General features: G+C 36.7%; 10 protein-coding genes and 1 long non-coding RNA gene across 17 annotated transcripts; 5 read left to right on the plus strand and 6 right to left on the minus strand.

Moving 5' to 3' along the window:
- Positions 1–10,290: 10,290 nt before the first annotated feature.
- Positions 10,291–14,993, minus strand: LOC113062953 (alpha N-terminal protein methyltransferase 1B-like). The gene is made up of 5 exons (XM_026233058.1): positions 14,975–14,993; positions 14,655–14,878; positions 12,250–12,422; positions 11,469–11,721; positions 10,291–11,065 (listed from the first exon to the last, which is right to left on the minus strand). The coding sequence occupies exons 2-5, from the start codon at positions 14,827–14,829 to the stop codon at positions 10,809–10,811; spliced, it is 858 nt and encodes a 285-aa protein (XP_026088843.1). The 5' UTR covers positions 14,830–14,878; positions 14,975–14,993; the 3' UTR covers positions 10,291–10,808.
- A 1,709-nt stretch (positions 14,994–16,702) lies between these two features.
- On the plus strand, positions 16,703–36,504 carry LOC113062954 (kinesin-associated protein 3-like). Its single transcript, XM_026233059.1, has 20 exons — positions 16,703–16,868; positions 17,343–17,474; positions 17,560–17,705; positions 17,785–17,843; positions 17,960–18,101; positions 19,257–19,356; positions 19,718–19,842; positions 20,005–20,103; positions 20,316–20,494; positions 21,229–21,391; positions 24,867–24,967; positions 27,377–27,485; positions 27,564–27,676; positions 27,786–27,951; positions 28,048–28,173; positions 28,275–28,373; positions 28,481–28,566; positions 30,077–30,263; positions 31,109–31,202; positions 34,766–36,504. The coding sequence occupies exons 1-20, from the start codon at positions 16,837–16,839 to the stop codon at positions 34,875–34,877; spliced, it is 2,370 nt and encodes a 789-aa protein (XP_026088844.1). The 5' UTR covers positions 16,703–16,836; the 3' UTR covers positions 34,878–36,504.
- A 348-nt stretch (positions 36,505–36,852) lies between these two features.
- LOC113062955 (protein Niban-like) lies at positions 36,853–46,732 on the minus strand. The gene is made up of 14 exons (XM_026233060.1): positions 46,595–46,732; positions 43,490–43,620; positions 43,286–43,414; positions 43,084–43,198; positions 42,393–42,557; positions 42,180–42,295; positions 41,052–41,156; positions 40,567–40,729; positions 40,132–40,319; positions 39,819–39,962; positions 39,615–39,725; positions 39,433–39,540; positions 39,228–39,339; positions 36,853–38,159 (listed from the first exon to the last, which is right to left on the minus strand). The coding sequence occupies exons 1-14, from the start codon at positions 46,644–46,646 to the stop codon at positions 37,267–37,269; spliced, it is 2,532 nt and encodes an 843-aa protein (XP_026088845.1). The 5' UTR covers positions 46,647–46,732; the 3' UTR covers positions 36,853–37,266.
- An 894-nt stretch (positions 46,733–47,626) lies between these two features.
- LOC113062958 (TRMT1-like protein) lies at positions 47,627–54,086 on the minus strand. Its single transcript, XM_026233064.1, has 16 exons — positions 53,944–54,086; positions 53,065–53,196; positions 52,897–52,959; positions 52,683–52,796; positions 52,492–52,556; positions 51,546–51,702; positions 51,021–51,141; positions 50,599–50,678; positions 50,216–50,459; positions 49,913–50,125; positions 49,641–49,831; positions 49,431–49,509; positions 49,136–49,302; positions 48,929–48,994; positions 48,373–48,502; positions 47,627–48,271 (listed from the first exon to the last, which is right to left on the minus strand). The coding sequence occupies exons 1-16, from the start codon at positions 54,002–54,004 to the stop codon at positions 48,079–48,081; spliced, it is 2,076 nt and encodes a 691-aa protein (XP_026088849.1). The 5' UTR covers positions 54,005–54,086; the 3' UTR covers positions 47,627–48,078.
- A 2-nt stretch (positions 54,087–54,088) lies between these two features.
- swt1 (SWT1 RNA endoribonuclease homolog) lies at positions 54,089–74,775 on the plus strand. Of its 3 annotated transcripts, none has more exons than XM_026233061.1 (18): positions 54,089–54,211; positions 55,924–56,017; positions 56,231–56,295; positions 57,150–58,215; positions 58,445–58,489; positions 58,566–58,695; positions 59,045–59,140; positions 59,247–59,435; positions 60,183–60,276; positions 61,296–61,453; positions 61,570–61,727; positions 61,905–62,043; positions 63,456–63,598; positions 63,694–63,845; positions 64,302–64,445; positions 67,818–67,884; positions 68,523–68,590; positions 72,084–74,775. In XM_026233061.1, the coding sequence occupies exons 2-18, from the start codon at positions 55,934–55,936 to the stop codon at positions 72,169–72,171; spliced, it is 2,886 nt and encodes a 961-aa protein (XP_026088846.1). In that variant the 5' UTR covers positions 54,089–54,211; positions 55,924–55,933; the 3' UTR covers positions 72,172–74,775. The 3 variants fall into 3 exon arrangements, with proteins under 3 accessions (XP_026088846.1, XP_026088848.1, XP_026088847.1); XM_026233063.1 differs by having other exon boundaries at positions 54,090–54,211; positions 61,573–61,727; XM_026233062.1 differs by having other exon boundaries at positions 54,110–54,253.
- LOC113062959 (influenza virus NS1A-binding protein homolog A-like) lies at positions 74,657–93,070 on the minus strand. Of its 2 annotated transcripts, none has more exons than XM_026233067.1 (15): positions 87,203–87,418; positions 82,254–82,515; positions 81,895–82,019; positions 81,181–81,350; positions 80,981–81,056; positions 80,727–80,900; positions 80,513–80,638; positions 78,368–78,475; positions 77,290–77,416; positions 76,975–77,202; positions 76,769–76,890; positions 76,564–76,690; positions 76,209–76,340; positions 75,875–76,048; positions 74,657–75,799 (listed from the first exon to the last, which is right to left on the minus strand). In XM_026233067.1, the coding sequence occupies exons 3-15, from the start codon at positions 82,003–82,005 to the stop codon at positions 75,543–75,545; spliced, it is 1,932 nt and encodes a 643-aa protein (XP_026088852.1). In that variant the 5' UTR covers positions 82,006–82,019; positions 82,254–82,515; positions 87,203–87,418; the 3' UTR covers positions 74,657–75,542. The 2 variants fall into 2 exon arrangements, with proteins under 2 accessions (XP_026088852.1, XP_026088850.1); XM_026233065.1 differs by lacking the exon at positions 87,203–87,418 and adding an exon at positions 92,928–93,070 and having other exon boundaries at positions 75,543–75,799.
- On the plus strand, positions 82,522–103,072 carry LOC113062960 (uncharacterized). The gene is made up of 4 exons (XR_003278602.1): positions 82,522–87,036; positions 100,712–100,901; positions 102,361–102,423; positions 102,544–103,072. It is a non-coding gene; the product is annotated as an uncharacterized LOC113062960 (long non-coding RNA).
- A 329-nt stretch (positions 103,073–103,401) lies between these two features.
- Positions 103,402–106,150, minus strand: LOC113062961 (actin-related protein 2/3 complex subunit 5-like). Its single transcript, XM_026233068.1, has 4 exons — positions 105,866–106,150; positions 104,951–105,023; positions 104,188–104,364; positions 103,402–104,094 (listed from the first exon to the last, which is right to left on the minus strand). The coding sequence occupies exons 1-4, from the start codon at positions 106,003–106,005 to the stop codon at positions 104,032–104,034; spliced, it is 453 nt and encodes a 150-aa protein (XP_026088853.1). The 5' UTR covers positions 106,006–106,150; the 3' UTR covers positions 103,402–104,031.
- A 1,181-nt stretch (positions 106,151–107,331) lies between these two features.
- On the minus strand, positions 107,332–120,114 carry pla2g4ab (phospholipase A2, group IVAb (cytosolic, calcium-dependent)). Of its 4 annotated transcripts, XR_003278603.1 has the most exons (19): positions 118,690–119,462; positions 118,299–118,421; positions 117,674–117,755; positions 117,368–117,516; positions 116,691–116,804; positions 116,561–116,598; positions 116,318–116,462; positions 114,812–114,948; positions 114,472–114,694; positions 114,241–114,355; positions 112,335–112,472; positions 111,787–111,876; positions 111,262–111,327; positions 110,717–110,914; positions 110,440–110,624; positions 109,876–110,065; positions 109,564–109,721; positions 109,312–109,441; positions 108,688–108,811 (listed from the first exon to the last, which is right to left on the minus strand). XR_003278603.1 is itself a non-coding variant. In XM_026233070.1 (18 exons), exons 2-18 carry the CDS (start codon positions 118,323–118,325, stop codon positions 108,674–108,676), a joined length of 2,193 nt encoding a protein of 730 aa, XP_026088855.1. In that variant the 5' UTR covers positions 118,326–118,421; positions 120,013–120,114; the 3' UTR covers positions 107,332–108,673. The 4 variants fall into 4 exon arrangements, 3 of the variants coding, with proteins under 3 accessions (XP_026088855.1, XP_026088856.1, XP_026088854.1); XM_026233070.1 differs by lacking the exons at positions 109,312–109,441; positions 118,690–119,462 and adding an exon at positions 120,013–120,114 and having other exon boundaries at positions 107,332–108,811; XM_026233071.1 differs by lacking the exons at positions 109,312–109,441; positions 118,690–119,462 and adding an exon at positions 119,904–119,980 and having other exon boundaries at positions 107,332–108,811.
- A 1,399-nt stretch (positions 120,115–121,513) lies between these two features.
- On the plus strand, positions 121,514–124,948 carry LOC113062963 (prostaglandin G/H synthase 2). Its single transcript, XM_026233072.1, has 10 exons — positions 121,514–121,571; positions 121,701–121,817; positions 121,910–122,053; positions 122,190–122,333; positions 122,664–122,845; positions 122,937–123,020; positions 123,203–123,449; positions 123,634–123,920; positions 124,046–124,193; positions 124,327–124,948. Exons 1-10 carry the CDS (start codon positions 121,514–121,516, stop codon positions 124,734–124,736), a joined length of 1,821 nt encoding a protein of 606 aa, XP_026088857.1. The 3' UTR covers positions 124,737–124,948.
- A 13,470-nt stretch (positions 124,949–138,418) lies between these two features.
- On the plus strand, positions 138,419–141,973 carry LOC113062964 (phosducin-like). Its single transcript, XM_026233073.1, has 4 exons — positions 138,419–138,532; positions 140,060–140,125; positions 140,459–140,607; positions 140,955–141,973. Exons 2-4 carry the CDS (start codon positions 140,077–140,079, stop codon positions 141,468–141,470), a joined length of 714 nt encoding a protein of 237 aa, XP_026088858.1. The 5' UTR covers positions 138,419–138,532; positions 140,060–140,076; the 3' UTR covers positions 141,471–141,973.
- The last annotated feature ends 1,606 nt before the right edge of the window (positions 141,974–143,579 follow it).

Consider the following 143,579-nt stretch of genomic DNA (forward strand, 5'->3'; position numbering starts at 1 on the left):
CACTGCAATGCTTTGTAGGCAAAAATAGATGGTAAATAGTTGAGAAAGACATAATGCATTATAAGCAAAGACTATTTTAAATGAAACTATTTTAGTAAGCATTGGACATACAAAAAACGTTGGCGCAAATAATAAATAATGTAACAATGTAAAAAACACTGTAATGTGGACATTTAAGTGTTTTGGAGTAATGTCTAGTAGGCCTATTGTTTAACTTTAAACAGATGCTATGAATCATCAGTCATTTATTATTTGCACAAATCTTGCTGGTACAGCAATTGATAATCGCAAGGAATTTAATAGTTCTGGTTCTGGCTCTATTATTGATTTTCTGAATCTGAAGATAGCCAGTATTAAACTATTTCGCAATAAATCTCACAAGCTTTAAGTAAAAATTCTTTGTTCATGGGGTCAATATTATTGACTTGCAGTTCAGGATGTGAGTCAGATTAATTGAGAAACTCCTCCAACTGATTCATTTGTATTTGTGATTCACTAAATAGAAACAGAATCAGATTTAACTTGTTGTGTTGTATGTTTTTAATTCCGTAAAAGGAAACAGTTCATAAGAACTGACTTCAATGGTCACACTCTATATGTCTTGCACTTCAGGGAACACTGTAGTACGCTGTTCTGAAAAATGCACGCATGAAACTGAACTCCATGAAAATCACTTATATGCGTGTATATGGTTTTGCTTGCATTTGTTAACAGCTGCAAAAAAGCCAAATATGTATATAGTCTTAGCACTATTTGTTTGTGGACCAACAGTTCTTGAATTTGTTCTCCATCTCTCCCAGTGGTCTTCTAAAATTCATTAATGAACATCTGGTTATAATTCTTGAAATGTACCCATCAGCCAGATGGAATTGGCCCACCCTGATCCCCCATCAGCAGCCACTCTGTGCCTGCAGCCTATTCAACCCACCTCAAGATGCACACCAGCCGCAAGGCCCTGAATAGTTTATATGGGATTTTTTTATATATTTACTAGGAGAAACTGGCACAGTCACAGGCACCTTCTTCCATACAAGCATGCCACTGTTGTGCACACCCCACCCAACCGCAGCCCCCTAATGCGAAGAACAGTTACTGTAATGCATTTGTTATGTTGTTATATTACACACACATACCCCTGGGTGATTTACTGCCTCTGTCTACTTTATGAATGTAATTAAACGTTTACAGTTATTTTGCATTGGAGGAAAGTGCTGCCTGTGTGTTTTGTGGAAGGTTTACAGCAGCGTGAGATGTTGTTGAGTTTTAACAAGAGGCCACAGGCTTTCTTTGATGTATCAGAAACATTGTGAGCTTGTCCTTCGCAATGCAGCAGTGTTGATGATGGCTTTGCTTTCCTGGTTTTTTTACCATCTGAAATCATTTAGTTATCCTCACGTAGTCAAGCCGGCTTCATATGGGACAAAACAAAACCATAACCGCTATAATAAAACACTTGTTTGGTTTAACCTTCATCTAGGCAAATGAGCTTAACAACAGCCGTGTTTGCAGTTTCTTAGGCTTACATGTCTGTATGTCAACACTGTATGTCCTCTGTCGATGACACTAAGTGTAGTTTATGTTAAGGACTAATATGTTTAACTAAGAAAAGAACAGACTAAATCAAAACAGGTTAACAAATGTTAGCTGTGCTTATTGTTTTATTTCAAGTGGCCTATAATGTAACGATGAATAATATGAGTACATAATGGCTAATATTTCCCAGGACACATGCAATGCACAACATTTTAATACTGTCAGACACAATTTCATTTACATTCTGTGATATCAAAATAACTAAAATTAAATTAAATTAAAACTATATGGACAGATTAAAAAAATACAACATTTAAAAAAATATACTTAAATTAAAATATAAACAGAAGATAAAATATAATATATAATAACATACTATAATAGTATTTAAATTATCCTGAAATAACACATATAAAACTTATGATGGTAATAATCAGTGTATTCTTTTTAAATCAGATTGATATGCTGTTAAATTGTTATTTGTTAAACATTTAAAAGATTAATGTATTTTCTTGTTAAATTCATTTGATATAAATATAAAACATTTATGCAAACAACTTAAAAGGTTTCCATCCCTCAGTGTATATTGGGGAGCCAATTCATGGCACTGGCCGTGGGTCCCCTTGAATTGTGGGTGGTAAGTCATCTAATTATTCAGCCATGGCAACCATGACAGACATGCTGTCATCAGTACATGGTACAGTGTGGAGGATACACGTCAATCTGCCTCCAGCCTCTGGCACTTCTCATTATGTGCATTTGCCTGACGCTGTCAAGAGGCTTTGTGAAGGTAAACTAGTTTTTTCCCTTGTTAGATACTGGAGAGTTAAAATTACATGCAGTCAGTGAGGGACCCTGAAAATGTGTTTTTGCTTTAGCTCAGCTGAAATTGTAGAAAAGGGAAACTAAAAGCATCTGTCTTTAGTTTAATGTAAGTTATATGTACACAAAACATGCCTAACTTAAATTTTCTTGTGACGTTCTTAACTGGTTTAATTTGTTACATATTTATGGCATGGTGTTGGAGCTGTATGCTTAGTGTATATGTGATGTCTAAAGCAAGACTTTAAAAGCCGTTGTTTGAGAATTTTTTTATTGTGATTATACAATTAATGCTAATGCTAGAAGTGTCGGTGGAGCAGTCTAGTTTTTCCTTTTGCACAATCGAACAGAATATAAAAATTAAAAAAACAAAAGAAACATATGCTAGAAAAATGTTACTGTTTTAAAACATCTATTATTTTTATAATTTTATTATTGTAATTTTATTTTCAACCATAGATTATTTATGTAGAAAGAAAAGAAGGAAAAATTGAAGGGAAAATAATAAAAAGGCACAAAATGTGAATTAACTGCAATTTAATATTTGCTGTCCCAAATGACGATAATTCTGACAAAAGACTGACAGAAACTTTAAGGCCCAGTTTCACAGACAGGACTTAGACTAAACCAGGATTAGGCCGTAGTTCAATTAGGACATTTTTATAAATGTACTTAGAAAAAAAAAAAAACATTACTGCTGTGCATCTTGAGACAAAACAAAGGCACTGATATATTTTATGATCCGTCAGTGCAAGTTTCTTGCATCTGAAACAGCTCAGGTTTATATTTTAGTCTAGGATTAAACCGGGGGTATATTGACTTTATTAAGGCATTATTAATTCATTTCCTCACTCTATTTTCTATGCAAGAATTAATGACAATAAATTAAAGTGCTTAATTAAGTAAAAGTACAAAAATTCAAAACATTTATTGGATGCCAGCAACAATTTCAAAGATACATATGGTTTGAAATTGCACTATAGTGCCTGTGTTGCAACATCTAAAATAATTGCAACGGCACAAATACGTCAATACTAAAAATTGCAAATAAAGCACATTTAGGAACACAGACACATTCAGTAAATACATTTTGACACCAAATAGGTATTTCGCTACTGACTGTGGGCCCTGAGGGAACTGTCTATGACGATTAACTCGGAAAAACTTCATTTAGACACTAATGGGAAACAAACCTCTCAAAGAGTTAATGAGGTTAAGTCCCTTTTTTCATTGTTCATTGAGTCCAAATCAACATTATAATGACTGACAGAAACAGACGAAATCAAATCTCAGTGGCCTTCTGATGAACTGTCACTCAAGGAAACAAAAACCCACTAAATTTTCACTTCCCGCACTTCATTTTTCTTCCTTGACGGAAATCTATCACACACAGCCTTAAAATCACGCTTTGAGTATCAGAAGGCCTGTTTGCAAGAGAGCAGAAGCAGAGCGTGTGGTTGTAGTCATGACATATTTGTGTTTTCAGTTAAAAGAGTGAACGAAAACATGCACATGTCCGTGCTATTATATTCAAGAGGAGAGATTTTCTCATTGTTCGCCATGTGTGATTACGACAAAGCAAACTTTAAGAGCCTTGAGGAGTAATATTTTGAATGAGTGTCCCCTGAGATGTCAGTTTGAATAAGATGCTTCCCCGTTGCCTCTTACCACAACAGGAAGGCGATACTATGATTTTGCTTTATGTTCATGAGAAAATACTGAGAGAGCACCAGATCTCCAGCAACCCACGGTTTTCACACTGCATGTCTGTGACAGCTGTATGAGATTAACTGATTGACTCATTACAGTAACTGCTGAGAAGTGACGGAGTCAGCAAGATGATAAACAAGGCTCTCTGGAATACTTTATTCTGATTGGTCAATCACGCCATCCAGTGGTCTGATATTTCTTATTAATTTCACCATCACTCATGGCGACACTGTATATCAGGGTAAATGAAATAGGTGCTACTTTTAAGTAGTGATGGGAGAAACAAAGCCTTTAAAACTCTGAATCAGTTCAACCAATTGCTTCTCAAAATGATTTACCATTTGAAGCACTCAGAACACTGCTGCTGGGCGAAAAGACACAACCCAAAGGTGCCTAAAGACACTTTTTTTTCTCCAAACCAATTACAAATGTTTGTAATATATTATAACATGTTAAATGTAATCTACAAATCATTAAATGCTTTATATTGGGCACCGGTTCATACGTTTACCATCCTTTGAAATCACTTTTAGAATGATTTTTCCAGCTGATGAAAACATTGACAGCATCTGAATCTAAAGTTAGCGTGGATGCTAATATAGTTATTTTTATCTTTGTCAGTGTTGATTTGAAGAGGTATTAATTCTGTGAGTTTATAGGGGGAGCAATATTGTTGGAATCGATTTCAGAGTAGTTTTATAGCTAAAAACATTATCATTTTGCATTTATAAGGAGATTGTGAGAGTGACCTCCCTCACCGGTCTGTAAAAGCAAGATGGCAGAGAGTCTTTGCATACTTACCTCATCACTTTACATTGTTTACAAAAGCCAAAGGTATCTCAGTTTCGTTGCTCCTCAATTTCTAGTTTTTTTGATGTGTTGCATGACCGGGAGATACAATGGTGTGGCTGACGCACACATGTTGTGGTCTGAGATGCGGTGCTCATGCACGACATCTAACTAGGTGGTTGGAAAGCTGTATATAGCACTTTTAAGTAACTTGAGCATTAAAAGCAGCAGCTGGGACGCATTGGAGCTTATAGTTAACACTTACTGTATAGTATAGTAACTGCAACATTATCATCCGTTGGTGTGTACACTAATATAGTTATCATTATAGTTATCTTTAGTCATCGTTCTTGGTTACTCTAACCCTAACAATCTCTTTCCTCAAACATGTACATGTGCCTTAAATCACTCAGGAAAGAGCTTCATTTAACACAGAGTGATACTGTGTAACTCAGATCTGTTTGCTTTTGTCAGTTTTGCTACACAGTGATGATGACTCCTGAATGACTCACAATTTACCCTCAACAGCACTAAATGATGAGTAATAAAAATATTTTCTCCTACCACGAGGAGGCTGCCCAGCCGCTGTTTGAAAGGCCTAATATTTTCCGACCCATATGTTGGCACTTTTTACAGTTGGCGTTAGTGCATGGAGAAGGTATAAGTGCAGGCACTTTGAAGTGTTTGTGGTGTCGCCACATCTGCCAACAAGATGTGTTTGCGTGGGATATGGAGTAGGGGATCCAGGGGTTGTCGGTATTCTTTAACATCATGTGACAATAAACAAGATCTCTTTCCTGGTTAGAGAGACTCGTAAAATATGACTGTTTATGTTAAGAATCTGCAGGGTGTCTGCATTTTAATTTGTGTTCATAAGGTCATTGAACATGATAATAAGGATTACATTGAAGTCATTGACGGGAAGTGAATACATGCATTTCCCTGACAACGTTCGGATTAGCTTAATACAGCCTGAGTAATAAAACTAAAATTGTTCATGTCAAATTGTCTTAAAACATGGGCACGGAAAATGCTGAGAGTTGTCAGCGCAATTTCTCATGCCAGTGCATGTCCTAATCCCTTCACACATTCCAAATTTGGGAAAGGAATAACAAAGAAACTGATTTCAAGGTCGCTTTCAAAACTCTTGGATCTTTAAAAATAGTAACTGCTCGAGACGAGACCATGTCTGAGGTTCACTAGCCCTATAGAGCAGAGCCATCTCCATATTTCTGTTAACCTCTGCACCGACAATTATGGCTACAACAGAGCCTTTAACACAGTTAAATGATGGCAAAACCACAGAAACTCTAGTTTAATCAGGAGTTTATAGAGCCAGTTTCTGCTGTGCCCATATTTGACTCACTGCAAAGCATTTTCACAGTTCATTATTTTCCTCTATAGCTTCAGTCTCGCTACTATGTGCCAATTCCGACAGCAGCTCTGCCATTTGTTACCATTATTAAAGTCATATTTCTCAGCTCGGTTCATAAATCATACTCAAAATTGGTGAGCGAGCTGCCCGCCCTCTCATTAGTAGGGGCTTTGCTGTGGCCTGGAGATGACTGTTTGCTTAGAAAAATTCTGCATTCTTTGGTTGGAGCCAACCAATGTGAAATTAATGAAAATGAATCAACATGTTTTAAGCTATAAATGTAATGGCATTAGGCTTAAATGTATTCAATGATGTTGGCAATAGTCGTTCAGTGGATTTTTGTTGTTGTTGTTGTCCAAAGTGACAGTGCATTGAAAGTACTAGTAACTTTGAAAGTTAAAACTTTTATTCAGCAAGGACATTTTAAATTATATAAAATATATGTTAAGGACTTTGATTAGTTCGGTGTCTATTCTTGAATGTGATCTTTTTTTCAGTTTATTGTGCCAAGTTTAAGCATATGCATTCAAATCACAGGAATTTCTTAACCGATAAAATAAAACTGAATTTAAATATATACGTCCAAAAATAATTTCAATGCTTAACATTTTGCAATCAAGATGGTTCACTGATCACCAGCCATATTTCCAGCCATATGATTCCAGCCATAATCTGTTTTCCTCCCAAAGAAAAATGAATAATAGACTGTTGGCATTATCCCATAAGTAATACAAACCAAGCCTGAACCCCTGAATACCTGCCACTACGTCCACTCTTTTAGCCCATTAATGGCTGTTTCAGGCTTTCTCTATATTTTACCCTCTTATTTATTTTCTCTCATGGTGATCTGTTCTCACGACCCAGCTGCGATCTAATGCAGTTCACCACAAGAAGATCTGAAAATAAAGAGACTGTTCTCAACAACAAAAACATCCCCACTCTTACTGTGGAAACCAATAGTGAATCATGAACCTAAATAGCTGGTGGAAAACAGTTCATGTGAGAGTTATTTTGGCTCACTATTGCGTAATCCAAAAGGTTAGCGAATTGAAACCAGCATGAGCAATGATTCTTCCAAAGCCTGAGAGGACTACAAAGTGATTATACAAGTTTTAAACAAACAGCAAAACCAACAGATTACTAGAGACGGAATGTGTTGTTAACCACTCCTTTGAATCTAATTGGGTGGGTTTACATTAAACTTTGCACAATGTCCTCAAATTAGGTGCTAGCTGTAGCTAATTATCTTAAGTTATAGGCTTGCATACATAATTTCCTTCCCTTCTTTGTCATCTAATTAAGCTGGAAAACCCCTGAAAAAAGTTCCCTCTCACTTAAACTATGATATAGTATAGAAAACAAGCTTTTGGCTTAGATTTGGCAAAACAAACACATGTTGCTAGTCAGGCTAGTAGCTCAAGGAGCGCTAATTAGGAAAATAGGCAAACATGTCTATTGTTTGTGCCAGTGTGGTTGATTATTATCCCCCATGTTGTAAAAGCCTAATCCAGTCACAAGGACAAATGTCTGACATCAGCGACCAATCAACCACATCAGGCCAGGCCATACAGGGTCACATGATCATTGATGAGGCTGCCGTGGTTTGCTGCTGACATTTTAAGGTGGCTAAATGTATTCTCCTCAGTAGTACCAGACAATTCTGAAGTAGCTACTGTGGTGATATGAACATTTGAGATTGTTTAGCTGGTGAAACATCTTTCCAAATAGAATTTCAGTAGACAAACACCATAAAACAGTTGTGATAGTCTATCCCTCACATCCTCATTTTCATCTATGTGAAATTCAAAATAGTTTCTAACCTGACCAAGGTGTATTTTCTTTCTACTCACTATGATGGTAACGTTAGATTTATAAATCTTTACAAAAATTATTTACAATGACTGTCGTTGGAATAATATAAGCACAGTGTGAATATAAATGAGTAAATATGCTAAAATAAACCACTGCTCTCTGTTTTGGGATACCAACCCTGTTTAATAATTCATATTATAATCAGATTTCCAAAATATTCCCCATTGGTCACCCTACCTGTTAGCCCCACCCCAAATGTAAGCCATTGGTTGAGCCAATGTTGCAAGCTAGAATCAGGGTATCTAAAGTGTTTATCAGTTGTATCCTTCAAAATCCTTCACTCCAAAGGGCCCTTTGAAGTGGGCATTTAGCACTTCGGTTTGGAAAGACCTTTATTACGGTGGCTATTATCGTTCTCACTCCAAAGTGACCTTCATAGGCAAATTTATCCCGTCTGGAACACTGCAACAGTGGTTTTTTCACAGTTTTGGGGGAATGTACAAATGGCTTAAGCCTACTTATCTCTGCAGATAGTCATACCAGAAGGCAATTTGACACTTAAAATACTATATTCCATTTAAAACCATCAATTTGTCATGCAACTTGTCAAAGTTTGAACAGTTTGAAGATCAAATTAATGTAATCAGCAGTACATGATAGGGGCAGTGCATATCTGAATGAACTATTGAATATCAGCATGACCTATAAAAAGTATGTGTAACTGAGCTCTGGCTTTTGAGCTGACGTAGAATAAGGTTGAGAGCCGGTATCAGACAACAAGCTGTGAACGTTTATGGTTGTAACTCTGTCACACTCCTGGCAGGGACCAGCCCCAAATCATCACAATCCTTCATAATGATTTAAAGGGAATATTTTGAGATTTAAATGCATTTTTTTTTTTTCTCAACGGGCCAAACCATAATATGTCAATCAGTGGTATCACATTTCAAAACCCAGAGGACCAATTTTCCTGGTATCAAGCCTGTAGTCATAAGACTTTGAGGTTGAAGTCTAGTTACGAAAGGCATAAATTCGTATTAAATTTGAGTAAAATGAGATTTGAAGCAACTTGCATAAACTTTGACACCACAAATGAGCATTAGTCTTTTGAAAAATGAGAAATAATTGTTGAATAAACCTGAATTTTGATGTCGCTGTCCACTGCCAGCTCTAGGCACACGATCAGTTGGTGATAATTACTTATGTCAGTGCAACACTCCCAGTTGTCTGTCAATGTTATGTTTGAGACTCTGTGCCTGGAGATTGGCCCAGTCCAGCTCTAATATGACCGAATGTATTAATGTTATTTCTGTTAATACAGACCATTAGCTGCCAGACTGCCTCTGAAGGAAACGAGAACGATTAAACTTGATAGCCGAAACTGCCAGGTACGCTCACCATTTCTGAATAGGCGAATAGACATTTGGATGCTATTTACACAGATTTATGAAAGAAATATGACTGCCGCCTGAGGGTGTTTTGAACTTTGAAAAATGTATTTGCAAAATCCTGTGAGTGCAAGGAATATGCTTGGTAAAGAACCAGCAGAGATCACTCAAAAACATAACAGACTGACTGCATTGCGTGCTGTGAGTGTTTGCGTTTTTTCCCCCAACAAACCGTCTATTCACAGGGAAAAGGACCTGCTTGAGTTTTTACACTGCACTGCTCAAGACATCTTTGTGAGGCTTACATGCTGAATATTTGAGGTGACTTGCTGATGCTCTTTATGCAGACGCGTTCTGACAGATTTGGATACAGCCCAAGGCAGATACAAAAGAGTAGTCTGTCAAAACCAGGGATAATTCCCTTCCTCTCTACAAAGACACCATCTGAGAGCCATTTACCTAAACAGTGTGGTTTTTCATGGTTGGGAAAATACAATGAAGTTTTGAACTTTTTGACATTATTTATTCCTTCAGTTCTTTAAATATGTGAAGCAGAGATCTGCTTTAAGAGACACAAAGAATACTTACAGGAAATATCGAACAAATGCTCATCGTCATATCTTCAGCATTGTACGCAAGCAAAGATCCTCTAGGACTGTAAGTTATTTTATATTTGCCCATTTTACCTGGAAAGCGTTGTTGTTTAAAAGACATACTTGTCCAACAACTTAAAGCATTTGGTAGACATCATCTCTGAAAATGTTCATTAATACGGTTCAATGATTTATTTCTTTATTGTTATGATGTTTTGTTGTAATAAAATAAATGTCATTGATACAGTTTTTTAAAAATGTATTACTCAGAATGATTAACATTTTGTACTCTAAATAACAAAAAGAAGGAGACTATAATGACACAATTCTTTCAGTTACAGCATTATTTTCTTGTAAAAAATAAATAAATAATTTATTTTTCTTTATGATACTACAATAAATGTACAAAATACTACATCTTTTGAAAAGGGTGATACAATTATATACATCTATTTATTACATTTCAACAAAAATGGAAATATATATATATATATAAATCTACACCACAGATTTCTGTCAAAGCCAAAATAACACATTTGCACTTCTACATACGTGATCTTAACCGTAGATGTTTATGAAGTAGAAACAAAATAGCCTGCTTCAATTGCTTTCCGAAACTGCAAAAGTTACTGGAAAGATCACAAAAAATAAAAAAACACTGATTCCTTACACTGAAATTACTACAGGTCAGCTGGTAAATGGAATTAAAAAAATATATAATTTTATGCATTTATATTATATACTATACATAGGTGCAACACATTCATCTAAAAAAAATACTCTGCTTTAGTGCATGGCGATCATCCATACAGGCACAATGACCTCAGGAAAGCCTTCTTGCTTTTCCACGTCCAGTATGGTGAGGCCTGCAGTCTGAATGATGTTCTTCATGATGTCCAGATGGCGAATAATGCTGCTGTCAATGGGATCCAGCTTGCAGCCCTGCCGCGCCATGTTATCCTTGATGATGATCACACCATTCGGCCTCAGGCTCTGCTTAGCATGCATTAAAAACTCCGTCAGGTCCTTATCAGTAAGATGACCTGAAAAATTAAAAATAGTTTGTGAATCCTTGACAAAAAGAGTGTATACATTTCAAATGTCCACAGTTCAAAAGTCATTTAGCAGATACTTGCTGTTGGTCAATTTGGTTAGGTCTAAAAAAAGAAATCTGTCACCACCTGGAATTAATGTATTATCATTATATGGTTTTAAGCAGTTTCATGTAGAAATCTCTGCTGCCAGTGTCAAATGTACACAGACTGGAGTGAGTAAGATGAAACTGTATACTTAAAAGACTGGGCAAATGGGCAAAGATAGCCTGGACCTACTAAAATAAACAAAAGTAGTTGGGCAGAAAACAAAGCTTAAATTAAAGTAGTAAAAGCAGGCAAAATACATATTCCATTAGATAAAATAATCCATGAAAACAATCAGTTCACTCACAGGCAACCCACTGCAGCCAGATGACATCGTATCTCTTTTTAGGTGGGATGAATTCCTGCAGATTGTAAAGGTAGTATGCATCAACTCTGTCTGCGTAATCTCCGAGGTAACACTCATGAGCATGGAGGATGAACTCTTCCATCATGTCAAGCATCTCCATGGATTCAAACACAGGAAACAGAACTCCTTTAGACACCCTCCCGATTCCACAGCCACAGTCCAGTGCTCGCTTGGTGCCAGCCTTTCCTGGACCCTGTCAAGAATATGTATAATAATACAACGCATAATATATGATCCATCTAATTGTTTTCCATTTTTTTTGGTGTTCAACAACAACAAAGAATTATATGAGCGTTAGTCCAGGTTCATGGCCAAGGTTTCAGCAGAACAGCTGAACACTATTCATGAAGCAAATGCTATTTGTCAGCTTGGATGTGTTAATTAACCACATGTTCAATTAGTGTAATAGAGACGTGTACAGCTTTGTCATTCTGAAAGTCTGTGTAGTGCAGACTGTATCTGATAAATAGCATATTATGTGTACATTATATATATATATATATATATATATATATATGTACTCTTTTTATCTGATGTATGAAAACAAATGAATTTAAAAAATTGGCGTAGAAACAGTTATCACTTAGAAATTTCTAAAATAATTCCATTGGAATAAACATGACATTCTGAAGTAGAAAGACTGAAATAGTATTTTCTTGTAAAACACACTCCAATAATCTTTGTTTTAGTTACTTCAAAAGAAAAGGGTAAACTTTCATACAACAAACTTCTTCAGGAACTGTCTTGAGCCTTCAAGGTCAATCTCCGATATCTCCACAAAATCTCCCATCATGCCCTCCTCTGATGCCGGGACATCCTTGTAGAAGTTTTGTGCCCTGTAGTAAAACTGCTTCTCCCCTTTAATGTACTCACAAGTCACAGCATAGAGTTTCACTGTAGGGAAATAAACATACAGACAGTGAAGAAAACAATGCATAACAGTTTTCAGGTTTTTGTGAGTATTTTGAACTCTTCACAGACTACATAAGAAAAATAAGCCATTAATTGAATTACTAGAAATCTAATATCGTGTTGTATAGTTGAAATATAACGGTCTTCTGTGGGATCAAAGCATCTCAAGGGAAAGTGTACAGTTAAGAGATGAAGTTTCAATGCAATTGTATCTTCTCATTCACTGCTCACAACAACGTTTAATCATAAGTATTTTTTTTAAGGTACTGGTTATTAATAGAATCTGTTTATGGAGCAACATATCTGAATTTCCAAGATTTTGTCTTTCTGCAAATTGGATTAAAGCATCAAGATACTATTGATATTGACACTGTTGTACAACATTGCAAAGGAATGCTTTGTTGGCACATATAGGGGTTAGATAAAGCAGCCCAACATGCGATACTCTGTCAGCAGCAGTCTAATGTCACATTATGAAGTTCAGCTGGAACATCTGGTCTCTCGAATGGCTGGTCACTAAAAGGACAGACCAGTTATTAAGTCACTGCATGCTTGGAAAGTTCGAGTCAAACATCAGATCACCGGATGATTAGTGGCAAGACCTTGCTAAAGGGCTACAGGTGAGAAAACTGGCAGGACAAGTGAATTAAGATACTGAAATTACGAGCAGGCTTTGACATGTGAACCACAAGATTACTCGTCCAAAGTCAAAAATAGTAACACTGGGTAGTGATTCCCTGTTGACTCTTTTATTTTGGACCTGTATATTTTTGATGGCCCTCTTTATAGCTTGACAAGCACTCATCTGCTTTGCCTTATTGGTTTATTATGAGGCAACATTAAAACAACCTGCTAGTATTAGAATAAATTTCAGCCTAAACAGACATTAATACTCATTTTTCTGTGAAAGAGAAAAATCAATTTACATCCATTTACTCACTTTCATGTCATTCCAAACTATTTCTGTGAAACATAAAATATATTTTGAGAAATGTATCAGTGCTTTTTTCCATACAATGGATATAGAAAATCTGGTTTCTTAAAATATATTCTCTTGTGTTCCACAGAAGGTAGAACATCATAAATGTTTGGAACGACATGAGGGTGAGTAAATGATGACAGAATTTTCATTTTTGGGTAAAATATCCCTTTAAGCTAAGCACAAAAAACTGATGGGTTAATTTCAGTCCTCCAAAAAATATGAATGATTGTCTTCCTTTTTAGTCTAAAACAGTGTATTATGAAGAATTTCACTGACACTAACAAAACTTTGCTGTAATTTTGCAAGGCATTTCCAGTTTCCATCATGCTGAATAGGGTAAATGTTTTCAATTTTATGCTTCACTCTTCCAACAAACTCCATACATTATATAGGCTTATATTTGCATGATAGTAGTAAGTGCTATTGCTAGCTTTTAGTTACCTGGAAGATGTTTTATAGAGTTACCTTTTTAGAGCATAGTTCACAGTTTCTAAATGTTATAAAAACTATTTCCAATATATTGCATTATGCATTATTCTTGTAAACATAATTTAATACCAACTACCAACTATATCTGACTATATCTAACTATATTTTTTTACCCGGGTAAAGGCCAAGGGTAAAATGTGTTGTTTCGTTGTGCTTTCTTATTTTTTAATGCCACACCAAACTCATCAGTAACAATGCAAATGGGAATGATTGTGTCTGTTGAAAGAAATCATTATATCTTTGTCAAGTTTTTTAATGTTTTCTCAATGTTTCACCAACACTTAACCACAATTTCCAAAGCCTTCCAATACTTTGAAATCAAGCAGTCAATACACCAACATAGTAAAGCCACAGCTGATGTTTTATTATTCAGTGGAATGTAAAATATGCAGAATGCACATACATGGTTGTGCAATTATGCTTAAAATAACATTGATTACTATATATATATATATATATAATGTACAGTGAAAATTAATTGTTCCTATTAGATATTATGGTTTGGGCATAGATGTTCAACCGTATTTTCAGATATAATTTTGAAGCAGCTTTAATAGGGAAATATACGCTAATAACATGAACACTAATGGTCACAGGCCAAATACTGACAACTCTGGCACTTCCTACTCCAATGTCTACCTTACAGTTCTCATCACAACAAGATTTACAATGAATATCAGTAATCTTCAAAAGGTCATAATTCATACAAACAATTCACTGTGCCACACACACCCACATCTTACCCAGAGGAATCTGTTCCAGGAGGTACAGGTAACTGGCGAAGAACTCCTTCCTCAGCGTATTGTGCAAGTGGAAAGACATGCTGTGCTTGCACATCTCGTTATCTGTCTTTGCCCAGCGGTCTCGGAAAGCTTGATGCGTCCCACTAAACTCCATAACGGAGGTGGAATCAGACATCCTGAATCTTCTTCAAAGTGAAACAGATAATGTGTAGCTCAAGGTGTCTCTGGAAGAAATGCTAAAGTCACCACAGTGCTGCTATATCTGTAGGAGGCCTCTGGTTACTCTACTATTCTTTTCTCAGCAGTGCGCTTAAACCTACCACATCTTATCAGATCACCTGCTTTAGGCCTGGGGTGGAGGAATGAGAAAGGGTTGGGTAAGCTTGCCTCAGAAAAGGGGTGGGGCCTTCTTCTCCAGTTCCAGAAGAAGCTCCTTCTCCTATGTTCAACAGACACAGAATGGCATATTAGTGCATACCAAAACATGAACCAGAGAGTCATGCATTCATTCACAGCTAGCAACATGCGGCTTATGTAGTGGCTATTCTTAGCATTGCCTTCTCATGTTTGTTTGTATACACAGTACTGGTGGCAAGTTCACAGTGGTGAGGAAAGTTCAAAGACAGATCTAATCTGAACATGCTGTTGCTGCTTATTGTTTGCATGCATTGACACTGCAGCAATATGTTACAATAAGAAAAATGCAATTCACTAAAAAGAAATGTTTTTAGAGTTACTCATACTAATTGTGTGAAAAAGCAGAGAGAGGGAGAGCGAGAGACAATAATAATATAATAATATATCATTTTTAGTAATGTCAGCTCATGGGCCATGTGTTGCTCATATGACTGTTTTGAATTTGGATAAATTGCCAAATGATCATCACCTTAGTGTATGTGATATTCAATCAACCAAAACCGAACCAGTGCTAAAATCGGAAAAGCATGCTCAGTGCAATTAGAGAAGACTGTTTATAAATAATGCAGTTCTTACAAAGCTGGTCCAAAAAAGTAATGTTTAAATTGGTAAATGTTGCAAACATTGTCACAGTTTGTTTGAGGTTTTAAAAAATCTTAATAGATATCACCACCATACTTGCCTAGCTGATTCATCACATTATACAATAAGATTTTTTTTTGTTACACGTTTTCTGAAATGTAATGTCTAAATATGTAAATGAGGTGTTATTTAATAAAAAAAAAAAAATCCATAACAGAAATCTGATAATTAGATTAATCCGGATTCAAATTTAATAAAAATTTGTTTACATATTACAGTTAAATGTCTTGGATTATCTTTTTTTTTTTTTTGCCACACCATAAATACTGTAGACCGTCAAAAATACATTCTTCGCTTTGTTTTTAAGAATTAAAGGTTATTTAAATCAAATGATATATGAACAAATACCTCTGTAAAAACCATCAAAATAATACAACAGCAATGTTTGGTGTATGCAAGTGCTATTGAAGTAAAAATGTCTTGCTCGGCACATGAGAAAAATGGTCTTTAAAAGATATGTACTTTCATTGAAATCTACAGATGCAAATATAGGCTATGAAGTGTATTGAATTTAAATGTGTAGGCTTACATTGTTTTTTTGTTTTGTTTTTGTCCAACAACTGTTTAAAAACTGGAATGTTGGTTAAAAAGTATTCTGTATTCTTACAGTCTGTATTCTTGTTCTTACAGCAGTAGTTTGTACAATCTAATCTGGTTTTTAGAGGCTAAATTAATAGCTAGTTCACTGGTCCAGCTTTTTATAATATAATATAATATAATTATATATATATATATATATATATATATATATATATATATATATATATATATATATATATATATATATATATATATATATATATATATATATATTAATAATAAAATGCGCTGAAGAAAAATATTATACGTATAAATACATTCGATACAAATTAATTCAACAACAGTCTAGCCAGCACATGCATTCTAACTGAGCGGTACATACCTCCAAATGCAAAGATGGCGCTAGAGATTCTGACGCCTATTTCTGCTTCTTCGCTCTTTCACGAAATTTCAGGACACACCCATAGCAACACAAACATCAGCATCCTGTCAGAGCAGAAGCGATGAAGCAGTGGAGACATTAACGTCACATCAAAATATCTGACAGAACTCAACCGCACGTTTATTTGCTTTATGAGCAACGATGCAAGCGGACGACGCCAGATATTTAAAACGGTGAGTGTTTGTGTAATGCGATCGAGCTCTGTCATTAACTGTATATTGATCGAGCTTGAGCATAACACTGCACAAAAACACCATATATGCCTGTAAATGTTGTTTTCTATGATGTAAGATATAGATTTTAGCTATATCTTTTGGCAATCTTATGCATAGGCTTTTCTTTCAAATTATGGCATCGGTTTGTATTTATGTGTCGGAAGGAGACGTTTGTATGATCATCATCATCATCATCACCAGACCATCATCATATTAAATAGTTATTAAATGAATTAAATTTATAAGTACGAATGCTATATTTATAAGCGTACTGAATGTTTACATAATTTACAAGGTGCTTTGAAATTTAACATGGTACTATCACGATTGTTTTACCAATAAAGGGCCACTTTTATTTTTATGATAAGCCTTATAAATCGACCATCATAGGAAAACTGAATAAGGCAGTAATCTGTTATGTTTTGTCTTCAGGAAATATAAGGGTGGCACTTTAGATGTCCACCCCACAGAAAAAGCCCTTGTTGTCCAGTATGAAGTGGAAGCGACGATCCTGGGGGAGATGGGAGACCCAATGCTAGGAGAGCGCAAGGAGTGCCAGAAGATGTACGATCCTTTAAATAAATGGAATAGTAGGCAAATTGATTGTGCGGTCGATTTTTTTTGAGCTAAAATTTCCCTCCGATTGCAGAATCCGTCTGAAAAGCCTGAATTCCAACACGGACATTGCGTCTTTGGCACGGAAGGTCGTGGAGGAGTGTAGACTCATTTCCCCTTCCAGACTTCCTGAGGTGGAACAGTTATTGTTCTACCTGCAGAACCGCAAGAAATCTGCAGGTATGCGAAGAAGAATGGGGTAATAAGTAATAGATAATGCTTGAGTGCTTTAGTGATTGTTTATTTTTTGTTTACTCAGAAAAGAAAGAGAAGAAACAGATCAAGCCAAGAGACCTGACTCCTTTCGAAGGCATGGAGGTATAGCTGAAATGAATATGCATTTGTTTCATTGTTTTTGTGTCAGATATGATAGTTTTTCAACTGAGTCCTCAACCATTTTTGACTCACTTAATACTTTATCTTGTGTCCTGTAGCTTGATGAGGAGGCCAATATTAATAGCATAGATGACTATATTGAGCTCTTGTATGAGGACATCCCGGAGAAGATCAGAGGAGCTACACTCATCCTCCATTTGGCCCGTAACCCTGACAACCTGGAGGAGTTGCTGCAGAACGGTGAGTCACGAACTGGAGCTCATGGCTAGAACGAGTCATTTTTAAACAGTTTAGGACTGCATTTTTAGTGTTCAAATACCTTTACATTACAATATAAAAAAGCTTGGATTTGCTCTCATGTAAAACTGTATGATGAAAAGCATAATACACCCAAAAACAGAAAATTCTGTCATCATTTACACACCCTTATGTCCTTCCAAACCTGTATGACTTGCTTTCTTCTGTTGAACACATAAGAAGGTATTTTGAAAAATGTTTAAGTGTTTGTTTTTGTCTGTGCGATGACGGTCATTTTTGTCATATTAGCTCAAAGACTTGTACCCTACACTGTAAAAAAATGATTGTGATTTTAACAGCAAAAGACTGTAAAAATGCTACAGTAAAAACCTGTTAATTGGTTAACAGTAAGTTTCCATGCTATATATGAAGAACAACTCTGATTAAATTCAGTGTAATTTTACAGTAAAATAGTTTTAAAGTTACAGCCTTTGGAAGTGAACAATAAAAAGTCATTGTATAATTGATGGTGAATTTACCGAAATTGACATTCTCCGTATTCCCTGCATGACACCTCATATTTGATGTCTTATTATTATTTCTTTTTTAAATTGAAATAACTATGTTTCTTTTTAGTTTTTTCTTATCAGTTGTGTACATTAGGGTTTTATCTTAAAATGTTGCTACCATATTATTTACGGTGAAGTTCTGGCAACCACATTTGCCGGTATTTTACCGTAAATGTCAGTCTAAGATAAAAAAAAAAAAAAAAAAAAAAAGTTTATCCAGCAAGGATGTTGAATGCTAAATCTAAATGCCACTTATAGTTAACATTAGTAAAACAGAGAATGAGGGTCTATTCATAAAAAAGGATGTTTCTTCTATTTCTGCTATCTTTCATGTGTTCATTCTCTCTGACCACTTTGGCCTCTGTAACTCTATATTTGTGGCTCTACAGCCTGTTTTCCAGTTTCCTCCAAATATTTGCCCATTAGCATCTACATAAAAATAGTCTCATTTGATTTTTCCCATCATAACATATTCTCAATTTTCACAAGCAGTCCCATTTTTCAAACCGTTGCCACTTTGTATTCACGACGTGAGTTCTTTTCATGAGCAATGAAAGCATTTGGTGTTTATTTGTCTGCTCTCCCACAGAGACAGCTTTGGGCGCGCTGGCCCGGGTCCTGAGGGAAGACTGGAAGCAGAGTGTTGATTTGGCGACCACCATCATCTACGTCTTCTTCTGCTTCTCCAGGTAAATGGGCTTCACATCTGCACGCTCTAGCCAAGACTCGCTCTTCAGTTTGATGGCTGAGCCACAGCAATGACAATGGCGAGAATATATTTCCTTACATGAGAATCATAATACTAAATACTCCTCTCATAGTACGACACATCGGCTGCTGTCAGGACTCATATGAAAAGCGAGGCTGTAGGTAAATGTGAAAGCTAGAATCGTCCTTGAATCTCTGCCCTTCCGATGTTATTCTGCAAGGGTTTGGTTACGATTCATCATATACTCTCTGTGAGCAAGCGTGTTTGACATGGGTTGAGGCTTTATTTTGGCATGGTTGGAAACATGGTGAAGGTTAAACAAACAAGCTTTTTGTCTCCAGTTTCTCCCAGTTCCATGGCCTGATCACTCACTACAAGATCGGAGTGCTGTGCATGAGCATAATTGAGCATGAGCTGAAGCGCTATGACCTATGGCAAGACGAACTGCTGAAGAAAAAGAAGGCTGATATCCTTTCAATGTAGCAGGGATCATAGGTGAAAGAGCGATGGGATGTCAGAGAAAGAGTAACGGTAAAGTCATGACAAGGCTTTTTTTATTAAATGTTGCCCTCTGATTACTGCTCTGAACACAAGGGTTTAATAGACAAGGTCCTTGACTTTTTGAAACGGGACGATGACCCGGACAATCAGAACTTGAAGAAGGAGTACGAGAAAGCCCTGAAGAAGTACCATGGATTGCTGATCAAACAGGAACAGCTTTTGAGAGGTAGAATACATTATTACCCACATTTGATGTATTGTTTTTAATGCATATTTGCTGAATTGAAGTATTTTAAATCTTTCTGACTCCAGACATTTGAATGGTAGTGTATATAGAATTTGAACTAAATATATATATCTGCTTTCAATATTATCTTCTTTAAATACAGATTTACACATGTATTGATAACTTTGCTGCTTGTGTTTCTATGCCATCAGTTGCTCTGTACCTGCTGCTGAATCTGTCTGAGGACACCCGCACGGAGCTGAAGATGAGGAACAAGAACATTGTCCACCTTCTGGTGAAAACGCTGGACAGAGACAGTGAGGAGCTACTGGTGCTGGTGGTGTCCTTCCTCAAGAAACTCAGTATCTTCTTAGAAAATAAGAATGACATGGTAATACTCTCAGATGTTTTTAAGTGACATTAATTTAGGGATGTCTTCACAGCTTACAGACATGGACTAATATCCCCAGAATTTCCATTTTTATTTTATGGGGTGTTTAAATGCTATGTTTAAAAGATTGTAACCTGGAAGGTTGCAGGTTCAAACCCCACAAGGCTACACCACCCAGTTGTTAATTTCTTCCTACTACGCCTTCCTTCCTAAATCAGCCACACCTGTTTTCAGGACTTGTTGCTTATATGATGTTCTGTGCTACTTCAGGACAGTTTAGCTGTACTGTGCACTTATCCCACACTTCCTCCACCTGCAACCAATCACACACTTAACCCTAGAACCAAGGTTATCTCAGCAATCATTTATTTTGATTCATAAATCAGCTAATTTTTTATTAAATTTTAAATTAAACACATTTGTCACATTTGTAAAGGCAGCTGAGCAAAGATTGTTACAGCTTTGGCAAAAGCTATGGAGATGATGGTTCTCGCCCATTGTTTGACGCTGACTGTGAAAGTAAGGTTGTAGATGTAGGCAGTTATTAACGTTGAAGGCTTGATTTGAAAACTAGTTCCAGGCTGTGAACTGTGGCTTTAATGGTCATATTTATATGGATCATATTTCTGCTGGGCTGCCTATCTGTGGTTGTGTTTGACCACAGCTGGAACAGGCAGATGTGTTAACATGCAAAAGCGAAGGCTCAGGCACATTCATCTCTCTCTTTTTGGTAGGCTGAGATAGATACAGTCGAGAAGCTGGCGAAACTGGTGCCCTGTGAACATGAAGATCTCCTGAACGTCACTCTGCGCCTCCTCCTTAATCTTTCCTTTGACACGGGCCTCCGCAGCAAGATGGTGCAGGCAGACCTTCTGCCCAAACTCACCGCACTGCTAGGTAAGACTCAAGGTGTTTTGGACTGCTTTCCATGGTTTTATTTAATTTCATTTCCTAGTAGGGATCAAAATATATTTTTGGTGCTTTTTTAGAGCTATATGTATCTCTAATCTCTATAAATCCAATTTTGGACAATTTATTTTTATATATATTATTTATATTATTATTATATTTTTTATATATTTTTTTTACTAAGAAAATTTTATTATTATTTTTTTATTTTATATATACTAATAGTAAGGGTGCAACAGATTGTAGATCCAGACATCATAGAGTGAAAGTTTATCATTTGCACGTGTTTTGTCTTGAATCGGGACACACACATTGTTTTTGTGCGCACAGCAGAAGTGCTCAAACACACACAGAGAGAGAGAGAGAGAGAGAGAGAGGTAGAGGTGCAATTCAGACAGCGTGAGAACACGGCATCGATTACTCTTTCATGTCTATTTGTGCTTGAAAGAACACATATACAAAAACGATATGATAAATGCTATGATAAAATACCCAATTTGGCAAGTATTCTGGTTAACACAGTCGGTTATGTCTTAAGTGAACATAAACAGCTGAAAAAGAAGGCGGATGTGTATCAGCAGCCTATCAATACCTGCTTCTGTCTGCTAATCAAACAACACCACAGCTCTAACAAAGGTTACAACCATTGAGACAGCAAGTCTTGCTTAATGTACCTGTTGTTTATGTTGTGTTTGAGGAAGCAAACCTTTCTCAGCCTCATCAAGACCACTTCCTGAGATGAAATGAAACACACGAATGGTGCATGGACTACACAGGCAGGCGTGGTTGGCTTTGGCACCAACAATGTGTTTTTTTTTTTTCTTTTTTTTTCTTTTTCTTCAAGGCCTCAGGGGGGTGTGGTGTGTCCCATGCAATTAATGTAATTTATTTGTTAAAAAAACAGTTTCAGCTCTAAAGTAAATGTTGTTCTTCCAGCACAGAGGAAGTCCACATTTAGCGGCTTATGGAGATTTTCTATTCCGTCAGACACCTACAACTACTCATTCTTTATGAAAACTTTGGACTGGCTGCCAACAGCTAATGGTCCTTTGGATGATATGATGTTTTTATATGTATTTTTGGAAGAAGGTGTGTGTAACTTTCTGGTCTGCTTTGTAAGAAAATGACGTCCTGTCAGAGTATTACAGATGCCTTATGAATCTTCATAGTGGACCGAGTGAAGCTCCTATCTGCTCTCCTGCCAGAAGACCCTTTGAGGGTCATGACCTTGCTGATAAGATGAAAGTGAAGCTTGGTATCCTCTTAAAGCTCCTTGAAGAATTACCTCATAACCAGAACCCACTTACTGACAGCTCCCTCTCAAATCACACTTCAAAAAATGATTTTTGTCTTGTTTATCTATATCTTATCATTCTTATATTAAGTTACATATGCTTGAGAAGCAAATCACATAAGAAATTACATTTTGTTTTGTTTTTTTATTAAATTGAGTCTTTGCTTAAAACAAAAAAAATATATCTGCCAAGGGGCTAAGAAAATAAACTATATTTTTTCCTAATTCATTGACAGATACTTTATTAAGAAAAACTCTCTTAATGTTACATGTCATTTTGCTTCTCAAGTGTGTCTTGATATAAGATTGTTAGGTATGTACTGGAAAACAATACTTTCCTACAGAGTAAGAGTAAGTAATTTTATTTTATTATATGTATTATATGTATAGGAACAGTTTACATCAAAGTGCAGTAAAAAACAAACAAACCACCATTTCACCTGTTCACAGCACACCACTGCTAATACATCACATATATTTGCATTGAATTTAGCAGTAAGCACCTACAAACGCCATGTGTACCATTGTTTGCTAACATGTAATTTTTACATTTTATGCAATATAATTTACTTGGGTTATTACATTCGCTTATTTTTATTTATTTATTTTTTATCTGTGAGAGAAAAATGACACCGCCCCCACCCCCCAGTTATTCCATCCTTCCGACGGGCCTGAGATAGATATATACATAGAGAGAGAGAGAGAGAGAGAGAGAGAGAGATAAACAAGTCAATAGCCCTAATTGAGTAATCAGTTAATGGCTAGTGGACCATCTTGACCCATCCCTTACTGTTTACCATTAGTGTGTATCAATGTCTCAATCAACTCTGAAGGACAAGGGCGTTAAGGTTGTAGTGGTTTCCTGAAGGCCTTGCTGACATGGCTTTTATTGTGGTTGAGTGGTTTAAATCTTACTGGGGTGTAATTGAAGTTTAGCTCTCCTGTTCACCCACTAAACACACCCTGAACAGGATAATGAATTTTTAATGGGCTTTTTTTTTTCCTCCCAAGCTCCAGGGCTGTTTTGAACATTTTAACAGGCCCTTCTCCTCCATCATCATAAAGGATCCCCCGTTTTCCTCTCCCGACATGCAGGCCGAGGCGTTAATTCTGTGTGTGTTTGTGTGTGTGTGTGTGCGCTTGACCTCTGAGTGTGTGCTAGAGCTCTTTTGTATGCTTGTGTGTGTCTTTCTCTAATGAGAAGCACATGTCGTGGTGCACGCGGTGCAGAACAGCTTGGCTTGAAGTTATTAATCGCAGTAAAATTTATGCTTCCTCCTTTTTTCCCCAATTAAATGGAGAAGCCCTTCTCTTTTCAGGGGTCTCTGCGAGCACATCTGGTTTCAATAGGCAGAGATAACCTTGCCTAAAGGGCCTGTGGCTGGCTATGACCCATCCACGCCCCCTCTTCCCTCTCTCGGGGTCTGGGTCTGTCTGTCTGATTAAGTCAGGGCTCAGGTTCTTACCAGGTCCAGGTTTCAGTCTGCTTTGTGAAGGGTAACTGTGCTTTAACAGGGTCAGAATTACTCAGTCCTGATATAAATACCAGATACAAAATACAAAGATTAACAAAATGATTCTTGCAGATTTGTTTTCTATATTTTAACACTACTGTTAAAGAGTTTGAGGTTAGGATTGTTTTTGAAAGAAGTCTCTTATGCTTATCAAGACTGCAGTTATTTGATTAAAAATAAAGTAAAAACTCAGAAATCATTCTAATAAGCTGATTTGATGCTCAAGTAACAGAACAACTTAATATTTTTGTAGAAACGGTGGTACATTTTGTCAGAACTCTTAGATAATTTGATGAACAGAAATGTTGTATCGTTATTTAAGTATTTAATGTAATTTTTGTTCAATTTAATTCACCCTTTCTGAACAACAGTATTTCTTTCGGTCCAACAAAACAGAAAAAAAATACAAACTTTTGGATGGTAGCAAAGGTCAACAGTAATGGCCAAAAAAAAGTGTCTCATTCCACTCCCTAGTTTCCTATGACATGAATCCTGAACACGAATTCTGGCACCAGCAAAGGGCCTATATTCTGTAAATATTGGGACACTTGTGCCTTGAATTGTCCTGTTTATCCTGCTGTGTTTAGATAAGGCTACCTTTAATATGCAGAGAGTATGTCTGTCCATTCATGGCTCGTGTGTGTTTGTGTTTCAGGAGATGAAGCGCAGAGACAGATCGCCATGTGCATTCTGTACCACATCAGCATGGACGACCGTTTTAAGTCTATGTTTGCCTACACAGACTGCATTCCACAGGTGAGAGGTCAGCCTGCATTAGCATGATCTTATAGCATGGGACAGGAGAGCTCTATATCCACTCTCACACCATGTCTAAACCGAGTGTGACTGTTGTCCCATTGTCTTGAGTCATGCATCATGAGCGTTGTTCATATTTGGTGTAGACACTATGTCTTGGCTTCTAAAGTAAGGAGTCGACTCTGAATCGCTGAAACGAGTCGTTCTAGATTTCAAATCTTTTGCCCATCTGTTTGTACGTAACGAGAACACTTTGTATAATAATCTCTGCCTACAACTCTGTTTTACAACACGTACATGCGGAACAACCAATCAAAACTGACTATGTCAGGTGACCAATCAGAACACAGTATTCTACCGAAAGGTGGGGTTTAAGGAAACTGAATCTTTTGAACAGCTTCGCGCAAACCGTTTGGGGATCTCTGAGAATTTAGGTAATTTTAAAATGATATTTTGACAAAATGACAATGTTTTTTAACCTTGCATGGATTTAAACCTGTTGTACAGGACTTATAAACAGTGATAGGAAGCTTAGAATTTTCATCTTACTGGCTCTTTAATTATCAAAGGAAATTGTAGTTTTTTTGATAAGACCAAAAACATGCGTCATGACAGTAATAAAAATTATTTTAATTAAAACGATAACGATTTTGTTAACGATTTGCAAAATCACATTGAAATACAAAACTAATAATTGTATGTTATTTATACTGATCACAAATAACATGAAAGGCTTGAAAATTCTTCAGTAAAAAGGTGTGAGAATCCTGTGCAGTGTTGTCACTTTCACCTTTGGCTTGGCGAAAGACGAAAAAGGGAAAGGAATAATTTTTTTTTTATTTAAGGCAGGTTACAGAAGCATGTTCGAGATTATACTTATCATTCAGTAACACAGAATAAGGATCCAACAGACATGTGCAAGAAGAAAGGATATAGAAAGGTCCTTCATAGACAAATTGGGTGACTAGAGAGATTAAAACATGGTGACAGCAGGTCGGGGGTTACCAAGGTTTTGGTGGGGCGACTGGATGTTGCATGTGAAAGCAGGGCAGGTGCCAGTAAGTCTAGCCAAAGTGATTTAGGCTGCAGGGCGGCTGCTATGTGATACTCAGAATGGGACTGTATGCTTTGCATACTCACCGCTGCCTCCTCACTCTCTCTCCGGGCCTCCTGCTTATTGTTAATGTCAGGGGGCGATGTTGACAACCCTTGACCACTTCAACCCAGGTCTGGACCTCTGCCCAGTACCCTTTTCCCCCATGCTCCCTTCCTGAAGCCCTACCGTCCCCTCAGGTAGCAGAGTCCGGTTATCTTTTCCACTCGGGGTGTGGTGATGTTAGCCAAGCTAATGGAGAGTGACATGTAAGGTTTGTGTCTAAAGTTCGGATTCGCTTGAGAAAAACAGGAACCCCTGGACGTCTGGGAAACTTTCAAATTGGGTACGGGAGTTTGGAAAAAATGTTAAAGGTCTGTCGGCTTTTAAGTGGGACAAAGGCGGGTTTGATTAAAGTTCTAGGCGGGTCAGGACAGTCGCTGACTGTTGAGTTGGATCTTTCAAGAAAGAAGGGCACACTTGAGAAAGGATGCATTAAATTGATCAGTAAAGTGACAACAAATATATTTAAAACGTTACAAAATATTTCTATTTCAAATAAATGCTGTTCTTTTCTACTTCATCAAAGAATCCTCACAATGTATTGCAGCTTCCACAAAACTATTAAGCAGCACAGCTGTTTTCAACACTGATCATAATAAGAAATGTTTCTTTAGCACAGAATGGTTAAATATAGTGCAAGACGAGAGAGAAAACCCAGGCCTGGTCTTCTCTCGTCTTGCACTGCTGGCACTCCTCCTTTTATCCTTCCAGAGCTCCTCTGTGGGACTCGAGACAGGTGAGTGGCACAGGTGTCACTCCTTATTACTTTCACTCCACAGGCCTCGCTCCATTCCCATGGCTGCCTTGCCCCACTCGTCACACCCACCATAAAGTCTCGAGATGTTTTTTCAAAGTTAAACTTGCATTAAGTTTACATGGCAACATGCACCTCTTATGTGCAATATGCGAGTGCACAATATGGTGATAGATGTCCCTATAGAAATTGCACAAAATAAACTTTCTGTGTGAACAGCTTGGTTTTGAAAATATATGTTTTGCATTGATGTTTTTTCTCTGCAATATTTGTAATAAATAAATAACGCAGCAGCGCAGCATCTAGTGGCTTCGACTGGACAGGCTAAAAAAAAAAATTTTTTAATGCAATAACACTTACATCGTATGTATCGCATTTCTGATTTCTGAAAGATCATTGATCATGTGACACCGAAGACTGGAGTAATGGCTGCTGACTACTACACTCTATGGCAAGTGCTTTGATTGTTTCTGTTAATTCATTGTGTTTTGTTTGTCAGGTAATGAAGATGTTGTTTGATTGTGGTGAGGAGAGGATTGACGCTGAGCTCATTTCCTTCTGCATCAACCTGGCTGCCAACAAGAGGAATGCCCAGATCATGTGTGAAGGTGAGAATAGATACAAATGTGCAACCAAAAAACAGTGAAGTGAAGACTGGGTGCTGAATTTAATGGGTTTTTTTCAAGGCAACGGCCTAAAGATGCTAATGAAGAGAGCACTGAAGCTAAAAGATCCTCTAATGATGAAGATGATCCGAAATATATCTCAGCATGATGGACCTTCTAAAAATCTTTTCATTGTGAGTGTCAAAAATGAGAATACATTCATCCATACATATGAAGTTTTTTGTAGAGATGTTCATTGATGTTTACTCCATTGAAAACTAATAAGCATGTAATGTGTTTGAGGACTATGTCGGAGACTTAGCGGCTCAGATCGGACTAAAGGAAGAGGAAGAGTTTGTCATCGAGTGCTTAGGAACTCTTTCCAATCTTACCATTCCTGATCTTGACTGGGAGCTTGTGCTGAAGGAGTACAATCTGGTGCCTTATCTCAAAGACCACCTCAAACCAGGTCCGTCTCAATCCACTTTACTATTTTACATCACAATGGAAAATACAGGAGAATATTAGTTGCAACGTCTTTTGATAAATGACTTTTCTCATGTAGGCTCCTCAGAGGATGACCTCATTCTGGAGGTGGTGATCATGATTGGCACGGTCTCAATGGATGACTCCTGTGCCGTAATGTTGGCCAAATCAGGCATCATTCCTGCTCTAATAGAGCTGCTGAATGGTAGGTAGATGCTCAGATTGCTTTTAAAGTGCACGTGCTGAAGTTGACATGTGTTAGTGGAAACAGAGAAATAGTAATCTCTCTCTTCTTTCTATCCTCAGCCCAGCAAGAAGACGACGAGTTTGTCTGTCAGATTGTGTACGTCTTTTACCAAATGGTGTTTCACCAGGCCACCCGAGATGTCATCATTAAAGAAACACGTATCCTTCATCTTGTAAAACCTGCAGATGCATGATGATATTGTTGCTCTGTCATACAGCGGTTACAAAAATTTTAGGGTTTTTGTACCTGACTGCTTTCTTGTCAGAGGCTCCAGCATATCTCATTGACCTGATGCATGACAAAAATGCAGAAATACGCAAAGTGTGTGACAATACATTGGACATCATTGCTGTGAGTATAAATCAGCTGTACCTCAAAAAGTGTGCTGTCTTTCACAGATTTCAAGTTGTTTCAGTGGGCATAGGGGCCTAGTAATGGTCGAACAAATTATTATAGCCATTATGTGCATGTAACCCTTTTTACATTCAATTCATATTGAGGAACCAGTGTTTTTGCTTGACGGAATGTTCTATTTTGGCTCTTCACACATGAGGGCTTCAATCCATCGCTTAATGACATGGCAGAAACCATCTCTTTATTCTGATTAAATCACAAAATAAAGTACACACAAATATGTCCCTGCTTATGATATACAATCACTGATAAACATCTTTGCAAGGGTATATTAGAACCCAAAACCTTGACACAGAAATTGTCATTAGACTGTTTAAGACTACGATTATTTATTGCGTATCTCAGTATTTATACACTGACGTGAAGAATCTTGGGCCTAATGGCACATTTTATTATAGTACATGTAATAATGAAACTATCACTTTAAATATAAGTTCTATGTTGATACATTAACCCCCCCCCCCCCACACACACACACACACACATCACTGGTTTATAGTCGGAGTCATTTGACATAAGAGACTGTTGGATGAACACCGTTGCTAGCGGGTTAAGTGTATAAACTATTCTGAAGCAGCCCTGTCACATGTGATCTGTCCCAGGCCTCAGATTAATGTAATTAGGGCTGGTCTTGAGGCCATGGGAAGTGTTCCATACATCTGATCGGAAAGGGCCATTATAGCTGGGAGCCACATCACAGAGAGAGGAGGAGATGCCTGCTTAGTGTCACGTGGGGATGGTGGACAGAGCGCAGATCCACTGAATACCACACATTCACAGACACGTCGTTGGTCATCATCCCCTTTTTCTTCTTTTTCAAATATGAACATGTGAAATCTGATCACTTTTGTTGAATGTTTTTCTCCTTTATCTTGGCATACCCAAACAGGAGAAGTCATTCATAATTTTGAAATTTGAATTTAGATTTTTTTCCCCCCAGATTTATTTATAAAACACCCAAACCTGCTCTGGATCTAAATGTTCAGTAACGTCATGAGCTCAGCTGCTTCAAGATTGATTAGCCGGGGTATCAGACCACATTCATCACTGTGATTGGCCAAGGGAGGGCAGCGTGTGGTGCCTTTAATGCTTTACAATGATGAATTTGTGGCCTGGCAGAAAGTGTCAGTGTGTATGCCGGTGGTGCCAAACCGGTGACAATGAGGCCTGTTTGAGGCCTAGGCCTTAGGTGGCCATCAGAGCCCCAGGCCTTCCACCCTGTCTGGGGATGATTAATCAGAGAGCCGGGTTGCTTAGCTTAGCTATTTCCACCAACCTCAAGAGGTTTTATTACGCTCAGTACCTGTAGAGTTCAAATAAAAAGTTACCATGTTATCTGTCTGCCGAGCAGCACAGCACACCTGATTCATCCCACATCTTCAGTATGTCAGTGCCTTTCTGTGTCCTGTGCTCATACTCTGGCTGTTCTCTCTGTCTGTGTCTGTAGGAATATGATGTGGAATGGGGCAAGAAGATCCAGAGTGAGAAGTTTCGCTGGCATAACTCTCAGTGGCTGGAGATGGTGGAGAACCGACAGATGGATGAGGCAGAGCCTTTCATGTATGGAGACGATGGAGAACCTTTTCTCCAAAATGGTGACATCCTGGAACGGCCGGACCTCTTCTACAGCGCAGGTTATATTGGGCGGGGTTTTTTTTTTCAATATAGCTGTTTAAATAGAAGTTCTTATGAATAGGGTGTTTAATTTTTTTTTTTTTTTTTATACGTGTCATCATACTCTGGGTTAGGTTTTATATATATATATATATATATATATATATATATATCTTTCTAAGCAATCAGACATGATTTTATTTGGGAGAGTAACACAAGCCCTCCTCCCCATATTGGCCCCATATATAAGATATGTGCTCTGGTATTTCTACTGTAATTCTGAAATATATATATGTAATTTGGGGGGGAAGTCGTGGCCTAATGGTTAGAGAGTCGGACTCCCAATCGAAGGGTTGTGGGTTCTAGTCTCGGGCCGGACGGAATTGTGGGTGGGGGGAGTGCATGTACAGTTCTCTCTCCACCTTCAATACCACGACTTAGGTGCCCTTGAGCAAGGCACTGAACCCCCAACTGCTCCCCGGGCGCCGCAGCATAAATGGCTGCCCACTGCTCCGGGTGTGTGCTCACAGTGTGTGTGTGTGTGTGTCTTCACTGCTCTGTGTGTGTGCGCATTTCGGATGGGTTAAATGCAGAGCTCAAATTCTGAGTATGGGTCACCATACTTGGCTGAATGTCACTTCACTTCACTTCACTTTTAATTTAGTTAAAAATCCAGATTATAAACAAACATAGTTTTTATGATTAATTTTTATAATTCAAATTTTAGATATTTCATACAAAAAAATCTAATAATAATAAAAATAATAATAATAAATGCAAAATATTATGAGAAATGTGCTGTATCTTTTGTCATGCCTTAGCACAGAGGTGCTACTGATAATTGGTTTCTCTGTGATTCCTGCAGATGGAATAATCCCAGGAGATGGTGCCATTAGTCCAGAGTTCTTCACAGACTTCCAGAATGGAGACCTGTTAGGACCACAGGGTTTCCCCAGCAGGTACATTTAAATATGATGAATTAGTCCAACTGGCTTTTGTTATTACTGCACACACACAGACACACACACATCTTTGCCTGCCAGTTTTGTTGGCTTTAGCAAGGAAGGGCTCAAAAGTACTGCGTCAAAGATTCCTCCGGCATTCCCAGCAGGCCGCATTACTCCTCCAACAGTAATACCCTCAGCTTTGAGAGTAAACACAGCTCCCTCTATTTAGCTTTTCCCAAATCTGCCTCAGTTGCCATATACCTACTGTTTAGGGGTTTCTACAAAGCATTAATGTGATGAATACTTGATGCCATGATTTATGGTGTGGCCCACTTTGTGTCACAGCACTGTGCAAAATATTTGAGCTCAGTTCCAAATATTCAACTCAGTAATCATAGAGGGGATTATTTGATATGGGGCCATTAATGATAATACAGTGACTCCTTTAAATGAATAGACACTCATAGGTTTGGATGGAGGATGGAGGATGGAGGATGGAGGATGGAGACGTGAAGTCAGAGAAGAGGCGCTGAAAAATAAGGTGCAAGTAAATACGAGGGGGAGGGGGCAGCAGAGGAAGCCATGGTTTTTTTCACAACTCTTTGTAAGCGATACCTGTTGAATACACCAAGAGAGCAAAGGGAATTGGGCAGCCTGGAAGTGTGGTTTTCATTTGCTCCGTATGGTGTTCGAGATCCAGGTTAACACAATAATGAATTCCAGCCTATGAGCCAGGAGCCAGACACACTGGGAACGGCTCTTTTAAAAGCCTTTTATAGAATCACTTTTATTTGTAGAATAGCACAGAGCAATCTTTCATTTAGCACATAAAGAACGCTCAGTTGTTCTAGATGAAGAGGACAAATTCTTGGCTACATTTGCTTTGAAAAATAGGAGTTCTTTATTGTGAACGTTATGGTTAGAAAAAAGTTCATTAATCAAGTATTTTAAACTAAAATAAAATGATTTTAAAGCCGTAAAGCGTAAAACATTATTTTTAGTAAAACATTGTCAGGGCCAACCAGGAAGTGTGAAATTCCCCCAAGAAGTATTTGGACACTTAAGCCTCACAAAATGTTTAAAAGACATTGCATTAAAAAAAAGTGTTAAAACAAATGGAATGTATTTATTTAGCTTTCTTTAGATTATTTCCGCTGGCAAACGTTACGTAAGTTGATGTAAGTTAATGTGATGAACTACACCTGGGGTTACTCTGCTGGGACACCTGTGTGAACTTGAGGGGAACTGACTTCATATACTCACTAATAGAGACCAGTCGCTTTAAAGTAATAGAACAAATGGCTAAATAATTAAAGTCAGCTCTGAGAAAAAGTTTAGCATCATTTGTTTGCAGATAACACTTGATTTGATTTACTGTTCAAAGTTTGGGCTCATTAATTATTTTTATTTTTTTTAAGAAATTAATATTTATTTGATTGAGATTTAAATAACCCTAAATAAATAATAATTACAATAAATTTTGTCATTCACTTTTGTGCTATATGACAAACCTGTCATATAGAAATACTTTTAAAATACTTTAAACTTTTTTTTTGTCTTTATTCATTGTATTCTTATTAGGGCTGGGACTTTAACGCGTTAATTGAGATTAATTAATTACACAAAAAATAACGCGTTAACTAAGATTAATCAATTACAGAAAAAAAATTGGCCAAGGTTATTGAGAGTTGGACTTAGTATGTTATGGCCTCTGAAGCAACAGAGAGATGTTTTCTAATAGTCAGTGTTTCCAATGTTCTGAATGTAATTGACAGTATTGTGTTTTACTTAAAAAAAAAACACTTTACAGAAGGTTCCAGCACCTATAAGCTACCTGAATTTCTGAAATGTACTATTTCTAAATTGTTTCTAAATATGCTATTGCTACACTTAATGGCAAAAATTGCACTGGTCTGCTAGACTTGGTTGAACAAAAATAAACAATATTTTGTTGCTTAAGCTTATGTATTTAGTCATTATTCAATGGTATACTATAAATCCATGTGAAAAAAAAAAAACCTTCTCATTGTTCTCAGGTCAAATATTTATATGCGATTAAAATGCGATTATTTTCGATTAATTAATTACAAAGCCTCTAATTAATTAGATTAATTTTTTTAATCGAGTCCCGGCCCTAATTCTTATAGAAGACAGCACCTTTTTTTCTCCATTCGTGTTTCATGAAAGAAATAAAGTTGAATTTGGAAAGACGTAAGGGTGAGCAAATTTAACAGAATTATCATATCTGGGCACCAAAGAAAGAAAAAGACCGGCAACACAAGACACTTTCCTGTTTAGAGGTTTCCGGGTGTTTTTTTTACAGGATCTCACCTCAGTGTTAACTCTCAGGGGTCACTGGGGCCAGACATGGGGATCTTTTTTCAGCCTGTGTCAGTCTCAGATTTTCAGATTAACACCAAGTGCACTGTGTCTGTGATCTTTGTGTGTAAAGGGCCAACGGCTGGGTTTCATAAGAAGGATAAACAGTATCTACATCTGAATTGATTTGGTTTAGATTAAATGATTAGACAAATGATTCTAGATGGAAAAAAGGTTGGTTTGAGTCACTAGAAACATCATTATTTGCGGAAACCTGTGGAAATGTCATTTTTTCAGCTTTCCTGGAAAGGATGACAGCATCCCTTTGGGATGAATGATTCACTGCAAGAATGATTGTAACACAAACACACTCTTTTAAGGCCTGTCTCTTACCTGGAGTCTCTTTGGAGTGATCATCTGATTTACAACACACTGCCTTTTCCTTCTCATCAACCCTTTTAAACTTAGTTAGTTATTGGCTTCGGTTTCACCCGAACTCTTTCCAACACATCCAATCTCTCCTCTTCAAGCTTTTAACAATGTCTGAAATTTCTCCGGACAGCATTGGTGTACCTCGGAGGTTAAAGACAGGCTTGCTGCCCAGAGAGGGTGGGTGTACTGGGAGTTTAGGGGGTAGCACGTGTAACCCATCACTGGAAGTCATTTGGTCTAAAAACAACATAGCATTATGGGAGCTGGAAGGCGCAAAGCAAACAACCCACATTTTAAAAATACAGGCCAAAGTTGGAAGGATGTTTTTTTAGAGGCTTCATACTAGTCCATTCCAGCTGATGTGACATCATCCCATTGGTCATTTACCTCGAGGAATTAAAATAATTCTCACGGTTTAAGAATCTAATTTTTAATTTGTGAACACTCCTGGTGTGAATAATATAATATATAATATGAAATGATACCGTTTGTCATTTGCCTTAAGGATGTAATAGAATTTTATTGTTATTGAAATCTAATTTTTAATTTGTGAACACTCCTGGTGTTAATAATATAATTTGTGACATAAATTAGATATAAAGTAAATTAATGTAATTGAGTATTATTTATTTAGTATTTAGCTATGTAGGATTGGAGCAGTTCTGTTTTAAGTCTAGGTGCCTCTGTTTTGCAGAATCATAGCGCCATCTAGTGATGCTTATAACCTTTATCTAACCCATATACTGTCCTAGCAAACTACATTGACCTGATTTATGTTAGTTATTGTGACTGGCTGACAGCTGGCTGTGTCTCTCTTCCTCCAGTTCTTTGACAGACGGGTACGGACAGATAGGTGTGACTCCAGCGCGTCCTGCCACGGCTCACGGCTTCCGGCCAGATGAGCAGTTTTATTACGGTTACACGGCATCACGGTAGGAGAGTGTCAGGAAAGACCTAAAAGCTATGAAAACCAATTCAATGGATCTCAAAAGATGCTAGTTAGGTTTCTTTCCCATTTCAAATGAAAGCCACAATACTGATTTTCTTCATCATCCGTAACATTATCAGTCATATGTGGATATTTATTCCATGTGAATCTCAAGCCTGAATGTGTTTTACGCTGAATGTTCTCAATGAAGCTATGATTTGCAGCCTTCACTTTAAGATAGATCAGGTAGTTTTAACATAATTTAGTCTACTGTGTATTGCTTGTCAACACTGATGAATCTAGTGGCACCACATTGCGTTTTCTGTGCAATATAACAAAAGTAGGATTTTCCAGTAGGTGCATGCTGTTTCAGTGATGTAGGCGAGTTAATTTAAGAGTGTTTAAAACATGATCTATTTATACATTAAAGCAAATCTGTCCGTTTAATGCATGACGGTTGTTCAGATTTAAGTTTCTGGAAGCAAAATATTTTGTAGCTTTAGCTGCAACTCATGTATTTGTTTTATTGTCATCCATAATAGGACTTCCTTCAGTTTTGCATATGTTTACATAAAGCAACTGATATAAGAGTCATTTTAATGATAGTGGTGCCCCTCTGTGGACTCGCATATGAAATTGGGTATTATTTTCAAATACATTTCATACATGACAACACAACACAGTGCCCATGGGGACAATAATGTCACTTTACAGTCTTAATATCTTCACTACACACTAATGTGATTGTGTAAAACAATGTTGCCTGTTATTTATTATAATTATTTTATTTTGCTTTTGATACTGTAGTACCACTTTTAGAACACATCTTGACTTTATATGGTGCACTGCTGACAACTTCAGATGTATTTTGTAACGTAGCCTACTCAAGTGTGTGTGTGTTTTTTTTTTTATAATACGGGGCCTGGGAACTGTCTTACTGTTTTATATGAAATGCCTTTTTGTTTAATGTGGTGCAATATGAAATACATAAATTGATGTGCAAAAGCTTTCCCTGTGTGTTATTTTGACATATATAGTTTGGTTTTAGCACAGCAGTAACTCTGCAAATGCTTGCCTTGTTTACTTTCACTTGATTGCAGTAAAATGCCATGCATTTTGTTCATTCTCAATTATTCACTCCCATCATTCAAGCATTCCTTAAAAGGGCATGTATGCATATTTAAAGATGTATTGATGGACAGTCTTATTGTTTATGTGGATTTTGTATAGAGAGTCAGATATCTGGAATTGAATCTGTAGTGACTGCCTCTATGTATGTACTTGCAGTGCACATACGGCAAATGTACTTGTACTTGTCACTCAACGTTTGTTCATAACAACAAACGGCACCTCGCTGTAGAAATGTCACAGAGCCAGATTCCATGGAAATCAAACCTGTCAGACTTGCGTTATGGCAGACTTTGACACAACTTTGCATTTTAGGGACATGTTTAAGATCCTTATTGTTAAAACTTTCTTCATGTGGTGATTTTCTGAAGACTGAAAACGACCTTGCTGAAATTGTAACAATGGCATGTTTCTTACTGAAGGATTCCTCATAAAGATTCACAAAGGTTACTCATTTCCAAACTCAATATTTTTGCTATAGTTCATATTTCATATATTATTCAAATGCTAACATAGCAGTTCTTTTGTAAATATTAGCTTAAAACAGTATTGAAATAAGATGATCTGCATTACATTCATTTTATTAAAATAATCCTCTTAAGACAGAGAAACATTTAATTCTCTACTTTTTATACAACACATTATATATATATATATATATATATATATATATATATATATATATATATATATATATATATATATATATACTACCTTTGAAAAGTTTGGTGTTGGTAATATATATTTTTATTAATGTTAAAATATATATATATATATATATATATATATATATATATATATATATATATATATATATATGTATATATATATATATATGTATATGTATATGTTTCTTAAATATTATTAGTTGAAAACCTTGTGGTTTTCTATTTAATTTATTTTAAAATGTAATTCTACACGTGTTCTGCATGTTATTATAGAGAAATATGTGATACTTTTAAAATATATTTTGATGCATAAAAAGTTTTTAAAAAAAAACTGCATTTATTCAAAATATAATTTTTTGTAACATTATTACTGTTCTGAGTGTCACTTTTCTTCATGACTGCATAAAAGTATTCATTTCTTTAAAAACAAAACCTTACTGACCCCAAACTTTTGAATGGTGCTGTATATAGACATACATATCTACAGTAAATTATTATTACCTTCTTCACAATGATGACGCCAACTTCAAAATGTACAATTTGTCTCCTCACACAGAAAATGGAGGGGTTTTGAATCCTGACCTGACATAGTCATTGCAACTTAAACTATAGAATCTTGTTCCTCGATTGTTTGAACTTGAACTTTTTCTCCATTTTCTTTGGAAGGATGAACCACATCCTCTATTTCAATAATCTCCACCACAAGGTCACGGATCTCCTTCACACAGTCCAGGGGCCTGGTTTCATCCTCTAGGTTCGGTGAAGGCTGGGATTCTGAGGCTTTTTCCGAAAGATCCAGGATATGTTTGCCTGTGAACTCTTTATCTTTTGCATCTTCAATAGATAAACAAACTGCAATCGGATATGTGCTTTCATCACATGTTGGTGACTCAATCTGGGCTTGATCATTTGACGTCTTCATCGTTTCTTTCCTGTGATCCTCAACCGGCTCATCATCAGAACCAGAGGTTTTCATACAGATTGGGTTGAGTACTACTGTGGGTTTATTAGAAAAGTCTGAAGAAGTTGCATCACCTCCTTTCGGTGAATTACTAGTACCAGCACTTTCTACAGCTTCTGTTTCTTTAATTAAAGGGGTGGAACAGACAGAAGCTTCCAGGGCATTTGTGGTGAGTTCTGGTTTAGTCTCGGCTGATGTATCCAAGGTTGATGTTCCAGCAGTGAAAAACACATCATCACTGCTCTCCTCTAAGAGAGTCTTTTCTCCTTCATCGATTTTTTCCATGATAGTCAGAGCTTGACCCATTGCACTGTTTTCTGACACGTGAGCGGTCATGGATTTGTCTGCTGTCAGGCCGTTTCCCAGCAGCGGGGAGGGCGGCAGGGACGTGCGCACGCTTGGGGATGTGTTTAAGCGTGCTGGACTGCTGGGTGCGGATCCCGGGGGTGTGAAGGATAAGCTGGACACACTGAAATTGTACCTGCTCTCTGTGAACAGGTTGAATTTCTTCTTGCTGGCTGCCTCCTTGACCACTGTCAATCAGAAGCACAAATCAGATTTGAGATTATAATAAAATATAATAATAATTTCTTGTTCAGTAGCATGCATATATATATATATATATATATATATATTTATATATATATATATATATATATATATATATATATATATATATATATATATATATATTTAATATGGTGGCTATAAAAATGGATTTGATAACCTAAACCACTCTTCTCAGCTACTTTTGAAATCTCTTAACAAATGTGCTCAACGCTACTCTGCAATTCAAAAGTCTGAGGCTCTGTATAATTTTTTATAAATGTGTTAAGTCTTTACGCTTATCTAGGCTGCATTTATTTGATCAAAATTTTGAAATACCATTACAATTAAAAACACATGTAACTGTTTTCTGTTTGAATATATTTTTTACATGTCATTTATTCCTGTGATGGTAAAGCTGATTTTGTTGTTTCCATGTTGGAAACAGTATTGCTGCTTAAAAAATTGTGTAAACTTTGTTGATCCTTGTTTTTCAATATTCTTTGATTTATATAGAGTTCAAAAGAACAGCATTTAGTAAAAAAAAAACTTATGGTAACACTTTAGTATAGGGTCCAATTCTCACTAATAACTAGTTGCTTATTAGCATGCCCATTATTAACATATTGGCTGTTCATTAGTGCTTATAAAGTACATATAATGCATGACATCCATAATCCTACCCAATACCCTAAACTTAACAACTACCTTATAAACTATTAACAAGCAGTAAATTAGAAGTTAATTGAGGCAAAAATCATAGTTAATGGTTAGTTAATAGTGAGAATTGGACCTTAAAATAAAGTGTGACCCTACTTACTGACTTAAGTTATTACTTTAAATATATAATCTGGTTTGAAATTTTGTTATAATACAAAGATATTTATTCGTGTTTGTTCATGTATGTAAATGTGCTAACATCATACATGCACAAAAAAACACAAATTTAGTTTTACTACTTTAACCTGTGCTTTATAATTACTAATGACCCTAATATCAGTTACGTTTTTTGCAAAGGCAGTGTGTGGAGGCCTTTCTGTGATCATGTGACATACCCATGCTGACGTCTTTTTCCAGTATCTGCTGGATTATGTCCTCATACACGTTTTCCACATTGATGAAGTTTGAATAATCAGCAAATATATATTGCTCAAATTTGGGTAGCTCCTAAAAGTGCATTTTGAGAAAAGACCAATTATGGTTTACATATTTAAGCTTTCAGTGATTGTATTTACACAGTGTAAATGATCTGAAATGTACCTCTTTGAAGGATGGGGCCAGGTGCTTCTTGATGCTGGGTAGAGTGATGTTGATCAAAGCCTCCTGCAAGATCCTCTTCCTCACTGTGCTGCTGTCATAGTCAAATTGCTGTAGGACAAAGACGAATTAAAGTAAGCAATCTGACAACCATCTGTGCTTATAAATGAAAATGATATGCTTACCTTCAGAACCCTGTTTGAAGCCTTTTGCATAGCCATCGAAAGGCTGACCGATGGATCCTCCAGAGCCTTTCGCACAAGCAGCTCAAAAGTGTACTCTATATTTTCCATCAGCTGAAATGATCACACAGCAGACATGTTTTGGATCAGAATCAGTCACAGAAACTTAGAAAATAGTTGGCTACTTGGTTTTGCTGTTTTGGGTACCTGTTTTAGGTCTATCTGTGTGCTGTCCACTAGACCTTTAATGCAGTAGTTGAAGGGTTGCTGCAGCTCTTGGACGTGATCTGCCAGTCCATTCACTTTCTCATAACAGCTCTGTAAATTAGCCTTACTCATCGTAAACAGAGCCTTCAGTCAGAGAGAAAGAGAAGCAGAGCTATTGTATCACATCATTTACTATACAGGTTAGCATGAATGATATTTACAAAAAAACAAAAAACTAAGTAATTCGGCTTCAGAAAAATATAATGCAAGACTTTTTATGGTGATTAATTGTAAATGTGTTAGTTTTTCTCACCTGTCGGAGTTCCTCGCTCTGCTCAGGGTCCTGGAAGTCCTGACAGAGCTGCTCCATCATGCTCTCACTCAAGTCCCGGGCCTCTGTGAAGCCCAGGCTGATGGGCCCCATCACTTCCTCCAAGATGGCTGGCAGATACGGCTGCACATGCTCTGTGCAGTATTTTGTTGCTGGCTCAGTTACCATTGCTAACCAGATGAGGAGAGAACAAAATATAGTATTTATACACACACAAATAAAAATGTTTGTGACCCTAAACTTTTAAAGGGTAGTGTAAATTGTATTATAGTAGATGTTCGGCCAGTGAGAGATTTTGTCTTTCTCTCTCTCTCTCTCTCTCTCTACACACACACACACACACACACACACATATCTATCTATCTATCTATCTATTAAAGCAAAAAAATTGGGTCTTTTTTTAGCGTGATCATGTACCTCTGAGTTTGCCCTCCAGGAAAGCTCTTGAGCTGGTGATCTGGTCCATATCAGAGCGCATGAGCACCTCCTGTTGTTTCACCATCTCTTGGCACTCCTGCTTCAGTGTGGATATCCTCTCCAGCAGATGAACTTGCAGCAGGAAATAAGCTCCTTCAACCGTCTATAAGACAAACGGCTGGGTTCAAGGATCATTCATTAATAGCATAAATCATTCACAAGTGTTCTAGTAATCCTTCTTTGTCAGTAATCACAGCTGTGGAATGTAACCTGTTTCTAGTTTGTTTCTGGTTCGTTCCACCCTTGAGGAAACACCATAGGGACATTTCTGGCCTAGAGCTGTTTGGGTGTGGGGCATCCTACATGTACGTCAGCATCACACCCCAGTTTCAAGTATCAAGGGCAGGTTCTGGAGAAACCCAATGCCATAATAGGACTTTATCTGTACAATAAATTCAGTAGATCTAAATAGGAAAAGAACGCACCGCAAACCACACTCTCCTCTTGTCTGCCCTCTTGCTCTTCAATAACGGCTGCAATTCTTTCTCCAGATAAGGCATCAAGTCTTCCATGAACAGATTAGCAAGACCCTAAACACACACACAAGTACAGATTCAGAAATACTACATGCATACATGTATAGCTGAACAAACATTGAGAGCAAACTCTTAAGTGCTAAACCCCAAATGGTACAGTCTATGTAACCTTAAACCACAAGACTAGACTTAAATGAACAATCACCTGATATGATCTATTTACATAAAACCACAAATCAATCACTGACCTGCCTTCAGTTATTACTCAAATACAATCCAAATAAAATAACTTCAATTAATAGAAAATGTGGCAACAGGCAACTATACCATATTATTTTAACTATGTTATAATATTTATACATGTATAATATAAAGTAATTCAAAACCGTTCAAACAAACAAAAAATAAGAATAAACTCTCACAATGCCTGTTCATGTTTGTCAAACTATTTAATTCATTAATATTGATTAATGATATGCTGTGCATGTCAACTATTTAAAAATGGCTTCAAATGCAAATAATTAATACAGTAAGATTTTATCTTTTTTTTTTTTTCAGTGTACAGTAGGTACCACAGAAAATATTCCAGTGTTTTACTGTAAGGTTCAGGAGACTTCATGGCACATGATGTACTACCAGCATGTTATTTAATATGTGTGAGACACACTGACATATGTGATGTATTGATAGTTCACGGTCACGTTGACTGAAAAAGGTGAAACTCTGGAGTGAGACTGCCTGTATACAGCATTACTCAGATTCCACACAGTGCTCAGCCCTGATGTAACAGTGTGTGACTTGGAGTTTTGGAGAGTGAGAACAGATATCACATGTGGAAGTGTATAATACAACATGAAAAATGTAGGTGTGGTGTTAATACTCAAATCTACCATTTAGGTATCAAATATGTACAAAGACAGAAAGAATGAGCCTGTTCCATATTTCAACAGCTAGAACATTACGTCATACTAGAGCAACAAGAGATGATGGATATGTTATTTGTTGTATTGAACATTATTGGGGTTTTCTGACAATGCTGTCAATGTGAACCAGCACAGGATGTGAAAGGACACCTACCCGCACATCACTGCCTATGAGCATATCCCATGATTCATACCGGCCTTTCTTCTGCCCATAGAGCTGAATGGCTTTGAGAAAAGCCTTAACCTCGCACGTCTTCTTCTTGAGAAAATCTGTTGAATGGACCAAATATTATATATTTTTTCACACTACAGCTTTCACTGGTTACATCTAGTTCCTACTCTTATTCAATTAAAGTGAAAGTGATACCTTTGTTCTGGTGGCGAACACAGTCAGATAAGATGGAGATGAATTCAACTTGAGAGTCCTCATCTTGGAAACAGAAATAGAAATCCTGGCGGTATTGAAGTCTAAGATAAACTGGGAACTGCCCTGGCATGCTCGCCACAGGAGGTGCAAAATCTTCCTTTACATCTGCATCACAACACAGACACATTTGACTCATTTTGTTAACACACCATTAAGTTTATGCAAAAAAAAAAAAAAAAAAAAAAAACTAATTTAAATGATTTTATTAAATTAATGAGTGTTTTAAAGTTTTTACTGTAATGTAATGCATGAAAGAATTATTCAATGATGATTGAGATGCTTAAGGAAAATAAATTGGGACATTTTTATTTCATGCCGAGGCTCAATTTCTATTGAAAACTAAGATATTTTTGATTAAATAAAAAGCAGCCTTGGTGAGCATAAGATTATTATTCAGTACACAATTAGTAATATTCAATACATTATTAGTAATATTTGTCATTCCATCAGTGATGAATGAGGTTTATATGGCAATTTATATTATATTATATTATAATTTATATTATATTATGTTATATTATTGATTTAACTGCAGTGCCACTATTGGATGTGAATTTTTTTTTAAATAAAATTAAAATTTAGTTTAAATTAGCTCACTTAAAATATAAGCATGCACTCTAATTGTACTCACTGTTAGTGCAAGGGCAGCACTGGTCAATCATTTCCATGTATTTCTCTTCTGTAGTCAGAATGGTACCGCCTGTAGGAAACAGTCTGTGTAGTGGAGCCGACCCTTTTAAAAACGTCTGCAGGAAAGTAGGAGATGATGGGGTAAATGTCATCATTACCAGTCAGCAAAAGCTCATTGTTAGATGGTGGATGATGCCTCACACCTTGTAGCTCTCGTAGCACTCCAGGACGTAAGTGGCATGGATTACTATATATCTAACCTTCCACCTCCTGCTGTCATCAAAGCAATGTACATTCTCTTCATACAGCACCTTTCCAGGTTCTGGAGGGGCCTGGGTAAATAAAAAATAATGAGTCAGTCTCAAGAAGAAGAAATAGTTCTATAGATAGTGGGATCTGATTCCTACCTGTTGTTTGAGAAACTGTGTGTGCTGCTCTTTGCGTTGCTCGAATTCATCTCGGATCTGGGACAGGTAAGCCAGAGAATATTGTTTCCTATAAATCGGTGCAAACTCCTTAATTTTCTCGTCCACTTGCCCTGCAAGGCAACACAATCCAGAGATCATTACACTATTAAAAGATACTTGCTTAGCATGAACTCAACTTTGACTTTTAGATTTTCAAATATTTGTAGTCTCTTGATATCTGATTTGGAAGCTAAACCAAACCAGACAGTTATGGATGAATGCAGGACTGTGGCATCCTCAGTTTGTGAAGAAAGCACAGTCTCTGCTGGGCCTTTTTAGGAATGGAGTCTATATGTGAGTGTCCCACTTCAGGTCCTGAGAGATGGTGCCCAGGAACCTGAATGACTCTACTGTAGCCACAGTGCTGTCCATTATGATTTTTCCCAGTACTTCATACAAAATTAGCTAAACAATACTGTAGTAAAGAAGATATTGATGTGTTTACAGCCAATCAGACTACTTCCCTGGCCCGGCTTGAACATTTCAACATTCTTATTAGTACCCTATTTTACAAACTTCATAGATTGAATGCAGACTGTTGTTTAAAAATTTTGCAGGCATACGGACATGCATAACACATGTATTTCATGAATCATGGTGTATGAATAATCTCCAGGCAATGCAATGTATCACTATAATTGTTACAATATCACTATATAATCTTAATTTTTGGGGAAGTCGTGGCCTAATGATTAGAGAGTCGGACTCCCAATCGAAAGGTAGTGAGTTCGAGTCCCGGGCCGGCAGGAATTGTGGGTGGGGGGGAGTGCATGTACAGTTCTATCTCCACCTTCATACCATGACTTAGGTGCCCTTGAGCAAGGCATCGATCCCCCAACTGCTCCCTGGGTGCCGCAGCATAAATGGCTGCCCACTGCTCCGTGTGTGTTCACTGCTCTGTGTGTGTGCATTTCGGATGGGTTAAATGCAGAGCACAAATTCTGAGTATGGGTCACCATACTTGGCTGAATGTCATGTCACTTTCACTTTAATACTAAAATTGATATTTCCAGTTCTGGGTGCTGATTGGTCAATAAAGCATATACTTGATATATATATATAGTGGTTATATAACATACTTTTTTTTTGATATCACATTACATTATTTACTTTAAACTATTGATGCTTCTTGTAAAGAATATTTGTGCCTTTAATATTTTATTTAGGAATAAGGTATGGCTGCATGTTCTCAGTCAAATTCTGACTGTTTGCAATACAGCACAACCTCGTCTTAGAAATAACGTTTTCAAAAATAACGAAATATATCATGACAGCCTTGAGTGAGAATCTTTTCAAACAAAACAAATAAAAGTAGGAATTTAAAAGCATTGGTTTGGATGCAAACATTTTGCGATGTTAATAAAATGTGTAATTGTTTCCCTGATACTGAACTTTTAGATTTAACACCCAAACCAGAATGCCCACTCTGAGAGGGTGTTCCTACTTTCTTAAATTCCTTGTATAATTTTTTTTAAACATTTTCAGATACTTGCATTACGTAACATGCCACTAAATTTAGATGGCAGCTGAGAGCTACGGCATTTACTTCCAACATGTGTCACAATGGATTGAAAGTACTGTAATGAGCGGCTCTATTATCATGTTCCCTCTCTCTCTGCAGTCTTCTTTGAACTATTGTTTTATTTTTAAGAGAGATTAATTGTTTTGAAAGGAACTGTGGTCTGAGATTTCTTGAATTCTTGATCTCTGACGTGTAAGATACTTGGCCTATCATAGACGTTATGACACAGCTGACCTGCAAAGCCAGTTCTGTATGAAAATACCTCAACACAGACATCATTATACTTGTACAAGAGTACAAGGTTTATGGGGATTGTCAATGTGTTTGTTAGAACACTTTATTTATTTAAAAAAAAATTACATCCTCGCAGCTGTTGACTACACACTCTCTTTTCACCTTAAGTGTGAAAGCACAGCACTTGAGTTTACTGTCGGCTCATTCACAGGAAGTGGTCACATTTGTGTCCCATTTGTGTTTTCATAACATAATTAACAGGATACTAAACATGAAGTCACGTAATTTGATTGATTTAACTAATATAGATACAATACTAACAATACTGTTATCATTCCACGTGGAACAAAGTTCATTTAACTGGGAATGTACGGACTGGCAAAATAAAAAACACTTGCTTGAATGCTCTGTAAACTCCTTTCAGTAAAAGTGTATGTCAAATGCATATATATAAAAATACAAATTCTTATTAAACTTACTGTGATGGGACTAAAATTTCTTAATGCTTTTACATTGTATGCACATCAAAATTAGTGCTTTGTAAGTCTGCAACCACTTATTCAGGATTTAGGGTTAGGGTTAGGGTTAGGATTTGCGATTGAATTTTGCGATTTTTTTCAGGATTTGCGATTGAACCAAAAAATATCTGGCTGATTAACAGAAATATAGCTTTAAAAATGCATTTCAACAACACCCTCAGTACTGTAATGCTCTTTCAGCATGTTTTGTCAGCTGACAGATCGAAGGTGTTTTTCCATTTTAGCAAATAGCAGAGCTGCTTTTAATCCTTTACACTCTCTGACACACACACACACACACACACACACACTCCAAAACCCCCACCCATGTAGTTTACAATGGCCAGAAGAAGAAAACAAACAGGTTTCTGCCTCTCACTTTTTTCGGCCTTGCAGGTTGAGTACTGCAGTTATCTGATTGACACTAATGATAGTCATTGTCCAATGAGGCAATTACAAGTTCAAATTCATCATTCATATTTTTTTCTACCTCTGAGAGGCCATGCAATTTAGGACAATACAAAACAATTGTTTTAATGCATTTGAACAATATCCACCCTCTTTCTCTGCCCATATAAGTGCAGTATAGAGAAAAAGTTTTGAACCTAGTTTTGAAGTTTTTTGACCTATTATTATTACTAACCAGTTAGAAGTATCAGAAAGTAAAACATCAGTGTACAAACATAATTTACTGCTATTTCCACACTAAAACAATTTTAAAGGAAATCCCAAAGCCACTTAATGTACACATAAAGATCCTACATCACATACCTTTTATGTAGTTGGATTTATTTTCATCCAGTAAACTGGATGTTGCTCCCATACTGCTCTGCTTCAGGTGAGCTCTCCTCTGTTCTGACGAGGTGAGGTGATTCTGTGTCACTGTATTCACAACTGTGGGAGAATCTGAAAGCAGGTGTTATATTTCAGGATGGTGGGAGGGGCATAAATGAAAAAGTCACACCGGGACATTCAAGGGCTGTCTTTTAAACCCTAAAGAGCTGGTTATACCCAGAATGCTGTCTAGGGAGCTCACTAAGTTTTGACACTCTTCCTTTTGATTTCATGGAAATAACATGATATGTGCTTTATACATCAGTATTCACTGTGAATATACGAGAGCATCAGGGATGTGTGAAATTATCAGGTTATCTTTAAGTTGTCATCCAAGGTACTTCAAAGAAAAAACAATGTTTTGTTACTGATTTGTTTGTGAAGTACAATACGCCTTTGATCTATTAGACAGACTTTATCCCATTAATGTCTATTACCAGTTTCTATTCAACTGAACATGCCAGTAAGTAAATTTTAGTGCATTTCAGGAAGGTCTAGACATTGTACCATTTAAATGAAACTGGTGTGGCAGTAATCTACGTGAAGACTTTCACAGGACAGTAAGTTCAAGCTGATTTATCACATAAAACCTGTGGACAAACCCAAGTCACCTCAAATATATATATATATATATATATATATATATATATATATAATAAAATAAATAATACATTTCATTTTACTATAATTTGTTCTTGCATATAATAATAAAGCATGTGTCCTTAAGTTTTTTTCAGTCACATTTAAAATATACTACACAGTGAAAAAAGAAACTCAGAGGGGTGCATTACTTAACTACTATCAAAATAACAAGATAACGTACAATCCCAAAAGTGCATTCATTAATAGTCTTAAACGTATGCTAATTTTTTTTTGTTATAAAATGTGGCCTGGAAATTTTGTTGATGTTCTTTTTGTGATTCAAAGCAATGTTCTCAGTGTCAGTCTTCTCAAATTATAAGGACAATATATGATGTGAAATGTTTTATTGACGTTATAGCAATCAGGTAAAATAATGAAGTGAACATGAAGTGGAATAAAAAAAAAAACAGATCAGGTAAGATCATTATAAACCTTTGAGAGGGTATTTAAATCATTTTAGAGATTAAAAATGTACAAACCAAAGAATAAGTCAATACTGCATCACTGTCAGCATAGAATGATTAATAAAATACTGTACGCCTGTAATGGTCTCAGTGCGATCCACAAAAAACAACAACTAAACTGGAATACCCCTTTTCCATTCAGATGAAACTCTTTTTTTCTTATCCAAAAAAACAAAACAAAACTTCCTAAAGCAAATAGGAAAATTAATCAATAAAAACAGCCAAAGAAAAAAAAAGCAGGTGACCTTTGTCTGGTCCAAGTTCTCAAATTCATGTCCATATCAAAATACTGCTTGGTTTCATGAATATCTAAAATCAGAGAGTTTGACGTCGCTCTGAGCTGACAGCGCTGCTCTGAGGTGCGGATGAGTATGTAGGCACACTGTATTTTGTGAGCACTTCCTTAAGCTGTGCCAGGGTGGCATCAGTCCGCACACCTGTTGGGTCAAAGTGTGTGCGGCTCACTCTGAACCCGGCCTCCGTGAGATACTGCAGGAACTTGTTGAGCCTGAGGAACAGAGTTTAGCGTCAGATCCTGCTTGCATTATGATATTTGTATCACTGTACAGCGATATATAACAGTGTATGGAAAGGTCTGCGCTGACTAACTTGGGCATGTTCATGCCGCGGATGCTGTGCCGATGGATGCTGTAGTAGAACGCCGGATGCTCCAAAGATGTATCTGCTTTGATTTTCTTCAGCACATTCCCAGAGTCCTCCCCTTTGGTCTTTCTTTTCCCTGAAAAAATATAATCTATATAATCTAGCCACTTCATTTTTTCATTCTACAACAAAGTCCACTTAAAGGCATAGTTCACCCAAGCACATTTAATTTGCTCAGTTTCTATCTGTGTTCCTCATATGATCATGTCTCTACAGAAGACTCTACAGATTACTTTTATGCTCTCCTTGTGAAATGACTAAAGCTTTGAATTTTTTGGTGTAATGGCCTTGCAAACGAGGGATAGATATCTGTTAGGTTTCATAAAAAAAACAAAAAGAGTTTCTTCATTTGTTTCAAAGGTAAATGTAAGAGTTTTAGGGTTTGGAACGACATGAGGGTGAGTAAATGATGACAGATGTTTAATTTTTGGATGAATATCCCTTTAATCTTGGATAAATAGGAACAATTAAATCCCTGAGAGTAGGGAGGAGAAAAAAATACCTGATTGGTCAGATGTATCTGCTTCTTCAACCTTCTGTAAAGTTTTTATGACCACACCACACTCCACTAGAGACAAAGATGTGTCAAAATTAACTGAATAAGACTACATTAAATTCAAGTCAATCCCCCGTTGTAAAAAAACTGATTCATCATCTCCATTGTATTGAATATTAAGTGACGGACAAAATCTTGCACACCCAGACACACCTTGGTTGGAGACGGCAGAGTATCCCGGGACAGAGAAAGGCTTGAGAGTGGTGCAGTCAGCTTCACAGATCAGAGTCTTCACCAGAGGCTGGATGTCTTCCATATTGTGCTGCACTGCCGCCACCAACATCCTCCTCAGAAATCCAGTGTTGAACAAAGGACCAGCCCTGATGGATGAAACAACAAAGACAAAAGAGGAAAAGGAATCAAATTTAAGAGCGATTAATGAAGGAATTACGCATCATCAAGTGTTTTTATGAACAAAAAGAAACGTGTATGAATGACTTCATCTCACCAAAGCGGTCCAAGCTCTACTGCAGTTTTTCCTGGCATACTCCCATGGCACTGGCAAGGCAGCTGTCTGTACAGGTTTTCTGTTGATACCACAAGTAGAAATTTAATTATTTATGCATTCCTTGGGAATCAAACCCATTACTGGTTCAACTGTTTGGGCTATAAGAAAGCTCCAGGATGCGTCTATTTGTTTGTCTAAATGGCTTGTCACCTTCCACCATGCTTCCTGGCTTGAGGAACACCCTTTCTTCACACCACTGGCAGTGCAACAGCTGCCGCAGTTTCTTAGAAGACTCATCTGCCTGGGTGGGCCCTCTGAGAACTCGCACCACCACGAGGACAAAGTGCTCAAGAGCCACGGCCAATAGCACCTCGATCCCTTTGTTGCAGCGTGCAGCAGCCCTGCAAGTCCACACATTAAAAAGACCCTGTCAAATAAACTACATTTGTGTTTGGTGATTCATCTGAGAAAGACCTGCTCACCTGGCAACAGATGCCAATACCATACGTGCTGCGAGCTCCCTGTAATACTCGGTTCGGACAATCTGGCAGCCGTAATGCCGAAGCGTCACATTCAGGGATTTGGAGTAAAGCGAACCAGTGTCTGTCGACGTCACGGAGACTATGCCCAAGTTCCGAACATTGCGAAAAGCAGCATCCAGATAGTTCACAGATGTTCCAAATGGGTCGAGGTGACTGATTTAAAGAGAAGTATGTGGTGAGACAAGAAATTTGCAATGAATAATCAGGGGTACAAGGTTTTTAGTCATTATTTCTCAGTCTCACATGTAGTCGAAGGGTCTCAGGTGCATGATGACATTGGCGTCCATCTTCACCACCTCTACCAAAGCAATGGGGGAGTCTGCGTCTCCCGCTCCATCTAGCTGCCGGCCCGTACGATTCCCCTCTACTCGGATGTGGTTCAGTTGACAATTCTCCTTGATCATCTTAACGCAAGCTTCGTTTATGTCATTTATAGTAACCTTTACAGAGTTACGCAGATGCTTTGCCCACTGCAAACCCATGATACCTACAAAAGGGGTCAATATGTTATGCAAATATGCTGTGTTATACTTACATTTTTCTTAAATACCGGTAATTAACCACCTGAGCAGTGATATTATCATCATTAGCTATTAGCGTATCTTTCTGTACAGAAGATTTCCTACCAGTGGCTCCAAAGGCATCGAGGCATTCGAGTGGATTCCTCTCCTCAGCAAGAACGGCGAGAGAGCAGAACACCAGCTGCCTACAACAATTACATAGAGATAATCTATATTTATTTATATATCTTGCATTTTTTTACTTTATTATAGGATTCTTTAACAGGTTGTCCATGACTCATTGGACCCGAATTTTTTTTCTAAATTGTATATTTTTAATGCAAAAATGAATACAATATTTAATGTAATATTAATTTCATGAATTATTATTTATTATTCATTATTAATTAGTATTAAATTATTATTACCATTACAATATTTTTGAACCAATGTTAAATTTAAGTCGCTAAAGAACAAATAAATATTTAATGTTGGCGGGACAATGTACACAAGTCATTCTGCAGGAAAAAAAGAACACATTTTCAAACCTGTTTGTCTTCATCTTGCGGCTAAAGTAGGTGTCTGTCTTCTGGGGAGTGGTGTGGTTGGGCAGGAGCTGTACATTGGTGCCCAACTCTTTCATAATCTCACAGGCCTGTCCACCTGGGACTAAGAAGATCAAAATGTTATTAAAATGATCTCCAAATTTCTACATTTGTATGCACATATTGTAATGAATAGAAGTGCTTTATTGTTACAGATGCCTTGTGTGAGACTTTACTTTAAGCTCTAAACCAAAGGCCTAATCATAATCAACCACAAGGGGATCTTCTACAGAATGTTACTCCAGAAGACATTCATCCTGCAAACGTGTGCGTGCTTTATGGTTTAGGATAGATCTGACTAGTCTTACCCTACCTGAATACACAAGGTTTAAATGCAAGATTTAAAAAACAAACTTGAAATGGAACCATCTAAATTATTCCACATCAACAAACTGGTGTCTAGTTCAGGCAGTTCTCCTTGAATGGCAAGACTGGCACTCTGTCAACATCAACAGAGTAAAGGCTCACCAGGGCCTTCACAGGGGACATCCGAGCTGCCTGAATAACTGGCCTCCGTCTCACCCTTGTTGATGTGGCGTTTGAGATGACTGATCATGTCTGTCTTGCGAGCAATAGTGACAGAGCATACCACACAGTGGTAGTGAGCCACCAGCCTGCCTTGAGCCTGGAGATGAGATAAAAACATACATTAATAGATCCATTCCAGAGGACCACTTTTCTGATTGATAGGCACAGAAAAAAGCTTTACTATGCATCTATACTTCCAAGTATTTTCAGAGCAACCAAATTAAATAAAAAAAGTTTTGAAATTTATCAAAAGAGAAAGATATTTAGAATGTTTTCACATAAAGTTATATAAGATTTCTATTTCACATAAATGCTGTACATGTGAACTTTCTATTTACCAAATCATAGTTTCCAAAAAAAAAAAAAAAACAATTAAACAGCATTGATAATAATAACAAATGATTCTTGAACATCATCAATCAGCATATTAGAATGATTTCTGAAGGATCATGTGACTCTGAAGTCTGGAGTAATGGCTGCTGAAAATTCAGCTTTGGTGACATAGAAATGTATTACAATTTAAAATATATGAAAATAGAAAGCAGTTATTTTAAATTCTATGTCACAGTATTAGCATCTTACTGTATTTTTTTATTAGATTAATGGTGAACATAAGAACATTACAATTTTTTAAAGCTTTAAAAAAAATCTTATTGACCCCAAACTTCAGTTTATGTGTGTGTGTGTGTGTGTGCGTGCGTGTGTGTGTGTGTGTATAGTAGCGAGCTTCTGATGAACAGGTGAGTTTCCTTAAGAATCACAATGATGTATTCTAAATAAGGCATCTCTACCATCACTTTTTTAAATTTTACATTTGGTATCTTTTGTCATGTCAGTATATTTGGGTATGCAAAAAAAAAAAAAAAAATCATAACCCTGATCTTACCTGGTCAGAGCCTAGACTGGACTTGACTTGTCTGCAAGGTAGATGACAGATGCACATCTTTTGGCCTGTAGGAGAAGAGTCAAAGTTCATTTTCACACATGTATTAGCTGATACCTCAGGTGCCAGCTTTCAAATGCTTGTTGGAAAAAAACAATTACAGAGGTGCCAAAGAGAACCCAAAGACTATTTACCTTCAAATTCAACATAAACTTTCCAGTGCAAGTTCTGCAGATGTCGTCTAAGCTTGTGACTGTAACAGGCCTTGAATTTCTCTTCTGGACACAATGGACAAGACTTCCTCCCAGCTGTCGAAATCATTGAACAGATCTGTTAGCTTCCCATCCAAGTGGTCTGCTGGTGGTGTTAATAAACAGACTGAACAAACAGATACTCTGGTTTCTGTACCTCCATTTAAATCCACAAGCCCTTCGAGCCCTTCCAGTGTAGTTTGGATTGATGCATGTCTCTCTGAAACGAGACGGGCAATTTCAAAGATTTAACAATATTCAAGGAATTCATACCTGCGGAGTGTAATAATTATCATAGGGTGTCAAAATACTGTTGAATATTTACCAGACACAATAGTGGAGGATGTTTGTCTATTTTTGTCCTCTGTTTTCATTGGATTAGTTGGGGCTTCACGAACAGTCATTTGCTCACATGCCTCAGATTCAGCAAGCATCTTATTAGTATCAATCTCAGTATCTGTTGAGACAAACAGCAAATTCACACTTCAGCAAAATACTGGAGCTTTTGCATTAAAAAAAAAAAACAGATTCCAACTTTTCTATTGTTTTATGAATGTCACATTAAAATTGCCTTGGTAGCCAATCACATATTCATTTTTTTGTAGATTTTTTTTGTAGATTTGATTATTTCACCCTTGTTACAGACCAAGACTTTCAATGTTGAAAAGAAAATCATCTTGAAAATGTATCAAAAACTATTATATTTTGCACAATGGGTGAAATAATAAGTAAGAAAATGTATGAAAATCCAACAACTATACTTGAGCGCCCTCGTATGTTAGCCAATGCACATTTCCATAGTGCAACCAATCCCGCTTTTCGAGGCTGATGTTTCCAAGCAGAACGGCCCTAGTGCGGAGCTCCGCGACAAGACCATTGCTACATAAATACAATACTGATATTTACAGCTTATTGTTCAATTCAGAGAACACATCGATTGATTTAGTATTTGCAAAATCTATCTTCATGTCAGTTGTTAGACGATATGCGCTGAGATACAGAGACGTTTTGAATATTTACATTATTAACACTTAGGTCCTATGGTGGAGCTCCGTGAGGAGGCCTATATTTACTTCAGCAGTTTTGAAGTCGTATTAAGAATACATTTCATAAAAATACTAAATTCCTAAATTCTGAGTGTTATTTAAGGAACATACAAAACACGTTGGAATCTTTTTATCATTATTCATTTAAATTATTTTGCCTTTTATATTGGCGTCCTCCTGATGAAGTTGCTCAGCGTCCTCTTCTTTGAGCTCCGCCATTTTCCCAAACAAGCGTACGTAGAATCCGTACGCACTGAGCGTTGAGGGCGCGCACCAATCGTGTTCTCTCAAACTACGCGAACTAAAAAGAACGCGGAAGTGAATTCAACCAGCCAACTGCAGTGCAAGTGGTGAATCGAACAGCTCTCATTGCTCATAATTTCTTCTTTTTCAGTATTTAAGTTTACAACATTCTTCCCGCGTGTGGTAGGTGAACCTCTTTCACACTAAAGCTTCCGAAAATTAATGGTAATTGGCTCTTAATTTCTACAAGTTCCTCAGCATGACAAGAATTTAAGTTGTAAACATTTAGGGAGGGCATGACCAATGTGTGATAATGTAAATACTCGGTTGCCATTTTTGTCACAAGTGTATTTGTGTATGAATTAAAGTTGTCACATATTCATAACTCCCTACATATTTAGTGATGAGATATAATTGTGTTGTTTTAGTTCGGTTGATTTACATTGGCGTTATCTGTTCCTCAAGGATGAACTGGATTTCTGTCTGGGATTTGCTGATATGCAAATCAAGATTTTCTTTGTGCTTAGTTTTTACTAGAAAAGCACTCTAAGAGACAACATTTTTTTTGTATGAAAAGTGGTGCATATGTTCAATTTTGTTATGTTTTTCATATTGAGTTATGTATTATTCTTTATGAGTTATTCTTTATGATTTCTTTGTTGATACTATTTATCAGATTCATATAACTGTCTTATGTTACTCATATACTCAGTATTATTCATTTATTCTTTATTATCATTTGCATTTATTATCAAATTCCATGGACGTAGTATTTTTCTCCTCAGTTTGACATTTAAAGGTCCATCTTGTTATGATTAGAAGGTGTTTTCGGGTAGGATGATGGAAACTTTATGTTTCTACAAAAATATTTTGTCAATGTAAATGATGTTTTTCTAAATTTGTCTTCATTTCTCTTTTCTGAAGAGAAATTTCACAGGTCATGTCAACGCGACATAGTTCTGACCATAATTCAGCATAGGTATATGGGAATTATTTAACAATATGTAGGCTAAATAATTACATAATGGATAAATTCGTTTGACAGTTATGATCCAGATATAAACATCTGGTGATGTTGTAAGTTGTAAGTTTTCCAGTTGGGTGAATCGAATTCTGACTTCTGCCACGTATTAACTTGCTACGTGTTTAAATACACCTTAGCTTCAATAACAGGTTCTCTGTAGACCTCTGCAGCCAAGTGAAGAGAGACATTTTAGACAGTAGCTCTTTATTAAGTTCTGAAATGTCTCTTATCTTATCTTATCTTATTTTGCTATGTCTGGATTTTTAATGAAAAGCACATGCTCTTGATGTATTTGTGACCCCGTATTCAATTGAGCCTACTCCCTTTGAGGAAATTAATTCTAAATATTGACCGTCATAGACGTTTCGATCTTCCAAAATGTCGAAGCAAATCTGGACTGCAAGGCTGGAGGCATATGATCAGTGTCTCTTATCTATTTGAGACATGACTTCAGCTCAGATCACAGAATCTTTTGTTCTGAAGGCTTTCAGGCTCAGATTTTACTTTCTCATCTTCTCTTCTCGCTTTTGCATCTTCAATCTACTTTACCTTTTATTACGGGCTCACTCTAGAATACTCTGACTTAGAACTTTTACAGGTTTATTCAAATCAGTTTTAGTCATTTTAGTACTTTAACTTCAACTTATTTCAGTTAGATGCCAAGACAACTAATATTAAATAATATGTTTCTAGTATTGAATATTTTATTTCAGCTTCATTTCAATAAATGAAAACACTGTTCAGTACTATAGATTTACTGCTCTCCTCGTAAAAAGTAATGACCAACCAACCTGTGGAGATGCAGGATTTTTGATTTTTGAATGAAATTGTTTAAAAAAAATAATAAATAAAATCTAATGTTCTGTTATAGGGTTTTGAGGATGTCGAGCAAGAAATCAAAGAAGAAGAAACACAAAAAGGAGGAAAGAATCTCATCAATCTCTTCACATGAGGATGAGAAGAAGGTGAGGAATCTGCAACAAAATCTAAGTAGATTTTAATCTAGTTATTTGTAATATATGATTTATGCTTTATATATATTATATATATATATATATATGAGATAATTTATCAGTCAGCTTGGCATGTTCAGTCTTATTCGTTATAGCATTAAATTATTAACATTAATTCTTGTTTGTATGTAAATCTCATAGGATAATAATGTTTTTTGTTCACAGGAGAGAGATGCAAAGAGATTCAGCAACCCAAAAAGAAAACACAAACATCATCATCGGCATGTAAGGTGGGTCATCTTGTAAAAGAAATGACAGATAAATCTGGGCTCAAAATTACGACTTGTCATGTGCATCAGTCATTCACTTATCGGAGTAAAAAGGTTAAGTACTTTGATTTATTTATCATGTAAATGTAATTTATTCTGAAGCAATATTCTCATCAGGGTTCTGTGAGTGCTTAAATCAGATTTCCTTCATAAAGCTATGTTTTGTACCTTATTAAATCTATTCACCTTCTTTCATGACAAATAATTCTTAAATTATCAGTCAATACAATTAGTCTAATAAGACACTATAGGGCTTTTACCAATCATATGAAATCTGTATGAACCAAATCCATCTTTCCACCGCAGAGGAAACAGAAGCTGCATCTGAAGTGGCATTTAGAAATCATTTACACCGAAGCTAAGAAATATCATGAGTGCATTTACATTTGCAAAATGTTATGGGATTAATGTTTTAAATCAAATTTAAAAAAATGCTAAAATTCAAAATGCAATGATACTTTTAAATATGAAACTAAAGTGCCAATAGGCCATTTCAACCAATTGGTTCAAATGCCTGATTCATTCAAGAATAAAGCTGTTTTATAAAATCAATATCCACGTTTTGACTTTTTAATGCAGAATATTTTGTTCGGTTTTTATTTTCTGTTTTTATTATTATTATTATGATGTTTATTATCAGCATAATAAATGTAATAAAAACTAAGAAGAACCTAATAAAGGTGCTTAAAAGAAAGAAAGTAAATCATATCACATTTTTATATTTCCTCAACCACCGTTTTCTCACCAAAGAGTTATTGTGAGAGTTATCTATTCATTAAAACTTACTACTGGCATCTTTTTCTAATCATTTGCAGTTCTGACCAAGACAAAGCTAAAGAGATGAGGGCCAAGTACTCAACATCACCAAGAGGATTTGAAGGAAGATTCAAGAAAACAGAAGTTAGTGACAGCAAGAGCAGGGAAGAAAGATCCAGAGAGAGCCAAGCTACAGAGAATTTCAGGCCAGTTTTCAAGTCAACTGTCACACATGAGAAAGAACAACTAAATCCCAAAAGGAAGCATGAAAACCTAAGTCCAAATATCTCAGGTAGCAGCTCCACCAGGCATGCTGCAACAAACCAGCCTTCTTCCAAAGAGTTGGAGAAAAAGAGACGGGAGCTGGTGTCGAGGAGATCCACAGCAGAGTGTCCCAGGCGGATACCTGCAAAGGATGAATATCCACCGGAGAAACTCCAGGAGAAGAGGAGGAAGCTCATGAAAAGGCCGTTGTCGCCAGAGCTTCATGCTGAACCCAAACGAAGAGACATTAAATACATGACCAATGCTGCACATGCAGAATCTCATTCTGAAGTTCAAAAAGAAATGAGGAAGACGTTGATGGCCACGAGGTGCAAGAAGATCAACCCTAATGTTGATACACAGAGATCTCATAACAAACCCAAAGAAGCTTTGCCAGTAGTGAAACATGAAGAATCTAGATCTAAACTGAAATCACAAGAAGATGTTTCACCCAAGAAGCCAGAGCATGTACAGTTGGGTAATGAACCTGGTGTAAACTTAGGAGAAAAAAGGACATCCCTTGGTGGTCCCACAGCAAAAGTCAGTTTCAAGATCCCAAAGAAAGCCAGTGCTGTTAAAGCGTGGACAAACACGAATGTGTGTAATGTGAATTCTTCAGAAGGCAGGACTCAAAGTACCACTCAGCCTTCTTTCCCTGGTTCTACTCCTTCTAAACACACATATCTCATCACACAGCAGCAAGGACAAAGGCCTCAAAAGGTTTCTGCTCAAACCTCTCATAAACCCACTTCTCTTAGCTCATCACATCTTTCATCTATATCTCACCAAGTCCAGGAGGCACATACTGACGAAACAAGAGAGGTCACAACGCCGAACAATACATCCTGCAACGTCCAACATGTAAGTGTCTTGCGTTTTCCCCACAGTACTATAGCAGAATGCAGAAAGATCTGTATGAGAGTTCACCAAAAAGTGGCAAAAAGGCTATGTGCAATCTGGTTAACATGACAACAGAAAAGAGAATATGCTCCATTTCAAATCATATTTAAGAGGAACACCACAGTATATCTGAACTTTATTAATGCTGCAAAATTGTAACATCTTTAATAGTTGTTTTGTACAATTTCAGGTAACTCCTCAGGAAGCCGCAGAGACCTTTGACTGCGACCATGAGGTTAACAACATGCCTAGGATTTTAGAATGAAATCTTCTGTTTGTTTGTTTCTCATTCTTTTTCGTTCATTGTTTAGATGGAGCTGGTGGAGGAGCTTCACCTGGCACGCTCTGAGAGACGACTGGAGGTGAAGTTGGTGGAGAACTGTGGAGAGCTCACCTGCATGGACATTGACCCTCCAGAAGAGGGTGCTGGCACAATGCTAAGTAAAGTCACATATGATTTTGTTGTTATATAATTTATTACTAGGCCCATTCTCACTAAGAACTGTAGCTATAAAGAAAATATTACAGTAACTGTGTCAGTGTTTTGATGGATGTCAAAGGTTTTATAGTTCATCAGCAGCCCCCCCCCCAAAAAAAAAAAACAGTTGTGAAAATGAATCCAACCATATCATTCTTCTGTGCTGCTATTATTGTAGCTGTGGTGTGGACTGTTATTTATTTACATTTAGAATTATTTAAACTTATTTCTTTATTGTTATCATTATTATCCATTATTATCCTGCATAATTGTGCTTTATTGTCTTTGTGTCTTTAACACATACATGTGAAGATCAACATAAACAGGGACTGCTTATTGTTCTGGATACCAATGTGCTGCTCAGCCACCTGGACTTTGTGAAGAAGATTAGGACACACGGTCTCGGTGGTAGGAAAAAAAACAGAAGATATTTTTATGTCTCTAGCTTTTTAACTTTAAAACATTTTAAGAATTATGTGGGTGCAGCTTTTCACTTTGAACACCCTCATCACAGGGCTGGGGTTCCCCACTTTGCTGATCCCATGGGTTGTCCTGCAGGAGTTGGACTATCTAAAGAGTGGTAAACTCTCCAGTAAGGTGGAAGACAAAGCCAGACCTGCTGTCCATTACATTTATAGCTGCCTAAAATGCCAGGAGCCCAGACTTGTGGGCCAGTCAATGCAGCAGGCCTCCCAAGCTGTTGGTGAGTAATTCTCATCCTGAAATGCATTATTATTTAGATTTGTGATGTGCCTGTATTGTGCATTTACCTTTCTAGACATGTAAAAATAATTACACTTTGTCAAGGGGTAATAAAAATCAACTGCTGGGGCATTTAAAAAAAAAAAAAAAACTCATCTGTCTTTAATTATTATTTTTTTTAATTTTATTTAAAGTTTGTGCTAATTAGCTGTATAATTAATTAAAGTCATAGCTGCATGCAATATGCGTTTTTGTTAATCGAACTGAAGTCAAAATAAAATAAAGTTTAAATATTTCATGAAAAACTTGACAACTGAAAATATAAAAATAAAATCCAATTCTAAATATTAATAAATCCTATAAAAGTATATGAATGATGCTAAAATGACACTGCATTAAGTTACTCTGACATTTAATATTTGCATGCTCTGATTTAATTATTTTAAAATAATTAAATATTAAATTATAAGATCACACATGCAAAGTAGCGTTAAACAGTGTTTTACAGTTGTATCATAAAATAGCATACCAAAGACCACTTTATCATACAGTCACCTATTTTAAAAAGCTCTTCAGTGGTGCATGGGGTTATGTTCAAAACTCTAAAAGCATCCATGCATACTTTAAAACAATCCATTGGGATCATTATGCCACCCAGACACTTTTGACATTGTTGCACCACTCCTAATCTGTCATAGTACTATGAATCATATGAGTTCAGCTTTGTCTCTGCTTTCCTTTCCTTTAGGTGGGCCCGGTGTTGTAAATAATGATGACAGAGTGCTACAGTGTTGTCTGCAGTACCAGGCTCTGTACCCAGAGGGAGCTGTAGTTCTTTGCACGTGAGCACTAACACTTAAACCTCTCTTTCACCTCTAGGCGTGTCTGCAATTTACCCCAAAATAAAACTTTGTCATTAATCACTTAACCCCATGTCGTTACAAACAATTAAACATATTTTGGATGAAAACCATGTGACTGTCCCATATACTGCCAAGTAAATTACAACGTCAAGGTTTAAGGAAAAGTGTGAAAAGCATCGTCAGAATAGTCCACCTGCCATCAGTGGTTCAACCGCAACGTTATGAAGCGACGAGAATACTTTTTGTACGCGAATAAAACAAAAATAACAACTTTATTCAACAATTCGTTTCCTCTGTGTCTCTCTACACCACTGAGTGCTATTTTGGAGAATATGAGCTGGACGCAGGCAGCTTATGTGCTTCTGTGTCAGCCGCGCCACAAGGATAGATAGATAGATAATTTAGATGCGCTGTTTTCTTTCAAGTCACAGTGTAAATACACATAGAAAACGTATCCTTGTGGTGCGGCTGACACAGAAGCACGTAAGGTACCTGTGCCCTGCCCCTATTCTCCAAAATATTCTTCTTTATATGTTACAGTTGAACCACTGATGGCAGATGGACCATTCTGACAATGCTTTTCATATGTTTCTGGACCTTGAGAGTGTAATTTACTTGCCAGAATATGGGACAGTCGCAAGCCTTACGGTTTTCTCCCAAAATATGTTAAATTGTGTCCGGACGGCAACTGAGGCTTTTACGGGTTTGGAACGACATGGGAGTAAGTGAATGACAAAACTTTCATTTTGGGGTGGAGTATCACTTAAGGACATTCCCATTTGTTTGATCTGTCTTGTCATTTGAAAGCTAATGAAATGGAAGGTGGCCATGTGTATGCTTTATGAATGAAGATGATCTGATTTAATGATTCTTTTTTAGCCATTTATGTCACCCTCAAGAATATTGAAGTTAGAGGACACGCCTTCCTGCTGTTCAAATATATCTTCTCTCTCTCTCTCTCTCTCTCTCTCTGTTTTTATTTATTTAATTATTTGTAGCAATGATAAGAACCTATGCAGCAAGGCTCTACTCAGTGGGGTGAAGGCCCTAAGTAAGGCAGACTTGGTAAAAGAGGTGGAGGGAACCAGATCTACGATTATAAACTACATTCATGCTTTGCCCACTGTGCCGCCTTCAGCTCGACCTTTAGAGAAAGGTCAGCTGTTATCAGTATCACTGTTTTTGCTTCATTAGTAGAATTTTTCTAAATACCTGAATTTTTCTTGCCTTAATGTAATGTCCTTTTGTTGGCACCTCCCTGTATGAATGAAGCAGAGGAGGAAGGATCACAAAATAATAGACACAGCGATGCAGCGGAGGAAAGACAGTTGAGTGAGTGTGTGTCTTTGCTGGAGTCCTGCCTCCAGGGGGCGCTGTCTGAAGTGCTTGAGGAAGAGATGAAGGCAGCTTATGGAGAACTGTGGACTGAGGTACCACTGCACTCTCTGCACACATTGATCTATTCATCTATTCATTTTTTATGAAGTTTATTTTAAGAGCTGCTCCTCATTCATCTAAATGCATTAGTCAAATCTAAAGTGTGATTCAGGTCTCAGATTCGCTGTAGTCCCTTTATTCTCTGTGACTTTATCTGTTTGTGTATGCAGATAGTGTACGTGAAGCCTCCGTGGAATCTGGAGGGGCTGCTCAAGTGTTTTAAGAAGCACTGGATCGCTGTGTTTGGAAGCATTATTAAGAGGAGCCTGCTCAGCTGTGTGGAGATGCTGAGTGACTGTCTCTGTTCAGGTGTGGAAGTCTTACTACTTATTTTAAAGTGTATTAAAATAGAAAGTAGTTATTTAAAATTACAATAATGTTTCACAATATTAATGTTTTTAGTGTATTTTTTATCAATAAATGCAGCCTCGGTGAGCCTTAAAAAAAAACAAAAAAACATTTAAACAATCATATATACTCCAAACTCTAAACAGTAGTGTATATGCACAAAAATTTTCCTTTATTCATAATTAATCATGCATTTCTGACCTACCTTTGTCAAATTCATTACTGGAATCTCTGAATTGTTCAATCTCAAAATCTCTGAATTGCATCCTTCTTATAACTGTAATTCCAACATAGCGGTAAAGATCTATTCGGTCACAATTTGTTTCCTCAAACTGAAAATGTGTAAGTAATTATTATGTCTCACATAAACATGGCTAATATTTATTTAAGAGAGGACAAAAATGCATCCTGCTCTACTTGCTCCCCCTGCTGACTGTCTGTATGTCTTTCAGTTGCTTATTATGTCATTTAGAGGAAAGTTCACCCAAAAATGATTCGGTCATCATTTACTCACCCTCAAGTTTTACCAAACCTGAACGGAAAAATATATATTTTGAAGAATGTAGGTAACCAAACAGTCGCTGGTCCCCAGTGACATTGATTGTGTGAGAAGAAAATTGAGTAAATGATCAACCTCATTCTGCCAATCACTGCAGCAGGAGTATAACTGTGCCTTTCTTCTCTGCTGCCTTTGGTCATGAGCCCAGCCCAACAGAGGGGAGTCCGGGAGTTTGTGCAGGAGTGAAGGGGTGGAAAAGTACCAGGGGCCTCCTGTTCTTGCCTAAATGTGATTTAATGCACTTTGTGGGAGTTAAGGGAGGGTCCTTCACTCATTTAGTTTGTTCTTTTGTTTTAGTGGGTTAGTGGTATGTGTCCAAGAGGTGATAAATGTTGTCTAACTTGTTGTAGAATTTATAATAGATAATCTGTTATCTGACTAGAATTTTCCCTATAGATTCATATTACAACTGCGGAATGCTGTCGGCCTAGCTATCGGTTCTAAATGTGCAGGCTGTTGTTTTTCATAACAAATGCTGTATAAAATAATAACAATAAAGAATCATTATTGACCTGGTAATGTTTAATAGCCTCATAATAACAAATGGTTAAGAGCTATGGTAAGTTTTCGTAAGACAAAGAGCCATGTGTAAAGGGGTCTGATGATGAGTGATGGAAAACAATTTACCTTTAGAGCTGTGAACTCATTTGTGAACTTTTGTATTCTGTCTTTTTCCTATTATAATCAGTAATATGAATGGATGGAATACATTGTGACAGTAGAAAATGTGTCTGAACTGTATTGCAGATGGTCGTGTGTATCTATCTTATCTATCTTAACTTCACTTATATTATGTTGTGTTGTCTGTCTGTAGACAGGTCCATAGAGCACATATCTTTTCTCAGTGCTCTGAGATTGGCTGCAGAGCTTCTGTCAGCACTGGCTAGCAGATCTCAGTACAACGGTCATGTAGCTCAAGCTCTCTCTACCATTCATATGCTACAGCAAAGACTACAGGTCAGTCTCATTTTGATCCAACAGTGGATAATTGTTTCATTCTAATTGCTCATGAACTGTGTGTGTGTGTGTGTGTGTGTGTGTGTTTGAGACAGTCTCCGAAAGCTCCAGTAGAGGGTAATGACACTGATAAAGAGGACTCTCTGATGGCAGAGATAGAGGAGGATGTAGCTCCGCCTCCTCGGACATCCCATCAGGAAGTTTGGGCGTTATTTGAGAGCATCTGGAACAATGTGTGTCAGATTAGGTGAGAGAGACCAGGCAGACTGAAGTGTATTTATTTCTCAACATGCACTACTGTTCAATAGTTTGGGCTCTTTAAGTTTTTTTTTTTTACATTTTATTAAATAAATGTTAACTTATTCAGCTAGGATGCTTTAAATGGATCAAAGTGAAAATTTTTACTAGTTATAAAATACTTGTATTTTTAAATAAATGCTGTTGCTTATCTTTATTTCATTTTATCAAATATAATTAAAATCGTACGTGTTACTTCCCTAACATGTCTACTAGTACTTACGAAACATTGATCACTCTACAAACAATACAAAACTATGATTTTTTTTCTGTGTAGTTTTCATAGACATTCTTTGCTAAAATATTACACTTGAAGAATTTGAAGAAATGCTGATCTACCTTGCACTATCTCTACTGTAGCTTTTAATGTTTCAATGTTTATTTCCGTTTGGTTCTCTCTCTTCAGTTCATCTTTGTTCTCAGCGCTCAACTACACTCCAGGAGCCACTGAGCCCAGACAGCGAACTACCTCACCCCCACCTCAGGAAGCTCTCTCCTGCCTGCAGAGGCTCTCCACAGCACTGAAACAGCTATTGGAGGCTCTTCAGAGGTACACACATGCTAATAACCACACACAACTGTGCAGTCCTAGAAGCATCTATTACCATTACAATCATGTGCCTCAAAGCAGAATTTGCTCAGTGTGTATCCTAGAGATAGGTGTGTGTCACATGTGGGGAGGAGTGTGATGGTCTTTATCCTCATAATCGTTATTACATACTCATTATCAACCCCTCTCCTAATCCTGTATGAGCGTGTCTCTGTGACTCACTTCCGTTGCTCAGCATTCCTGCAGCTTTTATGGCTCATTGCTCGTAGGGAGATGGATTTTACAATGACATGGCAATTTTTCCTGTAAATTAAGTTCTCTGCATCTCGCGAGCAGAAACAGTGGGGTGAGTCATAGCTGTAGTTACACAGCGACACCTATTTTTTGTTGCAGTGTAATAGCAGCCATGACTTACCTCACTGGCATACTGAACTTCCTGCTTGTATCATTGACAGCCTCTTAATAAATATATAAATCACTAAAAAAATAAGATCTCTTATAAATCTGAACTCTTGTAAGGTAGCATGTATGTCTTTTTTTTCTTTTCAGATTGCTTTGTTCTGGTTGTCAAAGAAGTTAATGAATTGAATTACTTTTTTGCACAATAAATAATTTAGTCTCAGTGCATTAAATGCAACACCAAGAGGTTTTTGTTTAGCAGAAAGAGGAAGCGTACACTTGATTCATTATTGCAAATGAATGATTTGTCATGTGAAGCGTGTTCTGCGTTGTCTGTCTAATTGATTACATGCTTCTTTGATCTCATACAAGATGCCATACTCATGCATCAGTGCAGAAACATTGATTTACACACCAGCTTGTTCATTTTATTCTAGTCTTTAATTATGACTTAATGTGAAAAAAGTCTCCTTACCAATGACATGATCAGATATTATGCCTTTCCACTATGTTAGTTTATATGACAACGGCGTTTTGGGGAATGAAAACACATATTTTTGAAAAACACGTTTTCAAAGTGCAAGTTTTTGCCACCGTTATTGTTTCCTTGTAAACAGCCAAAACAGGTATCTTTGAGTGATGCCATGTGACAGTGATGCCATGCGCGTGCGTATTAAGAGTTAGGTGTGTAGACATGTGCAGTGTGTGTCGATTTTAAAGGCAAGCCCAAACAAACATTCACAACATTGGCGGAGTATATGGTACTGTTGTTGCTGCTCAAGAACAAATCTTTAATGTACATCCTCAAAAAGCAGAGATGAAACCCTAGAGCACTGCGATGGATAACATTTAGAGAATTCAATCCAAAATAGCTGTGTATGAGGACAGTCCCAAAAGATATGCATATCAGTTTCATTAGGGTCACAACAAAAAACTATCTATGTCTGATTTAAACCTTTTCAAAAACACTTTAGCTGGGTAAAATCTGTGTAAAAATTTGAATGAGATTTCTTTAACCTTGTTAATTATTATGTATTCCGAAGACAGAGTCCATCATTTTTTCCAATCAATATTATAAACCACATTCCTCCAATAAGACATCACATATGGAGTTGTTACAAGCTCCTTCATCATTATTACGTGATGAAGGATGTGACAAAAAGTTGTTCGTTCATCACATTTCCGGCTCAGACTGCATTGGTTAACTCAAAGGTGAGGTGAGCTAATCATAAACTGAAGACCCAGGTAAACAATGAATTAATCTTTTCTGTTTATTATAGCATCACAGTTTTGTATTGTTTGTAGTGTGATAAATGTTTCGTAAGTACTAGTAGACATGTTCGGGAAGTAACATGTAAGATTTTAATTATATTTGATAAAATAAATGAAATAAAGATTCGTTCATTTTGCTGAATGAGACTCAAAGGTCCGAGTTGGTAAAATAATCCAAACTTCCCATCACTAATAATGCTTACTAACAAGGTGACAGCGCCAACTACTGGCCTGGCATATGTAATGCAGTGTTTTTGGCTCTTTTTGCAGATATGTGTAAACCTGAATCGTTTTGAAAATGTTGTTGTGTATACATGAAAAAAAAATTTAAACACAAGGGAAAAAACGTTTTTGACTACATCGTTGTCGTGTAAATGTAGCCTGAAAAAGCAGGATGATGTGGTTTAAAGGGAGATTTGGTTCTGTCTCCATGGATACAGCGAGACTCATTTTTATGTGCAGAGAGCAGACAGATGAGTCATCAGAGCTAACACACACACACACACACACACACACATGCGCAGCACTATTCTGTATCCCTGAATGAGAAAGAGCATGCATAATTCAGGCTTTCTTGCTGAAAAAGCTTTTTCTTTCTGCTCCCTGTTTCGTCTTGGCCCTTACTCCACATTTCTTTCTCTCCTTCTCACTCCCTCTGGTGCCTATGCTGTCCATGCTTTAGAGTCCCACCACCTCCATTTCTCTCATCTATACTTGGTTTCTCCACCAGCATCTCTCCTTCAGCTTTCTCTGGATCTGTCAAAGGTTATTCAGAGAAATATCTCGGTGTAATGTGTTTGTATGATTTTTATTTTCCGTCAGCAATTTTACATCTGTATAATGTAAGCAGCAAGTATTCATTTTGGCAGCCATGTTAACAGGTTGCAGTAGTCACACTGCACAGGGAGGCAGCACAACGCTGCATAACAGAAGCGACACTCCAAGGACAATTTTGGCACCGAGTCTGTTTTTGCTACATGGCACAATGACGTTGCACTGTGAACCTGTGTCAACACAATCTGTGCAAATATAGATTTTTATTAAGCAATATAAAATAATGTAGTGACCTACTTAGCAATTCTTGGAAATAAGGTTTATCTGGTATGATGCAGTGGAAGGAATACAAACAGCTCTTCCCATTCAGTAAATGGGTTGAAAAAGGTCTCAGTCCTGACTTGTTTGAACATGGAAGCAACATGTATCTAAAATTAGAGGGTTTGTGTCTGTCTAAATTTCCCTCTTTTCTAACATCACACAGATTGTTAATGAGTAGATGCAATGAATACCAATTTACATATTTTCTGATCCAAACACAGTTGCAGGTCACTTACCACCGGGTCAGTCTCCCTTGGGCAACCTTTACTTGAGGGCATAGCAGTAATAGTTCAAGTATCAGCTCAGATCTTTCACCACTAGAAAACACTAACCTGCAAATGATTATTTAATAGATTCACTGATTTATCTGATACATATTTTCATTGTAATCTTAAGCTGCCTGTTTATGGTTGATAATAAATGTATAAGTGTGTTCTGACACTGATGCATATTTAAAAACATACAGGATTCTCACTGGCAATAACTACTAATATTATACACAGGAGGGTTATAATATGTATATAAGTGATCATATTAAAGGCATAATGTAAGTAAATGAAAGTAAAGACAACATTAAAGTACAATTAAAGGTTTCCCCTCCCATAGGCTGTTATCTGCGGGAAGCAGTGTTCAAGATGCACAGTCACTTCTCTCCTTCATTCAGACCAGTGAGGTAAGAAAAAAAAAAGGGCCACTAAAGATAATAAATTTTGACTAGTCATGTCCATGTTATATTGTATAGAACAACAACAGGTTGGGTAATTGATAATATATATATTTATATAACAGTATATATAACAGTAATATCAACTACATAATATATCAGCTACCATTCAAATTTTTTATGCTCACCAATTTGATTGAAATATTTGTAATATCAAAAGATCAAAAATAACAGTAATATTGTGAAATAGTAAAATATGAATATATTTAATGTTTTAAAAAGCAATGTATTTCTTGTCAAAACTGAATTTTCAGCAGCCATTATTTTAGACTTCAGTATCACGTTTCTTCAGAAATTATGCTGATTTGCCATTTAGATAACTCTTAACTGTAATTTCTTATCATCATGATTACGGTTATCATTTTAACAGGGATCAATTGAATGCATCATTGCTGAATAAAATTATTAATTTAGCTCTTCCACAACCCCCTACCCAACTAATATATATATTTATATATTACTGACCGCAACATTTTGAACTTTAACAAAACATTCAGCATAAATCGAAGGTGGTGATTATCCAGTACATGTGTGTTGGGCTGTACGTTGTATATATTGATGTTAATAAATATGCTTTCTGCTTTCAGATTGCTGCTACGGAGCCACGTTTCACTGCCACGGAGCTGTTTAACTGTGTGTCGCAACAGGAATACCGGTTAGTTAAGAGTCATAAGATAGATGAGAATCATTCGTTTATCTGTAAGTCATACTCGCATACTTTTGCTTTTATTATCCTGGCTACGTGCATAGAGCAGTTTGGTCACTTTCAGCAGAAAGGCATTTCAGCTGGAACATAGTATGCTGTTCTCAGGTCATTGCTCAATTCAGCAGGCCTCCGCAGATGTCTACTGTATCCGAGAACTAGTTTCCACTTTTAAGAGTGTTATTGCATACATATCTTACCCGAACCTCAGAAGACAGTTCTGGTTTGAATGGCAAAGTGAATCATGACCTGTTCATTGTTCATTGTGTACAGATAGTTCTCTGACATTGCGCAGCATTCTGTGTCATAACTCTCACTAATGTGGCACCTGTGTAATAACAGGTTGTGCTGAAAACTGTCCTCTTGTGCACTCGAAATCACACTTTAATACTGAGGAAGTCATTAATGATACATAGAGTGCATTTAATGATACACCGCTTTCCCTTAAGTCGTTAGCCATTTATACAAAATTCTGGTTAAGATATTTCGCAACTTATTCCCAGCAGTGTACAAACGTGTGTGTGAAACTTCTTGTAACTGGAAACTAGAACATAAGCATGCTTTATCTTGCCTCAACGATTTTCATATTGCCAGTGTGATGATTTTGATGATGATTTGATGAATGTAAGGCTACAGAAGAATGCTAATTATTCAGTGTACAAAGACTCTAATGTGATTGCAGTCGTAAATATTAAGATTTGCACTGATTTGGTTTCATGCCATTTGCCTATAGAATAGTGGGGGCTAAGTAATCTGACAGTCAGAAAAGACAAAGTTAAATTACTTAATACAAGTATTGTGGTTTATCAAAAGCAGTTTTCATTGCAATTATATATAATAATTGTATTTTAAAAAGCACATTTCAAGTCCTCAGTCACTTTAAAATGTAATTTATATATATATATATATATATATATATATATATATATATATATATATATATATATATATATATATATATATATATATATATATATATATATAATTAAGCTTTTATAGAATTTATAACTTTGAATGTTGTATTTGTATTTAAGTTGAATTTCAAAAATATTAATTCCATAAAAACGTCAATCAGTTTTATAATACAACATATTATATTGTTTTATATATCATAGTGTAGCCTTATACTAGATGCGCATAAAGTCATTGCAAAATTCTAAATTTAGCATACTGTAATTTGCTAATTTTACTTAGGGAAGGCTTTGCTCAGTTTACTGAATTGTATTGTGGTGTGTACTAATCAACTTAATAACTAACCAGGCCTACTACTGTGGAGGCATGGCTTATAAGTAAGTCTCCATGTCTCTAATTCCCTTTCACCATAACTTAATGAGTAATATTCACACAGTGGGCCACTGGGCTGTATTTACATGTTTAAAGTGTCATGTTTGCACCGTCAGCTCCAGGTTTCTTAATCTCTTTTGTAATTGGTTATTAAGCAGGATTGCTGCTTGCAAACTTTGACTCTGCGTGTGTTTATCAAGGCTGTGTTAGTCTGTGTCTTCAGGGCCAAAGAAGATGTTTGTTGATTAACTTTATCAGTCAATTGTAGCTGTACACGCTCGCACACACATTTGTGGAGCCGTTGACAGCTGATCTTTAGCAGCTCACTTACCTCAGCTCGGTCAATGAGCCGCGACACCCAAGAACTCAATGACCACATTTCATGCACTAATCCACCCGTGTCAAATGCAGGCTTTAATGGGCCTGATCAGAACTGCACAAAGACACAATGATCAGGTCATGTGCCCAAACTGTGGTGGCATGACTGAATAACAGCCACAGATTCATATGAAGCATACATTATCAGATACCTCAGTGTGACCTGTTACATAACACACTGGTTTCAGTAAGCTATCAGGCTTTGCTTCGGCTTTCTGAACCTTTCATAACTTTTGAAAGACTTTAGAAGTCAGTTGGGCTCTCATCTCATGTAATATTGATTTGTGGCCTAAAGATTACTTAAAATGATCCCTCCTGAAGTTAATCTGTAACTAAAAGCACCAGTATATATTTTACGGTACCAGAAAGACTGTTATTCAACCGAACATCTTGTCTCTAGGGGTTCATATCTAAGCAACCAGGTACAGCATTGACGCTGTCAGCTCATGACGTGTTTGTTTTCGAGCGAGCACCATCGCTGCGGTGTTATGTTCTGTTTCGTTGCTGATTTGTTAAGGATTGGCTTCATAAAGCATTCACTCTGCTGTCTGCTGGCTTTCTCGCTGCCGAAGGGGATCTTCCCACATGGTGTAACGGTTTCCATGGCAGCACGGTTGTGAAGTAGATAACTGCAAGGCTGAAGGAGCGGAGTCATCCGCTTAGTGAGGGTTTGCACTGGAGAAGGATAAGTGCATGCATTCCTAATTTTTTTTTAGGGGAGTAGTTATATAACATAAAATGTGAACAACAGAAAATGTGAACAAAACAAGGCAACAAGCAGCAACCAGGTGAAAGAAATAGAGGGAAGAGAGAAATAAAGTAACACAGTAATGGCCTTCATTCAAGTCAGTTGTGAAACACTGTGCCAGGGTGAGAGAGAGGTCAGCCTGTGTGACTGTGACTCAGAGATTTCTGCCATTGTTTAAATGCCTTTCCTTTCCCATGAACATTAGTAATAAACACGGGAATTTTTTTTTTTTTTTGTAGACAATAAAGCATTTCCCATAGATATATATAGTTAACAGGACGCTAACTTAGAGTGCAATTGTCTTGTATTTGAATTTCATTTTTTTAATTACTATTTTTGTAGGATTTTTTTTTTTACATCAAAATCAGTCATAATTTAGAAACAAAAGACAATTTTCTTCCCAGATTTTAGCCCTCTGATTTAAACACTTCAATTTTAGTCCATAAAGAAGTCTTATAATTGCCAGTAAAACTCTGCAGCATTCAAGTAAAAAAAATATATTGTAACTATATAAATATATGAAGTGTCCTCATCAGGTCTCTGCAAAGTCATTTCTTCAGCCACCTTCTCTCGACTTCTTTCACTTCTCTCTTTCATGTATGAGACATCTACTTCCTGTTTGGAACCACATGCAGTGTAGCGGAAGTTATCCTGTGTGAAGTGAAACAGAAGGAACAATCAGGGACACTAACAAGTGATCAACTCTTCATAGCTTGATCTGCTCACTGTTCCGATCTTCATCCTGTCTGCTTCTATTTTGTATCAAATAGAGAAGAACAATAAAGACTGTTGTTACCCTTTTAGTTCACCCCAAAAAAGAAAACTGATGTCATGACTCATGTCATTCCAAACTTGTATGTTCTTATTGTTTCATTGGAACACAGAAGAAGTATTTGAATACTAATAATGATAGAGAATGATTTATTTATATTTTTTGGAAAAAAAAAAAAAAAGTTGAAAAGTCACAGTTACCAATAACCTTCTTACAGACATGAGAGAGAAGTCTTATGTGTATATGTGTGTGTGTGTCCTCAGGGAGAAGCTGTGTGTGGGTGGAGCGCAGCTGTCTGAGCTGTATGTGAATCTGGATCACTGTGCTGCTGCTCTGAGTTCTTGGCCCTGATTTCCCACCCAACTTTCCATGTTTGGAACCAGCCAACTGTGCGCTTACGATCAGACTCCTTTGGACCGACCTGGTTCTGATAGCAGAGTCATAATCTACTGGAACCAAAGGTGCATCGACCTGCTGATCCTCTGTCCTTGTACAAACCTGTAGCAGAGTTAGTGGCAGTCACCTGAGCCTGACTTATTATTCAAAAGCATCTAGGCATCAAGGGCTATCAGTCTACATATACTGGAATTCATGAAGTTGGATGATGTTCTAGTTCTTATTTTGCAGTTCTAATCATTTATATATTTGTACAATTGTATTAAAATTTTTGGACTATTTATTCACCATAATTTATGAGTAATGCCTCCCATTTTGGGAAAGTTTTAGTGATGCTTCAAAAATTGTTATAGGTTTGTTGGTGCTTTTGGTGTTTTATGCTGAAGAATGTAAAATTACTGTATGTTCAATTTCTGCTGTGCTACTTAAAAGTCCTCCTGATGTCTGGGAGCTGTTGTGGTAACAGGTTATTTTGTGTTCAGAGAGAAACTGAGGTATTACTTCATGAAACGACATTCAGTGCTGCAGGGCTTTCAGTAAGTAGCGACAGTGAGTCACGTGTTAAAAGCCAATTTTCCTCGGCGTCAGTCTAGCCACACTTTTGGAAACTATCCTGAAATCCACTTATTTGTTCCATGATTCTGAGAAGGTACATTTAGTCACCAAATAAGGTTATTATGTGACTTACACTGTTTAAGTCTGATAAGCTGCTGTAATTGATTTATTCTCGTCGATCTTAGTTCTGTCACTGCATATGAAATACCATCACCAACATGATCCTCAGTTTTTCTTTATTTTTTATTCATATTTTCTGATTTCATGTGAAACGGTATCTATGCATAAAATGTTTTATTTGTATTAAAGTGTGAATAGTTCCAAAAGAATATATATTTTCCTTTATATATATTTGGATTTTGATTAAAACATTTGAGCATCAATGACTTCTCGTTCTTTTTTGCTACATATAACCTGAGGATATTCATTTGGGTTTCTGGTTTGTAAAGTAGCACTGTGACATCACAGTTTGAGGGCCATGTGAGATTATGGGAACAGTGAATGTCCAACATTACTCCAAAGCTCAATGACATTAGCAAGATAAGAGCTGTGTTCATAGGTCACTGAGGTCAAAAGACATGATTACAGTATTTAAATAATTTTGCAAAGTTTTTAACTCTTTAATGCCATGCACTTGTAGATGGAAAAGAGAACACAAAAAGTATTCTCGCAGCTTCATAACATTAAGGTTGACCCACTGATGTCACTTGGTTTATTTTAACGATGTCCTTACTACATTACCTTTCTTGGCCTTGAACGTGTGAGTTGAATTGCTGTTTATGCAAGGTGAGAAAACTCTCGGAATTCATAAAAAATATCTTAATTTGTGTTCCGAAGATGGGATAAGGTCTCATGTTTTGGAACGACATGAAGGAGAGTAATTAATGAATGATTTTTCATTTTTGGATGAACTAAAATGTACGAACGTGAGACACTACAGTTAATGACCAAATTGTATGTGAACATATAAACATTTAAAAATGGAACAAGGTAACACTCGCAAGGTCTAGAGACACGTTTTTTTTTTTCATTATTTTAAGTTGCCGCGTTTTTAAAATACAGCATCATGCGCGAGAAGCAGGAAACTCGGATGTGAAAACTTTAACGGCCCTTCTAGCCCGTGATTACATTTAAATAAAAAAAATTGGAAAATTCAGCCCAGCAGAATTCAAAAACTCATATGCATCATGTAGTTCTTTCGGTATACATTTAACATGTTATGAGTTCCTCATCTTCTTCCTCATCCGTCCTTCTTATCTCACAGAAATCACAGGTAAGTACCAGTTCCCTGCAGTGACTTCATGACCATGGCCTGAGTCCAATGGATATTCAGTGCCAGAAAAGACCTGTAATCCTTCCGGTAGACCTTGAGCTTGTGTGGCTTTTGGCCTACTTTCTGACAGCACAACTGACATGATTAGTCTGGGATTAAGACCTGTTAGTATTTGTGAATGGAGTGAGGATGAGGAATTGTTGGATATGAATCAACCAGTGTAATAAATGCACTTATAATAAACTATCCACTGGATCATAAAATACAGTAATCCAGCATCATAGCTAATGGCACAGAAGGAAAGATCTGTAAATTCACATTTTCTTTTGCCTTGTTTCCCTTCTTCTGATCCTAAATTCACTTATGTATATTGGTGATATCCCACCAGAATAATGTAACATTTGATATAATCAAACAAAGAATTCCGTTCTAGACCTAAAATGCGCAAAATACACAATCAAGTTAAATGACACATACTCAATACAATGCTGACACACAAACAGATACTTTTACAGATTCAAATGGTTTATTAATTACTAAATATCAGCTCATAAGAAATGTGGTACATAATTCCCCCCCCCCCCCCCATTAAATTTGAGAAAAACAAAACCATGGAGCCAAATTTTTTATTTTTTTGCTTCCAAATGCTAAGCACATGAACAAAAAAAAAATGGTCTGAGAAGGAAATGAGCATCACCTCGCTTCCTTGAATCGGTCAAAAAAAAAAAAATTAGTAACAAGATCTAATGAGCAGAAGCACTAAAGCATGGCCGATTATATTCATGTGAGTGTAGCTGAACTGGCACCGATTAAAGTTTATTAACCTCATGGGTGTTGTGTGTCTGCTAGCTCATCCATTGATCTATTGGTTACTTTACAGTATATCAAAAATATTAAAAAAAGGCCATCTTTAAAGATTGGTACAGTAATCCTACTGTCATGGCTAATGATACAAAAAGGAAAGCCATGTGTTTGAATGTTTTGTAAAATAAGGCTTTGTATAAGCATGGAACTTCAAATTAAGTGAGCTAACAAAATTAAAAATAAACCTACAAAGCAAACATTCAAGCTGAATCACTTCCTTAATGGGTTCAACCAATCAATGCGGTCTTCAACTTGCTGAAAATGGTGAAATTCAAAACTACTCAACTCAAAAAAGTACCCTCAGTAAGTACAATAAATGTTGGCATCCTTAAAATGGAAAAAAGAAACACTATATACAACAACAAAAATAAAGTATGCAATATGCAAAGGCTTAATGTTGCTTTTGGCAACCCCCAACAGACCACCCCCACCCACCTCCTCCCAAACACTGTAAGAAAAGTCATCCTCATGGGTGACCCCTGTAAAGAAGAACCTATCCCCTTGATGCCTCAAAAACCCACCTGTCCTCCCTCCCGCATACATACAGGACATCACAAAGCACGATTACGTCACTAAGCCTGTTAGTTTGAGTGAGATAACCCCCCACCCCCATTGGTTCCCTGGCCCCTGGCTTTTAAGAATTGGTGAAGGCATCTGCACAGGGGCTCCACTCGTCGGTTTTAGGGCTGTAGGCCTCAACTGAGTTGAGGAAGTCGTTTCCATCGAAGCCACCAACGGCATAGATGATGTCACCGAGCACGGCTGCACCAGCATTGCTGCGTGGTGAATTCATGCTCCCCAGCATCCTCCATTCGTTGTGGGCAGGGTCGTACATTTCAACGCAATGCAGGGCATGAGAGCCATCAAAGCCGCCCACCACAAACAGTTTACCTGAGAAAGACGAACATTGGTTAGCTTCTTCTACAAGCTGCATGTTAGCATCCCAGCATTTTGTCCTTCGCTTACCTTCATGAACGGCCACTCCAGCTCCTCTGCGGGCTATGTTCATTGGGGCAACAAGGGTCCAAATGTTGTTTTCTGGATTGTAGCATTCTACACTGTTCAGACAGTTCCAAGACTCTGCTCCACCGATCACATACATAAAGCCATCCAGCTCGCACACAGCAGCCTGATGCCTCTCTGTAAATGCGCAAAAATAATGTTGAGAACAGTATCTGCAGATCCATCTGGCTTTTTATCAATGTAAACCCTGCTGAACAATTAAGCTGTGATCCCTTATTTGCCCAAAACCTCTGTGGAAGCAATTATAGTGATATTTTGTGATGTCAACGTGACTTACTGATGTTTAAAGGGGCACAGCTGGTCCAGGCCTTGCTCACAGGGTCAAAAACGTCACAATTCTTCAGACCTTTCTGTCCACATGGATCTGATCCCCCAACTACATACAACTTGTTGTTCAGAGCGCAGACACCTGAGGAAAGTCAAACAAGCAGTTAATATAAGATAAATATAAAGCTACAGTATTCTCTTTGTTGGACAGACAAATTTAAAATTGATTTCAAGGAATGCACAGATTCTGATGGAAATTGATATTTTATGTTATGGCCTATAACCGAAATAAGGCTGACATTAAAAGGATATAGTATTTCATCTAAAAACAATCATTTTAAAATGCTACAAGTCAAGTTTTTTACCTGCATTGCAACGATTGGTCCTGAGCTCAGGAACTTGAGTCCACTCGTCAGCACTAGGGTTGTACGTCTCCCCACAACTTAGTTCATCTGAATGGCCATTGGACCCACCCATCACATAAAGCTGACCCTGATTGGATAACAACAACAGTTTGTTTTACCATGCCTTTGAAGGCTGTACTTAACACCCATTTAACCATGTACAAACCATGAGCACAGCCATCTGAAATCGAGCGCGTGGAGTCCTCATTGGAGCAATGAAACTCCAGCTGTCGGTCTTCATGTCGTAACATTCCACAGTCCTCAAGCACTCCTCCCGATTGTAGCCACCTGAATAACGGATCGGATAGAGTTACTCAATGAAAGCAAGAGAGACAGTCAGGTGTTTCTATGGAATTTGTGATAGCCACTTACCTGCGGCGATGAGTCGGCCGTTCAGAGAAGCAATGCCAAGGCCAGAGCGAGCATAGTGCATGGGTGCCAGCAGCTTGTCCGGTTCCTCTTCCAGTGGCTGGCCCTCAAAACTCAGGCTTTTGGTCAGACAAGGTGTTGCCGAGGGTGAGGCCTGGGGACTGCTGCGCCCATGGAGAATGATCACACACAGCACTCCATTCAACACAGCCAGACACAGATATGTATTGTCTGTGGGGAAAGAAAGAGAAAGATGACTTTAAGGGACTGCAGAAAAAGTGTCTTGATTATCTAGAGAATTTAAAGATGCAAACGTACTGGTGGTTTTCTCGGAAGCAATATACTTCCAGTCTTGCTTGCAGGAATGTTTGGCGGATCCAGGGGAGAGACTGCCAGAGGAGCTGGTGCTCAGCTGTCGGTGTACATTCTCACGTGGGGGCTTCTTCTGCAAAGGCACAGCGCAGCTACAGACTCCGAGCCCATGGTCCACATACACACAACCTCATACAGTCCTAGACCCTTTCTAGGCATAAGCCTAACTCAACAACTTACCAGATGCTTGGCCTCCATCAGGTTAAAAGAATATTCTGGGTTCAATAAAAGTTAAGTTCAATCAACAGCATTTGTGGCATAATGTTGAATGCCACAAAAACTAATTTGTCTCATGCTTCAGTTTCTTTTAAAAAGCAAAAATTTAAGGTTTTGGTAAGGTACTTGCAATGGAAGTGAATGGGCCAATTTTTTTAGAATATTAAGCTTATCACTTTATAAAAGTCTTACATTAATTGTTCAATTAAAACATGTGCATTTCAGTTTAAAAGTTATTAAAATCTTTTACAGTCATTTTAGCCTTTATGTTATCCTAGCAACAGAGTTGGATATAACGTTGTACAGAAAAGATTAGCACAGTTTTTTTTTTTTTGGTCCACAGCCCACACTAGAATCAAGTTAACATGAATAATAATGTTTGTTTTGTAGCTATACTATTGGAACAGTGAGTATTTTAACATTTATAGATTAGCCCCATTTACTTCCATTGTAAGTGCCTTTTTTTTGGGGGGGGGGGGGAAGGAGGGACAAATGGAAATTATTTTTTTGTAATAAACCACAGCATGACACATATGCTTTTGAATGAGCTTGTACTGAACCTTGGACTATTCCTTTAACCTTATATCTACATCAATCTAATTCTAATGTAAAGCCACAATATAAACAGCACTAAAACTAAAACCCAATCAACACACTCATCACGCACACACCGTGATCACTAGAACTCAAACAGCTCAGATTCAACAGCCCAGCACAACAAAGCAGCTGCTCTGCTAGCATTAAATCTTGTATTTACTACGGGCCTGCTGCGGTCCAGCCTGAGAAGAGCTCGGCGCTGGTTGTGTACCTGCACAAACTGGATGTGGTCATCCTCAGTGCCGAACTCTTCAGCCTGCCCATCAAGCAGGCTCCCATCGAGCAGCTTGTGATCGGCCGAATAGTACACCATTTGCACCTGCAAAACACACAGCAACAACAGATCCCATGTGGCTGTGTCCATGACAACAGAGCACCCAACTATGTGGGTCAGGGGAAGAAGGAAAGTTAAGGAGGAAAGGCCCATAGTGCTCGTTTGCTGCAAGATGCTGCTAAAAAAAAAAAAAAAAAAGCTTCTTAAAGAATAAAAACACAATGTTGTTGTGGATTCAGGACCATTTCAAAAGATCTTCTGGACTTTTCACTGCACTCAAAACAGCAGAATGTGGATCACATGCAGTTCGTCACAAAGCATCTTGGGGAACCTTCATTTGACAAAGAGTTTGGAGAAGGAAATGGACAAACAAGCTCCGCCAGTGCATGATCGCGGTCATCCTCCAGCCATCCTCTCAGCAGAGGGGGTTAGTCAAGTCAGACGTCATCACACAAATTCCAGTACAACACTGGTTAGCTGTTTTCAACTTTTACAGCTCAAAAATTTGTGCTTCATTTATGAAAAAATAATAATCGAGGATCGTCCTCAAGCTATTTTCAAAATAAAATACAAAATTCAGTTCAAATAATTGAAAAAAATAAATAAATACTGAAACTGGATTAAAAAAAAAAAATTGTAAAAACTATATATTAAAAAAAGTGCATCGGTGTTATTTAGGAATTGCATTTAAGCATATTTATCTATAGGTTTCTTACAGATATATTAAGTATATATAATGGTAAAAGCAAGGTTGCATCAATGTTTTTAAGTGCCCTGCATAATGAGAAAGTGTTTGAAGATAAACATTTTAAGCTGCCTGTAACCACCAGTGCACAGTGCTGATACCAAAGACACAGGACCAGTAGGTACTGCTGAAATAAAAAGAGGCCATTTGTATATAGCTATAGTACTGTTTTATAGGTTAATAATTGTATTTATTTTTCTCTCTTTTTTTGTATGATTGAAAAAAAAGATAATGTTTCGTGTTTCTGGCTGTTGCTGTCACTGCTGTGTAGCTGTGCTGGGAATGTGTCCAAAAGCAGATTAAAAAGGAAGTAGGAACTGAGAGTGACTTTCTGAACGTAAGCTGCACTCAGTTTCCACTTCCTCTATTTAGGATGAAACACACTGTAGGTGCAGTGTGGAAGCCTTTTGTGAAGTTGATGGCTCTCTTCTTTCATTCGTACACGATCAGTATTCAGGTGTATACTACTGAGTAAATGTAAAATGCCTTAGTTGTATAAAACATTCATATCTGTGTCCCAGTCATCTGAATATCTTGTACTGTAAGTGTGTGCATGAACAACTGTATGACATGCTTTGCATTACTTTGCATGCATATGTCAGTTACAGTAAGTGAACTAAATATGTGAATGTCTTGACGTGTTCACTGCGGTGGTACTCGGACATCTGAAGTGTTGTTTTAAATGATCTATGTACTGTAGGTGAGTGCAGTTGTTTAAGAGACAGGAGCCTAGCTCTCGTTTCACCACAGCTCCCTCTCGTTCTTTTGTTATTTTCTTTCTTTCATTGACTCATTACCCTGGAGGGCCCCAGTCTTGGTTTCTTCAGTCTTGTAAGAATCCTGCTGATGTTTGCTCTAATAAACCTAAGGAGAGATAAATCAGTGGGGAGGAAGAACTGTTAGTGTTGGTTCCCAGAGCAAGCACACTCACTCAAACACTCACACACCTGCTTAGAGAAGAGAGAGATGTCATTGGGACGGCAACATGTCATGTCACTCTCTGGGAGCAGACAGAGTAGCTGCAGTTACTGCACAGCACTGAGCATTCAGGAGGCTTTTAGTTTGGCTCACCTGGACTACCCACTCGCCTTTGCGGAGGGTGTAACAGCCCCGTTCTGTACCTAAATGTATATTCTTTAAGGCCCAGGGTGAATTGTGGGTGAAGCAGGAGAGGAAACAAAAAGATATATGGAAGGCAGAGAGAACAAATCCAACCAACCTCTACCATTAAGGTGGCTGGTGTGAACGGACCTGTTAAGTCTGTAAATGGGATGAATTACGAGGGGGAAAAAGGGAGGGAAGTGAGAGAGAAGCTCACAGTGGAGCGCAGTACCCACCTCCTCCATCAGTCGCTCCAGGGGTTCACCATTTTCCCACAGGCTGCGTTGCACCCAGCCAATCACCTTGGAGTACAGCTTGCCATTACTAGGCAAGGTCAAGTTATCCTCCAGCATCACCTCCAACTACAAACCAGACCCAAAGGAAAGCATATTTAACATAAGAGCACAATAAAGACTAGTACATGACCTGAAAGGTTAAAGGTCAGCTTACTTTAAGGCGTGGCAGCTTGAGGAAATCCTCTTGCTCAGACACGTCTAGAAGATGCTCCTGGATATAGCTGTCGATCTTGCCCAGCAGGCGCCCATCTCCCATGCAGCTGGCAAAATTACGATAGGAGATGGCGCTCTGGGAATCCATCTTGGAGAGAAGATAGTCAGCACAGATCTGGGAGCAAGGACAAAAGAGTAGGTTAGAATTTTATCTCAAGTAAAACGGTCACACAAACACATGCTTGATTAACATACCTGCTTCACTCTGTCCATCTTGAGCCGTTTGGCTGCAGAGTAAACCTCCTTAACCAGCTCTTTATCTGCCTTTAACCTGCAAAGAGTAACAATAAATATCAGAAAAAATTGGTTGCTGCAAATGGAAAGCCATTAATATGGTAAAAAAAACTGCCTGTTGATGGCTCTAAATGGCTGATTAAACGTTGTGTGTGTCTTACTGGGCAGTGTAAGCATAGTTGAGGAGGATCTCCACAGCCTTGGGGTCCAGATCCTCAAATTTCACATGAGAGATACCATGAGGTTCCAGGTCACCGTTAAAGATTTCAAACAGATATGGACTGCAACAAGCCAACACTGCCCGATGAGCCATCAATTCATGGCCACACACCTGCAAAGGTAAAAGGACAAATGTTAAGTCTTTTATGACATTTCTATTTCATTTACTAACAGGTAATAAATTACATAAAATAAATCTGGATTTTCAGATATGGTGGTTGGTCATTGCCATGATTCTGGCATTGCTATGTAGCTGCCAAGGTGTTTTGGGTGGTTTTTAGTATGCTATGCTGTTGCTCTGAACAAACCCCAAAGATCAAGTATTAGTATAAGTATGAGCTTGGCAGTATCATTAAATACCAAAACAAATATCCTGATCACTTACAGTATTTCTATTTGGAACTATAAAGTTTTTTTTTTAATCGAAAGAATTTAATCTTGAGAATTAACTATTAAATCTCTTAAGATAATGATAAGCCTCCTATTCAGTCTTTGAAATATTCTGAACACAGAGGGTTTTGTCTTTGTCCGTAACATGGCTAAAGGCCATTCAAAGATCCAGGACATGCGTATAAAAAAAACACACTCTTCCCTGAGTCTTGTTTCAACTGTCTCAATGACACAGAGAATAATACGTTTAAAAAAGGGTGTGTTACCTGGAGTCTCACATCACAGAACTGGCCGTTCTTTCTAAGGGCGTTCATCTTGGCCACAGTGGAATCCAGGAAACTGTCATCCTCAAAGATCAAATATCCGTTGGGAATCATTTTGGAAATTAAGCCTTTGCAAAAGCAAAACGATAACAGGCTTAAGTCGATTTTATGAATTTACCTCAAAATATCCATCCCACACTGTGTATCTTACATAAACACATCACCCACACACACAAATACACATAAAATACAATGTATCACTCATTTTAGCTGCCAGCTAAAAAGCTATCAGAGTCTAAAATCACAATAAATCCATGCTATTTTGCACACATAACAGCTTCATGTACAAGTCATGCACTTACCTAATACCGAATGACGTACGTCTGGGAGATAGTTTACTTGGGAAAGCCGTAAAAAGGCACGAGTGAAGTAGAACCAAAAATGGGAGCCTGGGTCTTCCTTCACTGCGAAGTGGATTGAAAAGGCAAAGACAGGCAACCAGAGGGCACGGCAGGGGGTCAGAGGTGACTCAAACTCTCAGGCTTAGAGTGACTGCAATCAAGTCCTCGCGTGTCCCGTTGGCTATAGACTCAAACCTTTTCTGTGCTGATCGTGCATTATAACCTGCAAAAAACACATAACAAACAAACAAGGGGTTGTGACAACTGATTAACTCAGGAACACTGATAACATCAAGGGCAATTTCTAGGATGCCAACGGCCACAACATCTAATACTGATTTAAAATGAACTAACAGAAATGAAAGGTTCACAAAAAAAGCTGCCAATCACAGAATGACCCAGCTTTATGCAACTGATCGCTTTCATGGTGTTAAACATGTGCCTTATTCAGGATCAGCCTTCACCCCTGCTGCAGAGAGAGTTCAAATTAATCTGGATAGAATCGGTTTCATACAGATTTCATTCAAGAAGCTGCTTTTCAGACCCTCCGTTAACCCCTCCCTCGGTCAGACAACACACACACACACAAATTCTCCCCATCTTCTTCCCCACTTAATCACATGGCTCTACCACACCCACATGCTTCCGGAAATTTCCACCAGTCTTTCAAAGCGCATTTAGCCAGCAGATGGCCAACTTTTAGGGGCGGGGGATGGTCACACAACCCTAAAAAATTACTTTGTCAGGAATTTGGATGGATTTATCACATTCCCACAATAATGTGGCCACAGCTGTTGGGGATGGAAAAATGCAGAAGCGAAAAACAAATGAGCTCCAGTGTGTGGAATCCTCATGTTTTACATGAAAACCTACTAGTATTTTTCCACTCACATCTTTTTATGCACTTTCAGCCTCAGTCGACAAAAATGCTCCAAGTAGGGGTCTTTGGATAATCTGCTCATCCTCTCTTGCTCTATCCTTCTCAGGGGTTGATTACTGAAAACAGCAATCGGAAAACTCTAGGCCTTAAATTTACATCATCATTGGGATGCTTCCTTTTGAAGATAAATGGCATTGGAGAAACACTTTCAAGCACTAGGAAAAGCAAAAAGACCAAGAAACCACTGAATTGTGCTTTTTATGTGAGCTCTAACTAATGCCCTTCCTTTTTCAACTAAATTTATTCCACTAAATATCACATCTAAGGTTAATCCAAACACTTTCCTGCTTCAAAAAAGCTTTAAAGAAGGATCTTTAAAAAAGATAAAGTTATAAAATAATTTCTTTAAAAAAAAAAAAACTTGCATGTATTATGTGTTTTTATTTAATAAATCTGAAACTCTCTTGAAAATAAGTTTAATTATTATTATCCTTTCATAAATTTAAAGTTTGAGTCATACCTCATTTTAAAACCTGAATTAACTTTTTCTTGTCATTAAAATTAAACATTATTCACATCATTTAAAATTGTATTATATGTGTTGACCTTGACTCATTTAAGACGATATCAGCGTCATGTCATTGACTCTGAAAACGTGAAACTTTCCACTCATTGATGATTCTGAACTGTCTAGTTTCACACTAGTGACCTTAATCTGAGAGTGGTTGGTCCACTTGGAGTGGAACCAGGGACTGATACTTTAAACCAGGCCATTTACAGGAAGGACAACAGACAAAGCCTATGGTGACACTGCAGCTTCAGATAGACTCACAAATCTGTCCATTGTGTAGCGACAGCCACAGCATCCACACAAAATTATTGACAGAGCCGAGGGTGAAAAGACAAAAAGATGAGCAGATACTGAAATGCGTTGTGGCAGAAAAACTCTCTGAAAGACGGTTTTGTGCATTTAATCTTTTTTGCCCCCTCTGGCATGCAGTGAACAGCATGCGCAGTCGATAAGCGTGGGACTGACAGTGGGGCAAGAGAGAAAGAGGAATGGGTTAAAACACACAACAGTTGTTCTATTGACTCTGCAAAAGTACTCAACAGATAACCCAGACTGAGCAACAACTTAATGTATCGCTTAAGGCCATACAAAAAAGAAAGCTAAGGCTAAAGAGGACAATGTGTTTGTTGCATGCATTTGTAGATAGTTCAACCTGCTCTTAGTTCACTCCAGGACGACAAGCAGTATTTGCAATTATATTGGTCTTCATCGTGACTTGCAAGAAATGGGTTTTATGCTTTCTCTCTGGGATCTCCGCCAGCTCTGAGAAAAAGGTGAACTACATTAGTCAGCGTCAGAAACACACAGGCTTGCAAACATTTCGATTTATATTTGCCCAATTTTTCTATGCAAAGCGATTCACACCAAATTTTCCCAGGAAATAAGACCTTGTGAACGTTTATGCCATGTTTTACAGATAATAATTATTTCAATTAAATGTCCCTGGATGTCTAGAATAACTAATAAACATCTATGGAGTTGCTAAATACCCCAATGTACCTTTGAGCTCGTGAATTTGCATAAAATGTGTAGAAACTTGGGAAGTGGGTGTTCAACTAAAGAAACAATATAATGGCAAAATTGTTGTGCAAGATCATAAGAGGCTGTGGAAGGAAATGTATATAATAAAATCATATTCAGATGTGACTAAAGTCTTAGCTGCGTTTCCAGGGTTTACGTAACACCTGGCAAAACCAGTGATTTATTCTCTTTCGGCCTAAACTAAAACACACTGCTACTCTTTCCATAACCCCATAGGCAGCAGCAGATCTTATGTAATGTAAATTCCTAATGAATAGATGGAAATAATCTATACTGACTGCTCCATCATAATAATTACAGTTCAGTACTTTTTAATATAATTAATTTTTTGAACTGCTCTGTGAATTAATAGATTACATCATGCGAGCAAAGGGCAACAAAGCTGCTATTTTTATCTCGGCATTTTATCTCTGCACCACTCTAATGAAATGATAACCTTTATGGAAAAAGGTTAATGGGAAGAACACAATTTAAGCATTGAGCTAACAGAGGCACCAGCTGACCTCATGCATGAGAACAGGCTGGAAAACTGAATAATCCTTCACCGCGTACAGAAAGAATGTTTGAAAGGAAAAGAGACAGGAGACAGAAGACAGTGGCCGTCATAGAAAAAGTATCAGTGATTCACATTAACCACAACATGCAATAGAGGAAATTAGTAATTCTTAGCGGAAATATAAAATAACATATATACAAAAAAAAAAAAAAAACAGCATCTTAACTCTTAGGAAACTATGGATAATAATGCACAAGCAGAGGTAGAAGTTTAAGGAGCACAGGATTCACTGCATTCATTTCCCTTACAAATGAAGCACTGCGGTGACAATTAGGTCATCCATAGACAGATGGGGAGATATAGAACGGAAATGGATTTGTGTGAAGTGAAACTGCTGCTTCCTTTGATTTACAAATGGGATTATAAAACATGATTACAAATTGTATTATATACTGTGGGAATGTGAACACAATGTTAGGTTCTGGAAATGACTGCAAGCATTTTCAGGTGTGAAGTGAGAACATAGAAAGAAAACGAGGGGGGAACCATAACCAGACATGAAATTCCCCAGCATTTGTCATTTCCATATTCTGCATATAAAAAAAAAAATGTAAAAAAAAAAAAAATCTCCTTTCATGTTTCACAGAAGTCATACAGGAAGATGGAAAAAGCAGATTTTTGACAAATAACATGTTTTTGTTTTTCAAATAAAAGAGTGATTTCAGTGTAATTTGTTGCAGGCTCATTTATTGGTAATAAATAATCAATAATACAGACTGATGATGCAGATAAATAATCAAATAATATTGTGCTTGTTTCTGAAGCGATGGTTGCTTTTCTGTCTCGCGAGAGTTGGCAACAGTGCTTGCATCATACAGAGCCGGGACCCTTTTTTGAACGTCTCGTCCAAGTCTACGGTAAAATCCAAATATAGGTCACTAGGACTTGGTCGTTATTTTTCCATCTTCCTGACAAAAGATCAACGAGGAGGTAAAATTTATGTTCTGCGTCAAAATATACGAGCACTGGTCTCTATGAACCACACCACTCTTTTTAACCTAGATAAACTGAAACTGTCCCATCCTGGTTTTCATTTCTGATATTTCATTTACGTCTTGATCGACATTTACGATTACTTTAAAGATGAAGAACGTTTTTTTTTTTTTTTATTGAAAATCGTTTACCTTGTAACGTTAAGCAGACAATAATCAGGACAATAGCATAATCACAATTTACAGGGAAAACAGAAATTTGAACGTGTATGGAGCCCATTTTATAATTAAACGGGAAAAAACGACATGATATATAGTCTGGGGAAAGTTAACGTTAAATTAACTGCCTGACGAATTAATATTTAATGTGCAATATTTCAGCACCTACAATTCTGTTAGATTACGTTAAATGCCACATTGTGAAAATACAATCGCTGTACGTTAAATAAAAAAAAAACGTTTACCTTTGTATATTTTTATTTATTTTTATTTCGTAATAATACTAATAATTATTTCTTTATTTTTATTATCAGTGCTTCGTACTGATAATAAAAAAGTGCTTTGTACGTTATTTTCATATGTGTGAAACAAATGTACAATGTACAAATAGAAAAATCCAAATAAATTAAATACTTAAAAAAAACGGTTTCCTGCGAGCTGCAAACGTTAAACTCACGCGGGTGGATTCTTTCTCTGAATAGAGCAACGCCTGCGGTTTTCAAGACACGCGCAGAGCAGATTACAACGCACCATATGGCAGTCGCGTGAGTACATACAAGCAAGCGTACGTGTAATACGGAATAGCAACGTACAAGCAAATCATCTTAAGATTTTCATATTAAAACAAATAAAAGAAACACGTAGTATTAACCAATCATAGGAAGACAGGAGGCGTGAAACTTCAAATTTACCGATAAGCTTGATTCTTACCTGATCTGTTTGACGGTAGATGATTGTAGACATATTTAAGGTCAATTCAGAGCTGTTGGTTGTGGACTGCAAAAGCAACAGATATGGCACGTTTCTGCGTTTGTACAACCCTGTCGTTCCGGGTCTCGAGAGGGTTAGATCGGTGAACGAGGTTTGACAGAGACGCTGGAGCACGAGCTTAACAAAGCCACCGGGCCTGAAATCGCGTGTGACGTAAAGCTAGAGCTCCGCCTGCGGAAAAGTACCGACGGACTGTGGTGTGAGGGGCGGGGGCCCTGGAATCGGTGGACAACCATAGACAGGAAAAACGTATAGATAAACTAGTCAGTACGTTTCAGTCGGGCCAATTATTTTAATGTAACCTATTGAATAATTTAAAGTGCTTAAACTTAATTAAACATGTAAATTGACATTTATCTATTTCTTACCTGAAAACATGCAGAAGTGTCCAAATTATTCCAAAATATTTCCCCCTGAACCAAAATTTTATGGACATCTGTTTCTACCATGGGCTAAAAATACAAATAGTAATAAAAAAGGTTATTGTGACTTTTTATCTCATTATTCTGCTTTTTCTTTGAATTCTGAGTTTTAATTTCATAATACTGATTTTTTTCTGCCATGGAATGTAAAATTAAGATGATTGTGACTTTTTATCTCAGAATTCAGACTTTTTTTCTCACAGCTGTGTTAGAATTGTTAGATGTAAAACTCAGAATTCCAAAAAAGAAGTCAGAATTGTGAGAGAAAAGTCACAGTTATATTTTTATGTTTTTAACCCACGGCAGAAATGGGCTTGCATAGTTTTAAAATGACTGACATTCAACTTATCTTTTGACATGTATCATAAATATTTTAATATTTTGACACTACTACTTTCTGAGGGCGAGACATTGTAAGTCAGGGGTTTTGAGTGAGGTTTAGAACCTTATGGTTTAAATACAAACATTACATGCAAATTTTCTTTTTTTTTTTTTTTTTTTTTTTTTTTTGCAATAGGCTTTACACATCCAACGTCAGTGATTGTAGGGTGATTATCTTTGCATGTGGTCACTGGCCATTGAGACTTTGTATATGGTCACAAATTAGTGAATGGTGAGTGTCCTGATAATGTCTTTTAGATGTCGAGACCTCTGATACCATATCAGATATTGCACTCCTTCATCTCCTCATGAGCAAAGAAGCTTAGCTTTTCCTGTGATGCAGGAGTGCATGTTGTCAGAGCCAAATTTTCCCTTAATATCCTCTCTTTCCTGCACAGGTAAGACTCTCTGCCTTAGCCAGCGTTGTAAATCTTAATTGGCTTAATGGATCAGCGGCACGACTATAGACCCATGAGCTCAAGGTATAAGCTGCCCATTCTGTAAGTGCCAGCCAGCGTAATGCACTGACTGAACAATGCCAGTAATAGAGGCCCTAGAAACATCCTGGCCCTTTGTGTGCAAATCTTCTCCAACAACTGAACTGACAAGCAATTGTCAACATACGTTTTTTTTTTTGTTTTTTTTTTATAAAGTTGTAGGCATAACTGAAGGACGGGATTAAACTGGTGATCCTGTTTACACACAAAACCATTGTGGCCCTTTCAGGGAGCCAGATCAGTGTCTGTCCAGGTACCAGAGAGTGGGCTTGTTCTCTTTGTTGTGGTATAACTATTGTAATCTGTGTTTATTTAAAGTGTTGACCTATTTCTATGTAACATGACTGCTCATGTGTCTAGAAAAACGCTGTTTTTCTTAACATAATGCAGGATCCTACAATATATTGTTTAAATATTGTTAGTTCAGATACTCACTGTAAGAGAAGTAACTTAATAGTTTTTGTCATATTTGTAACTTAAAAAAAAAAAAAACAAGTTGCCAGATGCCTCTATATGTAATATTCGTGTGAATTTGGAATAATAAGTCTAATTAAAAAATACAGCAATTACATAATATACCATTTGTGACCTTTTGTTTATATAGTTCATGAGAGCAGATATGAAGCATAAGCACTGCCCTCCAGAACTTTTTGAGACTGAGACTGATGAGATTTGTAGTGTCAGTTTTGAGCTAGCGCTATGTTCTTGTCCCATCAAGTTTCAAACAGATACACAGCCAGTCTGAATCCTCATGCATATTTGGTTTGTTTAATCACATTGTGTGTGCGTGTATGTGTGTGTGTGTGTGTGTGTGCACGCAAAAGGTTATTTAGTTTGTGTGAAATCCTCAGGCTCAGTCTACTGGCACAGATGTGTTCTGACAGCAGCAGTATTAATATTTAATGTGAGAGGCAATGTCCTGCAACTAACATGTGAGGCTGGGGAATGTTCCTGGCAGGACATTTGAATCAGATCAGCCCCAAAAAAATTTTTGTTAATTAAATTAAAAAAATGAATATTTGTTGAGCAGGAGTACCCTAAAAGGAAATATGACTGTGAGGAATGGATAATCTTTTGCAAGTTATTTTCACAATAGCATGCTAGATGCTTGAGTGTGATTTCAAATTCATCAGTTTACATAATAATAGTTTTATGAACCATTTACTTCTTGAATGAAGCCCAAGTAATTTCTGTGCCACTAATGTCACCAAGTGAATTTGCCAAAATGATTTTCAAACACGTTTCCAGAACAGTCCCTATTTCTCCTATTAGTTCCAAAAAACAAATGGCTTCACCTCAAATTCATACTGTTAGTCCAGCCAGTGTTGCCATTTTGAGCTTGTCAGGATGCTCAAAATAGTCTTTAGTTTTAAGTCTTAGTCTTTAGTTTTAAGCGTAAGTGTGATTCAATGTTCATATATGGGTAAACCAGTTTAGTAAAACTTGATCGTGCAGTGTACTGTATGAAGACATATACATAATTAAATCATGCTTACATACTGTACTGCAATGTACGCTTAGAGAAGCTGGCTTATCTGTTTTTTGTGTTGAAGTGAAATGGTTCCACTATCAGATGATTTAAAGGGAATGCTAGGGGATTTAATAAACAGTAGATTTACAGTATGAGTCATCCTTGCTGAGTAAACCTTCCTGTTTCTCATACAGGTCCTAAATGGAACATAATGCATTTCCAGGATGTACTAAAGATTTCATCCATGTCTGTAATATCCCTATGGATATAAAAACTGTTCATTTTAACAATTTCCCTTAAGGTCATCACAGTCTTTAAATCTATTCCTGCCAATGCTTCATAATTTCATTACTCCGATACAAACTGCACAAGCTATTTGCAAGTATTAATTTAAAATGCCACCAATTGATGCTAGAACTGCAAATAAATCAGCAATGATTAACAACATGTTGTTTTACAACTTAAAATGGCTCATTAGATTTATGAGTTGCAGGCATCCTGTCTGCTAGCATCTAATACCGCAGCCAGGACATTCTTTCGGCAGCAACCGCTATCTGAAATTTTTATTGTTCATATTGAGCAGTTGAATGTAGCACATCTAAATTCATTATTCTGCAGAGCTGGCCATTATTCACTTAGGATTTTATTGACGATATCACACAGTAATCATAACAAAATGTTGAGCATCAGTTTTAATTTATAGAAAGAAAACAAACCTGTCTCACGTCATTTTCATATTTTAACATAATTATTTGCAGATAAATAATTTCTCATACATTTTTTAGTAGTCTATACAGTAGTAATCAGTAGTCTAGTTTATTTATAAAAATAATAAAAAACATTTGAATGAGCTGATGGCAGTTTTATTCTCAATTTTACTAATGATTGCATATCCTTATTCTTTAACTGGATCATAACTGCTTAAAAATAAATAAATAAATAAACGTCGGTACTGGAGAGCCGCAGCCCTGCAGAGTTTTGCTTCAACCCTAATCAAAAACACCAGAACCAGCTGATCAAGGTATGAAGGGTCAAAGGGTTACTAGAAAGCTACAGGCAGGTGAGTTTTAATTAGGGTTGGAGCTGAACGGATGTCACCACCTCTGTTGTATATGATTATCATGTGTAGAATTTGTTGGATTCACAAGCAGTATAGTACTAGGAAGACTACTGATGTTTTACTGTCTATTGCCTTTATCTGGCCGGAAAGTGCAGCACCATGTTTACATTAAAAAATTATAATAATTCTGTTGTGACATAAACACTGTAGTCACTAAATATTTATTAGATTGTCACTAAAGCTCTAATTTGTTAAAGATAATTGGATATTATGTTTAGATGTCTTGGAAGTCTTTTTGGGAACTCTCTAATTCATTTGATGGAGTCAAAAGCATAGCTATGAGCTAAATATTTAGCTTTTTGTTAATTTACAGGAGCTGTCCTGAACCAGTTGACTAGAAAGAATTGAACCTTCGCGTGTGACATATAAGAGATGACCATTTCAGATGAACTGATTCTCTAGAATGATTAGAACTTATATGAACTGCATATGAGAATAGGATTTAATTTCAAATGAACTGGTTCACTAGAACAGATCGGACTATGAGAGGGAGAGCACACAGATTTAACTACCTCAGCTCAGTCTAATGTGCAGTTGCATTAATGGTTTAGTGTTCATTTGAAAAAAAAAAAGTGGCTTGTTAACTAAACAGCTACACTTTTTTTTTTTTTTTTTTTTTTGCAACAGCTGAGCTAACACTCTTGAAAATGCAGTTAAGTTTTACTTATTATTCCCCAACCTTCATATAATATAAAACATTGTCTGTTTAGTCATTCACTGGGCAGCAGCTCCTCAGGTTTCAGACTGAGTCTGTGTCTCTTTTTGGTGGTTATTTGTCTAGTTTATTGTATCTACTTTCCCTCAGATGCCCTTAGTCCAGCCAGCATCCTTGTTCTACTCAACCCCTCGCTTTACCATTGACTGTGTTAAGTAGGTCAGAAATTTTCTCACACCCTTTAGAACTGTGCTGGTTGCTGTTGGCCTTGAGCCACCAGACTAGTTTACTTTACCAAACCAGTATAGTAATTCTAGAGAAACGTCACTTACAGAAGAACATTGAGGTGAGAAAAGTCTGATACCCATTAAGAGCTCCATATATTCTTGTTGATAGGACTTTTGTTTTTTGCTATTTAGATTTAGTTCTGCTCATTAAGTCTGAGAACGCACACAGCCGCCAAACCTTTAATTAAATTACAAGTTCTCTTGCCTGCCATCTTTATTATTTGTTTACTTTCTCCTTCTCTTTCTTCCCACATTCGCTCACTCGCCCCTTTTCTTGATGTTCCCTGTTGGTCTTGAACTACTTGAACCTGAAATTCATTAACGTCAACATGCCAATCCTATTAAATGCCCATCATGTGATTTTACAAAGGATTTGTTATTCATTTAATTCGTATTACATTCCTCCATTCACATGTCCCAACATGACAGCATTTGGGATATTAAAAGATTGTGTTCACAGTTATGTATTTGCATATTTACCAGACTAACTGGTATGAGATTAATTTGGTCAGACATAATCTATTTGTCTAACTGATGTCTCTCAGTTTTTCTTGTTTAAATCAGTTTTCGTTTTATTTTTTTTTTTTTTTACACTTGTCAGTATGTCATTTAAATTAAATTCACAATTAAACTAAATATTCAAGCATCTTTTATATTATTAATGCATTTTATACATTTAGGAATGTATCAGCATTTAATCAAATCAATCAAACATTTGTTTAACATAAGTTTAACACTAGTCCCCAAAATGGCAGTCTTTAGGAAAACAATATGTTACATTTGGTGATGCTATAGTAATATGGTTCATCTTTAAAGATCAAATGCAACTTACTTGATCTGAGCCTTATTGCCCCTTTTCTAAATCCTTAGTTGACTGAAATTCCTTGAATTACTGTTGGAATATTCGTTTGTCCAAATTTCAGTGGTGTGTTTAGATTTTATGCTCTATTGAAAGGTGCTCTATGTCCTATATACTCATGTTTAGACCAAAGCATGATCAACTCAAAGATCAAGTCAGTCAAACCAAGCAGATTGTAGAAATTGCACACTCAAGGAAATTAGGAATTCATTGGTATTTGTACTAAGAGTTCAGGAGTCCATCCATTGACACACTTTTGTGCTTGTGATCAGCCATTTACGCAATATGTTCCAGCACTGGTCAATTCCTGTCAAACCAGATAAATCAATGTTCAATATGACCAGCCATTTCTGGTTACCCAATATAGACGTCAATCCCCATCTCAGAGAGGGTGAGGTTAGATCATGTGATCAGTGGTTATGTGATTCAGGATGCCACTTGTGCACAAACACAGGAAATGCTTTCTCAAATGTAGATCAGTGTACACCCTGGAGAACATTTATTTAGAGTGTTGAATCAACATGAAATATAAATTATATTTCATAAGCATGTTTAATAAGCTAAAGCCACCACATTGCGTCATCATTCATTTTAATGGGAAATAGGAAAAGCCATTTAATAAAAAAGCTGATGTGAAGTAAATGTGAATGAAAAATACTGGGTAATAATTTTCTACTGCTATCATGTGGTAGTTACCAGGCACTTCTCTCAAAGCACTTTCACCACCTTTTCATCCTTCTCTCGTTTAATGAATCCAATTTCTGAACATTAACTTTATCGGGGAGATACTAAATTCGGTTTTGTCTCTGAGTAGGTCTAGTTTAGTGAATTGGAAATGGAGAAGGAAATAATAGCTTTACTCCTCAATAAAAGTTCCTTCAAGTAAATCTTGTTTCTATGTCCATGGTGTCAGGGGTAACCAGTCACTACTGCAAAATGTCATTGGTCCAAAATCCTGCTCCTCATAACCATACATTATACATTAGATAGCTACTGAGTGACTGAGATTGTGTTACTTTGCACAGCTGGAAGTGCATGCAGGAAGTGGTTTGAAAGAGTTTTAATGCTGGTTTCTATGACTATTTTTGTAATGAGATTTGTGGCCTTCATGCTTAACCCAGCATTAAAGGGCATCAGCTGAATTATACAGGTAATGAACATTTAACTGTACCATTAGGCTACCTGTTTTTGCTGAGTTATGAATGAGACCTAAACTCTGGAACTGCTTAGCCTCCGCCTCAGGGTAATATCTGTGCAAACTGTGCAACATGTGAGTCCCTCTGACTGATCCGGCTCCAGACTAACAGCAAATATTGGGCACCGTGTCAATAAAATAGATTAACTTTTAACCAGAATTCGACTAGTTGGATGGCTGCCACATCTCTATGACCCCTTATATCTCCTGGCCAAAGTATCTTTGATTGGATGAATGCGTGGAATGTTTTTTTTTTTTTTTTTAGTAATGGAAAAGACATTTGCATAGTCTTTGTGAATATGTAAAGCTGCTGCCTTAAAAAAGGACCAGAAAAACAGAGCAGGCTGACTCTCGTATGAATGCCTGCGTTCCTATTTGTGAATGCACACTGCATATTGTAGTGGTAGAAGAGAGGTGTCAGATATCAGAGCAAGATAACTTCTAATGCTCTCATGATCATAATATGCACTCTCTGAGAACTGAATGGCCAATAGCACATTACGATTGACTAGAGATGAGATGTTATTTTTCTTAATTTTATTGGCACAGTAGGTTATAAATGGGGTTTAAAAGTATGAGTTCACATTTAAAATCTAGAAATGGAAAATTATAGAATTGTTTTATTTGAATTTTGAAAAATGTAAGACAAAGCAAGGGACACATTATGATAAAATTGATTTAATTAATTAATTTTAGAGTTCCTTAATATTTTATATCCCATTTCATTGGCATAGAACAACATAAACAACTTTATTTTTAAAGTGCATTTAGTTTTTTGGACCTGACTTCACTTTTGGATTATTGGATTGTTTTGAAAAGATAATGACACTCAGTTGTGTGCTAATTGTTTGCACATGCTCATTAAGTTCAGAAAAACTTTGTAGTGCTGATATCTGCTCTATTATTAGTGACTCTCTAAACAGGCTTTATCATTTAGAAATCATTTTATGATGTCTTTCTCCCTCCCTCCCTCCCTCCCTCAGTCTCTCTCTCTCTCAATGGAAAATGTTGTTCACATAGGCAAATTTCTCTCATGACTCTCTAAAGTTTCTGTCCTTCATCAAATGTCATGTTTTAAACAAATCTCTTTTAATAACTCCTACAAGCACATACACACTCAAGCACATACATTTTCAACACTATACAAACCTGTCATGTATTAAGCCGATTGCTAATGGAGGACAAATACAGACAGTCAAATAATGTAAGCACACACATGTGCTTTGTTTTCCGTTGTTGAGCCATGACTTAGGAACATTTGTGCTTTGGTTTAAAATAGGGCAAACCGTTTTAAAAGTTTCATTTTAAAAATGCTAATACTATAAAAGACATGCTAGTCTTTGTTGTCATTGTTATGCTCTGAATAGAAGATGATCACTACTTAACATTTGTATTAAAACGTATTGAACAAATAGTATTTGATTTTTGTTTTTAAAAAAAAACGCATCCATATGGTCTAAAGCAACAAATGTTAAATGTTTTTTTTGCCAATGTTATTGATTCATAGTCTTTTTCACCAGATGTTTAAACTGAACTGTAAAAATGTAATTTCTCACAAATCTAAGTACATTGATACAGCACTCTCCTTTGACCATCATTAACCCAAATCTGGTACAGTGCTATAAAAAACAACCATGGTAAACCACACAGTGCTTTGTTATGTCTACCTCCACCCTCTGTATTCCAAATCAAAACATATTTCTTGGAAGACTGACCACGCTCACATGATTCTCACTGTTAATTGCCTGAGAATGCTGGAGTGTGTGATGTTACAGTATGTGAACATCCCCCCTCTGCTTAATAGTTTTGCTGCACTTTTTATTTGCTGCCCACATGTGCTGCAATGGCTTCCTTGCATGTTCATAACAAGCAAACACTATATGTCTCCTAAAGTGATTCACAGATGATAAAAATACCCTTCATAAGCTTAGATGACATCTTGTTTGACAGCAAAGAGCTGTGTGTTTTATGGATGTGTAATTATAATTTCAGAGTTGTTTCTCCTTTCCATTTGAAAGCACTGAAAGGCAAAGTATGTGCGCACTGATGTAGCAGGTCATCTGTCTGTCTGTCTAAAGAAAGAAAGACAGACAGATATTCTGAAGTTCTGTTCTTGCCCTCAGAACGGAGTCACATGGAGCTCTTGAAGGCCATGTGCTGACTGCTGCTTACTCTCAGAATACAAAACAGCACACATAAAATCAGGGATGCATTAAAAGACACACACAAAGTCATTTCACCAAGGACAAAAGTATCAGCCAAATATGAGCTAATTAAAATTACAGTGGGATTCTTTATATTGAAATGTATTATATAGAGTTTAGAGACTATATGCTATTAACTATTTGCTATTCTTAAGTGTAATTAATGAAGAACATCATAACTTCATGTTGAGCAAATCCAGAGAAGATAAGGAAATGAAGTGGAGAGAGAGAGAAACAAGCGATTCGAGGGGGCTCTTTTAAGGATGGAGGGCTTAGAAAAGAGGGTGAGAAAGGGCCTCAAAAGTATGAGGCAGTAAAAAAAGAGTTTATTCAAGGACACATGGAAAAGGAGAAAAAAGGTTAAGTTAATAAATGCCAGTTCTCTATTCTGTCAAGATGTTCAGGTTTTAAATACACGCAGTTTTGAGCTTTGTCATTCTATTAAACCTTAAGCAAATTAATGCTGAGAGAATCTCAACCTGCTGTTTGTATTTCAGGCATGTACAGTAGTGCTGGCAGAGGACATCAGCATCAGCTCTGTGAGGGCGCATTCATACACACAGCTGCCAGTATATCTTAAGATATCATGTAGCCTGTTTTATCTTGATTTATTTTCAAAAATGCCATCTCCATTGCAAGCACAACTGATGTTTCTCAGTAGGAAGTTTAAACTTTGTATGTCGTACTTTACGTGATGTCTACACCTTATCATCTTTCGGCAATGAAAACAAAACAAACTTGCTTTCACAACACAGAACACAGCGTCTTCTCGACCTGATGTAAACACACTAACTAGTGGAAGTGTTTGTTGGTGACTGTTCATGTTTCGCAGGCAGGATGGGATTATGCTAATGTGTTTACCTTGTGACGTATTATTAACAGACAGAAAATTCGAAAATATGACGACTCGTTAAGGCGATTCAGAATCAACTCTTTCTTATGAGAGACAATATATTTATTTATCATGCACTTTTTTGATTAACAACTTTGCACACTGTTTACATTGAAGGATAACTTACAACTGCAAAAAATATATTTTTCGAAAACCCTTATGACCTCCCTTTAAAACAAAATATAATTTGGGAGCTTTTTCGAGTGATGAAAAGCACTTCAAATGTCTACTCTAAACAAGTCGGTTTTTTGACATGCTTCCTTGTATTTATGAAAATATTTACAAAAATTTGTTCTTCGCAAGTACAGCCAATCCTTCAACTTTTGAGTCATCAGAAGGTCTGTTTATGTGTATGGGTTTAAAAGAATTATTTCTCTGTGTAAAGACGTTCCACATGAGTTCTATTTGCTTTGATAATGAACAACCTCCATTTGATAAAAATACTTTTATCCAGACACATCGGCTCTGCTTACAGTAAAAACATGTGACTAATCCGCTCCTTCAGAGTTAATCAGAGAAAATTAGATCATGTTCTGTAGGCTTGTGTTGTAAATGACTACTCTGTAACCCACAGACACATGTTAGGAAGGAAACCGTATCTTTTCCTCAGGTCGTTTGTTCTTTGTGCTCCATCCCTTGTTGTCACTAATAGTGTGGGACTGGTGGCGACAGGCTCACTGAGTGTTGTTCCCACATATGCAATGTTCCTGTTTGACATTCCAGCCTGAGACAGGAGATGGACTCACAAAAAATGTGACTCGGCACCTTCAAACCAGGATGAACTTTGTGAGTTATGCAATATATAAACCCATACAAGTTACAGTACTTGTTATGGGAAGGTGTTTTACAGCAGGATATGTTAATCAGTTAATCATTTTCACCTCAGTTATGATAAAACTATTTTGTGTATGTGTGTATATATGCATGTGTGTGTGTATATATATATATATATATATATAGATATAGTACTTGTTATATTGCATTGTAAAATGCTCATAATCCGATTATACTTACTTTTAATGCATTTCATGATGTTGATAACAAAGAATGGAATATATTTGATTTCTATATATATTTGTTATTTATAACAATAATCCCATTCAAATCCTTTAACAAGTTAGGTCACAAGTAATATAAAAGTACTTGGGAATACTTTGCCTAAAATAAGTAATCAAATTACAATACTGACTGCAATTTTCATCATGTAATTTAAGAAACAGACTACAACCCAGCTCAGCCCAACCCAACACTGTGTGTGTATGTATTTATGTGTAATAGTCACTTGACTGTACTTTATATTTGCAACACTACCAAAAGAAATTGTGTGCATCCATGAATAATGCTGTGTATTTCATTCAGTGTAAGAAGGCCACAGCCTAGTGAACCCAGGCAACCTATGGTCTTTCCTTTCCTCTACTCGCTTTGTAAATCAGCACATCGCTCTTCCTCACCTCACATCCAGGTTATGTAACACTGTTTCCTAGTTCCCCTGGAGACAGAAGCTGCCCCTCTGTTCACCACAGTGTTAGCCGTCCACCATCTCCTGTCTGAAAAAGAGGGTAATGGGAAATTTTAAGAAGATTTATTCTGTTCACATGTATGTTGAAGGAATGCTACAGATGACCAGATAGTATTATGGATGACAGTTATTGTACAGTGAGTGAGTGTGCGACTGAGGTTCTGTGCAACTGGAATGACACGCATTTCCCCTGAAAAAGAGTTATTATAAACACAAAGCAGCAGCGGGTATGTGATAACAACAATGACTGTTTAAAAATGTTAGATAAAGATTATGGAATGTAGTCTATTAGCCAGATTACATAACTTTTTCTCTGTCTGTTTGGCTATATATTTGACCATGGGTTTTTCATCGATTTTCCTCCAGCATTGGCTAAACAAAATAAATAAGCTCATATAATTTGTAGAAACGTACCGCATATATAATTTACACTGTTACTGCCATAAATCCTTTTGTTGGTCTGCTTACTTAATTCACTCTAATAAGCTCATTTTATTACAGACATTTTAATTAGTGCCTCTTAAGGATAATATACCAGCCATCATGTTTTATTCATCACTAACAGTTCATTATCTATAACCACAGCACTGCTTGCAAATTTGTAGCTGTTTATGACTTGTTATTAAAACATTTATACTGTTTTTCATATATGAATTTTTAACATTTCAAATTCCACTTTGATAATTGCTGCTTTTTATTTGAATCTCTAAATTAATTAAAAGACAATTATACAATTTAAATAAAAGCATATTATTTTCTAAATTGAACAAAAGCTTGCCCCCTGTAAGGGAACAGATTCTTCTGGTTTATGGGTTTAGGTGGGCGCCACAGGACTCCCTCTGCTGCTTGTAACATCTAGCCAGTATTGCCCGCTTCATTATCCAATGGCCTGTGCACTCTGCGTACCTCTTTCAGTGCCAAACAAAGCATTGTGGGGTGCGTCATTACTGGGTTGAAAAATGTGCAGACAGCACAGAATGGCAAGCTTAGAAAAAAACAGCAGAGAGAGGTTTTATCTTGCCACTGATGGTCATTCACACGATGGCTACACACAACATTCCTGCAGGCATCATTAGGGTGGTACTCATCTCATGTCCCATACCTGCTTCTCTTCATTTGTGTAGTTCTGTTTTGTTTTTTCAGTTTTCATTTCAGAATTAATATTGAATGTACCACTTCTCAATTCTCAATTTTGTGTCAATTGGGGTGCGGTAATCAGTGAATATCTATGTGCATTTGATCATGTGCACTGGACACTAGAAGTAAGACACAAAGAGGGTCTCTGTGGGAATTAGGCACAATATAATCCCGGGGATTAGACATATTGAATTACAGAGCTGAGGGGGCTTCTTTGCTGTTCAGTTTGTGTTTGGAGAAGGATGGGCTGGTGTGTCATGTGTCCTCTTTTGGGATGAAAAGCATGTTCGAATGTTTCGAAAACACTTGGTTCCTATTGTTGATGACCGTCAGGCGGTTGGTGACAGCTTTTAATGTTCTATAAACACTGAAGCACTAACCTGAGTGTATCAAGGGGTATAAAAGCACCATAAATCAGAACAGTGATTCAGATCTGCTAAAATAAATGATAAATCTCAGTTTGTGTCAGAGACTTGATTTGGGTTTCACATTAACCTTTTATAGTGTGTAAATGTAAATGTTTTCATTCATGGGATGGATGGCTGTATAAACAAATGGACGGATGGACAGATAGTTGGATGAACAGAAGGATGGATGGATAGATAAATGATAGATAGATGGGAATGTGATTTATTGGTCCTTGAGATAAATGATGCTGCAAAAGCAATACTTAAAACCCTCACAACAGATCACATCAGTAATGCCCAGTTCCCTTAAGTAGTAAATGTACATGTTTGGATGGCAAGGTAGTAATGTGTGGGTTGTACAATTTCTGATTTGGTTTCTGATTTTTTCCTACTATTATTTTAGGGTACCATAATCTTTAGCATCAACCAGCACAGACAGCCTGCTAGAGCTGGGCCCTGATTCAAACCAGCCACCAGCAGATGAGTGGGCATATCCAACATAAACCTTGTGCCAACACTCCTGTGTCAACATGGAAAAAAAGGACAGTCTGAGAGAGTTAATCAATCAGTTCCAAGTAATTGAATACTTAAAGGTGAGGCTTTATCATGCCAAGTATGTGACTATTGGAATTTCATAGTTTACTGATATTAAACTCGAATTCAGTATCTAATTCAATAGATTCTTGTTGTGTGCTGCATTCATTTTGTTCCATTCATTAGCGGTGGTATGTATTTTAGCTATAACGCACGCTCAGTTTATTTGTAATTAAAAATATAAGAAACATTAAAATAATGAAAGTATTATAAGTTAACATTTTATTTGTTAACTTCATACTATATCTGCTATTGCATCATTTTTAATAAATGTTGTTTTATGTGATGCTAGTTTTGTATGTCACATAGCGCACTCTAGTGGACAAAAATCAAGATTTGTTTATTTATTTATTTAAAGTGGGTGTGGGGTGGTTACGTGTGTTGATAGGGTTTGTGGGAGAATAAATCACCCTTGTAATCACGGATTACAAAAATCTAATTGGGTTTCAAAATAATATTTTTCCTCTTTCCTTTTAGTAGTTGGAAAGTATTGGAAAGGAAGAGCAATTAAAATAATATCCTGACCTTGGTTTTTTATTTATTTATTTATTTTTTATTTAATTTTTTAGGTTCATTATTTAAATAAAAACTTTAAACAAAAGAAAAGGGCTTTATACCAAGTACAGTATTTAAATTTTGAAGGTAAGAAACACTTAAACATGTGTTGCAATTTAGAGTAAGAATTTATAATTATGATTATGCTGCAATAATTATGATTATTTTGAAATGTTTAAATATTGCTTTGGTGACAAGTAGTGTCGAAAAAAAATAATTACTTCTTGACGTCAGATGAATTAATGGCAAACTAAACTATTCCCTTGCACCTTTTCCAATTGACTTAATATTAACGTCATCATTTATGTGCTGTGGTCTGACAGGTGGCTAGTTTCAAACTGCGAACCAGGATATGTTCATTAATTCTTCTACCATGTATAGCTACCTATTTGACTCCTCTTTTCCACAGCCTTGTGATTTTATTTAATTTTAACTACTTTAGACCTACTCACAGAAATCTGCTGACCCTGATCCTTTACTCATAAAGTCTTTAAATCTTACAAGCAAACTTAACTGACTTTAACATTCTACATGAACCACCAACAAAAATACATCATGTAATGATTTAAAGGGTGATGTTTCACAATAACATTGCCTTTTCTTCACTTCTCACCTTTATTTTGGTTGGTGTACGATGCAGTAAACTAGTAGACTTGTCTCAGCTCAACTTTTTTATCTTGTGGGAAATGGCGAATAAATCATATTATAATTTTTTCCCCTTTACTTTTCTTTGTGTCTTCTTCTTCTCCTTCTTTATGTAAAAATTTTTTAAAAAAATGTTTTGGTAAGGTTTAGAGAAGGTGAGGGTTAGTTGATATAATACTGTGATTTAACTGATAAATTTGCTTATATAAAATTTATATATATCCCTCTCCGATTATGATGCATTTTCATCATCCTCAGGAGAGCGCAGTAATTGTTGTCCCAGTAGTTTTCAACTGGACCCTGCTAGGCCATATTGTTCAGGTACAGTCAGATCGTATTTAATGCTTTTACTGTGATAGAGATAATAGTATTCATTTGTGAGTATACAAAGAGTTTCACTGATGAGATTCTGTGCTTGTGTCTTTTTTCACAATGCTGTAGGCACTTACTACTGTTCCTGTCCCAGAGGACTAACTATCTCAGCTGATGGTAGAACATGCCAGGGTACGACAGTTTAAAAAAAGTTTAGCTTTGAATGGTAATGTATGATACTGATATTTCTGAAATCTCAACTGAGCAACTGCTTTCATGTATGTTTACCCTAGATATTGATGAGTGTTCACTGTGCGGTCACATGTGTCATGATGGACAAGAGCAACCTCTAAGAATGGTGCAGTTTTTTGATTATGTGTGACTGAGACATATTGGTCTTTGTGTTGGAGTGTGAATGTGTGCGTGCAGATCCACCACTTGAAGATATTTCCACAGGTCATGTTGACATGTAAAAGGCATTTAAGGCTGGAAGAGCTGAGTTGCGGAGTCCTGCAGACAGACAACGCTGCTCTCTGAGGTTCAGACTTCTGTCAGACTTCAGGCGGGTTAGTGGTTTGGCTGCAAGAATCCTTCATCAGAATGTACAGCAGGACTATGGGTGGTTTAAAAGAATACATTTGCATATATGTCTACCTATTAACTTATTGGGAATTGTTTGAATATATATATATATATATATATATATATATATATATATATATATATGAAAGAAAATCAGTTCCCTCCATTGATTTTTTAAAAATGAGATGGGGAAGATTTGACTGGTTTAAATGTTGTGCTTTTAACATAATGATGAGGTTTGGGTTTGAGCCACATCTGCAGTAAAAATGAAATGGAGCTTTCATCATAATATTCCTACATATATTAATTCAAAATATAAAAATCAAGTAATCAAGATTTAACATATTTTATTATTCAATCAGTCACAAAAGCACAAACATAAAAAAGAAATATTTTGTAAGGCAGTCATATACCAGTTTGGTTTATTGAGTGTTTGCATTTTGTCTTTCTGTATAACTGCATTGTAGAGGCAGGTCCCTGTGATCAGACGATACGTCTCAGATCAGACTGGATCAGTAATGATCTGCTTTGAGGCAGTATTTATCATGATTGGCTTAAAAATGCCCCCTGACACACACTGGATACAGACATGTGCATTCTGACACATACAATAACAATGGTCCACAGCAATAAGTGCTTTGGAATGCTGGCACAGATACATTAAGACAGGACATTAATACTCTATAACAGCATTAGGAAAAGTCACAATTACTGAGAGGACTCCATCTGACAAGAAAATCAAACAGATTTTGCTGAGGACTTTTTTAACAGGTTGATGAATACTATACAGAAGAGCATATAAAAGTATTCCTGAGAAGCTACGATAAATCTAGCGTACGGCTGATGGCACGGTTATGCGTTTTCGACTATATGAGTTAAGAGTGATATAACAGAAGAGGGTAAAATGCATTGAAATCAGATGAGAGGACCTCTTCAGCACCCTGTGGGAAATCTTCACTTTGTTTTTGAGTGTCTCAGCAGGATTTCCTACTGCTGGGTTGTGTTTTTATGAGCGCTATGCTAACCCGTAGGAGTTTACACTGTTTTCCTGGCTGTTAGGACCCTCACGATGCAGCCCACTCCACCTGCAGAGAGAGCCTGAGGAGAATACAGAGCAAGAATTTAACTACTGACCTCACACATGCTTTGCTATTACAGCATTGCTACTAAACTGCTACTTTTTAACCCTACCTTTTCATGCCATTGCAGCAGGACAGCGCTGCTGTTCTCGGACGGCCGCTCGAAGCCTTTGTAGATGTATTTCATGAGCAGATCTACTCCATTTTTATCCAGAGACTGTACTCCCTTCTCTATATCAGTGCTCTTAAAGGAGCTGAGCACCTTCAACACTAGACCTTCAGCGCGATCCTACATCCAGAATGTCAGAAAAATCCATCAAAGCAACTTTGATTTTCAAGCCCGCTATAGTTAAGCCCACTATACTCAATGTCGTTATTAAAAGGGGGATATCTGTGCAAGTGCATTTATTGCTGTGCTCTCTGTGGAATTTTGTGCTTTGCTTACCAAACATGCATAGTCCCAGAACCGTGTGGGAAATAAACAGAAGCTGTTTGCATTTTTAGAAGTCAGTGTAGAATAAGAATGATTTTGAAACTTATTTCAAGGCTTCAAAACTTGAAAACACTTTAACAGAGAAGTTAGCTGCATGTTTACAGGTGTTGTTTTATATGAATGAAACTTTGAAATGAGCAAAAAAAAGTCAATTATTTTAAGCTGAGACTTGTTATAGCACTTATCATTGCTCATTTGTTGTTTTTGATTGCTTCCATTGTCCTCATTTGTAAGTCGCAAATGTAAAGAAAAATCAACAATGCAACATTTTCAATACAATTTTATATAGTAAATTGTTGACTCTGACAACAAAATGCTATGATTTCATATGACATGGGTGGAAAATCACTTTACTTTTAGGAAATAAGGTGGCATGACTCACTTTGACGTTCTGATTTTTGGTGTTGATTGGTGGGTTTTTTAATACTGCCTGCAGGGCACCCATAAGGTTCCCTCTGAAGAGTGGAGTTAAGAAAAACACCAACAGAATTTAACTATCTATGCATGCATGAATACATGTGGCTTTACAATAGCCAGATGCTTTGGACATGCTGCATTTGAGGAAAAGGGGAAGGGGTGGGGGAATTAGAAACAGGAAATAAGGCCCTGGGTACTCCAAAATTGACATATAAGGACATGAATTCAACTTCCTTGTACTAAATAATGCATCAGTTTCAAATGACAGAAGAACCTAATATTTATAACCTCCACACAGTTTGAAACTAATATGTTAGAAACTTTTGTTAAAAAGAATGTCTGGAATGTTAAGGCATGCCTGGACATTTCAGAGATGTGAATATGAGCTAATGCAGCACGAGAGCACATTGAAACTAGACAAGTATAAAGATAAAAACTGTTCTACTGTATAGACAACGCTATCAATATTGCATGTCGTCTGATCCGTGCCTGTCCAGTAAAATAAATGTAAATGAGTACAACTGTGCAAAGAACACAGTTCTGTCTGTGTGGAGTCTTTGATGTACAGAAATCTGCAGGACAGCTGGTGTATCGGGCAATTCATGAATTATGAAAAGCAAATCAGTGCATAGAAATGTTGACGTAAAATTTACTGCCAACAAAATTAAATCGACTTTTCTTCTATTGTACTTTATTTTTGCTGCAATTATTTATGCAATTTTTTCCCCCAGGAAATATTTAATTAGCTTATTATATCCATTACTGATATAATAATTACCCACTCAAAGATAAAGCACACAAAGATTATATATAAGAGAAAAAGAAAATGTAAGACTATTTCCGATCATGTACATGTTGGCCGGTGAGTAAAGAAGGATATTGTCTGATGAGAGAATCCACCTCTGCCTCATCTGGACCCTGCTGGTTTTCACCTCCCTCTTCCTCGTCCACAAACTTGTTCTCGTCGTATTCATCCACATCCACTTTACGGAAACGATCGGACACCGTATTCTTTGACATGATGAAGGCTATTTATTCCCCGTCTGATGTTCGGCTAACCGCTATGTTTTGCATGAACGGAATCTTGACAGTCTTCTATGCTAAACCAGCCTGGCGACTCCTGCAGCCTACTGTGTCTGTCTGTCTGTCTGGTAGTCAGTGGTGGATTCCATCACTTCCGCATAGCACGCCCTCTATCGGGAACACCGGTCAATTGAAGCGCTCTAATTCCTAATCCAGTGATTCTCAACAAACATCCAATGGGTCTGCAAGACGATTTAAATTCGTTTAAACTGCGGTAAATTAGTTATAACTAAATTAACTCAGTGTCCACCATGTAAATTAAATGTCATTCCTATTTTAATTTTCCCACAAACATCTTTTCACAAAACACAGTTCTTGTAATTTCTGGAATAACACATTTAATTGTGGTTTTGTCTACTGGCACTTTTCACGAGAGGCCTTTTTAGATATAAAAAAAATATTCTGCCCGTCCATATATTAAAATAATAATATTAAAATGTATTGTAATTTTATACTATAATAATATTACTTAAATTAATATTTGTATAAAAGTTGGTCTGCCTGTTAATCAAAGATTTTGGATTAATAAAGATTTAATATGCAGTGGTGGTCAAGACAAGTGACGGTAGAGGGCGACAGTCGACAGAGCACTTTCATTCAGTCTTTAAATGTTTGGCGTTTATCACGCTTAAATGTTAACCCATTCGAAACCGGGGGTAATTTACTGTAGGTCATCTTGTTTCGTGTTTTACTGCTGCTCGGTTAGTAATTAATCCTGGTTTCGGGATTCCACACTGTAAACGTAAACTCTGGGTTAACGTTCTTATTTATTTGCATATTCATTAAGTCAGTAATATTCAGTGGATGAATACAGCTCCAGAATGGCATATTGTGACCTGTTTTAAAAACTGCAGGTCTGTTTGAAAATATCACCAAGTTCACTTTGGTAGGCTAGTATTACTTCTTATGAAACTTAAAAGAATAATTATAATGCCTCTTTTACAGTGCAGTTCATCGGGATGTTTAACTGTTTCAGTTTTGAATGCTAAACAGCGCGAACGTTTCTGGAGCTGTAGACAGAATTGATATTTAGGGAGAGAAGCACTGAGGCAGTTTTATTATTGGTTGTCTGTTGCTAAAGAACTCAACATTCCGGCATCACAAATCACACTGTAATTGACACAAAGTAGTGTGGGCTTCTATCAACATTTTAATCAAAGGTTAAAACATTATCCCATCTGCGTTGTTGGACAGCACATAGGTTAAAAAGACTCTTCCATAGGACTATTAATCTTTACAAAGAGGTTGAAAACATGAGCAATTCAGTGTGTGTTGTGTCTTTTTATTATATTCAGTGAAGGTTACACAAGAACGTAATATGTTTGTGATGCAGTAACTGTGTAGGCTGGATGTTTAAAATGGGAGTCTTATGCTTTGCATAACAAACCATTCACCTCCTGTGACATACATAAACACAAAGAGAAACCCCAAAACATCATATGTCCAATGTATGTAATATGTAATGTTATGACTGTAACAGTGTGCTGAAGTGCTTTCTGGGAAGGCCAGAAAGGAAAATGGATGTTGCATTGATATAGCTACTGTGGTTTCAGTTGTACAACATATTATTACTTAATGAAACCATGAGAGTTATGCAATGAGAATGACTATACCTGCATTATTGCATATTTACTAGGATTCTAGCATAAAACCTAACCAGTACTGCCAGTAAATTGTCTCTGTCTAGTCAAAATAATTGCATCTGCTAGTATTCAGTATTCAGGTGATTTCTAATATATAAAAAGGCAGCTGAAATCCAAGCAAAGACTGAAGCAGGAGAGTGATTTTGGATTAGATGTTGCTTTTTGTTGAGGCCCTCCCTCAGTTCATAAAACATAAATCAGGGCTCATATGATGTTGTTTTAGCAGTTGCCATTAAAACATTAACAAACACACCAAAAGCCCAAAGGAACTTTTGGTCACATCCTTGGGATTGTTTCGATTCTTATAATCAAACGATAATTTTGCATTGAAAGGGATAGTTCAACCAAAAATGAATATTCTGTTATCATTTCCTCACCCTCATGTTGTTTCAGACCTGTATGACTTCTGTGGTACATAAAAATATATATTTAGAAAAATGTTTCATTGTTTTTATTTGTCTGCACTATGAATGTCAATATTGTTTGGATCCCAGTGTTTCTCAAAATATCTTTTATCTTCTGAAGAAATAATTAAATGTGCATGTTTAGAGCGACATGAGGTATATGATGTGAGAAAATTATGACAAAAGTTTCTTTTTGGGTGAACAATGTAAATCTCTCTCTAAACCTTAAATAGACAGTATGTAACTTAATAGAAATCTTGATAGAAGTTCAACAAAATACTTTCTAGAATGACTAAAACACCCACACAACCTAATGTAAACAATTAGACTGTAAATGCTATTTTTATTTTGTCTCTCGCCACTTCTCTTTTTATTAATAAAAGGCTACATGAGAATGCTCTGCAGAGTGTGGGGACCAAACCAGATCATCTGGTTTCACAGTTTGTGGAGTCATGTTTCAGTTAAAACAAACAAACAAACAAACAATTGTTTCCATGATGTGAGATGTGTGACATCTGTAAACTTCCTGTGGCTAGATTGCCATCATACTTCGCCTGATTATTGGCATGCTTGCCCTTTGGACACCATCTTCAGTTTTTTTTTTTTTTGTACTTCACTGAGAGAAAGAGTGGCAGAGAAGCGAGATGGAATCTCCTTCCTATACAAGATGCTGTCCTTTATGCCTTCTTTGATGACCTAGATAAACAGTGATAGAGGATTTAAAAAATGTGACTAGCATAAACAACCCTTAACATGAAGCTAAAGAAACAGAGATGTTCAGAAACTGATATATGCTATAACTAACTGTAATGCATTGCAAACGTTTTTCTTTAAAATATTGTTTCCAATTAAAACTGCGAGAACAAAGTAATATTATCATTCTAAGTTGAATGTTAAAGGCAGGGTAGGTGGTTTGGTTCAAAACATTTTTTTGTTATGCTGGTTGAAAGTCTTTTCACATCCCAATAACAATCACTAAGTGAAGTGGTCTAAATGTATTTATATGTATTTAAAAAAAAAATGTTTGGTCCGAGGGCTACGATAGGCTGTCCTACCTCCCCATTCATGTATGTATTTGCATACCTCCATGCACCCTGATCGCACAGACATGATATGTATTTCATTACGCTATTGCAGACCTAGTGAGAATGGAAGGTGTTATTATTGTAATATTATACACTTTACTGTTTTCTCACCAGTGAATGAGATGTGAAGTAATCTGATAGCATTGCATTCAAGCCTCCACCAACAACGACGTCTCTCATCGTGTCGCTGGTTAGCCTCCGGTCTGTCTGTGCGCGTTCATGTGTTTTGGAGGAGGCATGGCTGTAAAGAGTGATTTGTAGGGAGGGTGGGATCTTATGCTTGTCTATGCTTGTTATCACCTACCCTACCTTTTATATAGAAAACGTATAAATCAGCATGTACAGTATCTGAGCTAAACTGACCTCTATGTTATTAAGCGTGTTGAATTCCATAAGATCTTGCAGCTGGGTGAAGGCTTGATTGGAATACTGAAAATTAAAGGTTGAGTAGGGCGTCTCTGGGTCATCGAAGATGTCAAAGTCTGCAAATTCTCTCTCTTTGTCCGTCGTACGTGGAACACCTTCAACATTTTAAAACATTTAGATTAGTTTTCTTTACAAGTTTTCTTGACTAATTTGAGATGTTCGATCTTTTAATGACATTTCTATATGCAAAGCTGACTTTTACATAAAAAGTTCCCTAAAAACACAGACGCGAAGACAAAGAACACTGACCTGGGGCTTTGAACGTCCTGAATTCGATATTGACCAGGACAAAATGGATGATAGTGGGGCAGTTCTTTTCTCCTGGTTTAGGTTTAAATACATAACACTCTTTCATCCCCTCCCGATCAAACACCTTTGGGTCGATCTTGGGAAACGGAAGTTTGTTCATTCGTGCCCATTTCTCAGCTAGCAGAAGTTCCTACAAAGGAACAATCATTTACTAAACTTATGTGTCGTACAAATTGTCTGTGCATGTATGAGCATGATTTTACATCATATGCAGATTAAATAATCAATAAAAGTAAATCACATTTATTTACATTGGCAGGGTTCTTTATACTACTAAATTGATATACATATAAGTTTCTTTCTTTGTTTATAATAAATTAAATAAATGTATGCATTTAGCAGATGCTTTTATCCAAAGCGACTTACAGTGCATTCAAGCTAACATGTGTTCTTTGGGAACTGAACCCACAACCTTTTGTGCTGCTAACGCAATGCTCTACCACTGAGCCACAGGGACACTACAATTCAAAATGAACATGTTGAATTGCTAGCCCAAGTACTAACCTTAAATGGAAGACTGGAGTCGCTCGGTCGGGCAGAAAAGTCAAAAGAGATGATGAGGTCGACACCTCTCTGAGGCCTTAGAATCAGAGGATAAGGCAGGTTAAAGGTCAAGCCACTGTCCACCATGTGAATCTTCCTGCTCTTTACGTCTAACGGCTCGTAGATCCGGTCAAACTCAAATGGGTCTGAAAGCATCCAACATTAGAAAAGAACAATAAGCGAACACTTGAGATGAATTCAGTAAATTTAAATGACCATAACAAACATGAACTCTTACCTGTGACCGCATCGATTTCATCCTCCATGGGACTGACGGCCTCATTGAAAGGGGAACATGGCACATCGTTGTTGAGGTTTAAGCCAAGCATGAAGTTGTGTACCTTTCCTGCTCTGCCTTCTCGTGTTTTAAAAAGAACCGAGTCACTGAACAGAGAGCTAACCATGCGCTGCATCCAGCTCGCCTGATACTCGTCCTCTGCAGGTGTAAGGCAAAACCAAAATCATTATATTTAAGGATTTGCACTGATATTTTGATAGGGTGCTGTGGGATCCCCCCCAAAAAAGCTCATAGATTTTTATTTTTTTTAACAATGAGTGAAATAAATTTGTCATTATTATTGTAATATTTTCCAAATAATATTTTGCACATAATTCAAATGTTTCTATTTTTTCTTGGCATAAATTTGTTTTTTTACATGCAAATATATACCTGCCTTTATAATTTAGGAAGGAGGGGATTTTGGGGGTCCGTGGCATTGAAATGTTTGGAAATGTTTGCAACTAAGCTACTTAATGTGTCGTGTAGATGTTGTAAAATCCCACCTTTATGTGGGACTTCATCATTATCTGGACTGTCCTCTCCTATAATGTCTTCCGGTTTGATCTGTTCTGTAGAAGAAATATGCAAATGAGCATCAAAGCCACAGTGTAAACCAGCTCGAACAGACGTCTTCCTGAGAGTGTCACAATCTCTTAGATCATCCCAGAATGAGTGTGTGTGCCAGAATGTTTGCATGCGATGTGGGCCTCACAAATGTTGCTTTATTTAAGCACAAGTTCATTGGTAATCACACATTGGTGTAGCTGTCTGATAACATCACAGTTTCGTTCCATCATTCATCAGACATGCAAACACTAAAGGCACCATCATTCTGCAACATATTCTTCCACTTTTGCTACTCTGACACAACAAGAATATTATTAATACAAATGCATACATTCAACACACAAGGGGAAAATAACTTTCAATGAAGGACGTTCACATTCTACACAAATCTGTGGAAATTTGAGTGGCATGCAGATCAAAACAGACTTTTCATGGATCTGTAATTAAGCTGGTGATCATACCTAGTTCTTCCTCCATGGTACTGCCATTGGTCACATCATTGATTCCCAGAATTCTGTTGATCAGGATAGAGAAGGCACTGCCCCACACACCTGTGCAACATTTATAAACACACTGTATCCCGTATACTAAAAAATAACGTTGTATTATTTTACCATATTTCACCTCAAAATCTAAAAAAAATAAAAAAAATAAATGAAATCCAAAATAAAGTTCAAATGCTACCATGGTGTGTACTTCACATTGTGCTTTATAACTTCACTTTATGCTTTAATTAATAATAATAATACATGAAAATAAAATAAAATATAATATTAAAATAAGCTTTATTTTTTTCACAGTGACTGTCCTGAATTTTGCGTGTGTGTGTAACACTAACTTTTCTTGTATCACAATACAGTAAGGATGGGAATATTGTAAATGACTGAACCAACACCCTTAAATCAGGTGACATTTGACTCTGACGGTGAATATGCCACACTGACAATTTCACTTTCTTATTATTCTCCGCATACTACTAAGTGAAATCCAGAAAACAAAGACTCTTTACCCATAAGGAAGTGAAGAGGGTTCTCTTCATGCTTCCTGACCACGTTACCCCTGAAAAACTTGCTTCCAAAAAGGTCAGGGGTCATGAAGGTTCCATATTTAGCCATTCCGATCTCATATGGACTGAACTCCACCCAATCTGTCGGTTAAAACACGCCAGTCAAAACACAACCGCAATAGAAATGTATGCACAACCAACAGGAATCTGCAAGACATGCCCATGACAACAAATAAAAACTAACGATAACAATAATAACAGGAAGCCAAATTATATCTATGGGTAAATTATAATTTTGGACATCACACCAACACTAGGTTCCAGGATACAGAATGACATATTGCATATTTCAAATGTTTTCTGTCAATGTGCGAAAGCAGATTTCAGCTTGCTGAGAATGTTGATAACGCATTTTAATTTTGACAAAGGTAGATGCATGAAACAACCAAACGAAATAGCTTTTGTGTGAGTGGGCCTGCATGAAAATTGAATGACGCTTTTTCAGACAAAAATGATTAATCAGAGTTGGAGGTTTTGACAGTTTTCACAGTTTAAGTCTATTGTGGAGGTAGGAGTGGTTCGGATGTCTTTCTGTCTCCTAGGATTATTTTCGTACCTCAATGAGTTGTGACGTGAGGGTGATTCTCTTGAGTGTCTCAGTATCTGAATAGTTGCTTTCATTCGGCCGCAGTTATACAAACTGCACTGATGCATGTTTATAACAAAAACAAAATACCTGAGACAGGTGTGCTGTCTGAATTTTTTTTTATTTTTTATAAATGACTTGTTCTATTAAAACAGGTATTTGCATTAAAATGCAACTCACATGTGATGTAAATCTGTTCTTAGGTAAGATTCATCTATTTACTATTTTTTAAACCAGAAAGCTCACAAGGCTTGACCTGCTCAGTCAATTGCAACAGAAATAGGAGAAATGTATATGGCCTATATTCAATTTGACCTACCGGTAAGCCCCTCCCTTTGAACACAGATGAGCCAATGACAGTTGAGTATCATTTGCACAGGGAGCAGAACTCGGACATCTTTAGGTTTCAGCGTCATAGAGAAACACTGGAAGATCCTAAGCTCGCATCATTTTTATGGGGTTTATGCTTCAAAAATGTAAATTAATTTAATTGTACCCTGCAATACATGAACAGTGTAGATCCGGGATGTTGTCATCTGTGATTGTGAGGAACGTAACATGAGGTTTCTCCCACTTGCATTGTGATATGTGATCCCTCGCTTGCAAATTAAGACCCACAATATTTTTCCCATTTCCTTCTGTGTCCAAAATTGATCAAAAAGATATAGGGACAATGTTTTCACACTTACAGCTGTCACTGTAATACAGTTTGCAACTGTTTGTCCAAGGGAGCAACAGTAACTAAGGGGGCGGGGCTTACCGATAGGTCAATTACAGGCTGACAGACAAACCTTTAAATGACTAAAACGTGTGGCACTTCAGGGCTTTCTTAGGGATTTAGAAGAACAATACAAGTATGCTCTGAACTAAAAAAAGACATTTTACATGCTTGTTCACATTCTTACACTAATCTGCTGACGCAGTTGGATTCTCACCAGGCAGTTCAACAGGTCAGACTACTATAAATAGCACCCCCCTCCATTCAGGTAGCTGATAATAGTCTTTGTATATTTCCAAGGGATGTTACTACCCTACACATGTATTTGCCACAACTGTTTATTTTTATTTTTATTTTTTTTTAGGAAGAAAATAGTCAGCTATTCTTGACATTGTAATCATAGATGTTTTGACACAAATATGCATGCACAGATACTAAATAAGACATTCTGAAATTCATGTTAAATTGTTACAATTTGATTTGCAATGAAAAGTTTGCAATAATGTTTCAGATAAGGATGGTAATGGGAATATGCACGCTTTTACCTGCAAACTTAAGCTCAGAGACATCTGGTTTTACATGCAGGCAGGTGAACAAGGGCAGAGGAGCCTGAGCTTCATTTATCTTTTCCTGCAACTCACTTAACTTGATGTCCATCCTCTGTTGAGAAAGCAGAAAGAGAAAGGGAGCGTTTGTATTGCCAGACGAGTATTGTGCATTTCTGAATCAGTTAAAGGCAGGAAGAAAGCAAACTCTCCAAAAGATAAGATACTTACAGAGGGAATAAGCGTTTCACCTATCAACATCCCAAAGATATCTGTGAAGGTAACAGGCTGCCCTGTGGTCTTCTTGCTCCACAGGGCATGTACGTAGTTAGTGATATGTTTGGGAAGGAGTAGACGGAGAGGGTTACTGCTCACAAGATTCATCAGCTCCTGGTTGATCTGCTCTGGGCCCTTAGTGGGGAACTCTGGGTGGGAGTACAAAGTGGACATGTACCTGTGGAACACACAACAGCAAATGAGCATTTGAGTAGGAACTGAAAAAGATAAATATACAAAATATACAATATACAGAATTAAAAAAAAAAAAAAACTTTGTTAAATGTCCTCATACCAGGTGGATCCAGAGAGGCCAGCAACATATGTGACACAGTCCAGAACTCCAGACTCATACAAAGCCTTCATAACCCCCGAAAACCCGACCATCGCCCTGAAACCTCCCCCTGATCCCAGAACAGCAATCACTGGGACCTGCACAAAAGACAACACAAATATTAATGACAGAGTAAAATTGCTACCAAAATACTAACAATAGGGTACCTTTAAAAAAACATTCAGTAAAAATAATAATTGACCGTGCAATTTACTGCAAAGAATGTCCTCTAATGATCTGAGATTAATGTAATAATCTAAATGCATGTTATAGATCTGATTACGAATGATTTATCCATGCATGTTTTATTACTTTGTTTTCACTTTTTGATTAAAGGAAGTTGTAACTCGAAGTTGTAACTCGACACACTATATTTTTATTTTTAATGATCTGTTTCCATGTCATGTACATCACTGCATAGAAGGTTGCTAATTGAGTTACACTGTGTATTTAAGAACAAGGAAAACGTGGCAGCTAACACTGGCATTGATAGATTACATATCAAACAGAAATGTGTACAATTGACCTACTGTTGATTCCAAAAGTTTATGTTTTGTATTTACATGGTGCTAACAATCAAGTGACAGAAATCGTATTTATGTTTAATATGCTAATAAGGGGTACATATCCCAACGTTTAACCCCCTCCTAGTGTTTTGAGTGCCCAAAAAAGCACTATATAAATGTAAGGAATAATTAATAATTATTATTATTAAGATGTGAACGAAGCATCTTTAAGTTTGTGCTCTGGATCCTTAGCCATAATGTTAACATTTCTAACAGGAATGTAACTGTATTGACTATGTGACTGATTCCATTTAAATGCACAAAAGCAGTTCAACTTTCTTCATTTCCCGCCTGTGGTCTGTTTATTTATTTTATGAAATCATCCTGTATTACACAAGCCCTATGAGTTTTCACGTCTTATCTAAAACTTCCTGTTTGGATATAAATGTCCAATTTTGACATGCAGAGCCAAGACTGAACTAGCAAAGGAAGAAATGTGACAAAGAAAACAGAAACTTGACAATGAAGGGTGTCTGAGATAATTCCAAGACAAAACACTGTCAGTCTACAAAGTGCTTATTTTATTAAGAGCTTTAATGAGTACTTTGTCGAAGCTGCTGGATGTTGCCAAATAGCTTATCTGGTAGATGATGACTTTCCTAACGTTATGTGGAAATCTGAGCTGTTGGAGGGAATTCTGAGTCAGCAGTGCTACTCAATTGTCTATCTTTTCATTGTATTGTGTAATGAATGTCTTGATGTTCTACTGTATTTCATTAGGTGTTTCTATTTTAATGACAGTATGGTGACATCTGCATTAAACAGGTACTGTACTGTGTTTCATGCAACCACACCCCCCTTGCTCACAAGAACAATAGTGTCACATCATCACAGTGGACCAGAATCAGTCTGATTCTTAAAATGAGCCTTCATGAGGAAGCAGTCAATGAATGGGTGGTACCTCATGAGCAGATGAAGGAAGAGAGGAAGGTTCCTCCATGTGCAACAATTTCTTGATGCCCAGCATGACTCTATCACGCCGATGTTGTCTGTAGAGCATCTCTTTAGGGCACAGATCCAGATCGAACCGCAAGTCCATTGATGAGCTGAGGACATTGAAAAAAGGGGTCAGATTTATGATGCTTCAAAATTATATATTATTGTACACAACTCACAGAAGCCATTTGTTTATTGTGATACGTACCACTCCTCCAAGGAAAGCTCTAAGTACACATTGGTCATCTGTGAAATGACAGACATTGTTATTACATTATTATAACATACATTATTACATCAGCAGAAGAGGAAGTGTTCATCGAACAGATAAAACTTACTTTTCCTATAAGAAACGACACCAGTACTGTTTGTCCAACTTTAAGTTTAGAGATGTCATATGAAGCCGTACCCAACATTTCATCCACAACATAGTTAGCATCCATTAATGTCAACTGGAAACAAGAGACAGAAACAATATCATTGATTCGACATGCACTAAGAACAGTGCGTTCCAAAAGACTGATCAACATTTGAAGATTTGAGGGAAGGTTCAAATTACTACATGAAGTTGGAAAAAACAAGATATTTTGTTTAAAATGATATTTCAGTGTACTGCAATCGGGAAATGTGTATTTTTTTCATTGTTAAAAAAACATTCTCCTATCCCAATTAAATATGCAGATAGCCTACATTTTGAGGTTGATGTACTTTGACTTCTGTGGCACTTTATAACATTGGTCTGTTTTTTTTTTTGGGGTGGGGGGTTGTTTAAAGCTATGGTTAATGTTTTCAACAATGGTAAACAAGGGCAAACCTATTTGGAAACAGTCATTCTGAGTTTCCACCTGATCCAACTAGTGGGCCAGAAATTACACATTTTTACACCTTTAATATTAATTTATTTTCCTCTTCTGTGGAGTAGATATCAAATGACACTAATATAATGACAAGTGATATTGAAGAAGAGCTGATTAAGTTTAGATTTGGTCCAGAAATTAAATTTGTTTCTCTTTACCTGAAGCACATTGTTTTGGTTGGGGTCGAGGATGAATTCAAAGGCCTCATTCCATTCTGGATTGATGTTGTTGTCTATATGTTGTGTTTTCTTTCTGCTCTCTGGGGAAGTTGGGATGAACAACTCCACATATGGGTCGGGGGTATCCACTACAAGCATGTGTTTAGTTAATGTGTTAGAAACAATAATGAATAATTATTTTGTGAAATAATAAATCAAGGCAATACATTATGCTGTGTGATGTGCAATTCCTGTGCCTTAAGTACCTAAAATTTATATTTAAAAGTATAAAATATAATTACTCACACAAGTCTCCAAGAGGTCCCTTAGTAACATTTTCGGCCCGCAGCACTTTCACTTTGAGTTTGTGTGAGATCTGCTGTTCAACCTAAAAAAGTGTATGCTGGTGTGAATAACTGTGTGAGCTGGTGATTAACATGTCTTTTACACACCAATACATCATCATTTTGAGGAAGTTAGCCAGAAGATTAAAAATGTCTCTCTTAAACTTGATAGTAAGAGAATTTTTGTGGAGCCTGACAACATAAAAACAAAGTTTGATGTGCGGCTGGTAGCATATGATTTGTCTGTTTCTGTTTACATATAAGACTACAAAATGAGTCCACATAATTTAGCTTTTTACTTATAAGCCAGCATTGGCCAATCTACCTTAAATGCACGATGAACCAAAAAACGGCCACAAATGACATATCATGATATCCACATTGATGCACATCAGCATTCTACATGTAAAATTAACATAAATACAAGAAGTTCTTGAAAAACCAACATAGTAGTTTCCCAAAAAAACATCTGTGCTGATAAACTGCCTAATATTTTGGCTTGCTAACTTGAAGGCCACACTCCACTCACTGGTTTAGGTATTTACAGCTATTCTTATGCATAAATATGAGGTTTTTCTCTTGCTTACAAAGATGTGATGATCTGTTTGTGACATGGTGCCTCCACCACTAAATTAGACAAAGTGTCCGGTTATTGGAGGAATTCCTCAAAGAACTTTGCTCCCAGACAAGGTGTCTATGCCACTGGACATCTAAATGCACAAAAAATAAAAAAATGTCAAACATGTTCATGATGTGAATAGGGACATACAAAAAAAAATTACATGTGATGGAAAGAGAGGTTTGGGGTTATATACGGTACATAGTCACAAAGAACATGTTGTAGCCTACATGACATACGTTTTTCTAATACAACTAACAATATTCTTATGAAAGACATGGTTAGGATTGTAAAGAAAGTGGAAGAATTGCAAATTCTAAATAGCAACAACAACAAAAATATTTAAATGTAATCCTTACCTTGCACTAAGAACCAAATGAGCATGGCATTGGTGCAAGTGTGTGCATGTTGTGTATGTGAAAGAGAGAGGCTTGTCAGATGTACTGAAAATAAGTCAAAATAATAATAAAACGGGAAGTGTGCAGTGAGTCGGCAGAGACAGTGTCTGTGGTTGGATGAAGTTGTTAAAGTCTAAGCCGCATACCGAAACTCACTGAGCAAGAAGTAACATATAGCTACACTTGTAAACTGCAATGACTACTACAGTCAGCATATGCTTAGAAGTCAGTATTATAATTGCAAGTATTATGCGCAGAATATTGTGCAATCCAGCGGAAGCTAAAATTGCGGGAAGATGATACACACGGCAACTTTTCTGAGCAATGTTGCTTGGGCACTTTCCCACTGAGAATGGGCAAAACATTTATATCTGTTTATTTTATATCGGTCGTGGGCCCTGTGTCTCACCTGGTTGCCCGTTGACGTCAACATCTCTCAAAATTTCCCGGCTACATTGCTCAAAAAGTTGAGTGTATCATCACCAGCCTAACGGAGAATGTCAGGTTCTCTGATTGGCTCAATCAAATCCGTCCATAAAAACGTCGACTCAAATAGACTACACATCAGTCATTGACCTGACTGGAATTTGAGTGACAAAAGACGCTTTTGATGCTAATCGGAGCGTGTAATCTTTACGCTGAGCCAGATCACGTTCACTTCACTGCAAAATGGACATGGTCACGTAGACATTTCAAGACACAAGACAAATCAGATCGATCGGATGGTGCCTCAAAACTCTCATTATTAACAGTAACACATTATATTATATTATATTATATTATATTATATTATATTATATTATATTATATTATATTATATTATATTATATTGCATACTGAACTATTTTATTTACGTATACTAATAAAAGCTTTATTTAAATGAAACTCCTCCAAATCTGTTATTTAGCCTATTAAATGTATTAAAACTACGACATGTGCTACTCCGATATTGCACACTATCTACAGTATGATCTTGCTAAGAAAAAGTTTCAAGACTGAAGATCTGAATCGGATCTTTCATCTGTCAGCAGTGCCGTTATATCCCAAAACTCATGCAGCAGTTTAAATTTAGATGAACGGACATGTGCTTTTGACATTTCAACAGCATATTCTGAAACGAATTGAAACTTTTTAAAACATGTATTGCCCTCGGACTGTCCGTAGATTACACTTACAGAGCTGGTGTTTTCCTCGAGCTTCGCATCGCTATTTTTACATTACGATGAGTGACAGCTTATCTGCAGTAAACAACTAACAGACTGAGTAATTGACCTTTGATCTTACCCTGGGCTGGAGTGAACCTCAAACCAGAAATCTTTAGGGGGAAAGATCAATCTTTAACACCGAGAGTGTGCTTCTATCAGACTATAATTTTAAAAAGAAGAAGAAGAAGAAGAGGAGGAGGAGGAGGTTCTACGACAGGCTTCCTGTCTCTTCGTCCATCAGCATCGTCCTTATCCTGCTCTGTGTGCAGTTTTCATATTGCAGACGGATTACACTTTATTGTAGAGTAAATTTGTTACATAGGCTGTAAAAATAAAGCACAAAAAGTTACAAAGGCAAATGTCTTTAGGAGGGAAAAATGTGCACTGGAAATTTCGTGCAAAACAACCATAAAGAAAGAGTGATGTTTTCCCAAGGTAACAGTCAGGAGAAACGATGAGGAAAACAGGTTTCTCTTGCTAGAAGAATTACTATACGCAGTTGAGTCATTCATTTCTGCCACCAGGTGGCAGTTCCACTACATGAACTTCAAAATGTGATAAAAAATACAATTAAAAAAACGTGGACGATAAAGATTAGGCTAATGGAAAAAATAGATAGATAGATAGAAACTTTGTAAGTTTATTCAACATTTTCTACAAAAAGCTAATGTAGGCTAGGCTATTAACGACGTTAATTTAATATTGTTTACATGTTTAAAATAGTATATAGCTTTATTATCATCAAAAACACTATTGCTTTGGTGTTTTAATAACTATAGTAGCCTAATAATTGTAATATTTTTAACTTTTGTAATTTTTTCCTATAATTTAATTGAATGAGACTTTTCCCCTTTCACCGGATTAGGCTGCACCACCACATTGGCGCCCAACAAAAAAATTAAATAATAAAACCAATGATCTAATTAAAATAGCCTATATAAATAATTTTTATAATAAATAATTTACATTTATATATAAATATAATATTCATATAATTAAATATCTTATATATATATATATATATATGTGTGTGTGTGTGTGTGTGTGTGGAATCGAATTTAAATTAATTTAAATGAAAAATATTTTCAGTTTGGTCCGGAGAAATGACCATAATATCAACTCATAAACTAATGTGATAAACTAATATGAGACATTCAGCATTTAGCAGAGGGTGCATCAAATTATAATTTATTATTATTATTTTTATCACAATTTATTAGAATTTTTTTTGGTTCCTATTGGTAAGTGAAAAATCTTATAAATTGACAAGACATTAATAAACTATGAGGGTATTATCGTATCTCCCGATAGCCTTCGGGATAATAGTTAATGACATCCGATAATCAAGTAGCGTTACGCCACACCAACAAACGATTATCCCTTTTTCTTTTATGTCTTTATCCCCCTTCATTACTGTAGACGTGCGGATGATGAGTCATGCTGGATTCCGTCAAGCGAAAGTCTCTGTTGCGTCACTCCGCTGCTCATAAAACTGCACCTCACTCACTCGGAAGTTCATTCATTCTCTCATCTGAACTGGCGAGGAACGAGCCAATTCTTCTACCACTACGGCCACGGGAATGAATAGTTTGGTATTATTTATTCTTTTGCACCTGGGTTTCATGGTTTGCCAAGGAGGTAAGTAATTTCTTCACTGATAGATATTTTAGTATTCACATCTATAATGACTAATTATGAATTAGTCCAGTATTATGTAAATGATGCATGTCAAGCCGTCTAAAATGATGACTATTTTTTGTGATGCAGCCAATCCTTGTTGCTCTCAGCCATGTCAGAATCGAGGCGTCTGTACGGCACTGGGCTCAGACTCGTATGAATGTGACTGTACACGCACTGGATACCACGGTCAAAACTGCACAGCACGTAAGTAAACAGCAGAGACTTATGTAAAAGAATTAGCTTCCTGTTCTCTGTCAGTACCCAACTAACCTTTTACTTTGGTGTCGTTTTTACAGCCGAGTTTCTCACATGGGTGAAAGTTTCTCTGAAGCCTTCTCCCAACACTGTGCATTATATTCTCACACACTTCAAAAGCTTGTGGAATATTGTCAACAACTTGTCCTTTTTAAGAAATGGCTTAATGAGATATGTGCTAACATGTAAGTTATTATAAGAGTTTCCAACATACAGTTTGAATTCAAATTAAAATTGTAACCTTAAAAGTTTCTTTAAAGCAATGATGTAAATTATACATGTACTCCGAAATTAAAACAATTTCTTTTCCTCCTAAACCAGCACGTGCCCATCTGATTGATAGCCCCCCTTTATACAATGCTGACTACGGTTACAAAAGCTGGGAAGCCTACTCTAATCTCTCCTACTACACTCGCACACTGCCTCCTGTCCCACACGATTGCCCAACACCGATGGGAGTCGCAGGTGAGTCTCTTTGTCCTCAGACCTGTTTTCTCACATTTCTGACCATTCACATTTTAGCATCACTGCTAGACAGGAAGCTTGTGGACTCAACCTGTGTGCCTGCCTGCATGTTTTGGGTGTGTGGATGAGAAAAGCTTAAAAAATATAGGACCTTATTATTGCAGAGAGATTCATCTCCATCAATTAAAGTCAGAGAGGCTAGAATTTTTTTTTTTAAATTGCACAGAATGCTTGAACTCTTGGTTTACTGTTACAAATTTGGGTTGATGTTTAACACTCAGAAATATGGTGGATGTCTTTTTCTCATTATTCGTTCTTTTGTTTTACCAGGTAAGAAAGAGCTGCCAGACGTTAAGCTTCTGGCTGAGAAACTGCTTGTCAGGAGGAAGTTTATCCCAGACCCTCAACGCACCAGTCTTATGTTCGCTTTCTTTGCCCAACATTTTACACACCAGTTCTTCAAATCCGACATGAAGAAAGGTCCAGCTTTCACAAAAGCCCTAAATCATGGGGTGCGTATCTTAAAGACAGGACTTTTTAAATGTATTAACGGTGCTTTCACATTCACATTAGTATCTGACTGACTTTGCCTGTTGTTTTTAGGTTGACTTGGGACACATATATGGACAGGACCTTGAACGCCAACACAAGCTGAGACTTTTCAAGGACGGCAAGATGAGATATAAGGTAAGGAATGTCTCCACCCAAACTTATTTCAAATAACCTCTTACTGTACTCTGTCACTTCAAACTCCCTCCCTTTTAGGCAATTTTGCTATTTTTACTCCCTTGTTACTTATTTTTCACTTTCAAATTGCAAGCATGGTTTTCTGAAAATTGGACTCAATTCATGTTCATTGCCTTAACCAGGTTGTGGAGGGTGAGGTTTATCCCCCGACAGTCAGCGAGGTTCAAGTAGACATGCACTACCCTCCTCACGTACCTGAGTCTCGTCGCTTTGCCGTGGGTCACGAGGCATTTGGACTGGTTCCAGGACTCATGATGTATGCTACCATCTGGCTGCGTGAACACAACCGAGTGTGTGATATACTAAAGAAGGAGCATCCTGACTGGGATGACGAGAGGCTGTTTCAGACCACACGGCTCATCCTTATTGGTGAGTGTCCCACAGAAAAAGAAATTTAGATTGGTTACAAGCGGATAAGTATATTTAGAACCAGGCGAATATGTAAATTGGATATTTAGCAGAATGTTGTAAATGGTTGTATTCATAGTTGTACCTCCGAATACACTTACAACAACTCCAGTAGTTCTAACCCTTGTATAATCTGACTCTGTAGGTGAGACGATCAAAATCATTATTGAAGATTATGTGCAACATCTCAGCGGATACCACTTAAAGCTCAAGTTTGATCCCGAACTTCTCTTCAACGAGCGTTTCCAGTACCAGAACAGGATCGCTTCCGAGTTCAACACTCTTTACCATTGGCATCCCCTAATGCCTGATGAATTTCACGTCCAGGATGAAGTCTACAGTTATAAGCAGTTCCTCTTCAACACCTCTATAGTGACAGACTATGGCATCAACGGCTTGGTTGAATCCTTCACCAAACAGATCGCTGGAAGGGTAAGCTTTTATGTATTCAAATAGAAGAAAAAAAGTTTAGCTAAACTAACTCATATTAGATAATGTTGCAAGGTACCGCTCGTGGTGTGGGTTTGGTGGATTATAAATCTTCTCTTTTACTTCAGGTGGCTGGAGGGCGTAATGTTCCACCAGCTGTGTTAATGGTGGCCATGAAGTCAATTGAAGACAGCAGGAAAATGCGCTACCAATCTATTAATGCCTACAGGAAACGTTTTAACATGAAACCATACACATCCTTCGAAGATATGACAGGTGAGGGTTAATACTTTTCCATTTATCAGGTCTGAACATGGATGTTTTCGACAATATTTCTTAGGTGTTTATAGATGGTATTTGGTATTTTTAGACAACAATTTGAGTTGACAGAGCTTGTTTTATGTTTTAGGAGAAAAGGAGATGGCTGCTGAACTTGAAGAGTTGTACGGGCATGTGGATGCAGTGGAGCTTTATACTGGGTTGTTGGTTGAGAAGCCCAGGACCAACGCCATCTTTGGGGAGACCATGGTGGAAATGGGTGCCCCCTACTCCCTCAAAGGACTTATGGGGAATCCCATCTGTTCCCCTGAGTACTGGAAACCAAGCACCTTTGGTGGCAAAGTGGGCTTTGAGATTGTTAACACTGCCTCTCTGCAGAAATTGGTTTGCAATAACGTCAAAGGGCCCTGCCCTGTGGCATCTTTCAATGTGCCTAATGTAGAAAATTCAGTACCAACCACTATTAATGCAAGTACTTCCCACTCGAATCAAAAAGTCAACCCAACAGTTTTACTCAAAGAACGAGCATCTGAACTCTGATAGATGTATTGTGTAAGAAAGTCATTATTTATTTATTTATATGTTATTTATGTTATTTATTACACTGAGAAAATGATCTTTTAATTCAGATTTTAATGCATAGTTTTTGTACAAATCTGTTTCTTTATGTTTAGCTATTTATTAAATATGTACATTGTATGTATTGTTTTTAGCAATGCTATAATGCTGAATAGCTTATTCTGTCACATTGTGTCATGGTTTTACTTGAATAACGTTTGTAGTTGTTTACAATGTTAAAACTGTTTAACTTGTGTTGTTTGTTTACCATCTGACTTTTTTCTTCCTTTGTTTCTTTCAATTTCCATTATGAAACATCTCAAGATCCCAGAATACTAAACAAAAGAAAAGTTTTCTTTCTAACAAAATATCTCACTCTTCTTGTCTTTTGAATATTTTCATACTTTTTTTATACTTGAAATATGACTTTTTGAAATAATAAATCACAGTGAGACTAATACTTTTACATTGTTTTCTGTGTGTGCATTCTTACAAAAAGCTTGTCATATTTGTGCATTAAAACACGTGATCCTATTTTATTTGGTATAAATTGTAAGCACATAAAAATGAAGATATTCAGATAACAAATTCCAAGGCAATCAATCTAATCTTTATGATGACAGATTATATTATTTTTAGTCTACAAAGAATGTTTTATGATTTGAAGTGATGTCTTCACACACAGACAAATGTGTCGGAATCGACATGTAGAAACAAAATTCAGAGGGGGTGTTGACTTTCTCAAGAAGTGAAAAATGCAAATATCGTCAATGTATTACAACATAGTTAGAACTCAAAGTAAATTGTGTGATTTGCAAGTCAGTATTAAAAATTACAGCTCAGGTCACAACAGGTCAGATGCATGTTGTTAATGTACCATTTTTAATGGATACTTTCCTCAATTGATTTCACTTGAGCAAATATTGCTAAAAATGAGAGATCCTATACAGGGAATCAGAACACACAAAACACATTTATAAACATACAGAAATATAAGTTCTCATCACATCACGTTATTTGGTTTTGAATTTGAAATTAATTAATAATTAAACTGATAAATACAGTTTCCTCCATAAGAACAGTAAAGACAAAATTGTTCTGTTTGCTGTGGAGTCAATTAAAGGAATTAAAGATTCCTTTAATGCAATTAAAGAGTTGCATTAAAGGAATGTGTCTTATCAGTTATATCCATTGCTTCTGCATGGTTCTGCATTGCTTCTGCATTCTAAGTCTTGCATTGGATGATCACACACACAAACCAGGATGAAGACGAGGAAGCCGACTCTGAAAGAAAAGCAAGCAATTTGGATGGTAAAAGAAATGAGGAAGTCAATAAGAACTACAGGAAAAACAATAGGCATGGAGAAATCAAGAGTTTGGAAACTACTGGTGACATCAACAACCAACGAGGACCTGATCAGCTGAGGACAACAACAGTAGATGATGACAGAAAAATAATAAAAGCTGTGAAAAAGTGTGGAGAAAAAAAAAGGAACTGCAAATGATCCTAAGCATACAACCTCATCTGTAAAGCTTGGTGTAGGTGGTGTCATGGCATGGACATGCATGGTTGTCTCTAGAACAGGACCTCTTCATTTTAATGACGACTTATTTGTATGATGGCAGTAGCAGAATGAATTTGGAAGGGTACAAAATCATCTTGGCTACCAATATTCAAGAAAATGCCCCCAAACTCATTAGAAAGCACTTCATATTGGATCAGGACAATGACCCAAACACCCTGCCAGTTCAGTCAAAGACTTTATCAGGGCAAAGAAATGTAAAGTCTTAAATCGCCCAAATCAATCTCCAGATTTAAATCAGATTGAACATTAGTTTTTACCAGGTGAAGAGGAGACCAAAGACAGAAATTCCCTAAAACAAGCAACAGTTGGAATTGGCTGCATTAAAGGCAGTGAAAGCATTTTAAAGCATAAGACCAAGAGTCTGGTGATGTCGATTGGTTGCAGACTCACTGCTCTAATTGCATGCAAGGGATCTGAACTAAATATTAGCTTTGAATCTTTTACATCTTCCTTAAATTCAACTGTTCCGAAACTTATGCTCATATCAAACAGTGGGATGAACTCTACAAATTGGGGGAAGTCGTGGCTTAGTGGTTGGAGAGTTTAACTCCTAACCCTTAGGTTGTGGGTTCAAGTCTCGGGCCAGCAATACCACGACTGAGGTGTCCTTGAGCAAGGCACTGAACCCCCAACTGCTCCCCGGGAGCCGCAGCGTACATGTAAATGGCTGCCCACTGCTCTGGGTGTGTGTTCACGGTGTGTGTGTGCACTTTGGATGGGTTAAATGCAGAGCACGAATTCTGAGTATGGGTCACCATACTTGGCTGTATGTCACGTCACTTTAACATGTTGTCCTTTTTATTTGGTAAAACATGTATGAGTCGAAAGACCTAATAATAAAATGTGGCTTTTTGTAGTTTTGTCGCATATTCATCTTTTAATCATATTTGCAAATGTCTTGACTCCACAGCAGAGAAAGCAATTTTGAAATCTTGAAGTCTTTACTTTTCCAATACCTATGGAGGGCACTGTACATTTTATAGTAGTAATCCAATTTAAAGTTCTTTTTGTTCTAAAATATTTTCATAAAACTACCAGATAATACAACCAGACATTAGATATTCAGTTAACCAAAAATTTTTGAAGGATACAAAAAGAAGGGCAAAAATTTATTAAAATAATACAGAAAGAAAAACCCGACTAATTTGATAATTTCTGCAGATTTTCAGCAGCACTATGGGGTCAAGATAGTTTAATTTATGATCAGTTTATGATGGACATAAACAGTAGAACATTTTAGCAGATATTCATTACTTTACAGAGTTCCATGCTTTAGTATGTTTACAGCTGTAGATGTATATGAAACCACTGACCACGTCAAAATAAAGAAATGCATCACAAAGATCAGGGCCATGAGCAAATCTTTTGATGAGAAGTGTTTAGGACATTTTGCATTTGATGAGAGGTGATTAGAACTTTGCATTTGTGCTTCTGGTCATCAATGACCCTGCAGGGGCTCTGAGTTTCTACAGCTTTACTGTATGAGCTCCAGCTATAGCTCACTTCTGTGGGTGGACAGTCTCCCTTTCTCTGTGATAAATTGGCATGAAATTGGCACCGTGGGCCAGAAGGGGAGATTGCGGAGCACATGTTTCCATTCCCTCAGCACAGACTGTCTCCTCAGTGACTGATAGTGTACGCAGGCTTGTTTTGTCCGGCCAGGCGACATGCCACCCGGAAAGCCTGTGTGGCAGTGAGCCTCAAGAGGAGATACGTGCCATCTGACAAGTAATGAAAATGAGGGGCAGCTGGACTCGATCCCTGGTCACTTCCCAGTGTGAGAACTTGGCAGAGAGAAATAGATTCAGCGGAAAAAGCACTGTTCAGCAGTCATGTTAACATGAAATACAGTCTTACACTGAAAAATGTTTCACTCAGGATGAAATGGCAAGTCAGTTTCACAATTACTTTTTTTTTGTAAGACTGAAATAGTTATTTTCTTGTAAAACTTTTCCAGCAATCTTTTGTTTTATAACATACTACAACTTTTTGAGAGCTTTTTGACAATTCTCGAAATATGCAGATTGTGCTGGAGTTTCTGCAGGAGTATGCCGTAAATAATATTTTTTACATTGGAGTCTTTGCAGCTGTCATATAGCTATGTTAAATATTGGAGTTTGGATGTTTTTTATATTGTGATTATACTGGGTTCACAAAAGTGTATACACATTATCTTTACTTCGGCTTTTGGAAACAAGTCGTTCCAAATGTAATCACATAGTGATCAAGACATTTGAAAATGCTCGCTCTGTTCCGCCCCACTCGACACCGACACGCACTGTTAGAACTGACACCTGCGCGGATGAGTGTGGGAAAGAAACAGAAGCCAGTGGCCAGTTTTAGAAGTCAGCGTACCATCCAAATGACTCTGAAACTTCATGGTAGAAAGAATACAAATACAGTTACTTTATATTATGACATCAATTCATTTCTTATTATAAATTCAGTATGCACACAGTGTAGCGAAAAGGAATTTTAATGTAGATGGAGAAAACTATAAATCTGTCGCCTCTTGTCCTTACCTGTTTCATGGCAGCATTTGACACATATGAGGTAATGCTTACAAAAATGCTTTCGGTTGGGTCCTGGAGCTATATTACACAGTGTTAACTCACCTATAGTGAAACTACACTGTGCCACATCTGCGGCCCTAATGTTGTAAGCATTCTCAGACCATAAAAGGAGAGACTAATGTGTAACATCTTCAGCAGAATCTGCCACCAGCCTCATGTATCTCATCGGGTCAGATGACTGCTTGTCTTTTATTGTTCTGCATTTGTAATATGTTTATAAATGAAAAGGACAGTGAAGAAAGACCCAGGGTAGGAACCTCCTTGTATGCCAGTGTTTATAGGAGACTGTTCTCGTGTCTGCACATGCATATCTCCTAAATTGTAAATGATGTTGTTTTCTTATGAAGACATTATTCATAAAAGAAGAATAATGGCTTAATTATACATTTGATGTCCGGATGTTTGTCATTTTTGGAAGCTTGTTTCCACTCCAAGAAAAAAAAATTCCAGTTTCCTTTACACTTCCCAGCTTAGCTAAACAAAAAATACATTGTTGGGAGGAAGTTGGCATTCAATAAGTATCCTAAACAGTAACGGATTTCATTATATTATTCTTAGAAACAAACAGACATGTAATTCTATATTTTTGAAAATACATAAACTGTATTTACCCTGAACTTCCTCAGAACTTATTATCTCTCACAAACAAAATTCCAGGCCTTGTTGTCAGTGTGGTCCTTTCAACAAAAGATAATGAGCAAAAACACATTTAACCAGAGGCTTTGCCGAAAATGTGCAAAGTCTAATAATGCAATGTTTAGTTTATTCTGCTTTATTGGCATTTTAGCCATATATAAGTGACATGCAAAAATTTTACAATACTGTATTTTAATCTGAAAATCTTGCCTTCTGCATGTGCTTACTTAAATTTCAGCATTAAGAAATGAGGATTGACATCAATAAACAACGTTGTTTCCTAACTTAACATGAAGTGGCAAGTTTCAATTTGCAAGATTTCAGTGGAATAATGGATTCAATTTCAATCTGTTCCTCACACAAAGCTATATCATATTACCTAAGAAGAACTGGCATAAAGTATATGAGTTGTACAGATTTCGATTGCAGTGCTATTTAAAGCTTGTTTCAGTTTGACAGAAACTCCAGGAATGAGGATATTAGAGTCAGACAGGAAAAACCCAGCCAAAAAAAAAAAAAAAGAGACATAAAAAAAAACTATGAATGAGTGGTTCCTTTGTAAAATTCTTCCTCCATTCTTAGTTGAACATTTTTTTTTCATGCAGGTTGTGATTTCATATGCCATTAGTCATTTGGAGATATTCTGGTCATAAAGCCTGTGTAGTCTTTAAGTATGACATCCGGATGCATCAGCATCACGACCCCCTCTTCCCAGTTCAACACTAAGTTCATCCACAAACCTCTAAATTCAAAATTTCCTGCTAGAGCAACTAGTCAGTGTCTAATTCTAGTCCAGACAGTCTTTCCAATAACATAAGTAGAGGAACCATTCTTGCCATTTGTATTAACATCCACTTTGCGTCACATCACACATCACTACTTTCCAGCTCTTGATCATACATGCCAGTAATATAAGGAAGGTCTGTAGCATAATTAATGAATCTATTAAGGCTCACAGGATTAACTTAAAACATTTGAATCTAAACACAAAAGTTAACACATTTTTAGTCTTTGTTATTTTACAACACTTAATGAAATTCTTCTCAGGCAAGTGCACCGGAAATCTGTTAATAGTATGAAAAAGAAATGTCACAATGGCTAAGTTTAAAAAAGGCTAAAATGTGTAGAATTTTCTTACTTGTCTGTCTGCATGTAAAAGGAAATTACGTCATTTATTATTACACATATTAACAGAAGTATTGAATTATTAGCATGTTCTGTCTGAACAGCTGTTATTGAATGACTGCTTGATTAGTCAAAAATACCTTTCACCACTGACTATGAACCTTTCTTAAAGGAATGCATTATAAATTCAAGAGAAGTCTTAAATAAACATCATATCTTTTGAAAAGAACCCTTGCTGTCGGGCAAAAACATTATTTTTTTTATTGTCCGGTTTCCAAAAATTACCAAGAATTAATGTTGAAATATCAATAGGTCTCTTGTCTTCACAGTAACTTTCAAATACTTGTAATATGACTAAGTGTGTGAGGTCTATTCATTAGTGAGTGTGTGTAGGTGTTACAGTATTGTAGGCCAGTATGAGGCATTACAAAAAAAAAAAAAGATACTCCTTAACTTGACTTGATAGTTCCTGTCTAGCTTCTTTTCCAATTAGTGATAACATTGTCATTGATACTCCTTTTCCTCATACCCTTACTTTGGGAAATTTTATTTCTTGTCTCAAGTGACTATCATCTGAATAGCTCTTTTATGCTTATTGCTTTTTAATATCGTTAGCTTGACATGTTTGAATATGCTTCAGTTTAACATGATATGGATAGGAATGATTCCTCAAATCGTGAAGCTTATTGAGAACTGCTTTTCTAAGTGATCAGATGCAGTTTTCAAATTCAGGTGATAACAAAACAAAAATGCCAATAAATTCACACTGATAAAAGCCTAATTAATAATGGAAAATTGGAATTGCTAAAAGGCCTTGTTCTTGCTGATCTCTGATATGCTAATCTGGCTTTTTTTGTCCAAGCCATTACACACACACACACACAAATACCCAAACACACACAAAATCAAAACTGATTGTGACTGTTTCCACCTGAAACTGAAAATGTTGGTGTCTAAACTAAAACAAAGAGAAGGAAACCCCATTCATGCAGTACATCAAAAAAAAAAATAAAAAAAAATAAACACCAATGGGAGAACAACTATGTCACATTCATTTTATATCAACACATACAATAAGTTCTCCATGTTGTGTTGACCACATTAGTCAAGCACAACCATGCTACTGAAAAACTACAGCTCAAACAAAAATGTTTTTTTATTTCAAAAATGATTTATGGGGAATGTAACTTTAACTGTACAAATCAACATTTGGTCTCATTGTGGCACCCATTGTGCTAACCATAATTTTAAAAAGTATGTTAATTCCTTGAAAATTTACACAGTATAACAAATTACGATTTTAAATCAAATGATATTTTCTAAATGCATTTAACTGATCCTGTTTTTGATCTTGTATTCTTAATCAGAATACCAGCTTGATCATTTGTTGAACAGACTTCTCTCTGGTGACACATGCCAGGCTCCTCCATTTGGTATTATTTGGTATTATTTTCTGTAAAGTGTCACATTAATTGAATAATTTTGGAGTTTTCCCAGATTGCATCTCTGATACATCCAATATATTGTTTATAGAAGGAAACCCTGAGACAGAGAGGGTTTGTCTGAGACCCAGTGAAAGCTCAAGCATCCTTGATACTTCCTGCACTCTGTTTGTATGTTTCCATAACACTGATACACAGGTTAACATACCATCCTACCATAGTCATAGCTTGTACTTCTACATAAAGATTAATGTCAACAGCAGGCTTGCCCTCTAAATATCAGGTGTTTAAGTGCAAAAAATAACATTATCTGAAGGAAAATTACATAACATTTAAGGTTATCAAAATATTGGAAACAAAATATTTAAAATTTGTGCTCTCCTCCTAATATTACTCAATTATGTTCAGTTAGCCTACTAATTTAATATTTACTTTAATTAAAAATGTTGGTCAATAAGTACAATATTTAATATAACTCAGATTGGATTATTCTGAAAGAAGAAAGTCACATACACCTAGGATGCTTTGAGGGTGAGTAGAAGATGGCCGAATTTTCATTCTGGAGTAAACTAACCCTTTATGGAGAGATAGTAGTATGTTTAACAGATGGCGTGAAGACATTTTGAGTCGAAGCAAATAATTGGCTGTATTTGATTTATTTTGTTTATTTATCATTGCAAACACAACCAAAGATATGCACAAAACACTAAAACAACTCTGATGAGTCATGAAGGTCTCTTAAAGGTCAACACACACATTTGTGCTCATGTAAACACAAGTACACATAAACAAGAGCCTAGGTCACACAGCTCTCATCCAAGTATGACATACAGTACTGTGTTTGGTGATAAGATTTTTTTCCATATCATGTTAAGATCTTTAGAGACTAAGTATAAACTAATGAAAGTGAGTAGGTGTAGCTTAGCTCAAGATAAATCTTGAATCTTTTTTTTTACTCTTCTTTCCTTACAGCTATTTGTTTAGTCAGTTTAAAAATAATAATAATAATAGCTAGACCTTTCTTTGACTTTTTAAAAAATTATTTTTTCATGTGCAACATTTTGGAAATGTTGTCATACTTTCATGACAGTGATGGTATACAGTAATGTGGGGTATTGGTTGATGATCTAGGCTGGAAGCTTAAACATTTTAGGTTTGAAACCTACAAAGGATAAGACATGAGGTGTTATCATTGTGCCCTTAAGCACTTATAGCTCATGAATAGTTACAAATTTTGTACCTGTCTTTTTGCTCTTTTTCATACCATGAATGGGAATGAGCAGTATTCATGTTTAAAGGACCATTAAAGAACAATAAAAGTGGTATATCGTTATTGACAATAATAAGTTTGAAATCAGTTGTCAGAAGATGAAAGCGTTATCTTTGTCGTAGTATCCTTTCAGCCTTATGACTAGCCCGTCACCTGCTAGTGTAACAATGACTGACAGCCCTAAAGTCAGTGACAAAAAATGTCTTACAATTACAATAATATTATTTCTCGCAGTTATTTCTGGAGCAGTCCACGGTCAATAAAATAAACTACAAGAATTTACCTGTGGACAGGTGGCTTTAAAACCTTGATGGGCCATCTACCTGTGGTCCTGAAACACAATAAAAAAATTTTTAATAAAAAAACTGAAAAAATGGACAATACAAAACCATGCAAATATCAGTGGTGGGTGCAGGGGCGTCGGACTGGGGGTAAACCCAGTACTGATTACCAGGGCCCCAAAGGAAGAGAGGGTCCTTGAAAAGTTATTTGGAATATATTTAATTTTACCTGGATATTTTCATGGGCGAGGCCATGGGCCCCATCAGGACTGCCTGTGCATAGGGCCCGGGATCTTGTGCAACGCCCCTGTTTGGGTGGGTGGATGGGGTAAAACATAAAACAAGCACTACAAATTAATGACATAATACAAATTATACAGATTAAATTGTGCAGACACTTAAATGGTATTTAATGATTTTGTTGTTTGCATTTGTACACAATTAGACTTAGCAAAAATCATTGTACGAATCAACTGAATTTCTAAAAGAATCATCTCTCCTATCATTACAGTATATGTCGAATGACACTTGACCAAACCTGGGAAACAGGTCTCATCGCTTCTGCTTGTCAGAGAACGTGCTAACAACTGTAATAAATAGTAGTGATATCTATGGACTTTTAAGATAATCAGTTGAACTAGCTAGCTGTTGTTAGCAATTGTTGATGTTTTATAAAAAATTTTATATATATATATATAAATGTCAATGAAAAGACTAATAATAATAATAAAACTTTTAGATATCATTCTGCATATATGATGGACATTGGTTACGATAATATTTGTTATCTGCTATTCTGCATCTTGAGTAAAACTGCTTCCTATTTAACTAAGCATATGCAAAACGTTTGAACTGGAAGCGGGAGACCAGGTTAACAGAATACGGAAGTCTGTTGCGCATAACCCCTATAATGTACTTAATATATACTATAATGGACTTAAGCTGTAATTTGTCTTTTAAAAAGACATGTGACATGTTTTGAGACCAGTGTGGTGCACTTTTTATGATGGATTGGCACAGTTTTATTTTTATTTTATTTTTACTTTATTTCATTTGAACTAGTGAATATAGTCATTGCCATTATAAAGCTTGGAATAGCTTTTTAAATATAACTCAAATTGTATTTGAAAGAAGAAAATCATATACATCTAGGATGGCTTGAGGGTGATTAAAATTATGGGTTAATTTTCATTTTGGGTGAACTATCCCTTGAGTTAAGGAGCAAACAGGAAGTGGTAACTGTGCATGTACTGTCACCTGGTGGCTGTGCGCAGAACCTGCATGAGTCATTGTTTTTCTCGCATTGTGAGAAGGGGAACCACAGTCAAAAAAAATAAAGAAAAATATAACCTTATGAATGAGCATGAGTAATCTGTGAAATTAAATGAATCATGGAATGAGAGAGCGATAGTGATTCCTTGCGTAAACACAGTCCTACTGAGGGTTGCTGGATTGCACAATACACGTTCATGCACGTCCGTGCAACACACTGTTGTAGTCTATGTTTGTGATCAAAGACCTCTTTTTTATTTTGCTTAAAAGAAAAAACTTAGGAAACGTTTTTTTTTTCATTTGTTTCACTAACAAATATAAAGATGAAATATAGAAATAACAAGATATAATATATTGAAAACTGCACAAAATGAATGCCTAAAATTAAAGGCATAAACAAGAAATCATGTCCGATGTTCTGTGTAGGCTACAGTTGAATATGTGTTTGAAAGAGAAGTTCGTCTTATGCAAATTTTCCTCTTGTTGTAATGCAGAAGTTAGCAAAGGAGCCTGAATTAGACCCAGTCTGAAAATAATATACAAAATTTTAAGTCTGCTTGTCTATGAGCAATGAGAAAACTAAAAGAAAGTTAATGCAAATCATTTCCTGGTAAAGATGAGATTTGTAAAATAGATTTCAGCCAGAATGGGTCTGCTGTTGGTCACTTATAAGTGATAGAATCATTGTATAATGCAATAAAAGTGTTAGATTAAAAAAAAGTAATTTCATTAGCTAATTTAAAAAATAATAATAATAATAATTTATTGAGTCTTGAAAATAAAAAAAAATAAAAAAAACTATATGCTTGTTTTATTTATGAGGTGTGGTTTGGGCTTGCTCCCCTACATTAAATAAATGTATAAAACCGAGGACAGATTGTATTGATACTATAGGTCTATTATTGGAGAGGACTGCGAGGTAGCCTATCACATAGGCAGACATCTTATTGTACATTTCTCAAAAAGATGTTTGCTCAGTCTGACCAGCGAAAAATTAAAAGCTTTTGAGGAATTCCGGCAGTTTTTATTTGAAGCAATCTCGGACTTTCAGATACTTCACTGTAAATGGAAACATGAATATGATGAGACAGAGAGGTATTTTGTGGGTCACTGTGATGCATCTTCATTCATATATCTTCATTCAGATAAAAAAAAAATTAAAAAATTAAAAACACTGTGATCATCACACTCTGAGTCAGTGGTTTTCATTAAAAGTTTCATAATAGTTGGGAAGCAAGGCTATGCATGAGTTCTTCCTGTCTATTGTTTTAAAAGAGATCACATACTTAATAATTTTTTTTAATGGATAGAAGTCATTTCTCTCAAAAAAGTATATATATATATTACATTTTACATTTATATATATATATATATATATATATATATATATATATATATATATATATATATATATATATATATATATATATATATATATATATATATATATATGTATATAGGGCTGGGCCAGTTAACGCGTTATTATCGTACAACTTTATTAATTTGAAATAACAAGTTTCCGATAGACTGTGGAAAGCACGTGAAGACAGCAGAGAAGCGCTCTCGCTCAACGGTTAATCGTTTTGTTAACTTTGTTGTTTATTATTTTGAGTCATACTGGATGGACGCGTCTCTCTCACAGTAGCCTATATTGCTGTATTATAGTAGCCTTCAGCTCATCTTCATTTTTTGGTCTCTTGTTTCTCATTTTCCTCTTGACAATAGCCCATAGATTCTCTCTGGGGTCCAGGTCTGGTGAGTTTGCTAGCCAGTCAAGCACATCAACACCATGGTCAGTTTGACAACTTTTGGTGAATTTGGCAGTGTGGGCAGGTGCCAAATCCTGCTGGAAAATGAAATCAGCATCTTCAAAAAGCTGGTCAGCAGGAGGAAGTACGAAGTGCTCCAAAATTTCTTGGTAAACAGGTGCAGTGACTTTGGTTTTCAAAAAAACACAATGGACCAACACTAGCAGATGACATTGCATCCCAAATCATCACAGACTGTGGAAACTTAACATTGGACTTCAAGCAACTTGGGCTATGAGCTTCTCCATTCTCCATTCTCCATGAGCAGAAAAAAAATCCACTTTTACCTCACAACTAATAACTTACAGTTCACCTCCCACACCTCAGGTTTGTCAAATCACTCTTTGGCAAAAAAAGAGTTGTAATTAATGACATCTAAGTGATTAATGACTCTTTTGGTCATTAATGGCAAATACAGAAAGGAAGGTACATAGTATCAGCATTGAATCACACAATTTTTTGATTAAAACAGAATCCCTGGTTGCTCTGTTGACTAACGAGTGTACAGTTGTACTGTTATTCCAAGTCATATATTTCCATGGAACATAGCATTACATTCTGTGCAATTACATTAATAAGAAAACTACAGGAAATGAGAGCAAAGGAAATTCTAACTGTAGTTCCAGTATGGATTTCTTCAAACCATATGGTTCAAATAAAAATGACAAAAGCTTGTGTCATATAAGGTATAGTCATCAGGCTATGTCATGCAACTATCACAAAAAAAACTAATCACAACTTCCACTTCTGGCTTCCTAGAAAATCAGAATTAGGTTACAATAAATAAAAGAAATTCAGTTATTCTTCACCCATTTGAAGGTTTTTCAAGCTGCATCAGACAGAAAAGAAAAAAAAATAAATAATAATAATGAAAAGATCAAATGTATTTTGTGTGTCTTATTATCGACTGGGCTAATTTAAGTAAATAATTTTAGATTTTGTTTATGATGTCAATCTGATATATACAGGAAGGATAGCGAAGAATAGTTAGGCTGAAAAGATGAGCGTTTCACACTAATGAGGTCAATCCTATTTATGTACCATCTGTACGTTTACATTCGCTGAGCCAGAACAGTCAGCGCTGCTTTATCTCTTCTCTCTTGTTCTTCCTCTTCCTCTGTCTCTCTTTCCATTACCCTCTTCTCTTAATTCATCCACCTCTCCAATATTTAGTAACTATTTCAATCAAAACTGAAACATATGTAGATGTAAATATACTGTATACACCATTCAAAAGTTTAGGGTTCAGTATGATTTTTGTCAAATATTTTTGAAATGAGTCTCTTTTGCACACCAAGGCAGCATTCATTGCGCAAAATACAGTAAAAACAGTAATTTTATAAAAAAATAACTAAATAAATAAAAAATAATTAAAATGACTGTTTTTTTAATGTATTTTCAAATTGATGGCATCCATCAGATACCAATGATATTCATTTTACCAACTGTTGAGTTACACTCTGGTTCACAGTCTAAAACTTATGTACAGCCACACTGTTCTTCTCCACATTGTTCTTAATATATTTTATACCACTCCGTCCTCTCAAAGCAATGATACCTTTGTCTTTGGTTGTGTTCTAAACAGTCTAATTACTGCACTAAAATCCTCTTAGGTGACCTGTGCTATTTCTGCATAGGAGCACAGAGTTGCCCAACGTATCTTGACTTAAGAAAGCTTCTTTGTACCCTCCCCATGCAAACACAAAAAAGCATGAAGGACACGCTAATGGTGATAGTGACCACATTAACAGCTCACTGAAGGGACGTATTCGGACGGTAAAAAAGGTGAGCAGGCAACTATATGATTTAGTAGGTTTCTGTGGGATCAAACTGATTTACTCACGCAGTTCCATAATATTTAAGGTCTATTCACCTTAATGCTTAGAGGCTTATTTTCCTGTTTGTTCTGTTTTAAGGCTTTAAGTGAGTGACAGGGTTATTAAACTAAAGTCCACAGTTTTATTCAACTAAAGCCTAACTAAGGTTTACTCAGATTAGATACATCTTTTTCTGTTTGTTGTGTGTTGCAGCTTTAAGTGAGTTGGTGTTATTTAACTAAAGCCTATGCAATCATAGACCTTAATATACTTTTGATGAGTTGTGATGTTATGTTACAGCCAAATGAGTCTATGTTGATGTGATTTGCATGCTAAAGTGACTGCATAATTTTATTTTTCTATGAAGCTAAAGCAGATAGCGGTAGTTTTGTCTATGGTATATTTATATCAGAAAACTATGCTAACATTCATGCCAACATTCATTCAAGAAGACTTTGATAAAAGAATAAAGAGGCTTTCATAAAAAGCCTAAAGAGGCTAAAAACAGAGTAATCATGAAAGTGCTTAAATATGAAAATAGTGTTGTTTTGTTGTTTTTTTAGGAAAGACACAAATCTTAAAACACCACTTTCCAAGAAGCAAACTGAAATGGAAGACTAGAGTAATCTGTGTGCCCAAACAAATCATCTAAGTTTGAAATATTTGAGATAACAAAGAAAACTGAAGCAACCTCTAAAAAAGCTGTCACTTCATTGTAATGGTTGCCAACTGAGCTGAGGCATTGCATCATAGCTGTAATCTCAATTAGGGATCAGTGAATTACTGAGAGTAGTGAAAGGTACAGGGGCTGGAGGGGGTTTGAGGTCAAAGGCTGGCGGTGCAAAATGAAAACTAATCTGCTGCAGTGATGTCCATACGTCTGTACATGAGCTTTATTGAGATTTCAGCCTCAAACTCATATGAAAAAGATCAACTTAATGACAGACATGAACACAACCAAATATGTTCTGCATTGCTAATTTTAATGTTGGCATTGGCAATGTATTGCTTATATAATCAAACAGAATCAAAGAAATGTGCATTCAAAAGATTGACAATAAAACTGACTTACACCAATTTAAAGTGTCTGGGTTGAAATGGGAATTGATGCATATTATTAGCTGTTTGAGGACAGTTCATTTGTCATTCCATGACACCATATCGACAACACCCACTTGTGCAAACAAATTGGATCAAGGAGTAATCTGATCTTCTTACTCTTGATAAACCTAATATCTTCTAAGAAAGAGTGATCGGCTTCAGCGACATAAAGACGCTGTGCACGTGCCAACATTTCAATTAAGGTTTGATGCTATTGCTTCTTGGAATTGAAGATTAAATGTATCTTGACTTCCTGTAAAAGTAATGAAAAAATATGTTTTCTGTGTTTATAAGCTAGATGTTCAGAGACATGCAGCTTTTGTTGAAGCTAATAAGAAAATTGTATTTATTTGGACAAACATTTGTGAGATGAAGATTTTACTTTTTTCCACAGATAATCAATAAATAAAAATGTCTGACAGAATCGTAGATGAGGAACCAGTGGCTGTCACTCACACAGGTCGGTGTGGTTCTTATTGTTTGTGAGACTGTAAATGAATGGGTAGGGAAAGTAATCTAATATATTAAAAGCATGCAAAATGAGGACAGAAAGGTTTTCATAAATCATAAAATTAAAATAAATCCAATCAAAATAACACTTTATAAAATTGATTAAATATTTTATTTGTTTATCTGCATGACCAAAGTTGGAACAACACTTTTTACTTATTCTAATGTTGAATTCTAAGTTGTGATAACTAATCGGAGCATTAATATTTTAGAGGATATGTATGGATGTAATCCGCTCATCTATTCATTCACTTATAGCATTTAATTTTGCAACCATCTCTAGGACCAAAGGGTGTCATCAATGACTGGCGTAAATTTAAACTGGAGAGCATGGACCAGGAGGCTCTGCCTCCCAGCAAGAGAGAGCTGATAAGACAGATGTCGTCCCCCCACAAGCCCAGAGACTCCTGTGTGGGTGGATTCAATCGCAAGGTTGCCTCTTTTGACCATAATTTGAAAATAAAAATTTGTTCTTTGAAGAAAATCAATGCTATTCTAAATTAGATTGCAAAAATATGCATAAAAAAATGCATGGTCTTCATTTACAATATTACTTTGGTCAAAAATAACTATGTTAAGTTTATACATCTAACATTACTGTGATAGGTAGAAAAAGTGACTTAATACAAAGTAAGTATTTGAAGATAATATTTTAATGATTTTTCAGTTGTTTAATTTCAGAAGCAACATATTGCAGTTGTCATTTCCATAACTCTGCATTAGCCTTAACATTAACTCTGCATTAAAGCTTTTAATTTTCCTCCTTTCTCACTTCCCAGATGAGCGCTCAGGAGTACGAGCTGATAAAAGAAGATGATGAGAAAAGTCTGCGTAAGTACCGCAAGCAATGCATGCAGGAGATGCATGAGCGCCTGAGCTTCGGGCCCAAATTTGAGGGCGTGTATGACCTAGACAGTGGTGAGGACTTTCTGGAGGTCATTGAGAAGGAGCACCGTCTCACAGTGGTGGTGGTGCACATCTATAAAGATGGAGTGCAGGTGTGTGAGGCACTTAACAGTTGCATGGATTGCCTGGCCACAGAATATTCAAGCGTTAAATTCTGCCGCATTAGCGCGGCTGCCACTGGAGCTAGCGAGCGCTTCCCAGATGACGTGCTGCCCGCCTTGTTAGTGTACAAGGCTGGAGAGCTTCTGGGGAACTTCCTGGCTGTTACGCAGCATTTCAGCGAGGAGTTCTTTGCTACCGATGTAGAAGCCTTCCTCAATGAATATGGACTGCTGCCAGAGAAGGAATGTGGCCCTGGAGCTGATGAGGATGAAGCAGATGTGGAGTAATGAAAAATGGCAGAGAGTAGGAGTGGATGAAATGTATGGAAGGAATGTTTTACTGAATATGACAAGAATAAGTTTCATTATTCTTCCAGCTAACAAGATGAGATGCATCCGTGTGCACATGCATCTCAGGGTAAAGATCTCTTTGAGAATTGTAGAGAAAAAACTACTGAATGTTTTGTACAGTACAAGAAATGGAATCAATTAAGTCAAGAAAGATAATGAGATATTAAACTATCATGTTTTCTCATATAAGCAAATAGACAATTGCATGAATATGGATTAGAGAAGAATTAATTAGTGTCATGTTTCATGCTTATGCACATATTTATGTAAATGTGATTGCATGTAGCAAAAGATGATGCAAATAAGAATGGTCCATAATCGGTTTTAGAGCTCTTTCTTTCAAAGCAGCACAAAACATTGTATTTTCTATTGGCTTTCAAACTGTGAATTGCTTCTTTTCATGTTACTTGTTACCACATTACTTGTGGAATTATTGTGATGTTTTTATCAGCTGTTCGGACTCTTATTCTGACGTGATCATTTACTGTGGAGGATCCATTGATGAGTAAGTGATGTAATTTTAAATTTCTCCAAATTTGTTTGGATAAAGAAACAAACTCATTCACATGTTGGATAGCAAATCGAAAAATATTTATTTAACCGATGCTTGACCATGATTTTCGGGATGTACAGAAATTTTGTAATGTTCAAGATAAGCAGAATACCAAGTCAAATTTTATTCTCTGTTGGGGATGGTTTTAACCTCCTTACTGCAAACTGGTTTGGCTGGATTTTGCATGAACCAGGAGATTTTGATGTAAACTGTATTTTTAGACATACGTAAATAAAAACAAGTGGAAACGTTCAACATTTCCTCTGACTGCACTGTAGATTTAGTTTCCACTTGCATACAAATTACATGTCACCCCTGGAGAAAGCATTTGAAGAACAGAATCAATCAAGAGAGCAATAATGTGGTTTGGAAAGCGAGACGGCACTTGCTGAAACACAATCTGTGCAACTGACTTAACCATGACCCGCAGGTTCAAAAGTTCCAATGTATAAAGAATAGATATGTATTGCACATTTATGCATTTTCCAATCGTTTTCACATAACTTGACGTGCTCTAATTATGCATTTATGGGAATCTTCCTTTGAGTTGAGTTGCATAGTAAGAGCAATGATCAGGATTTAGCTGAACTCCTGATGAGCCACGGGTTATGAAGAAGTGAGCCAGAAAAAGACATTCTACTGTTGATGGCTACTAAATAAGACAGGGATTTTCAGTGATATCCTCTTTTTAGAGTGGGTTATCTGCTGTTTTCCGGAAATAGCTGGTTTAGCTGGAAATACCTGGAGTCAGCAAACAAACATATACTGTAGCGCTATCATGCTGTCAGTAAGCTTAATCGGTGCAGTAAGTGGCTATACGCCCATATTGCCATGCTTTTATGAGAAGTGTGTGTGTTCTTTTTTTTATCAGCTTATTCTGGAATTTTATTACTGGATTTAAATCCAAGATCTTTGTCATCATGCAGGATATTTTCACTCCAACAATATGTGTTTTCAAAAAACTATTGTAGAATAAATATTTTAAAGGACCTACTTACTTTGAACATGCAAATGCATGTATATGCTTAAAAACTATAATTTGGCCCTGATTGTTACCTTACCTAAAACTAGGTTTTTAATCTCACCATAGTTCAAAACAAATTCAACAGCAATTGCAACACTATTGCATCAGCCTCTGGGGTTTTGCCTGGTTCATATTTGAAAAAGACATGCAAACCAATTTGAGACTAACATATTTTCTCTTGAGGGCCAAGCCATGCAGACACACCCACTGAGGGCCTGCAGGCTTTGGTGATTTTGTGGTAACATTATGTGTCTCACGCCGTGCTCTTGCAATATCGTGCGACGAGGTCTTCTGCACTTCACACGAACATGTTCTGACAACATCTACACCTGACACCAAATTTGCCTCCTGTATGTGTGAAGGAGTAGCCCACACAGCCAAATCATCGTCTGGACTTAATTCCTAAGACATGTTGTCACAGGTTCTTAGAAAGACTAAAAAGATTTTTTTATAGTATGGATACTGTATT

Source organism: Carassius auratus, chromosome 45 (genome assembly GCF_003368295.1).
Source record: "Carassius auratus strain Wakin chromosome 45, ASM336829v1, whole genome shotgun sequence".
NCBI classification, from domain to species: domain Eukaryota; kingdom Metazoa; phylum Chordata; class Actinopteri; order Cypriniformes; family Cyprinidae; genus Carassius; species Carassius auratus.

Bases quoted from the DNA above. Each gene is read 5' to 3' on its own strand.
- swt1 (XM_026233061.1), top strand. From the start codon at position 55,934: ATGTCGAGCAAGAAATCAAAGAAGAAGAAACACAAAAAGGAGGAAAGA. The intron at 59,141-59,246 runs GTAGGAAAAAAA...CCCTCATCACAG, and splicing joins TAGGACACACGGTCTCGGTG to GGCTGGGGTTCCCCACTTTG. The intron at 68,591-72,083 runs GTTAGTTAAGAG...GTGTGTCCTCAG, and splicing joins GTGTCGCAACAGGAATACCG to GGAGAAGCTGTGTGTGGGTG.
- LOC113062954 (XM_026233059.1), top strand. From the start codon at position 16,837: ATGCAAGCGGACGACGCCAGATATTTAAAACG. The intron at 20,495-21,228 runs GTAATACTCTCA...TCTTTTTGGTAG, and splicing joins TAGAAAATAAGAATGACATG to GCTGAGATAGATACAGTCGA. The intron at 24,968-27,376 runs GTGAGAGGTCAG...TTTGTTTGTCAG, and splicing joins ACACAGACTGCATTCCACAG to GTAATGAAGATGTTGTTTGA.
- LOC113062955 (XM_026233060.1), bottom strand. From the start codon at position 46,646: ATGGGAGCAACATCCAGTTTACTGGATGAAAATAAATCCAACTACATA. The intron at 42,558-43,083 runs GTGAGTACAATT...GTTGTGATGCAG, and splicing joins GTGCTGCCCTTGCACTAACA to ATGTAAAGGAAGATTTTGCA. The intron at 39,963-40,131 runs GTGAGAAAAACT...CTCTGACTGAAG, and splicing joins AGAGCGAGGAACTCCGACAG to GCTCTGTTTACGATGAGTAA.
- LOC113062953 (XM_026233058.1), bottom strand. From the start codon at position 14,829: ATGTCTGATTCCACCTCCGTTATGGAGTTTAGTGGGACGCATCAAGCT. The intron at 12,423-14,654 runs GTAAGATGTGGG...ATTTCCCTACAG, and splicing joins CCTGGAACAGATTCCTCTGG to TGAAACTCTATGCTGTGACT. The intron at 11,722-12,249 runs GTATGAAAGTTT...TATTCTTGACAG, and splicing joins AGTTCCTGAAGAAGTTTGTT to GGTCCAGGAAAGGCTGGCAC.
- LOC113062963 (XM_026233072.1), top strand. From the start codon at position 121,514: ATGAATAGTTTGGTATTATTTATTCTTTTGCACCTGGGTTTCATGGTT. The intron at 121,572-121,700 runs GTAAGTAATTTC...TTTGTGATGCAG, and splicing joins TTTCATGGTTTGCCAAGGAG to CCAATCCTTGTTGCTCTCAG. The intron at 121,818-121,909 runs GTAAGTAAACAG...TCGTTTTTACAG, and splicing joins CGGTCAAAACTGCACAGCAC to CCGAGTTTCTCACATGGGTG.
- LOC113062961 (XM_026233068.1), bottom strand. From the start codon at position 106,005: ATGTCAAAGAATACGGTGTCCGATCGTTTCCGTAAAGTGGATGTGGAT. The intron at 105,024-105,865 runs ATATCCTTCTTT...TCCACTCTTCAG, and splicing joins GTGGATTCTCTCATCAGACA to AGGGAACCTTATGGGTGCCC. The intron at 104,365-104,950 runs GTGAGTCATGCC...TTCTGGATGTAG, and splicing joins CCAAAAATCAGAACGTCAAA to GATCGCGCTGAAGGTCTAGT.
- pla2g4ab (XM_026233070.1), bottom strand. From the start codon at position 118,325: ATGTCACAAACAGATCATCACATCTTT. The intron at 114,695-114,811 runs GTATGAGGACAT...TGTGTTCCACAG, and splicing joins GGCCTCTCTGGATCCACCTG to GTACATGTCCACTTTGTACT. The intron at 110,625-110,716 runs GTAAGAGTTCAT...GGATGCTTTCAG, and splicing joins TGAAATCGATGCGGTCACAG to ACCCATTTGAGTTTGACCGG.
- LOC113062959 (XM_026233067.1), bottom strand. From the start codon at position 82,005: ATGATTCCCAACGGATATTTGATCTTTGAGGATGACAGTTTCCTGGAT. The intron at 80,639-80,726 runs GTAAGCTGACCT...TCTGGTTTGTAG, and splicing joins TCAAGCTGCCACGCCTTAAA to TTGGAGGTGATGCTGGAGGA. The intron at 75,800-75,874 runs GTAAGCGAAGGA...CGTCTTTCTCAG, and splicing joins TGGAGTGGCCGTTCATGAAG to GTAAACTGTTTGTGGTGGGC.
- LOC113062964 (XM_026233073.1), top strand. From the start codon at position 140,077: ATGTCTGACAGAATCGTAGATGAGGAACCAGTGGCTGTCACTCACACA. The intron at 140,126-140,458 runs GTCGGTGTGGTT...AACCATCTCTAG, and splicing joins AGTGGCTGTCACTCACACAG to GACCAAAGGGTGTCATCAAT. The intron at 140,608-140,954 runs GTTGCCTCTTTT...CTCACTTCCCAG, and splicing joins TGGGTGGATTCAATCGCAAG to ATGAGCGCTCAGGAGTACGA.
- LOC113062958 (XM_026233064.1), bottom strand. From the start codon at position 54,004: ATGGCGGAGCTCAAAGAAGAGGACGCTGAGCAACTTCATCAGGAGGAC. The intron at 49,832-49,912 runs GTGAGCAGGTCT...GTGGACTTGCAG, and splicing joins GTATTGGCATCTGTTGCCAG to GGCTGCTGCACGCTGCAACA. The intron at 49,510-49,640 runs GTGACAAGCCAT...TGGTATCAACAG, and splicing joins GCCAGGAAGCATGGTGGAAG to AAAACCTGTACAGACAGCTG.